This window comes from Notechis scutatus, chromosome 2, assembly GCF_049901735.1.
Source record: "Notechis scutatus isolate UNSWTSFEM ecotype Mainland chromosome 2, rNotScu1.2, whole genome shotgun sequence".
In the NCBI taxonomy this organism is placed as follows: Eukaryota; Metazoa; Chordata; class Lepidosauria; order Squamata; family Elapidae; genus Notechis; species Notechis scutatus.
Genome location: NC_142010.1, coordinates 249633892 through 249754017, shown reverse-complemented (window position 1 = coordinate 249754017; position 120126 = coordinate 249633892). Strand labels below are relative to the sequence as shown.

The 120126-nt window shown below is 39.6% G+C and overlaps 2 protein-coding genes and 1 non-coding gene across 7 annotated transcripts; 1 reads left to right on the top strand and 2 right to left on the bottom strand.

The window, feature by feature from the left end:
- Positions 1 to 2082: 2082 nt before the first annotated feature.
- ZFR (zinc finger RNA binding protein) lies at positions 2083 to 46379 on the bottom strand. 4 transcript variants are annotated; one of them, XM_087958539.1, is made up of 20 exons: positions 46122 to 46379; positions 45907 to 45991; positions 37939 to 38221; positions 36084 to 36222; positions 34101 to 34319; positions 32738 to 32985; positions 30574 to 30765; positions 30139 to 30433; positions 28801 to 28994; positions 26887 to 27006; positions 26057 to 26202; positions 25691 to 25853; positions 22174 to 22379; positions 19962 to 20112; positions 16736 to 16877; positions 12438 to 12535; positions 11507 to 11602; positions 8248 to 8359; positions 7985 to 8082; positions 2083 to 3493 (listed from the first exon to the last, which is right to left on the bottom strand). In XM_087958539.1, exons 1-20 carry the CDS (start codon positions 46156 to 46158, stop codon positions 3314 to 3316), a joined length of 3204 nt encoding a protein of 1067 aa, XP_087814665.1. In that variant the 5' UTR covers positions 46159 to 46379; the 3' UTR covers positions 2083 to 3313. The 4 variants fall into 4 exon arrangements, 2 of the variants coding, with proteins under 2 accessions (XP_087814665.1, XP_026522165.1); XM_026666380.2 differs by having other exon boundaries at positions 30151 to 30433; XR_015748264.1 differs by lacking the exon at positions 12438 to 12535.
- LOC113411435 (small nucleolar RNA SNORA66) lies at positions 39221 to 39361 on the bottom strand. The gene has a single exon (XR_003370785.2). It is a non-coding gene; the product is annotated as a small nucleolar RNA SNORA66 (small nucleolar RNA).
- A 2913-nt stretch (positions 46380 to 49292) lies between the features above and the next one.
- On the top strand, positions 49293 to 61728 carry SUB1 (SUB1 regulator of transcription). 2 transcript variants are annotated; one of them, XM_026666382.2, is made up of 6 exons: positions 49293 to 49668; positions 54717 to 54783; positions 55392 to 55412; positions 56100 to 56219; positions 59445 to 59553; positions 61386 to 61728. In XM_026666382.2, exons 2-6 carry the CDS (start codon positions 54718 to 54720, stop codon positions 61463 to 61465), a joined length of 396 nt encoding a protein of 131 aa, XP_026522167.1. In that variant the 5' UTR covers positions 49293 to 49668; position 54717; the 3' UTR covers positions 61466 to 61728. The 2 variants fall into 2 exon arrangements, with proteins under 2 accessions (XP_026522167.1, XP_087814666.1); XM_087958540.1 differs by having other exon boundaries at positions 49548 to 49668; positions 55392 to 55413; positions 56095 to 56219.
- The last annotated feature ends 58398 nt before the right edge of the window (positions 61729 to 120126 follow it).

Below are 120126 nucleotides of genomic sequence, written 5' to 3'. Positions count from 1 at the left end.
ATATACATCACTAGCCAGAACAATCTACAGATATATGTGTGGGAGGCTTTATTCCACACCTCTTTTCAGCAGATAGCAATCTATTTCATTATAACCCAGCCAAACCATTCTTATACATATTTAAATACTAAACCCATATAAACCCAGATGGTCTGGTTTAATTTTTCTTCGAGGCAGGCTATCTGAATTTTACACAGCAGTCCTTAACTTACTACCACAATTTTAATTGCTAAGCAAGGTGGTTCTTAAGAGTAGTTGTGTCCAATTGTTAAGCAAATCACTCAGGCGGAGGTTAAGTCACCCCATTAGATTTCTCTTGTCAGAAATCAACTGGGAAAGTCACACATGGTGATCACATGATCCCAGGATGCTGCAACTGTTGGGGATACAAGTGGGTTGCTATGCAGCTTTTGATCAGGTGACTGTGGAGATGCTCTCACACCTGTATATGCGAGGACCTGTTGTCATTTTTTTAAAGTGTGGTTGTAACTTTGAATGCCATAATTTGTAACCAAGATGGCTAAATGTGAGAATAAATGAGAATTACAAATGTCCAATACGTCCAATGGCATGAGGCCTTGAGAAGGATTGATAACCATGTGCAGAAGGCAGAGTTAGATATCCACAATTCTGCCAGCTAGAAAGTGTCCTCCCCCCTTCTGTTATCAACAAATACTATGCAACCTATATCAATGAAGATTCTCAGTCATCCTTATAGAGTTGTCTGGAAGTTGAATCAAGACAACTCGACTTCCTTTTCTTGTTGGTTTACAATAAGCAGCAAAATGCTAACCAACAGGAAAAGAAGTCCAGTTACCATGACTCAGTTACCAGAATAAGCATAAATAAAAACCTTTGTTCCTAAAGAGCTTCTCGCTTAAATTGAAGTTGGATTGGAGGGGAAAAAAGAAATGCAAGAGATAAAAGCTAATAAGCTTTACTTGAACTAAATTTATACATAAGCTTTACCAAGATGAAAAAATTAAAAGAGATATGAAAACTCCCCTCTTCTCCATCATCTTTAATTAACAGAAAACAAAATGAAGGTACAAGATGGGCAGGATTCCAAATACCTTTGGAACATTCCCTCCCCTCTCAAGAAAGCTGCTATTCATCCTTAACTCTTTGTGTATACACCAGCAAATTTGGCTTCATTTGTTTTGTTAAAGAGCTGCTGCACTAATGCTTGGTTCAGAAATGTCATTCTCTGAAACTGCCTACCCTAAGGACAGACGTACTGTACAGGCAGCCAGTTCTTCCTTCATAGGAATGAGTTTCATTTATAGAAAGTATTTGCACATGTGTCTTGCTGATAGAAAGATTCCTCATTTTTGGAGTTTTTAATTTTTTTTTTATACTAGGAACAAAGTTACTGTTTTTAAACAGAATTTTCCTTTTAAGAAACAGAAATTGAAGTTCCAGCCCTGAAAAGCCCAGATGCACATCACATATATGCCCATCATTTATTTTGACCTCTTATGTGCAATATATTTTTTTCTACATATTAAGATGCAAAATATAATTATGATCAATATATTTCACCATTCAAGGAAGTATGATTCCCCTTATCCCCAGATGTTTCTGAAGAACCATTTACTGCTTATAGTATTTTAGATATTCTTTCCAGATAGTTTCAGTAAAGTGTCTGGAAATTTAACCCCCCAAGTTTATATAAGTGAGTGAGAAATTCATACCAGTTGATGATTTAATTTATACTCCCTATTAGAAGTGTGTTTTGTCTTTCTTGCAAAAGCTCAAGGCAATGAACACGGCACCTCTTCCTCCAAAGTCCTTTCTCTCAATGCTACACTAGGCATCATCCTTCATAAAAGTAATTTAAAAATAAACACCAACTCAAGGCCTAGCAACATTTAAACATTTTTGAAAGGTTAAGAATTTTACAATATGATTAATTGGAATAGAAAGCTTAATATAGTTTATTGAAAATAGACTGGTTCAAAATGTCATGTTTCTCAGGGCATCTTGAGGAATATTATGAATATTGCTAAATTGTTGTATCTAAATTAGTGAAATTAATAAGGGTATCTATCCTGAGTATACAATCAATAGTACATCACTTAGTACATTTTTACTCTTTATTTGTGTATTCAACTGTAGTGTTGTAACAAATCACATCTGTGAACCAAAGCATACATCAACAGGCAGATGTAGACTGAATTACACTACTATAATATTTAGCTGTTTGAAGGAGAGGTAAGCATACATTATGGCCGCAAATAATTTTCTGCTATTTTTCCTTTATAGCATAGCCTTCAATTTATGTGAGATACTGTTATCTTCAATTTTAGGTTTAAATGAAAATCACTGTATAATTTGGTACAAAAACAGCAAAGGAACCCCTTCACAGGCACGGATATGGCAAACAATTATTTTTAATTCAGAGCTAATGGTATTATTACCATACTTATAAAGCTCTCCAAAAATAGTTAGCCAAACTCTTCCCAAACAGAAAAAAACTGTCCTCTTGTTTACAGTTTCTGCAATATTTCAGAAAATTATTTTTTGGCCTTGCTACGTGAAAGTTAACTGAACAAAGCCCTAGACATGAAGCCATTAAAAAGCCATTCTATTAAAAAACAAAATCATGCCATTTTTAATGAATTGCTAAAGTTGCTGTTCATACTGCATACATTTTGCTTTTATACTGCTAATGTGTAACTAACAACAAACCTGATTAGAATAACATAAATCTGTCTTAATTACACCATTATATCACTAGATAGACAAATGCCATGGAATTGGCAGAAATGTTATATTGAAAGCACTTAAATACCAGGATAAGAGATTGTTAATGCTGCACATTAAGGAGAAACAGTCCTGCAGCCCCACTTTACAAAAAAGTGCTCTGCTATAAAATATTAAGTGACGGAGGAGCTGTATTTACCATTTGTAATACAAAGCAACTTACAAGTGTGAAAGGTAAGTACAAATTCTAAACATATTTGCAAATACACAAAGCAACTGAAACACGTTAATAATGTATTAAATACAGTTACAACTTAAGTACACAGTGACCAGTTAACATAAAGAACATAAATCAAGAGTTATATTTTAAAACCTAAAGAAAGGAGGCAGGCTAAAACAAACCAAAAATTGAAATACAGTTTTCATTAGTAATCATTTTCTATCATAATTAAGTCTGCACATCCTTTAAAATGGTGTGAATGCCACACAAAAGTGTTTGTAACCTTTGGGGGTGGTTGTACTTGAACAGATATTAAGAATTATTTTTACAACAAATGGCTTCAGTTTTCACCTTGTTGTGTTAACAATGCACACAAAAATTTCTTGCTTAAAAGTTATCATAGTCTTTCTTGTCTTTTTTCCCCTCAGCTTCAAATCCATCAACTCCATCACTGTCCCTTCTCCTTTTTCGATTGCTGTGAATATTGAAACGCTGGTTCATCTGGGGCAAAGGATCCATTCCTAGAACTTTGTGGATCTGACGGAATGCAAGGAGTCTCAGGGCAAACTTGTAGCAGAAGGAAGGAAAAAGGAAATCAGATGGATTGAATTTCAACTTCATAAGAACAGAGGCTGGTTAATTTCAATATCATTTCTACAGCAAAATTCTTATTTAACACATTTTTTTCAGTATAGGAATTAGTTACCTGGAACTCCAGTCATCTGTGAATTACATAAGTTATGCATCTCTACACATTTGGAAATTGCTAGTTTACAGAATAATTTGATAGGCAGACTTTAACAGATAATCAGAGTTGGAAGGGACCTTGCAGGTCATCTAGTCCAATCCCCCGCCCAAGTGGGAGACCATACACCATTTCTGATAATGGCAGTCTAATCTCTCCTTGAAAGTCTCAAGTGATGGTGCTCCCACAACTTCCAAGGGAAAGCTGTTCATCTGGTTGATTGTTCTCACTGTCAGAAAGTTTCTCCTTATTTCCAGGTTAAATCTCTTCTTGTTCAGTTTCCATGCATTATTCCTTGTCTGGCCTACAGGCGCTTTAGAAAATAGCTTGACCCCTTCCTCTCTCTGGCAGCCCCTCAGATATTGGAAGACTGCTATTTTGTGTCCCCTGGTCCTTCTCTTCACTAGACTAGCCAAGCCCAGTTCCTGCAACCGTTCTTCATTGTATGTTTTAGCCTCCAGTCCCCTAATCATCCTGGTTGCTCTTCTCTGTACTTTTTCTAGAGTCTCAACATCTTTTTTATAGTGTGGTGACCAAAACTGGATGCAGTACTTTAGGTGTGGTCTTACTAAGGCTTTATAGAGTGGTATTAGTACTTCCCTTGATCTTGATTGTATCCCTCTGTTAATGCAACTTAGGATTGCATTAGCTTTTTTGGCTGCTGCTGCACACTGCTGGCTCATATTTAGCTGGTTGTCCAAGACTCCAAGATCCCTCTCACAGTTACTGCTATTGAGCCTGGTTTCACCCAGTCTATATGTGTACTTTTGTTTTTTCTTGCCTAAGTGTAGGACTTTACTTTTCTCTACATTGAATTTCATTTTGTTAGATACGGCCCAGTGTTCTAGTCTGTCAAGATCCATCTGGATCTTGAGCCAATCTTCTTGGGTGTTAGCTATTCCTGCCAGCTTAGTATCATCTGCAAATTTGGTAAGTTCCCCTTCTATTCCCTCATCTAAGTCGTTATCCGATTACCATAGAATTCCAAACTATGAAAAGCTCAAGTGGCATTCTGTGATGTCTATGTTTATATTCAGAGTCTTCGATTCAGAAGTCTTGGATGTGAACTTTCCATGCTGATATCAATCTATCAGTGGTGAGAGCATTGATATATATAAAAAGTTTCCTCAAAAAATATTTGAGATGGCAATGGTCTCTAACTGGTGACTGTCTAGACTTATTAAAGAACCTATGAAAAGAGCAATAAAGAAAAAATGAGAGGAATCTAGTCCTCAAGAGATTTTTTTTCCAAGAAGGAAGAAATGAGATGCTTGGAAATGATGGTATATGGTAAGAATTTAATCTAGAACATAAAATGATGAATTTTCAAAATGCTCCAGAAAACCTAAATATCATCTATACCAGGGGTCCCCAACCACCGGGCCGCGGACCGGTACCGGTCCGTGGATCACTTTGCACCGGGCCACAAAGAAAATAAAAATAAAATAAAAATGGCAGCTTTCTTCGCCTTCGGTGAATGCTGCTGGGATCAGGTATCAAGGACACAAATGAAAGAAGGGGAGGGAGGAAGCAACCAAAGCCTGTCCTACTCTCTGGCTCAGTGGCTTTGGTTTCCTCCCGCCTCGTTCCTCTCTCTGTCGCTCTCTCGCTCCTCCACCAGCCCAGGAAGAAACTGCTTCAAAGCCGGCAGGGTGGCTTTTCCTGTCGGCGCAGCTCCCCTGAAGGGCCCATTCACCCCCACCCCACCGCCAATCAATCCAGGTTCAATCCAGTGCTCCATTCTGCCTGCCTGCCTGCCTTCGTTTGTTTCGGAGCAGCTTCGGCTGAGAATAATAACTATTCGCCTCTTTTACTCAGCTGAAGCTGCTCCGAAACAAACGAAGGCAGGCAGGCAGGCAGAACGGAGCACTGGATTGAACCGCGGGCGGCGGGGCGGGGGTGAATGGGCGCTTCGGAGGAGCTGCGCTCCGAAACCACCAGAAACGAAGGCAGGCAGGCAGAACGGAGCACTGGATTGAACCGTGGGCGGCGGGGTGGGGGTGAACGGGCGCTTCGGGGGAGCTGCGCCGACAGGAAAAGCCACCCTGCAGGCTTCTTTGAAGCAGTTTCTTCCTGGGCTGGTGGAGGAGCGAGAGAGCGACTGAGAGAGGAACGAGGCAGACACCTGAGGGAGGGAGGGAGACACCTGAGGGATGGGGCTGATGAAGGCAGGGCTGAGAGGCGGGGCTTCTCAGCCGTCCTTCAGGGACTATCTGTCGCTCAGGGTTGCAATGAGGAGGCATTGGCGCTCCCTGAACTTGGTGGTTTGCTGGCAGACGTTTTATTACCTGACTAGGTAACAACATCAGATGTTACCTAGTCAGATAATGAAATGTCTGCAAGCAAACCACCAAACTCGGACTCCCCCCACCCCACCCCGTCCTTGAAAAAGTGTTTCTGCGTGAAACTGGTCCCTGGCACAAAAAAGGTTGGGGACCACTGATCTATACGGAATCACATAGATCTTAAAAGTGAGCCATGTGATCCCATAATGTATGGTGTAGATGAGAATCAGAGTTGAATGGTGGTCATTTGGAGCCTCCAGGCTGATGTCTATAAATTTGCTAAACAATGCCAACATCTGGCTAAAACATCTTGATACGAGATGTCAAAGTTCTTCTAGCTCAAGAGTGTTCAAACTTGACAGCTTTAAGACTTGTGGATTTCAACTCCCAGAATTCCTGAGCTAACATGACTGGAAGAGGAATTTTGGGAGTTGAAGTCCACAAATCTTAAAGCTGTCAAGTTTGAAGACCCCTGTTCTAGCTGAAAGTTTGATACTTTGGTCAAAATATGAGTGGGATGAAAATTTGTTATAGAAAACATCTAAAGCCTGTGAAGGATATTCAGGATAACTGTAGTACAAAATCATTATTGTCAAGTTCAGAGACATTGGCATGAACCCCACGACAGAATGAAATAGCATGCATTACAATTTGAGACTTCACAAGATACATGTCATCTCAGGAAATGCAGGGCTAAGTTACTGAGACAAAGACAGGGATCTTTGTCCAAACGGGACTTATGATGGGAGATAAGAAGGTATTATGGAGGAATAGATCTTAAGGCAAGCCTATTTCAGATTTCTTCTTCTGAGATTGATTTCTGTATATGAGGAGAAGCTGGGGTCAACTGAGCAATACGAGGTAAAAAGGCCATCAATAACAGAATTTGTGATATCAGGGTTGGAGAAGGACATGATGGAGAAGAATTAGAGACCTGGAATCAGGGAAGTAACAGCCCTTTGTCCATCTTTTTCTTTTTGTCTTGCATGGAATTAGGTTGGCTGATCACACAGAAGGCTTTGAACCCTTATTAAGTGATTTTTTTTCCCAATGCCTATAATGGTGATGCAGGGTCCAATGCTCAATGGGCAATGGAGGTGTGAAAGAAGCTGAAAAGACACAAATGCTTTAGAAACTGCTACCTTTAAAAGCTGCTCCCAGGAAGTGGGTGTCTGAATAAGCCAACTATGATCTTCATCTAAGCAGAAAAAGCATTTACTATGCTCCAGTGCCAGCATTTGCAAAATGGGTTCTGAGAGTAATAAGACTGAAAGACCGATCATGATGAATAACTTATCCTGTTATGATGAAGTTTTGAGAAGAGTCGAGAGAAGAAGGGGAAAAAACCCCAGGAAAATCAGCTCAACCAATACTATGGTAGTTCAAAAAAAAAGGGGGGGGGGGAGGGCTCACAATGGAAGTCATACTTAATTGTCTGGCATGGGGAGGTGAGTGGGAGAAACAGGATACCAGCCAGTTAATTCTACAAGTTCTAGAAGATTCTGAATTGAGCTCTAGAGATATTGCCCAATATACATGAATCATAGGTCACCATGGGGGACCTAGTAAGTGTTTTAGTATCTGGTAACTACGTTATATGCATAATGAGGCAGGCAAGCAGGTACCAGCTAAAATTTCCTACATAACATTGCATTTTTGCTCATCTACTGTTGTTTAATTAGTGACTTCAATTTTAAAGTCAAGAGCAGTAATTTATAAATAAAATGATAGCACAACTAGGGAATATTGGGGCTGTAAACTAGGCAAGAAATTAAACAAAAACATAAAGAATTCAGTAGCAAACACTTTGATGCCATTAACAAGAAAACTGTATGGAAGTGTCCATCAAATCAAAACAAATTGAGCCTGACTCAAAGAAAATTTAAATTACTAAGTTACATAAAAAAAATAAATTTACTGGAAAAGAAGTGTTAAATACTACTGGGTAACACAATTGGTTTTCAGCTCAAATTATACTGTTGGCTTGTATATCTTCAAAATGTTCATAATTCACAACATTCAAATTACCTGTGCACTTGAAGTAATGTCTTCTCTTTGTTGATCTGTCATTAAAGCCAGTGTATCAAAAGGATCTTTTTCACAAGGATCGAGAAGACCAGGACCACCTACAAGAAACCAGATATACCAGAACTATAATTTCATCCTTACTAAAATCTAAAGAAAGAATATATCAAAGAGTTGCTTTGGATAGTAAGAAGGGCAGTATAAATTTAATAAATAATCAGCAAAACTATCAAGAAATTACTGATTTTGGGTATCAATCAACTTGCCTTTTAGGATAATTCCTGAAGATATACACTCAAATACTCTTCTCAATGCATCTCCAGGGCTTTGCGGTCCAGTAGCACTGCTAATTGCCTTTTCTACTAATAATTCCATTGCCTAAATAAATAAGCAAAAATAAGCCACTGCCTACATTTTCATTTAAATCACATAGCAAAACTTATTACTGTGGAAGTTCCTTCTGGTCAGTGCACCAGAATTCACTAATAATAGGTTAAAGTCTTACACTCCCTGGGAAAGGCAGTGATCACATTCCATCCATGGCTAAACCTATGGTAACAACTATACCAATAAGCTTGCTTAGGAGAAGGTAAGTAAAAAAAAAAGTCTCTGTGAGAGACCAACAGAGTGAACAGTGGTAATGGTGTGACCTGTTATTAGGTGGAGGAATCTCCAGCTAGACTGGAGGGTGTGTGTGTGTGTGACTACAGAGTCCTTGTGCTGCAGAATGCGGCACGTCAACCAGAATCCCTGAAGCCTCAGCTGACTGTTCACAAGGGAATGCAGTCAGCCTGGTGAAGTTGTTGTAACATAGGTAACTAACAATGTATGTTCTGCCTGAGACTATTCATTGGCGATGCTGGTTGTTTGCACCTGAAAGAAAGACACTGCTATTGCTTGAGAGGGTATCTGGATGATTCTACTTATCATTCTAAACCTTTTAGTAACTAATGTTCCAGTATATGTTATGAATGGAATACAAGCAAAATACTTTGGCTGAATTTTAGGAATCAGGAATTATCTTTCATGCTCCTTCTAACAAATTTATTCAATAAAAATGAATATGTCAACTTTTAGTTCATGTAGGTAAAGTTAAAGTGGCTGGTTTGTGAATAACGCTGGAAATACTGTTGTCTTCCTTGCAGAATGTACTATAAGATGTTTCTTATAAGAAAGCCTTGTACATCATAGTCTTACATCACCACAAAGATAATGCCGAATACAGGAAACAAATCTAGCTTGCAAGGCTTGCTGGGCCCTTTATGAATAAGTCTTATTGCACAAGCAAGATATTCATGTTTTTTCAGAAGGGAGTTAGCTATTGAATGGAGTAGAGCCTGGTTCATAGAATTATAGTTATATAATTCTAGAAAAACCAATTTGTGTTCTCTAACTGAATGGAACTAACAGTTCTAAAATCCTCTTAGATAAGATAAAGCAACTGCTTCCAGAAAAAGGATCTTCTTGGAAAACAACCATGAAGAAGACATTTTGCAAATTGAAATCAGGCAGTCCTTGAGTTATAATCAATTGTTCAAAGTTACAATGATGTTGAATGAAGAAGACTTTCAACTGATCCTTAGAGTTTTAACCAATACAGTGGTTCCTGTGATCATGATCTGGGATATCAGTACCTGGCTCACAATTATGATGTCGCAGTGGACCACTGTCACGTGATTGCAGATTTCCAACATTTCCTGTTGACTCCCCACAAGCAAAATCAATGGGAAAGCTGACAGGAGGTTGGAAGTTGCCCCCTCTGATTTTTCGCCTGCTTGCGCCTGCCCACAGCATCCCTGAACCCCACCTCCCCCACCCAATACCTGCCCATAGCTTTCAGTTTCAGACAGTCTAACATAAAGAAAACTTTCACCTTCCTGTAACCAATTATACTGTCATATTTATGTCAGTATGGAGGAAGATTACATTTTATTTTTGTTTTTGCTAATTCTACCTTTCCCAGCACTACCATCTAAAATATACAGTTTGCAATAAATAGATGTTAAAATATTGAATGGGCTTTTCCTTATTTAGAAACATTTCATTTTGCTATGATATAACAGATCGTTTTTGTATTTATTGTTTTTCTGAACTATAAATAATAAATAGTATCAGATAATAATCCAAGATACACAAGAAAGAAATAATGTAGAAAATATAAAAAAGAACTTACAATGTAAATAGAGAAACCATATATTACAAAATTATTCTATATGTAAAATATACTGTATTATACTGTATTACTATTGAGATAAATTATAAAATCCATCCAAATGTAATAAAATTGTGGTTCCTCCTGTCTTATTATTTTAACTTTTTCTATTTTTTTCTGGGTTTTTTTTCTCTTTAATGTGACAGTTGAAGAGACCTTGTTAATCTACATCTTAAATGTTATGTTATCTAGATTTTTCCAATATTGTACAATTATTATTTTGGCTGCTAAAATTAGACATATTTTTTTTATTTTTAAGCATAAGGTTTGATCCTGTAAATAAATGCACTAAACTAACTCTGGGGAGCATTCAATTCTTTAATGTTAACCATCTCCACAAAATCTTACCTCAAAAGGATATAGCTTTATCACATGATCACCACCACAAATCAGAAATAACCCTTTTTATGATCTCTCCAATATTTGGAAGAATAATTTTAATATGCGTGTGCCAATCTAATGGAAGTCAAACACCAGTGATTTATCTTGTAGTTCTTATACTGAAGCCGATTTCCACAATATCTACCAAATCATCTCTTGCATGAGATTACTAAAATCAGTATTCCAAGGTGGTAGATCTTCAATCTAATTGCAATATACCCTATACATGTTTGAGATTGTTGCTTTTGGTTGTTCTAAATAGTGAAATATTAAATTCTTGATATTGCTATTACTGAAGATCTAATATTTCTATTACTCAAGAGATTTGACTTGATACCAAAAGACCCATGGTAATTTGTCACTCACTTGTTGCTTTATCTTATCTTTATTGAAAAGTTTCCTATTAGTAAAAATCTTTTACTCTAAGATTTTATTCTCTAAAATATATCATTTTAGTCATCCATGACCATCCTGTTCTATGTATGTTATCAAAGTAGTCAACATAATAGATAGATAATGAATCTTCATTTTAATAGCCTTTTGAGGAAAGCAGTGTCTCTGTGTTAAGAGTTGAATGTCTGTTAAAATAGCAATGGAATTTTATATGTGCATAAAGAGTCATGTATACTCTTGTAACGAGCCATGTATGCTCATGTAACGAACATAAAAAGTAAAGACATTGTTCAAATTATCTGCCGTACAATGAACTTCATCTTGCTTTTGGCAAAGTCTGTATTGCTGGAAATTAAGTTTTGTTTGTTTTATCCTAAATCAAGGTCTATAAAATCAAGGATCTATTGTAATGTAGCTTTTGACTGAAATCAACAAGGTCTGAGAAACTGTCTAAACAATGCCTCTGACAGGAAATATACCAATGCAAATATGATACATAACTTGTGATAACATACTCATGGCTTTAAAACACTACTTACCCAGCTTGGAAAGTCAGACCAAGTTGGCACTCGCTGACAGAGATCACGAAGAATACGAATGATAATGACACAGGACTGCAGACCATTAGCTCTAGCCTTGAGAGCAATACAAAATCAAGTTAATCAACCCCAGCACCAATAGAAAAAGAGGCCTCTTAGAAAAGCTAAAATGCCACTGCTCAATGGAAGCTCAAACACAGAAAATAAATAAGTCACTTGGAGACATTTCAGGAGCTGCCATTTACAGAAGCATTTTAGGCCATGGTTAGTAGCTTAACAAGTCAAGGTGCACAGGTTATATTACAAGTCTAATATGCCTTGAATTCCTGCACACTTTGACCTAAGATTTATTTGTAACAGCAAATACAATTACCTTCCTATAATAGAAATACAAAAAGTAAAGAGCTAACAAGTAGAGAGAATGAAAGGCTGTGGGAATCTGTTTGGTTTCTTGCTTGTGCCTTTGCTGAAGCGCAAAGTCACAGAACCAAATAGTTTCTCACCTTTCATTCCCTACACTTAATGAGCTTAAAAAAATAAAAAAGTAAAAGTCTTACACCTAAAACACAAAGCTTTAAACACACATTCTGTTATTTAAAGCAAAGTTACTCTGCAGCCTTATGGAATACATAACAGATACCAAACATACAATTCCCCCAGAGCGAGCCAAATATTCAACCTCGCTATCTGGTCAGAAAAACAAGTTGACATCAAATTGGTAAGAACTGAACAAACAGTTCTTCCGTACAAATCTTCAAAGATGATTCCCCTCCCCCGTCTAGCCATTTAATTTTATATAGGTGTACATATATTCACTATGGGCAACCTGGATTTTTCCTCCCCCTTTTTGGTGTAGTTTAACATCTAACTGAACAACTGAACTACTCTCTCTCATAAGGCTACAAGAAGAAAGTAAAATGATGTTCCGAACCTGGAACCACTTAGCGTGGCGTAGAGCAGCCAGAGCGTCAAGGCATTTTTGCCTGTCCAAGACGTCCGGTGGGTCTTTCACCATACCCGAAGTTACATCTAAAATGGATTGAATTGGCAAAATGCAGTGAGGAATGGGTGTTTGACCAGGTGAGCAAGACAGTTCCTTAAAATAGCTTCCATGTCACACATGCCATTTATTTTGAAATCCCTGTCTCCAATGTATATATCATCAGCAATCTTCCTTAAAACTGTGTATCATTTAGTCCAATATGAAAAATGGTCAAGAGCATAACAAAAAGTTAGCTCTCAATCTTATCTTTTTACACTCATCTACTTGGGAAGAACATCTACTGGGAAAATGATTTCCCCCTAAAATTAACATGTTGAAGGAAGAATGGTTGGACACAGTGCACCAGCACGGGAAACACAAGACAGAAGGAACACAAAAATCCACTTGAATGAAGTAAAAGTTACAACAAACTGTGAGCAAAATCGATCTGGAAATTCTCCTGTGCAGGCTTCATTGAACTGAATGGGCATTTGTACAGATTTCCCATTCATTTTAATGAAACTTGTGCAGGAAACTTTCCCAGTGAATTGTGCCCTGTGTTTGTTGAGACAACTTAAAATGACCACATGTTATCTTGAAACATAGTCCCAGTTAAAATTCTCAAGTACTCTGAAGGTACAACAATATCTCACATGAATGTAAGGACAAAGTGTATTGATAGAACAATCAAGGCTATTTAATTTTATGGAGTTGAAAGAAATGTGAAGTACTGTACAAACATTTAAGCCAGGCATCTGTACATTTTCATATTTCTTACTCTGTTTTGGCCTTATAGTATGAAAGTGTATGCCATATATATCCATCCCAATTTCATCTAGAAAGATACCAAGAGAAAACTAGAAAGATTTAAGAGAAGAAAAAGGTGGGAAAAACCCGAAACCATGAAGACCAAAAGTTCTATAGAAAGAAAAACACTGTACCTATTCAAAACCTTAAAATGATTTTGCCAATTGTGTCTAAACATGTGGCAGGTATAATTTTATATCGATTTTAAGTAACTGTGATTTTGAAACTACAACTTAGCGACAGATTTTGATTTTTGCCAAAGTGAGCTTGCTGTTACAATAAACATTTAATGTGCCACAAGACACAACTGAACATTAAAATGTAACCTAATGTAAGCAAACATACCAGTAACAGCAAATCAAACACTCAAAAAACACACCAAGGAAAGAATGTAAAGCCAAGGAATTAACAGATTGGGCTTGACAATCATCGTCAATGAAGACACGAAGAGAAACAGGTCAGGAGGAAATATCAAGCTTGAAATTATGTCATACTTGATCTAGGTACAGAATATTTCAATTTTATAGAGAATGATATGTCTGTGGAAATCCTCATGAATATTTCCCATGGGATTTACTGGGTTTATATTCTGCCTTTTACTGGCTATCCCTATACAAGTGAAGATTGATATCTACTAATTGAAGATTTGAAAGCAAGTGAAAGAAGGCATTAAGATGATAGATACTGTCAAGTGAAAGGCAAAAGAAATGTAAAGATAAAAGAATCAGCTGAGGCCAAAGTCATCATTATTATTTGGTAAGGTATTTTTAAGGTTTATAGCAATGAATATTGCCAATGTAGGCAGTTTATTCTACTTTATAGAGCTTGTACTTATGACTTCAGTTACTTTATTGCTGAAGTCTTAAATAATTATTCTTAAATATTTAAAAATGAACACTAGCATTTCAAACACTTTATGTAAATAATGTTTATTAATAACCATATATAATTTATGAGTAAGAGAAGATATGTGATTTGGCTCTATTAAAATTAGTTAGCATCTTGCCATTGACCTCAGTGTAAGATAAATAATATCCATCCATAAATCAACTCTGAAACTTGGAGAAGATGCCAAAGCAGCTACAGAAATTGGGAAGACATCTAGGCTGGATATCCATAAAAACAGCTTTCCTATACGTGGATTTTTGCATCTGTTTTAAGATTCCAAATGGATTAACCCCTTAAATTCTAGTCCTTAATCAATGAATTAAACATTAGCCATCATTTTTAAAGTGATTGCTTTTCTGTATTCTGTATATAAGGGGTTAATCTTCAGTAAGACATGCTGTGTCCACACTATTTCGTTATTAAAATGTTAACATGCTCTTTCAATACCAGGTATGTATTAAGTATTACCCAGTCAACTATTTCAACATTAGTGTGAACACTGCGTAATTCCAGAGAGAAAGACAAGGACAAGAAGAAGAAAAAAAACCAACACAAAAGTAACAGTAAATGCTAGGACTATGCAACCAAACACCCTCATTGTTCAAATATGGCAGGTGTGACACTGAGCTTTAAAAACCTTGGTCAAAAATCCTTCCGATGTCTTGGTATCAATCCCTGACAGGATTCAATTGTCTCTGCTAGAAGGCTTTGGATGGGGACTAACAAAGCTAAGGATAAAAAAACAAACATAAAAACAGAAATATTTTGCTGAAGAAACACATTCCACAGCTGTTTCAAGCATTTTTAGTATTATATCCAGAACAAATTCAGTAAAATTTACTGTTGAATGCACAAAACTGCAAAGCAAAACTAACAGTTAACAGTTTTGTGTTACCTTCTCCTTTCATCTCCCTCTTCAGTTTGTAACTGAATAGGACCACACAGGATTAAAGATATCATTTATCAAACAAGAATACATTAAAGTAAATATTGGACTCTTCCAACAAAGCCTTCCTTGTCACCTGAATTCAACTCCCAAAGCCAGCTAAATTCCATCAACCTTTTTAAGACACCGAGCATTAGCTGGAGTAAAAAAAAATATTTTGCAACAAATAAGCAACAATCTTTACAGACTCTTGTTTATTGCAAATCTGCTTTTAAGCATCATCATTTAAACATTTCAAACTTTTTTGCATATTTGTTTAAAGCTGCTCAGTGTCTTGAGGAAATTATTCAAAATAAAAGCTTTTCTTTCTTCAAGGTAATATTTAGCAAGTGAATTAAACTTAGAATAGCAACTGTAATTCAAATCTGGATCAGATAAAAATAGAGCTTTGTTTTCTTTTGAGACAGAGAGCAATGTGTGCAGAATTCAAATGCTCTAGTAAAAAAGAACAAAAATGTGTATTTTCATAAGCAATATTTTGGATGGCAATCTTTATATGCCATGTATGATTACATTTGCATGTAACTTGAAAAATTCAACTCATGGCAATTAGGCAAACTTTTTTTTCTCTTTGCATGTAATGTCTCTACTGGATATAAAGCCTTCAATTTAAATGTACACTAATGTTTTCAAAGAAGCTTTTGGATAAAGTTTTCTTAAATTATACTGCTATGAATTCATTCTATGGCTGCACATATGCAACCTATCTCTCGCCCCTACCAAGAATTTTAACACAGTCAACAATGTAACTTTTTTTTAATGCTTTATACATTCCTAGACAATAATTTAACTCTGTGACAATGCTTATTTTGCAGATGTTAGAAAAAGAAAATAAAGTTCACTTTATCTGACCCAATATAGAGCCAACACATTGCAGACATTAAATTATCATGCTTGCTGGCTTTAAAACATCTGTAGCTTTCAAAGGATAACAGAAGTGACCCTAAAGCAACGCTGCTGGCACAGTAGGACTGCAGAGATTATAAATCCATACTGCTTTTCAAAGCTCCATATCCACTTTATCTGATCTCAGGTACATCTTTATACTATAAACACACTGCATGTGTACTGTTCGGTTAAAACACTCTGATCAACACCAGGAGCTCCATAAATAATGACTCTCTAGAGAAAAAATCAACCTCAAAAAACTGGAAAAAAATACACACCTTGCTCCAAGCAAAGTCACAAGTGTTTTTAAATTAAAATAAACTATGCAATTAGACATTAAATACAGCAATCCATATATTAAATAATAAGACTGATCTAAAGTCAGAGGCACACTTTGATTTCTAATGCAATTTCTTTTTACAGAAGAACATTTCTTCATGTTGGGCTTGTAATGCTTGCAATGAAAATGTTTATTTTCTGAAGATTTTTCCAGTGAAATTAAAAAAATAAAATAAATAAAAATAACCTTTTCCAGAAATCTGAGGTTGTTAATTACAATAAATAAAATAAGAATGAAGGTATTTTAAAAAATACACTCTTGCAAAAGTTGCCCATAACTGAATTGAATGTGTATCACATGCCAGCATGTTGCCTTCCAGGACTTGCAATCTTAGAATAGTATTAATTAAAATTGAAAATCTTTTAACAGATTTCGAACCTCCATCCCTCATGTTCTCTTCCCGAATCACTGGTGATGTCAAAGTTATTGTCACTTGCATTTTTGGTTCCACGCATGAATTCAAAATGATTGCTGCTTCTTGTACAGCACATTTTATTTCATATTTCTCAGGGCTGATTACCTACAGGAAGGAAAAACATTAAAACTTTTTCATAAATTAGAGAAGTACTGTTTCCCCCCTCTTTTTTGATTTATTGCTTGATTTTATGTTGGGTGCCGCTCAGACTCATATCATCTGAATGGAATAGTCTTATAAATAATAATCTAACATAAAATAAAAACACAATGAACAGCTGGAAAATTCAGTGCTTAGGGAAGTTATTTTATATCATATTCTATATATGACATACACAACACACACGAGTGGGAAAGATTTATTGATTTTTGTACTGTTGATACAGTCATTAGCAATTAATTTTGAAGTGACCATGTATGAGTTGGGCAGCCACATAAATGTGTTTAAAAAATAATACCCCTCCCCCCATCAAGACTGTTCCATGGCTTCATGTGCACTAGAATTCACTGACTTGAACCCTAAGTTCTGTATAGGATCCAAGTATCTGTGATGTACAAAACGGTACCCAACCTGGGTTCCTGTTGATATATCTGGGAATTGCAATCAGGAAATACTTGGAGAGCACCCAGCTGGAAGAGGAGTTTGTTGTATTTGATTGCAATGTTCCATCCATCCATCCACCCACCCATTTACTACAGTCAAGCCCATACAACTGAGCAAGATCAAGGAAGCAAGAATTATACAGATTTCAGTAAGCTACTGTATATTTTATGCTAGCCTGGGGAAAATATTAAATTTTGGAAACTCTAATGAGATCTTCTCAGCTTCCTTTCCATTTTGGGCTAAACTGCTATTTACGACAAGCTGTTAAATGTCTTTCCTGTTATTTCATGATTGTTTACATTGATTCTCTTCTCCATTCCTTTTCCAGGCTCCCAACAATCTCTCATATATTTAATTTATATAGCCACCCACCTCACATATGTGACTGGACAAATAACAAAATAGATAAAAACAAACAGAATACATAATATAAAATAAAAACACAGGGCAGCTGAACTTCATAAAATAACCATCAAAAAAGTCAAGAGACGGACTCCATCGTGCTTCTGAGTGAGGTTTCAGACCACAGCACAAAACCAAATTTGGGGGCCTCAAATTTTGGGGGATTTAATCTCAAGCAGAATGACATTTCACAGGGTGGGCAGAAAAAGCCCTCTCCCCAAGTCCCACCAGCCAGCATTCCTTAGCCTTTGGAAATAAACATTACCAGTTTTTTTTCAGAAGTATGTATGTTATGTATGTTATGTGTATGTGTATGTATATGTAGTCTTTGCTTAATGAAAGTAACTGGGACTGCAGTTTTCATTGTTAGGATATGTAGTAGTAAAGCATGACTGCATTGCTTAGTGGCTGCAATCCTGGTGGTTCTTATTACCGTCATTAAGTGACAATGGCTTGTCCTTAAGAAAGTACCTCCTTGCAACTTCTTGCCAGCTTCGAACAACCAAAGGCAGTAGGGAAGTCAGCAGGAAGTTGGAAGTCCCAAGTAGACCAAGAGGCAAGTTAAGTGGTGCATGTGAGAATTTTCAGGATCAGAGGTAGCTGCTGTATATTCATGTGGTCAGCAGTATATGCAAGTGATTTCAGGCCCCAGAGATGGCTGCTGGCAGGTGAGGGAAGGTCTGTGAGTGGCTGCAGTGTGCACATGAGTGTTATTGGCCTCAGGTGGTTGCTGCTGGAAGAGGGAGATTTGCCTGATCAACTTATGATCTTCCCTACCAGCTTCCCTATTGACTTTCTTTGTGGAAAGCTGAAACGAAAATCTGCAAATGGTGATGACAGTGGGATACTGCAATCTTTGTAAATGCGGCTGGTTACCAAGCGCACAAATTGCAATAGCAATAGCACTTACACTTATATACCTCTTCACAGTGCTTTACAGCCCTGTCTAAGCAGAGTCAGCCTATTGCCCCCAACAGCCTCATTTTACTGGCTTTGGAAGGATGGAAGGCTGAGTCAACCTTGAGCCGGTGAGAATTGAACTGCTGGCTGTTGGCAGAATTAGCTTGCAATATTACATTCTAACCATTAGGCCACCATGGCAATTATGTGGTCACAGATGTGGTGTGACAGCCAGAACTCATTCATAAGTACTGCACCATCACACCCACGTTTAATGAAATGTTCAGTTAACAAGGACTACCTCTAGCTTGACTAAAAACCCTGACATTGTAATACATGTGTTCAATTGTTTAAAATTTCTGCTTTCTCTTTACAGCTAATTAGCATACTCTCCCTTTTGGACTGACACAATTTGTTCTAATTTCTATTCAATGTAATAAAGTCAATCCATTGCAAATGTAATAATCCACCAGAATAAAGATGAGCTCCACATGATTCCCTATAGAGAGAAATGTCTTGCTTCCTATCTTCAAAGAAAAAATATTAATTGCACTATAAATAATGCACATTGTTTTTTGTTTTTTAACCTTGGCCTCTCCTCCAATTTTAAAGCAGTAACACAAACTTATATTTTAAACTTATTTAAAGATTTATCATGCATTTGCTTCAAATATATATACTGAAACATATTAAGTAGATATAATTGTTGATCAAATATGGAGTAAATAATTCCCTTTAATACTCAACTTCGGTACTTATAATCTTACAAGTATATAGCATTACTTCAAAGTAAGATACTTATGGATATTAAATTATAAATTACAAAAAAGCACCTCTCTTTTTTTATGACCTATGGAATGTTGAAGGTAGCACTGGAGATGGGAAGATGGAGGAAAAGGGAGAGGAAAAATTAGATATTAGGCAAGAAGTGGCTATTGGTCTTCTTAAGACCCAATATATTTATAGTATAATGGAAAGAAGATGATCACTTCAAGGTTAAAAAACTCTCCTGAAGTATATGTCTTCTCATTCAAAAGCAGAGTGAAAGAAAATTGAAGAACACTTTACAGTTGCCACTTTCTAGAACTTTAGGTTATTCATATCCTCTACTCCAACAAATACTACAGATCTTGCTGGACATAGCCTCTTTTCTGCTATAATAGCTTCTGTTTGAAAATTAGCTCATAATTAATTTACCTGCTTTAAAATAAAAAAAGGGATTCATTTACTGTCAGAACCTTCAATCTTTATAAAAGTGCAAACCAAAGTTAACACCATACATACGGCAAGTTGCTTGGGTAGACTTTCAGCAATGCGACTCAATAAAGTTTTAGTTGGTTTCTCAGCACAGAGCAAGACAAGGTTGACATTTCGGTCCCCCCGAAGAAGCAAACCTTTAGCCAATACTCCTACTCGTAGGACTCCTTTCAAAGCTCTGCAAAAAAAAATTAAGCTTCCATTAGAAGAAAAGTATAACTTATTTTCATTGTCATTCTAGTTTAAGAAAATATTCATATAGCAAGCAATAAAGGTCCAGTAGGTATCATATTTTTGATCAGGGTAGGCAACATTTTTTGCATCATATTTTATGTGATATGTTAAGGTCCACATTCTAAAACTGGACATGACAGAGAATTAGTGAGCTAGATTAAGAGATGTGGAAAGGAAAAAACAGAAAGACATCTATTACTGAATGCATTAAATAATAACTTTAAAATAAATCTTGTCTTCAGGAATAGTCTGCCTGATACTGCCTGAAATCCAAATATAAGGCATTATAGACAAGATAGCACTCATATTTTTGCTCCCATATACATTGTTTCTTAAAATGGAAGATATTATTCAGAACCATACATAACAAATACAACATATTTTACCAAGAAATGGGACATTTGAAAAGGTGAGGAAAATATAATTTAAAACAATATTTCAAAATAATTTAAAATGTAACCTATTGAGTTAATCCATCTTAAATTGTTATCACTCTAAATATTTAATTTGTCAATTATTTCTTGCTTTCAATTCATTATTTCTTTCAATTAATGCTTAAAAATATTATACAATATTTTTGCTTCCAGGTGGCATGCTGATGAAATTTAGCCCCATGTGAGCAACAACTCTCTTTTGAAGTTATTCAAATTGTTGGATTTTATTGCATGGCAGTAAATTCCATAGTTTAATTACAGTATATGATGTATGAAAGAATACCTTTATTTTTCGGATGCAAAAAGCTTGACTTTGAAACTAAGAGGAATCAATCAATAAAGAGGTGAATGACAAGGTAGATATTTTTGGCATTGTTCTTCTACATTAGTCCGGTGACAAAACATCGAACAAGGAAACATATGCCAAACTGTTTTTAGATTGCAAATATCTACTGCACTGCTGGGATCACTTTTTATCTGATCAAGAGAATTGCAGATGAAAGACAAGGAGGTCCTTCCTGGCGGTTTGTCCAAGAAAAAAAATGTTCCACTAGCATTAGCCCTTGTGTTATCACAGCAACTGGAACTGGAATTTCTGTTGCTAAGTGATGAAGTTGTGAAGCATGATGTCACAAGACCATATTGCTTAGCAACAGCACAGTCCTTGCTGTTGTAATCCCCAGGATCAAGTTGTAAGCATTTAGCATGTCAGCCCTCCCAGGTAAACCAGACAGGAAACATGACTAGTTGAGCTAATTTCACCATATTGTAAGGTTACATTAATAGAATGTTGTAAGTCTGAAGGTAACACTTTCCTACCATCATTTTAAACTGCTTGATCAATTAGGACAAATCCTTCCTAAATTTCTTCTCTGACCATTAAGCCACTGTGGCTCAATCCTATCTGATTGTTTCAGAGGCAGCATCTGTTACCCTTGTCACCCAAGGTCATCCACACATTTCATTATACAGGAAGGAGTCCCAGGCAAAAAGGCTGATAGGCAATTGGGTGCATGGTGTGTGGAGTACTGTGGATAGGTGCTCAGAAGATTGGGGTGATGGGGGTACCACAGGGTGATCAGGGATACTACAAATAAGCACTCTGGAAGATGGACAGGTGAAAAAAACAGTAAGATCGAGTGCAATTTTCAACTTCCTTCTAGCTTCCCCATTGACTTTGCTTGAGGGAAGCTGGCAGGGAATACTGCTTGTAATTATAAGCATGTTACTCTCTATCTGGATTGTGCTCATGTGTGTGTAGTTGATGCTGCCGTAGCTGCAACTTCATAGATCAGCCACAATTCCCCTTTGGTCAGTGCTGTCATAATTTTGAATGGTTGCTGAATGAACAGTCCTAACCTACACTCTGACCCCAGAAACCAAGATGTTTAGTCACAGGCCTTGGAATAGTAAACAAGAATCAGGACAGCAGGCTCAGAATAAGATCTGAATGATGTTGTGATCTCACACAAATATGGTTCTGTTTTATATTATCTGGCATGCTCAACATGGCTGATAGTAACTTTCAAAATAAAAGAAATGATTATACTGAATGATTAAGAAAAACAAACCTGTCTTTATTGCCTTCTTTTTTATCATCTCCTTCCTTTGCCTTGTTTTTCTCATTATCAGTCATGTTATCTGATACAAGTTTCAAAGCACGTTCAGTGATAGAAACTATCTTTTGGACTGCCTGGAGTTCCTCCTCAGTTGGATAGATAGCTGCATGTTTGGTCATCACATAACGGTCATCGGAGGAGTCAGGTCGACGTAATGGCTACAAAGACAAATTAATTCTTAAGTTCAGTTAGTTTCCCAAATAGTTGTGCTTTACTACTTTTGAATATCTGCTATTCCCTTCAAATATTGTCTTGCTCTTCAGAAGAACAGATCAAGAAGGCTTGTATAGTCTTAAAAATAGTTGGTGTAAGTCTTCCACATAAACCATAATGTGACTGAATAACTGGAATTAGATTCTAGTTTAAAACAAAAACAAAAAACAAAATTAAAGAGTTAGAGCTTATTTCTTCTTTGGATATATTTTTGGTGTAAATGAAAGAAAAATCAAGCTTAAGTTCTACTTATTTCAAGCCGGTAGCCTACATTTCAAGTGATTGTGGTAACAACTATAACAGGAGAAAATTTAATTATGTCAGTCTAATTTTATTTGTGAAATGCTTGTACTTCTAATTAAGATAGTCTATGAATAGAGCTTTACTTTAGGTGGCAACACCAACCAACCATGGCTCACCCTAGAAAAGCTGAACAGGATTAGCCTTGGCTAACTGCATAGGAGATCAAAAGGAAATCCAAGGTCTGAGAACACAAAGACACTGAAAAACATCTGTAACAAAGGAAAAGCAAGCTACTTTCACATTGTGAAAACGAACTGGACATTTATATGTAATCAATCTTGACTTGACAGAAACCTTTAAAAAAATCTATACAATAGATGAGGTTTTGATAGATGAAAAGTGTCATGCCCGTTAGAATCTGACTCCAAGGGAGAGGAGGAACAGCCAACAGGGAGTGGGAGTGTGGCTCTGGAGGTTGTGGAGGAAACTGGGTAAGGGCACAGGCCGACTGGGCATTCAGAGGAAGACCCAGGCCCATTCCCTCTTTATCTTAGGGCACGCAGGGAGGAACAGATAAGGAAGAAATGTGAATGGCATGGTCTACGGGGGAGGAAAGGGCCTTGATCCCCTTCATGGGCTGCAGAAGTGAGGGCTGTTTAACAGGACAAACTGCGCATGAGCCAGTGCTGGAAGCAAAGCATGAAAATATTTCTAGTCTGTCAGTTCTCATCTAAGTTCTGGCTTTTGATATCTGTGGACATCTTCAAGCCCTTATCCTGCCTTGTCTCATTAATTTTTCAGTTCTTTGTTGTTGTTGTTTTTCTATTTATAATTTATATGTATTTTGAGTTTGAATGGAAGTTCTTCCTTTTCGCAACTGTTTGTGGGGGAGTTTTTTCTCCAGTCAATAATAATTGGACCTTTAAAGCCAAGTTGAAGGAATTAAAGGGACTTCACCTATTTGGTGACTTTGTTGCTTTTGTATCCCACCCTGGATCATCACAAAAAGTCTATTACTAAATGTTCAGTGTGTTTTGTAAGTTGAATCTATACCTGTCAGAGTTTGACAACAATGAGTTCAAAGGAGCTCAGATGTAAACATATGATAGGAATCATTCTACAAAAACATTTTCAAATTGGCAATCTTCATTTTTACAAAACAGTTTCTTACAAATGAATTGTAATCTGTTAATTTACCAGAAGATTACTGTTTAATATTTTTGCCTGTACAAAACTATGTGCCAGTAAACTAGTCATAGGGCAATTAAGATCAATTTAAAGACAATTAAGCGTATTGAAGTTGTGGAATAAATCAGTCACCATGCTATCAAATAATGAAGATTTAGCACAATTTTAATACATTTACAATACATTGGTTTGTGAGGATAAGATTTCAGAGTGGAAGACCTAGTTTGGCATCGGGCTAGAAATTGAGTTCTAGTCCTGCCTCAGGCAAAAAACCAGCTGGATGACCTTGGGCCAGTCACTGACTCTCTGTGCTAGGAAGGAAGTAGTGGGAAACCACTAAAATCTTGGCAAGAAAACTGCAAAGAGTAGTTCATGCAGAAATCAGCACTGATTCAAAGGCACATGTGTGTGTGTGTGTGTGTGCGCACATCTACATACATCACTGACATAAAAGATGAATTCAGAATTAGATAAAAGTTTGATAGCCAAGCTGCAGTGCATTCTGAATCTCCCTCTCTTCAATGTCTGTGATAGAGTGAAGGAAACAGACAAAACTGATAGTTTTCATTAATGAACCATTATAACCAAATTGATTCCTAGCAAATATTATGTCTGTTATGGATACTGTATAAGCAATTACTTGAGGCATAGTATTGATTTTATTTGAAGTATATAGACAGGGGTTATTCTAAAGCAGGGGTTGGCAACCTGCGGCTCTGGAGCCGCATCCCTCTGCTGCAGAGAGAAGCGGGCAATGCTGCTGCTGTTGCCACCTGCATGGCCTGCCTGTTGCTCTTGCAGCGCCTTGCGCAGGACAGTGAAATTTAGCATGCTTCACAATGGGGGAGACGGGGTCCCTTCCTCCTCCTGGAGCTCATTATGACACAGAGCCACAATGTGATCTTGCCCCACTCGCCCGGCAACAGCAGCAGCCGCGACACGGATAGGGCCAGAGTCTCAGGGTCAAGAGCAGGTCATGCGTCTCCCTGAGAGATTGAGGCACAGCCAGCACCAACAAAGGCCAGAAGTAGCCGCCCGCCATGTCCTGCTGCAGTCTGTCGGGCAGAAAGACCCAGCTAGAGATGAGGTGCTGGAGAGACAGAGCAAGAGAAAGACACACACACACACACAGAGAAGAGATAGACCAGGGGGCGAGGAGAGATATGAACAACAGACCCGTCAGGTGTGGCAAGAGGTGGCTGAGAGGGGCAAATAATTTAACAACTGGCTGGGTAGGTGTGGCTGGGGGGGTCATGTGACCGGGTGGGAGGAAGTGATGTCAAGTTGGCCACAGCCATCCAGTCACACTGGTTGTTAAATTATTGGCTCCCCGTGTTTTCTTTTCTGTGGAAAATGGGTTCAAATGGCTCTTTGAGTGTTTAAGGTTGCAGACCCCTGTTCTAACGGATTTACATTCTTTGCGAATTGAACTCCTGGATCTTTGCACTTAAATTACTATTCAATGCATCAACTAAATGAGGTCCTGGAACTCAGCAGTGGCAAAATGCAATATCTGTCTCTCTGTACACTCTGAGGAAAAGTGGATTTTATAATAGCATTCTGATAGTTGTATATACAAGCAATTTAAGTGGTTGCAGCAAGCTACTAAACTACCTTGATCTGTTCTCATGAGCCAGAACAAAATACAGTTGAAGTGTTACAAAAGTTAGGCACTATTACATAGTAATGCTTCTTTGCTAAAGTAAGCATTTATGTAACATTTGTTCAAAGATCCTCCAATAAGAAACAATTTAAAACAAATGCAGAACAGTTATACAAAGAGTTGGTATCAAACATGTTGAGTTTTAAGTAAATAAATACTCACAGTTGGTCCCTGTGGCTGTGGTGGCATTCCTGGTCTAACACCAAGTAATCCAAGAGGGCCTGGAGGACCATGGGGATATCCTCCATCAGGTATTCTACGACGATCGTCCCAGTGATGCTGCTCATCTTCCATCCTCCTCCAGTACATGTCTTCCTCATAGCGTCTGAAGTATACAAACCAAATCTCAATATATCAACTGTATATGACTCTGTGTGTGTGTGTGTACACCTAACTATGAAGGATTCTTTCTTTTTGAAAAGAAGAGATTCTTATCAGTTCAATATGATCCATGAAGGATTCCTTCACACACAAAAATTATACATGTTCAAATGAGTATAAATCTTGAAAATCTAGCTGGGATATTACCTCATTTCCATTCTCCATCGTTCTTCTTCTTCACGCCTTCTCCAATATTCTTCTTTTTGCATTTGTTTTCTCATCTTTTCTTCTTGTATCTTTCTTGCCCGAATGCTAGGTTTCACTTCTACTTGTAAGTCTGGATTTACTTTTTTCTGTTTTAAATGTGAAGATTTTGAATACATTTATCTAAGACTACTTTGTTTTTGTGCATAGAGTGATAGATACGATTCAATATGATGTACCATCCTACCTACTTTTGTGGCTTTAGAGTAAAAAATATAGTTTATTCTAAATCCTAATTCTATATAGTACAATATGCCATATTTTGAATGTATTTCATTAAAATAATCCTAGTCAAAATATTCTAAAGGGGCTATTTTGTTTTAAGCTTATATGAAGTTTTGTTTGTTTTGTTCTGAATATGCCCTAGAAAGCTTCTATATTAGAAATAAAAAACATTTCTAAGAAATTAGCAATAAAAATGCTTAGATTTTTGAATGAATTACATTTCATGATTAAATAATTTCTTCTTAGATGCTGCCCACCCTCCTGTCTTTCAGAACTATTGATATCTCACTGTAATAATCTTGTATTGTTAAAGAGTAAATAAAAACTGAATATGCATCAGTTTGTAATGATAGCAAGTATTTGAAACAAAGGATGCTATTTCAAGTTGCTGGTTCTAAAGTCTACTTGTATGAAGTCTTACAATATACAGCAAAACATATTTTCAATTAATGTGCATGTATTCTGAAAACATAATACAAATCAATCTCTATTATGTAAGGCTTCTACAATTCCTATATTTATTTATAATCTCCATAGTAGACTTTCACCTTATATTGTAACCGATGTCGCCTTCCTTTTAAATGCATCTCCTTAGCATTAGGATCATTAAAGCTACATTCACAAAGTTTGCAATGGAAACGAATCACTTTTCCTTCATCATTCCGAACCTTTGCAAAAAAGAAAATGTAGTTATCAGCTGCAGTTATCAGCTACAGCAACTTCTTATCATGAGATAACAAGCCTGAATCAAACATTTTCAAGGTAACAATAGAGTTCAAGGACCCCCTACTAGCCCAGAAGGGAGAAATCTATCAACACAAAACTGTCTTCCTCTGCAAAATACAAAAAGCATTTCTACTTTTTTAATCAGTCTGTTTAATAATATACATCAATCTTCAGTCTGCTGAATGATATAGGGCCAGTAGCACTTTCCAGGTAAGGTAATTTGATTCCTCTGTTATAGATTTTGTTGCTTTTTAAGGCGGAATTCAATGTAAATTATCCAGAATCATCCTTTCAAGTAATATAGAAATAACACAATTCAGCTGGGGTTTTTTTGTTCCTAACAACAGAGACACTTTAACTTATGCTAACCCATTTCTATCAATACAACTTTGAATGATGGCAGTTATTTAAGAAACCTAAATGGCAAACTAGTTTCTTTTTCCTGTCTTAATGTTAATATTCAATTACACTAAACAGATACAAATGCAGCAGAGTAATATTTCTGACACATTAATGTAAAATGCAACTATTACCACAAATGTGAACGATACGAAAATATTACTGTATCTGTACTGTACAATTTAAGAACAAAAATCTATTACTAGACTGTCTAACATTGCACCATTTTTCAATTTTAAAAGTCAAAAACTCTACCATATTTCAGTATATACCGTGTTTCCCCAAAAAGAAGACCCAATCTTATTTTCTTTTGACTCCTGAAAAAACGGCTAGGGCTTTTTTTGGGGTCTATTACTGACTCACTTCGCAGTGGTGGCACCGACAGCTGCACCCAGCAGGAGCCCACTGCTGGCCCACTTCTTCTGAGGCCACTCTCATGTGTTGCTCCCAGCCTCTGTTTTGCTGTCAAAGCCTTCGGAAAGCCCTCTGCAGCTGAAAAATGGACTCCGGATTGACGCGCGCAGTGCCCCTGGCTTCCATTTCACCTTCAGAGGCTTTTCAGAAGGCATGTGTAGCTGATAAAAGAGCTCCGGATCGATCGGAAGCTCTGGTATCAGCTGCAGAGCACTTTCCGGAAGCCTTTGACAGCAAAACAGAGGCCAGGGGCAACATGTGCGTCAATCCGGACCTTGTTTCTTGTTTGCAGAGGGCTTTCTGGAAGCCTCTCACGGTGAAACAGAGGCCAGGGGCAACACGCACAGGTGGTCACAGAAGTGGGCCTGCAAGGTGAGGCAGGTGTCGGGGTGCGCGAGGCCTGGTAAGTAGGACAATTCAACCCCCCCATCCTACCTTAATTTTTACCTGTGTGCCTCACCCCACCCCCTGCATCCCGGGGTGGGTGAGGTCTTAATTAGGGCTAAATTTTTTTTTTGGGGGGGGGGGGGGTAGGGCTTAATTTTAGTGCATGTGTTTAAAAACATGATAGGGCTTCTTTTCAGGGTGGGTTATGTTTTTGTGGAAACACGGTATACCAATGCATGTTGCCATGCATATGAATTCTGATTATTCAATTTTGAAAAATGCTCTGTATGTTAATCTTAAATTGCTAAGAATTCTTTTCTCAAATGCCAAATGCATTACAACTTATTTTTATGAAACTAGATCCAAATAAATAGGTGAAATTTAAGTAACAGTCAATAATAGCTCAGCTTTAAATATTATGATTCTGTAATTTCAATTCTGCAAATTTTAACACATTTATGCTAGCTAATATACCTTTGCTTAGCTTTGCTATGTGATATATCTGGATTTAATCAATATAGTTTTCACAATATTACCTCTTCTACATAGTCATGACCAACAGGTTGGACCTCGCTTTGCAAAGCAGCAAGAGATGTAGAAGTTACAGGTTCAGCAGAGGAATCTGGTTTAGCTTCCTGCATTTGCACTGTGGCAATAGGGGTAGTCTTGATATTTTCTACAGCTTTCATTTCATCCGCTTTGTTTCCTGTTGTCTGTAATTTATTGCCACCTAATATAAATTAGTATAAAAGGAAAATGACCATCACCTACAATAATCCTTCCTATAGTGCTTGTTTGCTTGGGTTGCCCTACAACATAGAAACTTGCATTCTGATTGTTCATTCTTAACTAGTTTTGTGCTTTTATACATTTATTCCAAATTATTTAAAGACTAAAAATTCATATATTTAAAAAATACAATAAAATAAATAAAAGAGTTGTTCAAACATCATTTATATCTATGTCAAGTGCTGCCCAAATGACACACATGAAGTCCATTACTCTGGAATCTCTTTTCTTGGCTGAGGATTACAACAGTTCTCATCAGTTCTATGGATTGAACAGCCTTCTGGAACTTGGTGCCCTCCAAATGTATAGCTTTATAAAGTTCTCGGCAATAGCCACATTGGCTGTGGAATTTTGGGGAAATTAATAAATAAGGGATGTAGATGAATAATTAAACCTTAAACAGTTCTACTGGGTTCTATCAGGACCTTGGAGAGCTCACTGCAGAGATGTAGAGGCTGGATCAACCCTCAAGGAGAGCAGTTATGAAGAGGACCCCGTGATCTTTAAGATCCATTGCTAATTACACATTCTAAACTTAACAAGACTGTAGAATTTAAAAAGTAAAATTAAAGTTGAGACTCCTACATAACTAAGACATATTAAGAAACTTTAGAAAGGTCAACTTTTAAGGCTATTAAATCTGGCATTTAATTAACATTTCAACACTTAATTAGCAATTTTGAAAATTATCAAGATTTCTGGAAAAGATATGAATGGAAAATATCTGTCCAATTAAAGAACTTCATTCAAAAATTCAACCACTAGCAGTTAAAAACAAAAACGATCTGTCTGCCTATTCAATCATGTCCGATTCTCAGAGACTGCCCGGATAAGTCCCTTCATGATTTTTCAGAAGTGGATTATCATTGCCTCGTTCCTAAGACTGAGAGAAAGTGACAGGCCCAAGGTCACCAAGCTGGTTTATGCCCAAGGCGGCATTAGAACTCATGATCTCCCAGTTTCTAGCCTGCTACCTTAACTCCCCTAAAACCAAAATGGTTCTCATATAAAATGTACTGCAATTTTATAGATACATATAAATGAATGTATAGTGTTAATATTTTTATAAATTTAACAATAAAGACCTCTATACTTGCCAACAAAGTTAATTTTGGGTGTAGATATCTTTTTTACAGCAATGTTAGTTGGAACTATTGTAGTTTTGTTGTTTGATGTTGTACTAAGTAGCACATTGGCAGAAGGAGTAAGGATTTTCACTGCCAAAGATGTAACGGAAGAATTCACAGTGTTGCTGCTAGTTGCGATATTTGAAGATACAGCTGCTGGCTTAGAAGATGATGTTGCTGATGTAGCCTGGGTGACAACATTTGGTTCAGTTGAAGGAATGGGTTTGCCAAGTTTAGTATGCAGCTTAACCACCTAAAACCAGTAATAAATAAAGTTAATAGATTATTTAACAGAAACGATAAACATGCACGGCTTATAGATTTATATTGCTAAATATGTAAAGTTGACTTAAAAAGTCTATCAAAAAAGAATTAAGAAGGGAAAAGGCCTACTTTTTGGTGTTTAGCTCCGCGAATATGAGCAGCATAAGCATCAGCTCCTGTGCAGGACACATCACAGAGCTCACAACGCAACTGGTTCTGAGTCCCACGAGAAGAAGCACTGTTACTAGTGGTGTTCTGAGATACTTTCAATGCTGCTTCTTTTTTTTTATGCTTCTGACCCTCCAAATGTTCTTTATAAGTCTAAAATATAAAACAAAAGAGATTAGTACATTTGTTATATTATCCCAAGTTTTATGTAAACAAGATGAGGCAATTCTTAGGTTTGCTTTTGAAAGGGTACAAAATTAGTATTATTATGTCATGATTTTTAATCTCCAAACTTGCTGAAATGTTCTAAAAAGAATTGCTGTTGTTCATGTAATTTCATTAGACAAGTTTGGATTTACATCTTATAGCAGGTAACCACCCGATCACTTAAGCTGGCAACATTAGCAATTGTTATTGTGAGAATGTGCCTATCCTAACCTTCATCAGAATGATAAAATTTGATTCCTAATAGCCTATATATCTGTAGTAAAACAGATTACTCATAGTTTTGTACAGTTTTATACATAGACACAAAAGCCAGTTTGATGTAGCAAAGGCATTAGGCTAGAAACTGGGGAACTGTGAGTTCTAGTTCCATCTTAAGTACAAAGCCAGCTGGGTGACCTTGGGCCAGTAATTTTCTCCCAGCTCTAGGAAGGAGCAAAGGACAAACCACTGCTGAAAAACCTTGCCCAAAAAACCCTGCAGGAGTTTATCTGAACATCAGACATGACTGAATGGAATTTACATCGAGATGCAACTTAGGAGAAGTTTGAAAGACTCCTGCACCTACTTTGCATGAATACTTGGATGGGCTTGGATACTTCTCTATTATAGAAAAAGCACTGTCATGCAAATTCCAGTCTTTCTGTTTCTTATTGTGGAAGAGGGCGCCTGGCAGTGAGATATACCAGAATAGTGCCACTAGAAAGCACCCATTCAATTAGTATCACTGAATATAGACTGACTTCAGGTTTATGGAAAGAAAATCTCTGTCCAAAATTACACCTTTGCCAAATGATATGAAATTATTTTTCTATCTGTTGATTAGGAACACAAGATATTGTAAAGTCTGAAGGCAGGTTCAGGTGGCTCTCCTTTTCTGGGGAGGGAAAGCTTATCAGTAGAGATAGGTCAACCAAGCATAAATATGCATCCAATGAGATGTGAAATGGGCCAAAAGTTAAGTGCTATCTTTGATGGCATTCTATAATGGAGTATAAGATTTCCATAAAACCCTGGTGTGTATCATAACATTTTTGTTGTTCTGGGCAATTATAAAGACAAGGCAATTATATAAGGCAATTATAAAGACAATTGATAGAAATCTTAATATTTGTTTGAAGGTGGCATGTAGATAATTTGGAGCACATGCTGTATGTGGAAGTTTGTATTCTTGATCTCTAGCAGCAAAAAGAGAAAATGGAAATCTTGATGCAAGATATGTATGACCATTTATGCTCAAGTTTCCTATGCATTACTGATAAGCCCTTTCCTTTAATTTCAGTTTCAATTAAATGTGCTTCAATGCCTCTTTAAGCAGATTCTTCTGTTTAAACAAGCCTGTGATTACAAGCTGAGTGCATGTTTCGGTTTTTTATAAAAGTTAAGTCCTAGTTGCAATATCCAAGGACACTGTTCTAGCAAGAAATTAGATACATCTGACATCTGCTATAAAGAACACAACTTTGGCCAGTTTATTTATCTTCTCTTGCTTCCTTTAGTTCTGAAATATAAACCAGAGAAGCTGCTTTGAACAAGATACAGTGGTTAAAGGAGTCTGGAAACCAATCAAAACTATAAACCTGCAGTACTTTGTCATGCAATGAAATCAGAGCTTAATCTAAGTTTTAATAGCAGATTCTGCTTAAACAAAAGCATTCCAGAATAGTGTGCATTTTGTTCTGCATATCAACAAGTCTCATGGTGTAGATGAAGCAAGCTTGATGAAGTTGTTCAGATTATGTGAGAAACGCCTTGAATACAATTACTATTTGTACTAAAGAGAAAATTTGTAATTTATTGCAACTGAAAGAGCCCTGAAGACTCTAACTTCTTTAACCTCCTTGAATACTTCCAATATATAGTTTCATTTAAAGTTCAGTGAAAAAAAAGTTACTGATACCTGTGGTCCAGCACAGCTGATCTTACAAACATCACAATAGTGGATCTGTGGTGGTTTAGGAGGCTGTTTTGGTTTCAGTTGTTTATTTTGGAATGGTGCCTTTTTAGTAAAGGTGGTCCCTGTCCAGGCAGCTGTTGCAGCGGCAGCCGCTGCCGCCGCCGCTACTTGTTTTTGCTGCTGCTGCTGCTGTTGATAGTAAGATGATGCAGCTGAATACACTGCAGCTTCATAACCCGAGTAAGATGTACCTTTAAACAACAGAAAATTCAGGTCACATTTGTGAGGGATACAACCCACAATTCATCTTTTAAGGAGGGTTTCAGAATTAACATAGCATTTGTTAAGATAGGTTTCATCTTTAAAAGAGTGTTTCAACATGAATATAGTACAAAAAGATCGGTAATTTATTTATCAAATTTGTAAGCCACCTGACTCTCAATGACCTTGGGTCACTCATAACAACTAAGACAAGGGGAATAACTGATACTGCATATAGGCAAGCTACTTTACAACAGGGCAGAGAGGAGTGACTTGCACTATAATACAAAATCAATAACATCTACAACATAATAGCATCCAGAGCATCAGTTGCTGCTCTCAATCTGAACATCTTCCAAATATAGACTTTATTTCTTGGAATTCTGCAGACATTTCTGAGAAAACTGAGTTGAACTCTATACAACTAGACAATTTACTGTTACTCTTGAGATAGGATGGGAAGGGGTAATTCTGAAGGATTAAAGATTACAATTTGTCTGTTCCATCCTTATATATTGACCTCCTATTATCCTGTTTCCAGCACTGTTTCATTCAGGAATTTTCACATCATTATGTGTACCAGTATAACTTTTAACAGATAGACATGCCATATTTGGTAAGGCAATCTGAAATTGGCTTGTTTTTACCAAGTCATATCAGGGCCAAAACTAATCTAAAAGTTGCAATCCCATAATTATCTCAAAAGTAGCCCTGCCACAATCCAACTCACTTTTTAATAACTATGCACAGGATTAAGCTGCTTAATATAAATATTCCAATGTAATTTGAATGTAAAATCTAGGTTTTTTACAAAAGTCAGAAATAGTAGAACCTCTGGTCACAAACACTATGACCATGACCAAATTGGGTTCCAACCAAAAAATTCACATTTTTTTTTTCCACAGGCAATTTCCCCTTCTGCACCATTTTTTTTTTGTAAGTGCCAAATTTCCAAAATTAAGTTCAAGTCACGACCAAAGTTATGAAATGAATTATGGTCGTGACCAGAGGTTCTATTGTATGTCAATGCTATATTTTTATAGCTCTGACGTCTCCATTATATACACCTGACAAATCATTTCTGTCCTGTTTAAGCGTTACTCACCGGAATATGTAACTGCTGTTGTACTATACGTGGCACTTTGGGTATATGAGGGAACCACAGTCGCTGCAGCAGCAACAGGTTGCACAGTGGAAGATACTGGATATATAGAGAACGTAGTAGTAGCTGGACTCGGAGTGGCTGGTTTTATGGCTGTTACCTGTCGAGTTTGCTGGGCTTGAGTGTACTGAGTAGCTCCTTGGCTGTAACCAGCCTTTGGAGCTAGGTAAGAGCAGGAAAAAAATTACACATTAAAATTAAGAATTATCCAAGCTGTAATATTAAAAAGCAATTTCCTTTTTTATCTTATTTTATTAACATAACAATAAGAGTACAAATCCTACCCTATCTTTAAGTTCCAATTAATATATATTTTATAACATTTTAATTTAAGAGCACACCTTTCAGAAAAAGAAATTCCCTGCTACAAAGTAGCACAGGCACAACTGCAGAAAAGGCTGATGTCCTGTGGTTTAAAAGTTTGCATGGCTGAAGATTTTATTGTACTGTACTTGTCAATCAGATCCCAAAATATCCAAGAAACAATATAAAGTTTGTAACTAGTACTTTTTAATATATCTTACTTAATAGTTAACCTATTTGCAGTAACATTTTTTGTTTAGCAAAGCATATAATTTGATTATACTGACTTAAGGTTAGGATGACATATTAGTTTTATTAATAAACTTGAATCCTCTGAAAATTATCAGCACAGCACTACACTAATGAACTGATCTGCTGAAAAAGACTGAATGAACTACTTTGGTCATAATATATCTTAAATTCACTCAAGTGTCAATTAAGAGACTCCTAACTATTCCTCCTGAAAACATGAACATGTGAATGCTTACCACTTTCCGGGATATGCGCTCTGCCTAAGGAAGTTACAAACTTAATTTATGGAAATTTTAAAGTAGTAAAAAGTGGTCTAGGACTGTGCATTCGAACTGCTCTTTCTCTCGAGGAAGGCATAAATTATTACTTTGGTTCTGAGAATCTTTAGATTTTTTAAAATACTAACATAACTCTAATGTGACTGTTGCCATTTCAGCAACAACACACCTTTCAGCACTAGGGAAAGTGAAATGACCAGATACAACAGTGCTGATGTCCTCTTGGTCACTTCTACCAAGCAATGTCATCTGATGGGACCCAGGAAGTGTCCTTACTCCTTCACAGTTCCCACCCAGTGGAAGAGGCTTACCCCTGAGATTTAGATGATGCTGACCCTACTGGCCTTTTGTAAGATTCTTAAAATCTGGCTGCTCACTTGGGCACTAGGAGAAAGTTAAGTAAGCTCATTTCTAAAGGAGGAGGATAGCATACCGATTAGCATCCTGCTAATTTGTATTGCTCCTTTGACATGCACTTTTAATGATTGTTTTTGTTTGTACATGGCTCAGAGTCATCATGAGTTATATGGCTATACAAGGTGATGAAATCAATGAATAACTGAACCACTAAAACTTCTATTATTATAGACATGATGGCGCAGTGGTTAGAATAAAGTATTGCAGGCTAATTCTGTTGACTGCCAGCAGTTTGATTCTCAGCAGTTCAAGATTGACTCGGCCTTCCAAGGTTGGTAAAACAACGACCCAGATTGTTGGGGACAATATGCTGACTCTGTAAACTGCTTAGGGAAGGCTGTAAAGCACTGTGAAGTCTGTGCCATTGCTATTTGTCACATTTGTTAAGGCTACCCAATTCCCAAAAACTCTAAGTGCTTACAAAATATCAAATATATAATTAAAATATAGCTAAAATATAACAAAACCAAGCATAACTATCCAGAAAAGCCAACAATGTAATATTTTTAAAAATGACAAAGGCTTCACAGGTGTCCTAATCCCAGACTTATGCCCAAAGAGGTTAAGAAAGGAATTAGACACAGTCCCAAATCCCTGCAATAAACTATTATTTGGTTTTTAGAATGTTTAGACTTTTTAAAATTATAAGATAAAAACAAAAGGATTTGAAACTCACCTGTTTGATAATATGATTCAGCCACAGAAGGCTGTGGTTGGGCAGCAGCTGCCACTGCAGTCGCAGTTGGCTGCTGATAATATTGCTTGCTGTCATAAGCTACAGCTGGAGCAGTAGATCTAACATAAGAATAGGAGTCCTGAAGAAATATACAGGGGAAAAATGAAGACCCTGTATGTGGATTTCAGTTGTAAAGAAAATTAACTGCCATAATGGAATTTACATGAGGGAATCTTTACAGGCTCATGTGCTTCCTAAAAAAATACTTCTAAGGTTTGTGAAACTCTCCTAAAACTTCCTAAAACAGGAGGTTTTCCCTTTTGGAATGAACTTCGAATCCAAGACTAAATTTGGTTACTTTTCTTCTTTCAACTATTTTCCAACCCAATTTTATGCTTTAAAAACACAAGTAAACCATTGCTTTTTAAATAATTTAAGGATTATCCAGAGAGAAGGATAAGATGTCCTTGTATAAAATTTAAATTACATTAATTATCCTAGGATTTAAGCCATGGATTACTACTGAATCATTTTTATTATTTTAATCAATGTTTACTGCATAATCAATGCTGATTATGCAGTAAAGGTTCAGAACTTTTGAGAAAGCATACATTTCCTGAAAATATTAGACAAGGTAAATATAAGACTGAGTTCAAGATCTGGTAATGATATACTTCACTTCAACATTAATTCCCATTAAGACTGCTTAATACCAATCTTTCAATATTTTAAGCTACAAATTGAAATAATTGGTTAAAGTTTTGAAGGACATAATCAAACTTTTCGAGAATTATGTTTACTCTGTAAAAAGTCATTTCCCCCAAATTATATTTTTTCTTAATACACGAAGTTGCAACAGCTAGAACTTTAATATTGAACAAAAATAAGGGGAATACTAGGACAAATCTATACAAAACGTTTAAAAATCTTAACAATAGTGAGAATAAGCGACATACAAAATTTGTATCGATATATAATACAACTTTTCTCTGCTATAAAGTTTATATGCTCAAAAAAGATATTCTGAGGTTTATGTTTTTTAGTTACTTATTTAGAAATGTACGATATGCAAATTCCCAGGTAAATCTATATTACATATTTAACCATTAAATTAAAAAAGATATGAGGCTGAGAACTGACTCAAATTATATTGGATTCAGCAATGTGTAATTTGTTCCTTGTATTAAATTTTCCATGGTTTAATTTTGAGAAGTTCTTTAACGTTATACATTCAAAGAAAAAAACAGAGCTTTTCATTTTATTCCATACTTATCCAATTGCCCATTTTTAATAAGGAAAAACTGTTTTGATGTATATATTACACTAAGCCATGATATATTTTGTTTGGGCTTTGTACATTTTATGAATTTACCCACTGAAATTATAAAATACAGCACTATAGTTTAATATATAGTACAAATACAATTCTTGGTTAGGCAGTGTTGGACTTCAGAGTTTAGTGACTGTGGACTAGAGAACAGATTTCCTGACATTTCTATAGAAGACACCAGTCCTCATCAGAAATCATCTTGGTTAAAGATCAATCAGAAGTCAGGACACCTGGCTATAAAGATAGGAGTCCAATCAGTTCCTACTTCAGTAGCCTATGGTTCGTATAATAGACCATCTTACTTGTAAAGATTGCAGCCACAGTTGCTGGTAAAACATCAGGAAATCTGTTGTCTAGGCTACTAAATCTGAAGCCTGGTCACTAAATCTGAAGCCAAATACTGCCCCAAACAGGTACCAGCATAAAAGCCAACACAAGTAAATTCTTGGTTATTCAATAAATCATGGTTAAACAAAAAACTGAACTGCATCATTAGTGAATGATACTTTATCCATATATATTTACCTGGTAATTCTGTGTGGTGACTGGTGGAGGTGGTGGAGGAGCTTCCTGCTGTCTCTGTGTGTAACCATAATCAGTTGCTGTATGAGCTGTAGGGTATCCTCCATAGGCTGCAGCTGTTGCAGCAGCTGCAACAGCCACTGGAGCAGGCCTGGCTACTGCAACTGTTGCTGCTGCTGGAGCATAGGCTGCAGTAACTGTGTGGGCAGCTACAGGAGCCTGATGAACAGTGTAGCTTGCAACTGTAGTTGGATGGGAATAAGCTACACCCGAAGCCGGCTGTTGGCTGTAATAGGAAGAGGCCAAGAAATATCATTATGTAGTAATGAAACCTAATACCCAGCAAATATGCTCTTAAATTGTTAAAGTCTAAGTAAATCTGAGAACGGATAAACTAAATTAAAAATTCAGTATTATGGATCTACTGTACCTAACAAAGTACATATTAAGTGATATCACGAGCATCTATTAGTGCAAGTCTATCTACAAAAGGAACTGATTCCTAGTTATCTTTTAAAATTAGCTTCAGAGAATTGAATTTGAGAGGCGGAAATTCTAAAGGTTCAATTTATCAGGTGGAACTCACATAAATTACATTTTATTACAAGTATTTAGCTTCTAAAAAGCAATCACATATAATAAATTCATATTATACACCTGTACATTAACATCAAATTCATACTTTCTTTTTTTAGATTGAAAAATGCAGCTTTCCAAAAGGACTGAATGAGATACAATGGACAAACCTCACAGATTCATTCAGCTGAAATGTTTCAGATAAGCATCAAATTCATACAGTGTTGCAATTAATTCATTTTAACTGTGAACCATCAGGCGATTTGAGAATCATACAGCCTTCTACATTTAATAATTAATGAACAATAAATAATCCTGCACATAGGAATCTGCTCTTAATTTTTGTATAGAACTTGGTGGTTTTGGATTTAATAATACAACTAAGAATTAACTATTCAGTTCCAAGAATAAAATATTTATTTTCCTCAACAAATTTTGCAACTCCGACTAGCAGATTTGCAACTATACAATATAAATTCATTTAACCTTTTAATCTCAATCTACATCACATTATAAAAAAGTAATAAAAATGTGTACAAAGATCCTGACCACGTATCAGAATATAGTAAGTCATTATGCTGAATCTCCTAATACAGATTCACAGAATATCTTTATATTCCTTTTACAGTATTTAAGCATAACATGATGTATAATACCAAAATAAATTCAGTAAGAGAATATTTGCAGTGTTTTATTTAATAAAAATAAGTTTTGTTATAGCACAGAATGAGTAGCCTTAGTAATGTTTTTTTTCTCTAAGGCAGGCATGGTTCTGTTACCATTTTTGTTTTAGCAAATCTGTTCCCCTTGCTTCTGCAACATCATGCAGAGCCAGTGATCGAATTTGCAAGATCTTTCACTTTGAAATCCTTAAAACTCTTAAGTCTTTATTACCACTATGCTACTATTTAGACTTCGCCATTTCACTTACACTTTATCTTCCTGATTTTCTACCAAGGGATATATTGGCCATGGGCTATGTATGTGTAAGTAATGTTTTTATTTAATGATTCATTTTATTAAATTTATTAGACTATCTATTCTAAACAACCCTGCTTCTGTACCCTGGTATTAAAGTATGAGAGCTGTTGGGCAGCCTACAAACTGTATGTATGTATGTATATATATATATACATATATATTCTGTCTTTTAAGTTAAGATATGCAAGGTAACTACAGCATTTGATTAACAGATTCACAAGTGTTCCTGAAAGTTCTGTGTCCTATGGTGGCTACAAATATGTCTCTAGGTTCAATTCTAGTTACTGGTAGTTACTTTAAGGCATAGCATGGGGCCAAATTATTTGTAGACTGCTACACAGAATATGCCTTACATTGCTATTAGCAGTTAGAAATATGTATACCATCTCATGGAATACAATTGTAAGAAATAAAATGTTTATTCCTAAAAAGGCAAACATGTTTATTAATTTATACTTTGTGACCTTCCTTATTGGCTTCCAACAAGCGAAATCAATGGAGAATGGAGAATCCAGCAGGAAGCCGCAGGTTGCGGTCATGCAATGTCCTTGCTTAACAACAGTAAGGAGGAGTGCCAAAACTGCTACTGCTAAGCAGCATTGTCATGTGGTTTTTAAAATTATGATGTGTCACCTAACGATGGAGTTTCTGTCAGTCTCCCAAGTAGACCAGGCGGGAAACATGACAAAATAAGCTAAGTCTACTTTACCATAAGGCAGGGGTGTCAAACTCACATCGTCACAATGGCATCACGTGATATATTGGGACTTTCCCCCTTTGCTAAACCGGACATGGACGTGACCAGCACAAGACGCATCTGGCCTCTGGGCCAAGAGTTTGACAGCCCTGCAAAAAGGCTACATTAACAGAATCTTGTAAGATTTGAAAGTACAAATCTGCTGCCATTTCTTTTTACCTATTTAGTTAAGGTACATCCTAAGTTTCTTTCTCTACCAATTATTCAATTGCAGACTCTTCTCCCTTTTATTTGATCAGTACTCTCCTCAGCATCTATGTCCCCCACCCCTTACATTCTCACAGTTACATCTTCTGGTCCCAATTAGCAAAAACTATCTGTATTTAAACTTAGACTTGTAAACTAATCTATAAAAAAATTACCAAACTACTCTTAAATCACCATAATCCAGGAGAAAACTGATACTGTTTGCAAGAAATTTGATTCTACTCAGAAAAACCACAAATAGTAGAAACAAAGTATGCTTTTTTCATTCTTAGCTACCTGTAGAAATACAATTCGTAACAATGAACCCAGCAAAGCAACAATTTAGTTACTTACACACAATTCAGGAAGAATACAGCAATAATTAAAATAACTTCCTGCATTATTTCAGTCCTAATACATTTTGCATTTTGAGTTCTTGTATGAAAAATAAAGTACTATATATAATGTAGTAACAAGAGCAGTAACAAATTTAAAGCAACAATAAATCTATCTACCAAACAGGCAATTTTTTAAAAACATATTTCTTAGTCTTTGAAAATCTGCTTAATTATCTTTCCCATCCACCTACGGGGAGCAGAGATGGAATGAGAGCTTTTTGTTTCAATGGCTAATGCACTGTATCACCATGCTGCAAGAATGTAAAAGCAAACAAACAAGCCAATTGTGGGATCACCTGACCTTGAACCTTCCCTTTTTCCTTCAGCATAAGACAAAACAAAAGAACGAATTGTTAGATAATGCAAAATGTTCTGTGTGGGAGTAACTAGGCTCTTAAACATTTTTCTTCCCAGAAAGGGTTCTGCCAAACTTTCAAACTCTTTCCCTCCAGCAGCCATTTTATATTACCCTAAGAAGGCTTTACTGTGAGCTACTGAATGAAATTCTTACTCTGGTATAATTGCATGAAGAACTGTGATCTAGGGTTTCTAAGTAATTCTGAGGAATTCAAATTAGAAACTACCTGAGAAACAAAAAACCCTCAATCAAAATCAATAATTGTTTTCTACTGAGTACAAAATTCAGAATATTTACAGGTTGTCCTTGACTTATGACAATTGGAACAGAATCTGTCTTTGACAATGCAGTTGTTAAGCGAGATGCCTGCATAACAGCTTCACTCAAGTGGACACAATTCTAGTTACAGCTGTTAAGCGACGAAACAAGAGCTGCCTGCATTTCTTTCTGCCTCCCCCCCCCCCTAAAGCAGGCTGCAAAAATGAAGCTCAAATCTTCAGGATCTAAGCTTCATTTCTTCAGCCATTTGAAGGAGTTCCACTTGCCTCCTCGTGCAGAGAAGAACTCCTTTGAGGGGATGCAGAGACAGGGCTCTGATCCATGGGGCCTATATCTGTTTCTACAACCTTTTCCGAGGAATTCTCTTCCCTGCTGTATGTGGAAGAGCACTCGCCCACTGGGTAGGACAAATAATGCAGAATTGCAAAGGTGCAAGTTTGGTTTCTCCAGCCCAGCACACAGGTTTCTTTCCATACATGCATGGAGGGGAGGGGAAATTCTTCAGCAGGCAGCAGCCACTTGCAACCTTTTATGCCAGCTTCCCCACTGGCTTTCTGAGGAAGCTAGCAGAGAAGACTGAAATGATGATCACAAGATTGTGGGGTGCTTGGCAACTGGTTGCAAGTGCAAAGAGGTTGCCAAACACCCAGATCATGATCACATGACCACAATGGGGAGAAGGGTCAATGTTTTATGTTACGTGGTTTGATATTACATTATAAATTTGAACGATCATTAAATGACTGGTAAGTAAAGAACTATCTGTAGTGAGTTGATTAAACTGTCAGCATATCATTACATGACAAGGAGAATCTATTAATAGCAATTTTCTAGTAACTATGGAACTGGAAAAAGAATTTTGGGTTTGTACACTAATAAATGACACGTGCATTGGGAAGTTTTGCCAATCTGAAAATTCTGTTTTTAATATGAATGAAAAAAATATCCACTGGATTCTTATACATGGAACAGAATATTCATGTACTCGAAGATGTAAGTCTCTAATTTCTACAGAATTCCAAAGAAATTTCTTCCTTTTCTGTGAGAGAAACCAGATCAAAGGAAGTATACTGAAAGTTTTCCATATTATTTTTCAGAAATACAAAAGCAGCATTCTAATTTTAATGCCGGAATTCAAAGATGTGTGCAGAATGTTCCTTAATGTTCCTCGCTTTTATCCTTACGATCTATATTGACTGTTTCCCAGTATGATTTGATTGCTTATTGTACCCTATGACTATTATTAAGTGTTGTACCTTATGATTCTTGATGAATGTATCTTTTCTTTTATGTATACCGAGAGCATATTTGCACCAAGACAAATTCCTTGTGTGTCCAATCACACTTCTATTCTATTCTATTCTGTTCTGTTCTGTTGTTCTATTCAACACAGAACTTTTTTGTCCTCTCTTCCAAAGCCTTTCAAAAATCTATGAAAAGCAAAATTTCAAAGCAAAGAGGAAAACAAACAAAAATCCAGGATCTAGTTTTGGTCAGTTTGAATTCAATAATATGCCATAATTATGCTCAATAGTTGCAATTTGCTCCTTCTGCCACTAGGAGCAGCTAAGCCAAAGTGGTAATTATCAAGTAGCTTTACCTCCAAAGAGAAATTTCTAATTTGTCACTTCGCAAGCCAAGAATCATAACCCAAGAATAAATCCCAATTTGTTAAGTGAGTAATATACCAAGAAAACAGTTATAAAACTAATAATGTAACATGTTTTGTTTATTTTAACCAAATTATGATTTCCTAGTTATTTTAATTGTTGGTAATTAGAGGAAGCAACCAGAAGAAATTACTAGTGATTCATATTTATTAATTAGTAAAGGATTATCTTATTGCATAATCAACTATCCTCTATGTGAAGAAAAGCTGTTTTCAGACTCTCAGATTATTTTTAGCTAAAACATGCACTTTTAATACAGCCTGGAGTAAAACATGTGGAATAAAAATATAAAAGTAAATTTAAAAAATATGTGTTTACTGTAAATATTCCCAGGGTGAACTATTAAATATTATTTAAAACTTTCACTTCTAATACCTTATATTAGAAGTAAAAGTGTTATACTTCTAAAATCCATAAAACAGAAGTAAATTTGTAAACATTCAGTTAAAAAAAACTTACAAGGCAATTTCCTTTAATTTACCCCAAATTCAAATTTAATTTTTTTTTCAAATGTACATGAAGAAAACGGAATGAACTAAGGTGAAATTACTAATGCTATCATTGTATTTACCAACTACAACTTAAAATCATGATACTTTCATCTGACTAAAACTACATGGTCCAGAATTTTTTTCTAACAAAATGCCCTATTTCTTAAGCACAGGAGAGAGACTGACCACTACTGCATGTTCAAGATTTAGATATTGTAACTTTTCTTTCACTGTGGACATCAGATTTTAAAATATAATTTACTATAAGTAATTTCTTGGGTCTCTAGAAGTCAGTTTCAGACTTCACCTTACAAATTGCCCATAAGAATTCAGATAATCTCAATGAAGAGATTTTTTCTAAAATAACTAATGAAATTATATAATTATGCCAAATGTTTGCTTATGCATATTAATGTGTTATTTTAACACATTTTGGTTAGTTTATTTGCTCTTTAAATGCCACTGAATTAAGTTTTTTTTTCTTATTTTGTATTTTCTGCTTTGCTTCCCTATTTCACCTTTCTCTGTTTAGATGAGATTTAAATCAGAGGTTCAAGGTATGAAATCTTAATCTTTATAAAGATATTCATGTCTTTAGATATGGACATCAAAATATAGCTACAACTTTCAGAAAAAATCATATGAGCCAGTTGATACTTCTTATCCCAATCTACCTTTGAGTTTTTGTGAAATGTATGCAAAATAGTTCAAATTCAAAATGACTGAAGCTTGAAATGGGCTGGTCTGATATTAGCATTAGACCATACCAAATGTTTTGAGCATGAAACACTGTGAATTTGGAAATACCATTTGTATTGTAAAACATTGCCATTATTATAAATATAACAGGAAAATAAATTATCCTGCAATCACCACAGGTTCTAGAGGAAAATAATATAGGTACAATATGATTGTTTTGTCTCACCCAGTCACCTTTAATGAGACAGGCAGCTATATAAATTTGAATAAATGAAATGAAATATTTGTTACCATCATTTTACAATGCCAGTATCAAAAGGAGAAATGAGTAGTAGCAGAAATTGATAAATGCTGCATTCATCAACTTCCCTAGTGTTCATAAAGATGGAACAAGGCCCATTGCTAAAAGTCCCCCTTTTGTGATTTAAGACTTCAAGTATGGAGACATTTACAAATATACAAATAGAACATGTTTTCTTTAACTGAATATTTGCCGAAGTGTACAAATGATGAATGTATTTACATAAACATTTCTATCCTGCATATATATTTCATGTACATGGAAGACAAATTCCATGTGGGATATTCCAGTCCCACTCTACTTCAAATGAAAAACTGCTTTTCCAAAGTGTCTCCAAAAATGTTATAAATTTTAAGACCATTTTTTTTCCATTGGGGGGGCTGAAATCAGTTAACTTGCTGAAAGTTATTTCAGCATAGGCATGGATGGACTATCTTTCAAAAGTACAGAACTTTGGTTTTGTATTGCATTCTTCCTGGAACTGTATGAGAAAGTGATTTTATACAGTAGATGTTCATGTTAAGAGCAAAAAGATACATAGCTCAGGATTGAATTGTGTTTAGTGCTCTCGGAGCTTGGTTGTTTTCATGGAGATGTTTCATTACCCAGCTAAATAACATCTTCAGAACTACAAGTGGGATCTGCTTCCATTTATTTAAAGTAGCTCCCCCCAGTGATGGTTTCTCCTTGGAAAGTCCCTCAACTGTTTTACTGCTTGATGGCCTGAGGGTGGTAGCTCCAAGGACTCTACATTTCAAATTTTGTATTCGTGGTGGGCATTTGTTTTTATTTTTAAGATTGTTTGCCATTCACTTGCTAGAATTAAAGGGTCATACATAAATCGGGAAAGCCATCTAAGGCACAGAAGAAACGCACTTCGGGAGAACTTCGGGTCGGAAACCCGTCGCCATTTAAGCGGCTCAAGGGCTACAGGGACGTGGGTGCGATTGAGCGACGAAGTCTCCCCACAGCATCCCTTGGCTGTCCTGCATTCCCTGCTCGCGGCCCCCGGTGAGGGACGGCTGAATGACAGCGGGGACGGGTAACGGTTCCCAAATCCTGAGTTTTGGGGGGGGGGTCAGGACGGCTCCGAAACATGCCGGCGAGGACGAGCGGCCGCGCGCGATGGAGGCCGCCTGCCCCTCTCGGGCGCCTGCGCCTTCCGCGCGGCCCTCCGCGTGCCCGGCGTCAACAGCCGCCCCACACGAGGCTGGAGCGGGGTCAGCCGCCTTCCCCTCCCAGGCCTCCCGCCACAGACCGAAGCGCCTTTATCACCTATATTGAGCAGCGGCCCCGGTGTGGGTGAATCCGAAGTAGTTGCCGGTGGCCATTTTGGCATCTTCCCCCAGCCGGCTGGGCACTGCAAGCGACGACATGGCGTGCAGGACGGGAGAGAAAAGAGCCTCGGTCAGAAACAATTCCTGAAGAGACGCACCCCCCACCGGCTTTCGCCTCCCCCCCGCGGGGCTTGCCCGAAAGCCATTACTCACCATAGGTAAAAGAGACTACCGGGCATATGGGAATCATGGAGCCGGGCTGACCGAAATGGCGGCGGGGTTGAAAACTGTCTCGGTCTATCGGTCACGGTCTTTGGCCGTCGCGCCCGATCGCTAAGTCGCCTCGCCGGTACCCGTTCGCACCATCCACCGACACGGTTCCAACGGCGTTGTGAAAGAGCCAGGCCTCGTCGCAGCGCATGCGCTGCTTGGGACGGGCGAGAAAAGACCGGCGGGAAATGTAGTTCGTCTGCCGGGTTACTTATGCTAGGTCGTAGCGTTGGATGCGTGAAGCCACTTGGGAAATGTAGTTCTCGCTGTCAGAAAATTTCTCCTTATTTCCAGGTTAAATCTCTGCTAGTTCGGTTTCCATCCATTATTCCTCGTCTGGCCTACAGGCGCTTTAGAAAATGGCTTGACCCCTTCCTCTCTGTAGCAGCCCCTCATATATTGGAGACTGCTATCATGTGTTCTTCTCTTCACTAGACTAGCCATGGCCAGTTCCTGTTCTTCATTAGGTTTGTCTCCAGTCCCCTAATCATCCTGGTTGCTCTTCTCTGTATTTTTTCTAGAGTCTCAACATCTTTTTTTAAAGTGTGGTGACCAAAACTGGATGCAGTATTCGAGGTGTGTGGTCTTACTCAGGCTTTATAGAGTGATATTAGTACCTCACTTCACCCCACTTGTATCTCTCTGTTAATGCAATTTAGGATTGCATTAGCTTTTTTGGCTGCTGCTGCACACTGCTGGCTCATATTTAGTTGGTTGTCCACTAAGACTTGTGGATGTCTTGCGGATGCATGATATATATCAAGCTAACACTGGTTTCACACATTGTATTAAGTCATAGCTTGCTGAAACATGGTTTATTAAAAATGGCTGGGTTAATGTATTAAATGATTGCTTATATAAATGACATTCTTGCAAACCACATTAAATAGGTTGGAGGGGAATAAAGTGCAATAGAAACCTATACAGTATTCCTTGTGCAGATAGTCAGTTTTTGAGGTTGAAGAGCTGTCAGGAAGTTGGGTCTATTAATTTATACTGAATTCTGAAAACAATTGTTCTTAATCTGCAATGAGCATCCTTCCAGCAAGGGGGGGGGGCACAGTTAATATTCAGGGTTGCAAGGGCCTAATTGTTCCATATAGGTAGTCCTCTACTTAAACCACAATTGGGACAGGAGCATCCGATGCTAAAAGAGACTGTTCTTAAGTGATTCATTTTCAATTTTATGAACTTCTTAACCATGATTAAGTGTACCATCCTGGTAGGTAAATGAATCACATGGTCATTAAGCAAATCTAGCTCCCTTCATTTACTTTGTTGGAAGCCAGCTGGAAAAGTTGCAAAGTGAGTTCATATGATTCTGAGATACTCCGTCATAAATACATGCTGGTTGCCAAGTAACCAAATTTGGATCATGTGACCACAGGGATCATGCAATGGATATAAATAGGAAGATCAGTTGTAAGTCCCTTTATTCAGTGTTGTTGTAACTTCAGATGGTCACTAAATAAATGGCTGTAACTATATGTGTGGCTGGATAGGTTTAGGGAGTATTTTAAAAAATACGCAAGTCTTAAAGGCAATGGTCTCTAACTTTTGGCAGCCCAATTGTTTGAGGGGATTTTAATACTGTATTATTTTTCAACATAGTCTGGCAAATAATTCTGAATTCATGGATCTGTAAGAGAGTCCTAGGACCACACTTTTAAGAAACTGTAGTCTAGGGAAATGGTCTAGTTAAAAGCATGTTTCTATGATAAATATGTCAAATGAATAAATATGCTATCAGCAGATCTCACTTTATCATTCTATACGTTATACTATTTCTGCATTCTAACTTTATCATGTGCCAGTAGCATAGCAATAATGCTTCCATGTATTTTTCAGCAATAATTTCTGTGTGGAAACGTAACTTTCAGCATTGAAACATTTACAAAGAGCTAGTGGTTAATGTAAATGGTCTAGCAACCAACAAGGAGCCTGTAAGTTATACTCCCACTTTAGGCACAAAAGCCACCTGGTTCCCTTGCAGGTTCCAATGCCTGACAGGGTTGCTGGCTCTAATTTTAGATGTCCATGGTTACATTTTGGAGCATAGGTAAGTCACAGCAAAGACCCAAATGATTCAGTTTCTCATCCTTGAGAGAAAAAAGCTGGGCCATAGTTTGGATCTACTGTCTGTTAATTCTCCATGAAAAATAGTACAATTTTGATTAGCAATTTGATTAACCCTTTATTTTATTCTGGATTCTGATTTAATTCTGCTCATACAAAGCACTATTCCTTAAAGTGCTTTACAAGCCACAAAATCAGGTAAGCTAATTGGTTTTATATGCCACAGAGATAAGCATGCTTCATTGGTCACCGAACATTTCTCTTCATCACATCTGCAACGATGTAGTCCCACAGCAGATGGATATTGCATCAATAACAAAGAAAATGTGGGAAGAGCATTTACAATGTTGTGGGCTGTATTCTAGGAGCAGCAGCACTTCACTATTGCTTTCACTGCCTACCACTTTAACACTGATGGCAAAATGCCTGTGCAGAAGACCAAAGCAAAGGTGGCAGGAACACAATGCAGAAAGCCATCCAATTGGCTCTGGTTGCATTTGATTGTGTGAAATGGCATTTTTTTGAACTGAAAAGTAGACCATGAACCTGCAGGAAAACTCTAGGGTGAAGATTGTGCTGAACAGCCTTCAGACACTACTAAAGTTTTATAGGCTGAAGGGCTCTGGAATTAATCACAAACAATTGTAATAGTATAATTAGATATTGGCTAGAAAATGCTAGTATGATTTGATTGCTTATTGTACCCTATGACTTAAGTGTTGTACCTGATGATTCTTGACGAATGTATCTTTTATGTACACTGAGAGCATTTGCATCAAGACAAATTCCTTGTGTGTCCTATCACCCTTAGCCAAAAAAGAATTCTATTCTCAATGGCCAGTTGGCATATTGCACTAAGTCTTCGAGTACTCTTTAAGCCCAGTGCCTTATTCAACAAACAACCAACAATGTGGAAACTGCCAGTGTAGGTATTGTAAAATCCCCTCTTTTCCCAAAACGCAGCTACAAAGGGATGGAAATTTGCTGGCTCGTTAACTAAGAGTGTAAAAACTCACGGAGGCGGCTCTGTCTTTACAGTATGCAAAAATCAAACGACTCAGACAGATCTTAGTACGTACAGGTGCATCTTACAGACGGAGTAAACGACCCTAACGAAGATGCCACCACGATACCGGAATGTACGATGACTAATTTCAGAGCCTCACGAGGTTGCCTTATCAGGAAATGCCGTTTCAACGAAGGGGCGAAAGCAAAAAAAAGCGGAGGAAGATAAAAGAAACGCAGCAGCCGAGCAACCCTCCCTCCTGCAGCGCGACTGAGGGGGCGTCCTTCTCGCCACCACGTGGTGGTTAGCAGGAGGGGCTTCTTACAAACGTCACTTCCGTTTTTCCAATAGCGTTGGAAAAGGTCGGGAGCCGTTAGAAAGACCGGAGTGGAAGGATTCGAGTGGAATGTGAGTGCGCGCTTCCCTTTAACTCCCTTCCCCCCCCCGTCGTCTTTCTGTCAGGGAGGCGGGAATGGAGCGCGGGCTGTCCCGCGCAACGGAGCGTTCCGGCCGCCATGTTGCCTTCTAGGAATTCCCCAGAAAAGGCCGGGGGAAAAGAAGGGGGTTGTTCCGTACAGAGAAGGTGTGGTGGGGAACGAGCGGTTCCCCACGAGGCGGGGAAGGGGTCCCGCCGGACCCGCCTTTCCCCATTTCTGGCCCGAAACCTGCCATGTTGGGCAAGGGAGGGGGGCAGCGAAGGCATTCGACGGGAGGGAGAAAATGGCGGCCGGGACCCGCCCCCTCCCGGCCGGTCTGAGGGCGAACCCCCATCGTTCCTTCAGGCGGGATGCTGGCGGGCCTTTTCCGCCCCCGGCTCGGCTCCAGTGGTCCCTCCGCTTTCATTCGCCTGCTCGCTCGTACTTGCATCGCCTTCCTACCTGCGGGCTTCCAGAGGGGTAGAGGCTGGGTCCGGTTGTCATAGAGAAGCCTAGTTGGGGGGGACGGACATGTGCCGCCCGTTGCTTCTGTGCCCTTCCTACAACTTCCAAAGCCGTCTGTGCCTGTTAGAATTATAATTCTTTATTGGCCAAGACACACACGGAATTTGTCTCCGGTGCATAAGCTCTCACTGTACAGACAACAATAGTGATAGATCATTATCCTAGTCATTCTAAAAATACATCCATCATAAAACATTAGATACAACACTTAGTGATGGTCATGGATAATAAATAAGCATTCAACATAAAACATACTAGGATATTAAAGCCATTCTGACGGTTTGTGGGATCTGTTTCCAATTCGAGGCCAGTTCCTCAAAAATGTGGTCGGAGGAGGCTTTTGGACATCCCTCAAGTCCTCTTGGGGAGGGGGCGGGTCTGCGAAATCAAAATGATTTGCCAGCCTACATTGGAATTTTATGCAGTATCCAAAACCCATCAAACAATTGTGAGAAGTGATAGCAAATGCATCTTTTGATATGGTAAATATCAGGTGTACAAACACTGTCCTGGCTCCTCTCTAAATTTTTAAAATGCTGACAGAAAAAAAAAGTGTAAGAAAGAATGAGCTGGAGGAATCCACTGAAAGATTGGGCTTCGTGGTCTCAGTCTTGTCTCCAGTTATGTACTTCTTCATGGGCTGTTCTGCATCTTGTCGCATCTTATTTGGCTCAGGCCTTGTGTGGCAGTTTAAGGATTAGCAGATTAATGTGGCGTACATTTTTCTGAACTTCAGTTGACTTTGTATATTAACGGTACATGTCTGCTAATGTTTGGGGAAAAAGAGGAAGAGTAAAGAATAAAGGAAATGAAATTCATGAAATGAGAATGTTGATGGAGGGGTTTTCAAGAGCTTGTGCCGAGTAATGAATACTCTTGCATTTATGAATTAACATATTTTTATAAGATAACCTTACCTGTGTTTAACACATCATAAAGTACATTAAACCTCTGAATGGGAAGGATATACCTTCATTGTTGTCTGTGTTTTACATTTCATGTTGCAGGCTACTTCCCAATTCAAGCATAATTATAGTTCTATAACTGCTATTTTATGGTTTTGCTATTATGACTCAGAGTACTTGACACCTTGGTTTGCATTTCTGTTTTAATGACAGGTTATATTTTGCAGAGATGTACAGTATGTGAGAAAAGGGCAACTAGGCTTTAACGTTAGTATAGGCCTCTTCTTAATTGAAGGCCTTAAATTTTTATTTATTTATTTATTTGTATGTATGTATGTATGTATGTATGTATGTATGTATGTGATGTATGTGTGTGTGTGTTAAGTTTTCGCGGGTACTTACATGTACGGTATTCAGCTTCTTCAGAAGCCTGATGATGGCAGATGAGATTCTGCCGAAACGTTGCTACAACTTTAAAAGCACAACTATAATGACGTGGGAAAATACCCGAACAAAGCTGAATACCATACATACATACATACATACATACATTATAACACCAGCTGAGCTGATTTTGCAAGCATGGTGAAATATTTGCAATCTGCTGAGCTGATTTTGCAGGCACAGCTATTTCTGCAAAAAGCATATATTTGCTGGACAATCTAAAATAGAGCTATTTGGATCACAAATGTCTGGGACATTGAGAAAAAGGGGAAATAAAAAGTAGCAGATGGCAAGGGAATTGGCATATACCTACAAGTGGCTGTTAATTGACGGTCAGTATGAGGGGACTAGGTGGTACATCCAGTAAGATTACATACTACTGGGTGGGCTTCAGAAAAAGGGTATAAAAGAAGGGGGTAAATCTCATATCAGGGCCACTGATGGTAGCTATTCCTCGCTGGTCTTAGCTACTATCTCTGGACCTCATTGCAATGGGCTGTTAGTAAGTGAGTGAGTGAGTAAGTACTGTCTTACTGAAATGTTATGTTATGATGGCTTTTCATGTTTCAAATTGCTCATGAAATAAATCTCTGATCTTAAAGTAAGATTTATTGATTGTGGTTTGTGTATCTCTTTTACTGAATTATTTTTATAACAAGTAGAATCATTTTCACTTTATTTACAGTTAAAAGAAAACATGAGAACAAGAACTCTTGTGCAATTATTAGATTTTTGTCTATTTGGTATTATTTTTCACTCTGCATTATTACACAATTCTTTAACTTTTTCCATTAATCTGTTCCTGTATTCTAAAGGACACTTTTCTCCTATCATAATATGTCTATAGCTTTGTCATCCTGAAATTTTGATGTCTTAGTCTTTTTCTTCTGTTGCATTTTTCTTTTCTTATAAAAAACAAATGAGACCTAGTGTTAGGATTCCAAATTCACAGTCCATATTAAAATAAAATCTTTATCAGACTACTGAAGTTAAATATTGTACTCTTTAGAATTTCTAAGAATTCTTCAAGCAAGAATACTAAAAAGGAAGGAAGTCAAGAAAGTTGTAATTATTCATCATGATAGGGTGTGATATAAACAATTATATTAAAGTATAATACAATCAGTAATGTATAAAGAATGGACTTTTTAAAAAAAAGCAAGTAGTGTTTTTCCGTAGAGCTCTATTAGTGGAGATTATATCCCAAGCAAAGTGGAAAGCTTCCTAGCACTGTCTTCAGATGTGCTTTTTTATTTTTAGCCTTGCACTTGAAGCCCACCTCCTGTATTCTACCTGTTCTGTCAATCTGGATACCTTGATTATATATGTATGTTCATAAACTTTTGATCTACTCTTTTTCTTTTCTCCACATTTTATCGATCTTTACTATAAAAGTGGGGTATCTGTGTGTCTCCAGATGCTTTGGGATGTCTTTATCCTCTGTGATAATCAGCCATGTAATGATGCAGTGATGCAGAAAGTTTTGGAGACATACAGATACACTGTTTTTATAATACAGAATGAAAAATATGGGGGAAAGAAGGAATTGTAGGTATTACTTAAGAAATAGAAAACCTGTGCTAGCTAAATCCTTTTTTTTTAAAAAAAACTGCACCCTTGTTCATACAACCTCAATGCTAAAATAAGCTGGTTATTCTAATCCTTAAATATTATTTTGGTATTAACTAGAAATTACAGGTACTCCTTGACTTAGAAGTATAATGAAGCCTTCTCATTACTTTCATAATTGTTAATGCTTGTAAAGTGAGTCATGATGTGACCCGACATGTTTTTATGACTTTTTTTGCGATGGTTGTTAAGTGAATGCCATAGTTCAGGGGTGGGCAAACTACGGCCCATGGGCCACATCCGGCCCGTTGGTCTGTCCAATCCGGCCCGCCCCTTTGCAAAGGCAAAGTTTGCAGGCGGGAGCGTCTTCCCGCCGAGGAGTGGGAAGGGTTCCGCCCGGCGGGTGGGCGGGCTGCTTGAAGCCACCTAAAGCTAGGCCGCTGCTGATGGAGCCTTGCCCTGCCTTGGTGCCCCGTTTCCCGGCTCGGCGGTCCTGCTCGGGCGGCACTTTAAAAGCCTGCTCCCAGCACCCGAGCAACTTCCCAGCAACTTCCGGCTTCCTTTTAACTCGCGGTCGCCTCCTCCAAGCAGCCCACCTGCCCGCCGGGCGGAACCCTTCCCGCTCCTCGGCGGGAAGACGCTCCCGCCTGCAAACTTTGCCTGTGCAAAGTTTAAGCCTGGAAGCCCCGGAAACCCGAGCAACTTCCCAGCAACTTGCGGCTTCCTTTTTCCTCGTGGGTGCTCGCGCCTGGCCCCGAGCCGCGCGGCGGAGGGGAAGCCCGGCGGGCGGGCAGGCTGCTTGGAGGAGGCTCGGGGCCAGGCGCAGCGCCATGCGAGTTAAAGGAAGCCGAAAGTTGCTGGGAAGTTGCCCATTATAAAATGCAGCAAATTATATATAAGAATATATATATATATCGAACGCAGATCTGATTTTCCATGTGGCCCCTGACAAAAATTAATTGCCCACCCCTGCCATAGTTGTTAAGCGAACTCATTGTTTGCTATGGGCTTTTTTTGCCGAAAGCCCAGAATAAATGCCATTTTTCAGCAAAAGCAATATTAATTGTGGTTACATGACCACAGTATGTTGCAAATGGCTGTAAATGCAGGCTGGTTGTCAAGTTCCAGAAATATGATAATGTAACTGCAACACGCACGCGCACACACACACACACACACACTTGAAACTTCGAAACTGGGTTGTAAGTACATCTTGGGTGGTCTGTCATAATTTTGCTTAGCAACCAGTTTTAAGTTGAGGACTACCTATATAACCCACCTTTCATTTTAGCGCTTAAGGTAACAAATCACTAAATCATAAATTTTCTCTAGAAAAACAGCCCTATGAGGCAGGTAAGATAAAGAGAGTTAGCCAATGAGCTTCTGTGGATGGACTGGTGTGTGGGGACCCCAGCTCCTAGTTTAATAAGTTAACCACAACATCATACCTGTGTTGATTTAATGGAACTTCAAAGTATGAATGCTTGATTATTGCAGCGATGGAAGGAATGACTTGATAATGCTTGCTTGCATATTTGTTAGAGTCCCATTTTGTTGGAAACATGCAATTTTTTTCACTGCATCTTTTCCTTCCTAGAATGCCTAAATCAAAGGAACTTGTGTCTTCAAGCTCATCTGGCAGTGATTCAGATGCTGATACAGCGGTGATTATTTGATATTATATTATGCTATATATTATATTTTATATTATATTATGCTATATTTATATTATGTTTTTGAATTATCTTGCTAATGATAAACGTAACCCAAAGAACCAAGGCTTTGGATTGATGTTTAAAAGTTACAAATGAAGTGAACCATATAAATATTCTTTTGGCAGAAAAATACTTCAATTAAACTATTCTTTTTATTAAAGTAGAAATTAAAATGATTTGCTGTTATGTAATAAATACTGATACACATGTGCTATTTTTTATGATTTAAGTTGAAAGTGTCATTCTTGGAATCACATTTCTAATCTTGATTAGAAATGCTTTGTTTTTGTCTTTACCTTTTCAAAATTCTTGAGTCTATTGATCCAGTTTAAAATAAAATTTTAAAATACTCTTGCTGAATGGATATGAAGACCTGTAGCCTAATTCAAAGAGCTATTGCTGTTCAAAGGGTTTTTTAAAGCAAGCTTGGAACAAGAGAGGGATGGATTTCTGCCTTTCTAAGTATTTGGCCATTTTATGACAAATATTATTTTGATTGCTAATCTAAATAGACTGTATAATGGGGTACTAACATTCTGCGTTCTTTTAAATTTCAGCATGCAAATCATCTGCTGTCAGTAAGTAATTAGATTTACATTCTGTTTCATAGTCTACTGTAGAAAGAAGTTAATTGACCTCCTTCCCATTCATAACTGTTCTGCAGATAAAAACCTTCCAGTTCCAGATTTATGCTCAGGCCTATCTTCTCTAGATATAATAAATATGATTATAATTGGAACATAGTGCCTTTTGCTTTTCAAATTCTTACTTAAATATTTTCCCATAGATAAACTGTAGCCTTTATTTTGTAAGATCACTTCTGAGAAATAGTAGCCTTATACTTGCAATTCAGGATCATAAGTTGGGACTCCTTTTGTGAAAAGAAATGAGACCAACTGAAGGATTTGGCCCACGTTTCTTCTCTTGTAACTGAAGAGCAATAAACCAAAATTCAGTTCAATTGTAACATATCTGTAGCTTAACTACACATTGTGAATTATGATTTAAAATTAATTCCAACCAGTTTTATTTTGCTGTCCTATTTAATAGATTATATTTATTTTAAGCCTCAATTCTAGGTCATGCTGTAGAAATGGAAATAATGTGTAACCTTGCTTTAACATTGAATGGAAGCAGAGAAGCTTAATATTCGGGTTTGGAATCCTCTCTCCATTCTTATATAATTGTGGAGAAAAGAGCTAGTTGTGCAAACTGAAACTAATACTTTTCCAGTAAGTCCTTCTTTTTTATTATTAAATGCCAAGGAAAAAAGGAAAAAACAGACAGCCCCAGAAAAACCTGTAAAGAAACAGAAGACTGGTGAAAGTTCCAGAGGTGCAGCCTCCTCTGTGCAAAGTAGCAACAGAGATGAGAATATGTTTCAGGTAATTGCTGACACGATGATTGAAATCTGGGTTAGCCACATTCTCATGATGTATACTTTGTAATTCCCCTCTTTGGAGGAACACATCTATTCCTTGCTTTCTGGACTTGGTAATATGGGACTGCTAAGGTCCCCATAAGCTCAATTAATGTTCCACTTACATATATACCCAGTAAATATCTTTTTACAAAGTGCAGAAAATGGCTAGAAATGGTATGCCAAAAGAAATAAGCGTGAGATAAGAAAATACAGTTAAATTTAGTTTATAGCAACATGGGTCTTTATGTTTTGTTATCCTTGGTTCTGCTACATCTTTATATCCTGCTTGTTGGTCCAATTTAGCATATTTTAGACAGTGTGCCACAAGTACAACTAAAACCCAGTTTCATCTCCAGGATGCTCAGTGCAAAAGATTTCTATCCAGAAATTACTTTGCAAGCTAACATTTTCCCAATATTCTACCAACTAGGTATATGGAATGTATGTACTCAAGATAATAGGATAATTTCCTCACATCTGGAATACTGTACTGTCCTCATTCCCTAGCATTACTGTGACTGTTGAAAGGGGTTAAAAGCTGTATATGCCCCAGAGCTTTAGGTTCTAGCAAAATTTGTTTCTCAACTAATTTTGTAAAGTGCACCACCTTTTGGCAGAGCTTAGGGATGATCAAAAGTTGTGTTGGCCAAGTTGTAGGAAGGAGTGGAGCTTTCTGTAAGAACAAGTGCTTTTTTACAGCATTGCATGTTAACAATTACAAGTAGAAAATGGGAGAGATTTCTCTGGTGTAAAAACGTTTATTTCTGAAAGAAGCTGGTTAAATAATCCTCTCCAGTTAAAAATTAGGCCCTATTATGTGATTACTCAAAGGGAAAACATACTCAACGATGATCTAGAATATAAGATTCTGAAATACTATTTCACTTGGTAATAACACAAACATTTAAATGGGTTATGCTAAACTTTGTATTTTTAGTTTTGGCATAAGTTGTTTATAAAACAAGAATTAAAGCTTGGGTAATCAAATAGGTATTTGAGATCAAATTTAGAAAATAAGTTTTTATTATGTGTATGTTACCTGTCCTTTGATTATTCTTGATTCAGTTGCAGCTTTTAACTCATGGGGAGAGTTATGCCCACATTAATGCTCATGTTTTATGATACACTGCTCTTATTGATTATTGTAAAAAAAATGGATATATAATTCACCTTTTGTAATTTTCACTAATGTTATAGAAACCAGAAGTATTAGAATATTTATATAAAAGAGGTCTTAATTTTTCAGCATAGTTATCGTGTATTGTTATAGATTATTTTTGAATGAAATGAATATTCATTTTTGGAGTTGTCATTTTAAATGCAAGGTAGACTCAGGTTTATAGGTCCTTTTTATTTTTAAATGCCATGGAAAAAAGGAAAAAATCAGACGGTTCCAGAAAAACCTGTAAAAAAAAACCAGAAGACTGAAAGTTCCAGAGGTTCAGCCTCTTCCATGCAAAATACAGTAGTTGAACATAGGAAAGTGCCTTATGCTGACTGGTGTGAGTTTATATCCATTTCCGTTTCCATTTGAGAGTATTTTGATTTCCCTGACAACATCAGTATTTTATTTGCTCTTAATTACAGGTAGATCTCAACTTACAACCACAATTGAACTCAAAATTTCTGTTGCTAAGCAAGGTGGTGGTTAAGTGAATTTGACTCCATTTTATGACCTTTTTGTCACAGTTAATATGCAAATCACTGCAGTTGCTAAGTGAATCATGCGGTTGTTAAGTGAATCTGGCTTCGCCCATTGATTTTGCTAGCTGAGAATGTTACAAATGGTGGTCACGTGATCCCAGGACAGTGCAACTGTCATAAACACAGGCCAGTTACCAAGTGCCCCAAAATTGATCATGTGACTATGGGGTAAGTGTGAAAACCAGTCAAGTCATTTTTTTCATTGCCATTGTAACTCTGAATGGTCATTAAACGGAATGGTTGTAAGTCAGTGTCTCTACCTGTATAATGTCTTCAGTTAAGGTTAAGTTCAGTTTAGATTATAGTTGTAAAAAGAGAAAAGGGCTGAAACACCAATGTAAAACTTGGTCAGGTTAGTAAGGGTTTTCCTCACCCCCTTTTTAAATAGTAGCTATAGCTAATAAAGGCAACTAACTTTTGTAGTAGTATGTTAATATTACAGTTTCCTCCAAGAATGGTTTCAGGAGATTTGTTCTGCAGCTGTTACTTTCTGATTATTCATTTCTAAATTTTCATGTCATGGTGGTGCCCTAAAATAAGTAAGCTAGTACTTAGTGGTTAAAAGGTGTGAAATTGAATGCCAATAGTTGTGTATCTTATGGACGGTAATGTGTCTAGAAATTATTTACATGCCCTCTTATTTTTACTTTTCTCTCTGTTCAAAATGGCTGTCTTTTTTATTCTTGCTGACATTGTGATAGATTGACCAATTAATTTTACTCTTTTAAATTGTCTCTGCTCTAGTTCTAAATCCCCCTGTATTAGTTTTGGAACACTAGCATTTGCTAAATATTTAATTTTAAAAAAGCATTCATATTTCTGAAAGGACTCGTTGGTGTGATACATTCTCTCTTGAGCAATTAAGGCAGCCTTTGCCAATCTCAGTAAAACACAAACCTTTTTTAATACATAATGCCTATGCTCTGCTACTCTTCTTAATAATAAGCCACCCCCCCCCCCCCAAAAAAAATCTACTCAACGATGATGCAACAATGAAATTTAATTTAATTTTGAAACACTATTTTCTTAAATTTTTTGTCTAAAATGCTAATTCTGTCTTTCTGCAGTGCCAGTATACACTCCTCTGATACGTTTTATTGAGAAGAAATACTTCTTCCAACCTCCAGAATGGGCTAGGCGTTATTTTTGAAGCCAGATCCACATTGGACATGATCATTTCCTCTTTCAAAAGTCAGGGAGATGTGACTGTTAATCCAGTAACATCTCGGAAGTGGGTGGGGTTGAAGTTTTTAGCCACTTTGGAGGATATAACAGTTTACAGGATGAATTTTTGTTCTTAGGTAAAAAATGAGAATTACACAGCCAAAAATATAGGAGCTACAGAGATACTATTGTCTGGTCACATTGCCTTTAGAATATAAACTACAATTCTTGCTGAATATTCAAAATATTAACAGTGATTAAAGAAAGTACTTCCGGGTGCTTATTGAAGTAATGATTGAACTTTTTAATTCCCTGACAGATTGGTAAAATGAGATATGTCAATGTTCGGGACTTTAAAGGTAAAGTCCTAATTGATATTAGAGAATATTGGATGGATCAAGAAGGTGAAATGAAACCTGGCAGAAAAGGTAATTATATACTTGCATATGCTGTTTCAACATTTAGATGTTAATTTATTTATTTGCAATATTAAGCCCATGTGCCCCAGACCTAAATACAAGGCATTCTAGTTAACTTACAAGAGAAATTGTGGAAAAATCTTGTACAGAGTTCCAACAGGTATATCTTTTGACAGTGCAATACTGAGTGCAGTGCCGGACAGTTGTATAATAGGAAGGAGTTTGGTTGAGATAGAAACTTTTTCTTAAATGCTGTTGTTTTTTTTAAAAAAAAAACAAACTTAAAAACAAGTGAGTATTTACACATAGAGTAGCTTTCAGGTGTGTGTTTTGTCTGTTGACTGAAGTAATGCTGCTGATTTTTCTATCTCATTCTGTTTTTATCTGGCTAGCCATTATGAAAGGCGTCTAATAAAAAGCCGAATTTGGGCACATGAATTAGTGCCTTGTGTGAAGGATTCATATCAGTCATTTATATGAAGTAGCCAAATGAATACATGTAGGTGCTTCTGTTGCTTCCTTGAATGGTGTGTCTACCCTGAAGATTGTTCAGAAACGTTGGACATAGATTTATTGGAAGGTTGTCATTTCTCTGATATTGGCAATTTTAGGGCCTTTTTCTGGCTTATTACACTTGTTCAGAAATCAGAAGATGAATATATTCTCCAACTCTGTCCATCTGTCTTTAGCAGTACACAGGACTTGAGTTGTCAGTGTGTGTTGAATTTCATTTTAACTCATTTGGCAAGGCAATTCTAAAATTTAGCTCCATGTTTGGAAAAAAAGCCTATAATCTCGCATCACAATTCTCAAGCTGTAGGCCTGAACAAAGCACTTTATGCTTCTAGGTTTGCTATCCAAATGCAAAATGTATGAAATCGGATGCCAATTATTATAAAGTGCTATTAATAGATTTAATTGTTGACTGTCTTTCCATAATTCCCATTTATGTTCTGTACTCTGTGTGCAACTTTAATTGGAAGCATCAGAAGTTTTGTTTCAAAAAATATCAGAGTTTTGTGGGTAGTTACAACAGTCTGAATTGATGCTTTCCTGATTTGACAGGAGGTATAAGTTGCTTTATTAACCTAGCTTTGGATGAAAACTGGCATAATTTCTGCATGAAGTAAGACTTCAGGGCTCCTTCCATTGTTAAATCTATTACAATTTAATTATATAATTGCTCTTACTTTCTGTGAAAGGCATGTCCAAATATTTTAAACAGGGCTGGAAAATAATGTGAGTGATTTCTCAAAACCCTGAAACAATGTGTTCTGCAAAGTGTAATGTTGCAAAATCTGCCCGTTTTTATAAATTGACTATTTTCCAAACAACTTGTTTTTGAAATCTTGTTTTTGACAACTCATGTGAATGCTTGGTTTGATGAAAATCAGATATGAATTAACACTTTTGTGTATATTCATTGTTTAAAGAAAGCTGTGGCATAGTGTCATGACTTTTGCTTTTAGAAAAGTCAGTGTTAAGGATGAAGGAGTATTCCTCAAGTTGTTCGTTACTGTTTCAACACCCTCTGTCCAGTTACACAATAGATTAATGCAAACATTACCCATTTTCTTCTCCTGGTAATTAATTCATTATCTTCTATTGCCAGGTACTGAGGGGTTCAGTTATGCAAGGCACCTAAATATCTGATTCAGCTAACCCCAACTTGCCTTTCATATTATGTATGTTTAAATTTGAATGTTCTTAACGTAGAGCTATGGGTTGTCAGGAACTGATCCTTAGAACCAGTGTAAATTCTGCAGTTGCAGAGTTAACGAAGGTTATAGTATGACTGTGAAACTATACTATTTTCCAAGGATGTATTTGGTTTATTTCAGGCATCTCTCTAAATCCAGAACAGTGGAGCCAGCTGAAGGAACAGATTTCTGATATTGATGATGCAGTAAGAAAACTGTAAAGAAGAGCCATACAGAAACTCTACTGTTATAGGTCTAAGTAGTCTTTTTACATTAGCATTCGTTTTTTCTAAACCTATTTGTTTTCCAAGCTATTGTATATTTGGATTGCAAACAATTTGTAAGATGGAATGCTTTTTTTATTGTGCATTAAAAAGTGTATTCTGAGTGAAGTTACAAATGTGTATACTTTTATTAAATAGGTGTTATGTTTTCACATCATGATGTAAAATAAAACACATTTAATTAATACACTTGAGTAAGAGTATAGTTGTCGGCGCCCTTCTTAACTAAAAAAAAATGACTTGAGAGAAGATCATACTTGCTTTTGTGACCATCTTTTGCAACTGTCTGACAAAGTCAATGGGGAATCCAGATTCACTTAACTGTTAACTAATTTAACAACTGCAGTGATTCACTTAACAAATGTGGCAAGAAAAGTAAAATGGGACAAAATTCCACTTAACTAATTTCTAACTTAACAAAATTGTGGGCTCAATTGTGGTGGTAAGTCAAGGACTACCTGTATACATTTTGTGATACTTTGCACATAGGCTATGATGTTTACTTACCAGTGGAATTCCAAGTGTAGAGATAGTCCTTGACTTACATTTAGTGACCCTTCAAAGTTACAATGGCACTGAAAAAAGTGACCTATGGCTGTTTTTAACAGTTACAACCTTTGCAGTATTCCCATAGTCGTGTTAACAAAATTCAGATGCTTGGCAATTGACTCATATTTATGACCGTTGCCATATGATAACCTTTTGTGACCTTCTGATAACAAAGTCAATCAGGAAGCCAGATTCACTTAACAACCAGGTTACTAACTTGTCAACTGCAATGATTCACTTAACAACTTTGTCCAGAAATGTCATAAAATGGGATAAAACTCAATAAATGTCTCACTTAACAACAGAAATTTTGGACTCAATTGTGGATGTAAGTCGAGGACTACCTGGATTCTAATGGGCACTAGGAATGAACTTGAGAAACAGGAGGAAGAGCCATAATTAAGACATATTAAAAAAATGAGTTGGGGCAGAAATGTAATTTGATAAAGAGGGTCAGACATAACCCTAGTCATGAAGGTAAAGGGGGAACATTCAGGTTTGCAAAATTCTGTTACTGTAACTTTGTAAGAAAGTAGTATTGTATTAGCATTCATAACTCTGGTGTCCTAGTTTGGAAGATTGACAACATCTATTGCATTTTGTAAACTTAGGTAGATCCTAATTCTAGACATGCTGAAGACTATAAGAAAAACTGCTGTTCCATCATATTCCATGGGTTCAAGAAACAGCAATATATAGAACTGTAAATGCTACAATAATCTTGAATTTTAATAGCAGAGATTAATAAATGTAGATTGAGCACCTGCACTTTTATCTGAGCATGTTCTGACCAAGGCTTCCTGAGACACCAACAAACACGTTAAATCCAAAACCCTTTTATTTTAGTTCAACGGCTGTGAATTATCGTCATTCACAGCCCGTAATGAGTCTCAACCAATTATAAATAGTCCCATGGAAGTCTGCCAAAGTTCTTTGGGAGAAGTCTGATAAGAACGCACCTTTATCTTATTTGAAGTGCTGCCAACGACTAAAGTGCTAATTAGTCTTTCAAAACCAAACAGAGCACAAATTCACCACGGAGCTTTCAGGTTCCAAACTGACCAGAGCGAACAACGTTGCTTCCTGCAAAGGTTCCTGTCCCTTTGCACTTCCTTTATACCTTATGGGAGGGGCAATCACCTCCAAGCCTACTCCTGAGTCGCCCCTTTTGTCTTAACTGCTCTTGCCTTCTGGCAGCTCTGCACACATGAACACTGGGAACAGGCTCCCCTTGTTCCTCTACCTCACTGCTGTCAGATTCTGGAGGCTCTGGAGTCGGCACATAACTCCCAGATGGCCCTGACCCCAACTCTGTATCGGATGCAGGACTCCCCGGACTCCCGGACTTGCCCCTGTTCTTCCCCACTGTCTGATTCTGCTGCTATCTCCGCAGGCTGACAGCAGACCACAAGAAGGCCTACAAACGGTGATCACATGACTCCCAAGACAATGTAACTCTCATAAATACATGCCAGTTGCCAATTGCCTGAATTTTCATAATGTGACTATGGGGCAGCTACAGTGGGTCATAGGTGTGAAAAGCAGTCATAAGTCACTTTTTTTAGTGCCGATCTAACTTTGAGTGGTCACAAGAGACAAATGGTTATAAGTCAAGGATTATCCGTATTTCTTTCTTCCAAAAATATGTCTTTGGAGATTCTCAATCATCCACGTCATGGTTGTCCCAAAGGTTCCTTTTCAAGAGGCAACTGGATTTCCTGGTTTTTCTTTGATGTCATTTGGCTTCTCACCCAAGCAGATCATTTAAAAAATAAAGCAACAGATGGTCTCACCCATCATCTGTTACCACACACAAACACTGCCACCTTTAAACGTAATGCAACAGCTTCTTAATTATTCTCCACAACTTTGTCTAATGCACAACTACGATAACGGTAGCTGTGAAAAACTCTCCAGGTATTGCTACGGCCACAGAGTGCTTTATTTCAAAACTAAAGCTAATGTCCCTACCCGAGACTGGCACTTCTGACAGGGACTGTCCTCTGGCTTAGTTTTATGACGATTGCAAGGTCATGTGATAAGACAGCAAAGCAAACAATTGTTTTCCAAGCTTGTTCAGTCAGAGCTAATACTCTGCAATTTTGCCACACCGTGCAAACACATTGCAGGGATGAGTGCACAAAGACAAAGACAAGATTAAGGACAGATTGTCGTGGAGAGAGAATCTATATGGTTGGTAAGAATTGACAAGAAGTTGATGGCCCTCATAGGTTAGAATGGCCCCAAGCCGGTTGGCTTTTCCTACAGCTTTAAAAACCTGACTGGATACATGGACCTGGGACTCGTAATGTGTTAAAGTCCCTGTTACCTTGGCTTTTGTATTAGCTGGTTTAACAATCTTGGCTGCTATATGTTTTTAATTTTTGGATGTTTTATTTTTTTTAAATTATTTTATAGCAGGTCCCCAACCCCTGGGCCAAGGTCCATTTGGAACCAGGTCGCCAAAGCGGTGGGTGAGCATGGTCACGCAGGAAGCTCCATTTGTGTGAGTGGTGGGCACGTATATGTATATGGAACTGTGCAAGCGCACACACCCGCTGCTTGCACAGAACCATCTCCTATCCTTCAGCCACCCCGTGGTCCACAAAACCAGAAAGGTTGGAGACCCCTGTTTGATAGTGTTAGAATTATAAGCCCAGAATCACTTGGCTGAGATTGGCGGCTATAGGACTTGAATAAATAAAAAATAATAACCAATGCAAGAAGAGAAGTCGTAGGGACAATAGCATTTCCAGGTAATGTTCCAATGAATTCCATTAGACCAGGGGTCCCCAACACCCCCGGGCTGCGGCCAGGGGTGGAATTCTACTGGTTCAGCCCAGTTTGGCCAAACCGGTAGCTCCCAAGATCATCTGGGAGTGAACTGGTTTGCTCCAAAGATCAGCTGCTGGGCCCACTCGGCCGCCCCGGCTCCATACTGACCTTTATTTCCGGATTTTGACGCTCAGCTGCATCGCACGGCACAGCGGATTGCCACGCGTCAGCTGTTGAAGAGACAGGGAGAGTGCAGGAGTCGGTCAGTAGGAAAGCCTCTGCATGCACGCAAAGCATGCCCACCAAGGCACGCCCCCCCCCCCTGAACCGGTGATAAACAAATTTGAATCCCAGCACTGGCTGTGGCCCACTACCGGGCTAAGGCCTATTTGGAACTGGGCCGCGTGAAAGGCAGGGCCGATGTGCATGCACACAGCTCAACTCACGTGAGCAGTGGGCCAGCATGCACATGCAAGTTGAGCTGCGCATACACATCGGCCTTCCGCTTGCACGGCCCAGTTTACCTCAAACCACCCCCGGCCAAGCCACAAAGATTGGGGATCGCTGCGTTAGACACAGCACATTTCCTAGCAGACGGACTGTAAGAGGACCTTGGAAATTTGAATTGCAGCTGCCTCTGTCTTGCCCTGATATTTCTGCTCCAGGAGGTTTTACATAGAGGTGCTTTGGTGCACTGCTGCTCAAGGACTGCTTTTGGCTCTTTTTTTAAAAAAAATGTTGTTTTTTTTTTGCAGCCAAACTCCCAACTTAGTTGGGCCAAGGTTGCAACGCAAAGGGACTTTCTAGCACACTGCAGCCCTGGCTTTTTATTATTTTAGCAACTGCTGCCTGGCCCGGCAGCAGACCAGGCACTCATTAGCAGTGGGAGCAAGGAGAAGGCAAGATCAGATGGGTTGACAGAACACAAGGTGGCAGGGTACCAAAAAGACATAGATCGAGGGGAGATAGATGGGTGAGGGGAGTTGCAGCATCTCTGGGGGTTTTAGTGCTGGCAGGCATCCAAGCACCCACATTTTGATCATGTGACTAGGGGAGTTGCTGCAATGGTTGTAACTTTGGGCACAGTCGTAAATCCATCTTTTTTTTTTTTTAGCACATTGGATAAGCTTGAAAGGTTGCTGAACGAATGGTCAGATGTTGAGGACTTGTATTTGAGCTGAATCAACATTACGTTGTGAGTCCTCAGAGCTGTCGCCTCATCACTTTGAGAAAAGCTTGGGAATCCAGCTGTGTATTCTTGTACCCTTTTTTTGTAAGTTGCTTTGTTCTGTCAGCACGCAAACCATTTCCTTCATTGCAAGGGAATGTTTAGAGCAGGGGTCTTCAAAGTTGGCAAGTTTAAGACTTGTGGACTTCAACTCCCAGAATTCCTCCTCCAGTCATGTTAGCTCAGGAATTGTGGGAGTTGAAGTCCACAAGTCTTAAACTTGCCAAGTTTGGGGACCCTTGGTTTGCAATCTTATTTGGAGTCTTGTAAATAACAACAACAAAAAATAGCCACTAGATGGCAGCACAGCTCTTTACCTTGCTTTTATAGTATGTATATAGTTTTTATTTAATGATCTGTAAGGGCTATAGAAGACTAAGATTTTATTGGTTATTCGGTCTCTGTGCCTTCAGCGTAGCCATGAAACACCTTCATTTTATGAGTCTAAAGCTTTTCTCTCTTCCATAGAAAATTCATGTACAATAGGATAAGAGTGGAATCTGGATACTCTGTTAGAAATTTTAGCTTTAAATGTAGGCATGAAGTTTCGATAGGAGAATGGAGGGGGAAGAGAAGTAAGAAAATATCTCAGGGCTAATTTTGTTCTTTTACATGAGCAGTGCTGGGCCCGGGATTGGAAGACAAGGCCCTTTCAATTTGCTTACTGATTCTGCAGGAGATAGGACATTGAAGTGGAGAATTCTTTCTATCTGACCCTTGCCCCTTTGAGGCCCTGATGCCATGAGAATAGGGGCATTGTTCACCCCATTTGCTGGCATGGGGCTGTCTGGCCTCTGGAAACTGCCCTAAGTAATAGGTCAACTCAGCCTGAAGCTTTGGTGTTTCTGACACTCAAAATACAGTATGGTCCACTATGTAGAGCTATTTTAATCTAGGGTGCTTGGACCATCTTGATAAGAGATGCATGAGGTTGAGGAGGCTTCCGAAGTTCACAGGGCGACCTAGAAAAACAAAGTGTTCATATACCTGTCCTGAAAGTGCTTTTTCAAGAGGCAACTGGACTTCCTTGTTTTTTCTTGGAAGACGTTTCGCTTCTCCAGCTCTGATTGGATGGTGGGGAATGGAAATGTTTATATCTGAGGACACAGATAAACCCCCAGGACAAGTGCCCCCCTAAAAAAATACAAGTGACCAGGTGTCTGCAAGGAATATAAATCCCTCCATTCCCCACCATCCAGTCAGAGCTGAAGAAGCTTCTGGGATGAGAAGCAAAACATCTTCAAAGAAAAACCAAAAAGTCCAGTTGCCTCTTGAAAAAGCACCTTTGGGACAACCATGACCTGGATGACTGAGAATCTCTATAGACATTTAATCCATATACCTATAGAAAGCAAACTATAGAAGTTATGTCTCGGCTTTGAAAGGAACAGTCCTACCCCAAATTTTGAGGGTTTACTTTTCTAGTGCCCTGCACTTTTTCCCTCACTAATTATTTTATGGCAATAGTTTCAGAGTAATCTGGAATGTTTAAAAACCCTTTATAACTGGGAAGTGTTCTTGCAACCTTGATGAAATTAAAATGAGCCTTAAATTTCAGTGGGATGATGCATTTAGTTAAAATTAACAGTCTGCTAAAAATAATAGAGAAAATTGTATAGATGGGAAACTGAATTAATTGCACTTCTGATTTAGGATGGTCCAATTTTCCAATTAATTGTATGAATTAAATTGTTTTTGCCATAATTCTTCCATAGCAACCTGGTCTCATATAATGACTCAATATAGGTACCTAGCTAACTCTTTTTCTTATCATGGCTGATCTGTTCAGATGCTTCTATTCTATAATGTATTAATTTTAAGTAGTTAGGATGGATTTATGCTAGCCCCAAGATCATAGTATCATCATTATTAGTTACCATCAACAACGTTTGTACCACTTTCAGTGCTTCATGATCAAGAAAGGTGAGGACAGACTGCAAGCATTAAGATACTAAGATATTAATGGATGAAACTTGCAATTTGTTTGGGAGTTTCAAGGTGCAACTCTCTAACTTTAACGATAAAAATAATTCCAGCTGCAAACTCAACCTAACTGCAAATAATAAGCTATTGTGACCAACAGTATTTGTCAACACTGGCAACTTTAAGATGTGTGAACTTCAGCTCCCAGAATTCCCCAGCCAGCATGGTTTGCTGGGAAATTCTGGGAACTGAAGTCCACACATATTAACAGGTGTTAACATTGAGAAATATCGGTGAATAGTATAGTGAATTACTTTCACAGCTTCACTTGCTATTGTTGGCTGCTGGTGCTAAGTCTCACCCTCCTTGACTGTAGCCTGCTTTTTTTCATCCGTCCTCAATTCTCAATTTTTTTCTCATTTGGGTCAGCAGCTACATTTCTCTTTTAACTTCTCTTTCTTGACTCTGCCGCTTTCCCAATGCTATTTTTTGTAACCAATGTTCCCCTAACCCTTTTCATTTAGCATCGTGTTACCCGCCCCCTCTATGAACGTTATTTTGCAACTCTTCAGTTTCATAGCACATACATCAGGGGCTCCTTGACTGATAAGTTACTGTAGAAAGTTGCTCTCCCAGACTAGAATGATTGTATTGGACTGGAGGTTTTCTAGGATCTTGGAAAAAAGGAAGGGTTTTTTCCCCCCCAATCACCTGTCATTGGATGCTTTTCAGCTAGAGTTTCCATGGAATTACCCTCATAGTCTTTGCTGTCATCTGTACTGGCATAACTTGGAATGGCTGTGATGGATCCATGCACATCCTACTATGCCTAAGTGTGATGACCCAGAGTGTAATACAAATGTAACAAAAACCAAAATGTAAATAAACTTCCTTTAATGCCTTCAACTTGGCTTCACTGTTCAATTGTTCACAGTTGGAGATTAAACTCTTTCCAAAATAACATTCCAAAAGAAAGAAATACAGTCCAAACTCAGAGAGCAGATTATGAAGCAACAAAAAAACCAAAAACAAACCGTACTGGAGAAAGTTCCATGACAGACCAGGATAATTAATTACAAACTTCAAGAAGATATCCAGGTACAGTCAGTTGGAAGAATGCCAACCAAGATAAACCTCATCCAGGAATAAAACACTCTTTGTTTCCAGCGTTTGCTAGCATGCAGGTCTGAACTCTTATGCAGTTCTCACCCCTGCATCCCATGAAGAGGATCAAGGCCCTCTCCTCCTGAGTAGACCACATCTTTCCCTTATCCTCTCCTCCCTGCGTGCCCTAGGATGGATAGGGGATGGGCCTGGGTCCTCCTCTGCCTGCTCAGCCGGCCTCTGCCCTTCCCCAGCCTCTTCCACAACCTCTGGAGCCACACTTCCACTCTCTGTTGGCTGTTCCTCCTCTACCTCAGAGTCAGTCTCCACCTAACCATGACACCTAAGTTTATTATACACTCTTGGTTTCTAGAATTAATCAAAATTGGGTTCACAGAGCACATCAAGTCAAAAACCATGGTGTATAACCCACAGTAGACTTACACAATACGCCGAGCCAAGCCAAACCACTTAATGGTTCAGTGCAATGCATGAACCAGGCTTAGGAGTACGGTATTTGGAAATGTAACCAAATAGATTCCAAGGAGAGCTAGAGACATCCTAGACACTGAAACCTATTTTCTTTGCAAATGGAGGAGGTTAATCCCAAGCAGCTGTTAAAGTAGGAACACCACAGAGGTCCCACTGGAAGAGCTCACCCCAACTATGTTCACTTGGTTGGGAAATACATTTTGTTCGTTAACAACTTCCAGGCTGTGAAAACCCAATGGCATCAGGACTGGTTTTGCTATCACAGGAGGAGAGAGTTTTCCAGACCTTGACCTCTAGTTGTTGCTTACACTATGTGCTCCATTTAAAAACAAAACCCCACAAACTCGTAAACACTTGGGACAGTTTTGATATTTTGAAAACATCCCGCTGTTTGGCCACTAGATTCGCTTCCAAAGGGAGGGGTTTTTTGAGATAATCATCGTGGAGCCAAAATATTTGTTTGTTCATCTTTTGGCAGCAGCAGGTGCTGTGCAGAACGCTTTAGAAACTACTGCAATTATGGACCACGGCTTATATAATATCAGATAAAACCCATATTGGTTCCAAAAAAGCAGGAATATTTGCCAGATGCTTTTTTTTTTAAAAAAGGAAGTTTAAACTGAAGGACATGAATCATGGCAGTGTGCTTTCTCAGTTGCATCACCATTTAATTATACATAATTTCCGTGAAATTGTTTTGGGAGGGCTTTCCGAAAGCCAAGAAAACTTTGAAGACTATTCAGTCATGGGTTCCGACTAAGATGGCTCTGCTGTGGATCCTCAATAAGTTACAGTATGGTTGGGAGCCCTTCAACCCTACACTTTTTTTTAAGGGACTCAGCAAGCTCTCCACCTGGTTGTGCTGTCTGTGGATCAAGTCCTATTTTTACTAATGTCAAAGAGAATTTCAGCTATGCCAAGAGCGGTGTTGACTTTGCTTTTCTCAGTGAGAAGGCAAGATTCTCACATCAGAAATCTCCCACCCAAAATTAATCTATCCAAACAAATCTTCAAAGACAGCAGAGACTCCTCGGGCCTGTAATTTCACCAAAGAAATATCTGTTTGTACTTTTCATTTACACTTTGTGTTTGCCTTGCCTGCCATCTCAGCTTGGAACATATGAGTGTCAATGATATGATATTGCTAGATCCTGGACTTAAAATCATATCTAGTAATGGTCTTATAACCTATCCTATTTTCTTCTCCTTCCTCCTTCTCCTTCTCCTTCTCCTCCTTCTCCTTCTCCTTCTCCTTCTCCTTCCCTCTCCTCCTTCTCCTTCCCTTCCCTCCTCCTCCTCCCTCCTCTCCTCCTCCTCCTCCTCCTCCTCCCCCCCTCCTCCCCCTTCCCCTCCTCCTCCTTCTCTTCTTCCTCCTCCTCCTCCTCCTCTGCAGCATGTTTCCAACTAATTGGGCTCACAATACTTGCTGATCTCGTCGATCCATCTTGTTTTAGGTCTCTTTCGTGGATGCTTTTTATCCAGTGGAATCCATTCTATGACTGCCTTGGTCCATTTGCCATCTGTTCTTCTTGCCGTGACAGCCTATATCCATTTCAATTCTTTTACTCTCTTGATGACATCATATACTTTTCGTTTGTTCTCTTAACCCATGTGCAGATCTTTCTGTCTTGTCTTGTACCCTACTTTAGAAGGCCGTATCTGTGACTTCAGTGATAAGGAAGGTAAGCCTCCCTTTTTCCTTAGGAAAACATAGGATGCCTTCCCTCAAAACTAATACAATGAGCCATCTGTAACCGTGTTCACATCCTTTTCCTGAGGACAAAGTGCTTTTAAAACTAAAGTGGAAGAATGCTATGTATTGTCTTTTCTGAAAGGATAACAAGGCTACGTGGCATAGTGCTACGGACAGTGCCTTCACCCTCTTCCACTTTCTGGAGGTCTGTTGGGATGGGGGAACAGGGCCATTGGGCCTGAAATTCAACCTTGAAATCCAACCTGCACTGCTGTACTGCCTCAAGTATTATGGTGCCTCTTTCATGGAAACCCAGATGCCTGTGCCAAAGCTTGGCTGATGGGGGATCAGGAATAAACTGATGGATTGCATCCTGGTGGTGAGAATGGAAACGTAGAGTGTGAAGGAAAGAGGAAAATCATCTGCTTTTCCAGTGATGTTTTGTATGAGTTACAATTCCAAGCAGACAAGCTCGTCATTTCTCACTCTGCATCTGTATCTTTAATCTTACCTTTGTTGTGGTTGTTTCTAATGGAGAGTGATTCCCCAGGTCCCTTAAGAGGGTTGTCTATCTTGGAGAATTCTCCAGGTGCATCTAGGCTTAGTGGAATAGGGCTTGGCTGTCTGAAGCTTTTTTTTTTTTTTCTCATGAAAGAGAGAAGACTCTGCCAAAAATACCATTATTACAATTTCAGAACATCTCATTTTTCCCCTTGTCCTTTTAAAATCTTTTTTTTTTATTTAAAAAAGAAAACACAGCAAAATTGCCAGTGAATGAAGAACATGTAATGTGTTTATGACTAGAGTGCAGAAGAGTCCAAACAGATGGAAAACTGATTCCTGGCTGTCGCAGGTGATGTGGCCTAGAAGAAACTTGTTGAAATATAGTTAGAGACAAAATTGCTGTGAATTGTTCCAATTTCACTTGTTCTGGCTCCTGAGCCCGTCTGTCTCTGCCTATGGAATCTTCTGCTCTGACTTTGTAGATGTTGGCTTAATTGTGTCTTATTTAATTTCTCAACAGCAGCACTTCATGGCAAAAGGTCCTTTCGTAGCAAACTGTGGCTCCTATTTTTATATTGTATATCTGGACAGCCATTTTCGGAACCCCAAAATATTGTAGGGTAGAGTATTATTCTACAGGATTTGGGTGAGGAAAAAAAAGTGGCAACAGCTGTCATAAAAACATGATTCTCACAACTCTTATCTAGGTCATTTGAAATGTGAAAAGAATTGGGGTCCAAATTGCCAAAAATGCTGTTCTGTTGCCCACAACAGTGGTGGTATACTACTGGTTTGGACCGGTTTGGCCGAACCGGTAGTAAAAAAAAAAAGGCTATCAGCTGAGAGGATAAAAGAAGAGAAAAGTGCATGGGTGGGTGGGAGGTTGCTCCTAGCTTTTCGTTCCTTCATCCTCTCAGCTGATTGGTGTGTTAGGGGCGCATGTGTGTGCATGTGTTAGGGGTGCACGTGCGCACGATCAATCAACCACCACACCGGTAGTGGCACAGGTAGGATCCCACTACTGTGCCACAAGGCTATAGAATTAAAGTTTAGTTTTGTCAGACTGTGCTCCATTCGAAATCCAAGAAAGAAATACTCAGACTCCAGTGGTTAGAGCAAAGTTTTTTCTTTTACTAAATTTCAAAGTGGAAGCTACAGAGAAGATTCTGAATCTAAAGGATTTGGCGCGCAGATCACATATACAAAGGGATGGAGTTGTTCCCACCCCCCAAAGTCCAGAAGACTCTTCCAATTAAAAGTTCTGAATATGATCATGTGGGCATCTTCAGGTGGTGATGAGGCCTCTGTCCGTTGACCTTGACATATTTTGATAAAACTTCGCAGCTGCGCAAAAGGGAAAGAAAGCTAGCAAGGAAATAGAAAGTTAAAGACAAGAATTTATATACCCCCTCCCCTTGCTTACCCACAGCAAAGGAATGTAGCACCTCTAGCTCTCTTCCCCTCCAAGTCTCCCCTCCCCCCCCTTGCTAATGACAGCCGAAAGAAAGAAAGCAGTGAACATATTAGCAGAGAAGATGCAGAAAAGATGCAGAAGATATCTTGAGGCTGACAAGTTTAGTTTAGTTTACTTTATTGTCATTGCACCTCATATAACGAAATCAAACACCATCTTCAGTGAACATCATGACCATGACCATGAAAATAAACACAAACACACATCCTTCACCCTTCATACATTGAACCGGAAACCCTCGACACCGCAACAACATTGCACTATACAGCAGAATTCAAAAAAGCTACTGCCCTGGGATAGAAGCTGTTTTTCAGCCTATTTGTCCTTTTTAAAAAAATTATTCTGTACCATCTGCCAGATGGTAATAGTTCAAAATAAGGGTGCCCAGGATGAGATGGATCCTTGAGAATTTTTTGAACTTTCTTAAGGCAGCAGGAGCTATAAAGCTCTGAGGGGAGAGGACAAACAATTATCTTCTGGGCAATGACATTAACCCTCTGGAGTGCTGTCCTATCTGCCACTGTGCAATTGGCAAACCATACAGAGGTGCAGTATGTTAAAATGCTCTCTATGGTGCAGCGGTAGAAGGTCACCAGCAGTTTCTCATTCAGTTGTTGTTTTCTGAGAAGCCTCAGGTAGTATAATCTCTGTTGGGCCCTTTTGACCAGGACTGCAAAGTGCCAGCAAAATGAAATCAAAGATAAAATGGAAAGAAGCTGCCTCTTTTGTAAAGCTAAGGGATGAGTTTGTGTGGTGCTATTGTCCCCCAGGTGTCATCTAAACTAGGAATGTCTGAATGGGACCATAAGATTCAGAGTGGCATTTAGATTAATCAGAAATAGGATTCTACTTTCAAGGACAAGTTAATGGTGGCTTGTATCCTGTAGGGGAGGACAATAAACAGCATCCTTGAGTTGGGACGGAGCATTAGAAGAAATTTCACTAGCTTATTTGGCTTAGATTTTTCCCCTAGGAGCTCAAGACCATACAGAATGCTCTGTATTCTCTTTTTCCCAACAATGATTTTGTAGTTTGGTTGGATTGAGAGCATGTGGCTGGGCCAAAAATCACCCAATGGCCAAGGACAGTCTTAAACCTGAGTCTCGCTCATCCTAATCTAATGTCTTAAGTTTTGGTTCAGAATCCTTGTTTTCTGGTAAAGAGTAGTGTAGCGTAGAGTAGAATAGGTAGGGTAGGATAGAGTGGGGTGGGGTAGAGATAATAACAGATAGGACAGGACAGAGTAGAATAGAAAACTGTATTGGTCTAGTGTGATTGAACACACCAGGAATTTGTCTCTGGTACATAAGCTCTCAGTGTACATACAAACAACAAAGTAACAGAATCATAATTATACAATACCGATAGGAGAAGGTCAGAAGTGGTATTCAGCAGGTTCTGACCAGTTCTGGAGAACTGGTAGCGGAAATGTTGAGAGGTTTGGAGAATCGGCAAATACCACCTCTGACTGGCCCCGCTCCCATCTATTCTCTGCCTCCCATGTCCCAGCTGATCGGCTGGGTCTTCTTTGGTTGCCCTGTACAGGAGAACGGAGCTGGAAAGCAGGTTAGTGGGGTGGGGAGGGAATGGAGATTTTGCAGTAACTTTCCCCCAGGAGTGGGGAGGGAATGGGGATTTTACAGTATCCTTCCCCTGCCATGCCCATCAAGCCACGCCCACCAAGCCACACCATACCCCCCCAAGCCACACCTTGGTAGTAAAATTTTTTGAATCCCACCACGGGAGAAGGTAGTAGAAAAGATGAGAAGGACAATAGCAATACTTCACCGGTAAATGTCTTTAGACATAAGACAGTACTGTGGTAATTAGGAATTCAGCGGAGTGATGGCACAAGAGAAAATACTGTCTTTCTGTCTACAATACTCTTCATAACAGCTATTTTCAGTCATTTTGAAGATTGACAACATGCTCTCAGCATTTCAAAGAGCTGCTCCAAAATTTTTCTCTACCGGCAGTCTTGGAGATTCAGAAATGAAGAAAGCCCAAGAGATACGCTAAGTGTGTGTGTGTGTGTGTGTGTGTGTGTGTTGATTAATATCACCTTGAGCTAAACATTTATATTGGATTTTCTGGACAAACCATACAATTGCATATCTCTAAGTTAGTAAGGCTCTGATGAAGAAGGAATGCAGAGCTAGGTATAATGATGCATCCTCTGCTTTCTGAGATGTACCATACCACTATAGGTAGAGTTGTGGGATTCCACAACTGAACACTTTTCCATCAGCAATGCCTCCGTAAGGAAAGGTTTCCTATCTTGAAGGATTCTTTCAGGCAAACCGAGTGCAATTTAACATATTGTTGAGCACTCTTAAGCTCTTGGACAACACATTCCATTGTGTTCAGTATTATTTACTGGCAGGTAAACCTAGACATTAGTCTTCCCCAGCCTGGTGCTTTCCAGAAAATAGGCTCCGCAGTTTCCAGAATTCTCAGCCAGGTTTGTAAAAACTAATACATAACTCTGGAGCCCCGCTGAATGCAAGATCCTCCTGCCAAGACATTCCAGGTGGCAGGAAAGCTGATGAAATCCTTGATCCGGCAGGACTGATGAAAATAATCTATTCTGGGGCATGGTTTCCTTTTTTTGATTTAGGATGCTGAGTTATAATGCTTTTTTATAATGCCACTCAAACCATGATTGACAATTCTACATACTGCCAACAAAGGAGAATTTTTCTAGCTCAAGGTTAAAATGAGGAGACTTCTCAACTGAATTGGACAACTTGCTATAGCCAATTCGCCACAGCCAACTCACCACAGGACAATTCACCGTGGGACAATTTAACAATTCTATTTAATTATTTCAAACATTTTAATTCATATTTCATTCTGCCTCTTATCTTTTCTTTAATGATTCTATTCCACCATTTCTTTGATATTACTGTAACTCTTGTCCCACAGTGAGTTGGCCATGGCAAATTGGCCATGGCAAATTGTCATAGACCCATCCTCAAGAACTCCTCAATTCTACATACTGTGTTTCCTCTGAAAGAGTATAACTCTGAATTTAAGACAATTTTCCAAAAAGATAGGGGGGAAAAAAGGCCCAGGATTATTTGCTTAGTTAACTAGGAGTTTCCAGATCCAACTGATTCCTTTCTGTAATAAATGTGTGCCATGTAATAAAATTGCAAACATGTATACAGCATTATCTATCTATCTATCTATCTATCTATCTATCTATCTATCTATCTATCTATCTATCTATCTATCTATCTATCTATCCAATATATCTATCTACAGTATCTCTCTCTCTCTATCTATCTATCCATCCATCCATCCATCCATCCATCCATCCATCCATCCATCCATCTATCTATCTAACCATCCATCCATTGTCTGTCTGTATGTCTGTCCATCCATCCGTCCATCCATCCATCCATGGAATTCTGGGAGCTGAAGTGCACATAGCTTAAAGTTGCCAAGGTTAAAAAACACTGCTGTAACCAAATCCACAGCTATCTGTCTCTTTCACTCATTGACCTGGTTTCAAAGCTACTTTTATTCTTTGCAGTGAAAGTCATATAACCCCCATTTGCAAATAATTATTTGAGGGAAAAAGTTGTGTCTATACTGAATTATGCAGGACATTCTTGATGGTTCATATTACGGATAGCTGTAAACTTACAACTAGTCGCTTAGCAACCATTTGAAGTTACAATGGGCTCCCCCACCCCCAAGCAACTTATGACCTGGTTCTGGAGTTCTAATGTGTCCCCCAGGGTCACATGACTACATTTTGGGGCTTGGCAACTGGCTCACCCTTATGGCTGAATTTAGCATTCCACAGACAGGTGACTGTGATTTATCATGGTTTTTTTGCTGGTTTCCAGTCCTTTTGGCTGGTTTCTGGCACACTTATAGGAATGCATTGATTTACTTAGCCAGAGCATTTGCTTAATGACCAATGAAAAATGTTCCAAATGCCATGAGAAGGACCATCATTAAAAAATAATAGAATTGGATTTGATCATTTAGGTATTTCAATTTATGACCATCATGACTTATGGTGGAAATTCATGAATCCGTTATGGTTGTAAGTTGAGGACTACCTGTGATGAAGAGGGATCCACTTGTTTCAAAATACAAAGTGCAGGTTAGATTCTCCCAGATTAGAATACATTTTATTTTAAATTTAGAAACAGCGTATGTCTTTCTCTTTGAGCCCTCTGTGTATCGGGACGGCGATCCTTGAGGAATATGGCTACCACAATCTCTTTTTTTTAAATTGGATTTAATCCTTCATTTTTTTCATTTAAAACAACACACAGTTTTGTGAGGCACAATTTTGTTTTATATATTTCTGTGCTCCCCATTCCAGATATGCTGTCCCCAGAATTCTGGAAGTTGAAATCAATGGTGGGATTCAGCCAGTTCGCACCAGTTCGGGAGAACCGGTTGTTAACTTTCTGAGCAGTTTGGTGAACTGGTTTTTGGAAGAAATCATTAGGGCAGAGAACCGGTTGTTAAATTATTTGAATGCCACCATTGGTTGAAATCCGCAACTCTTAAAAGTTGCCAACTTCAGAGACTGCCTTACAGGGGTGTGAAATTACTCTGACATTGCTAGCCAGTATTATAAATTTCATGCACGGTTGTCATGTGCTCTGTATCTAAGGCCATTACCTGAATTCCTTCCCTTTACCTAAGACCAACTGTTGTGCCTGTCGGAATCTGATTCAGAGGAGGAGCCTGAACAGCTGACAGGGAGTGGGAGTGTGGCTTGGTTGGCTGTGGAAGAAACTGGGGAAGGGTACAGTCCGGCTGGGCAGAGCAGGGGAGAGATAGAGCAAGGCAGAGGGAATTCAGAGGAAGACCCAGGCCCACCGCCTTTTCATCCTAGGGCATGAAGAGAGGAACGGAGAAGGGAGCAACGTGAGTTCTGTGGCTTATGGAGGAGGAAAGGGCCCTGATTTCCTTCATTAGCTGCAGCTGGGAACACAGTGTTTAAAAAGGGAAGTAAGTTGTTGGGAGCAAATCGTGAATTTATCTGGTATCGTCGTGGCTTATCTGTGTTCCTGGCGCCTTCCCAATTGTGTGAGTGTTGCCGTGCTTTCAAGTCTGAAAATCTTTCTCCTGCCCTGTCAAATTAATTACTGCAGCTTTGTTTGTTTGGATTTTTAGTTACAGTCTGTATGTACCTTGTTTTCAGACTGAATTTCCTCCACTTAAAGACTGTTCCTGGGAGAGTTTTTCTCCAGCTGAAGGTAACCTGGACATTGGGGGCAAAGTTGGAGATAATAAAGGGACTTTTCTTGCTTATTTGATTGTGTTGCCTTTGTGCTATGCCCCGGGTCATCACACCAACCTGCTTATACACAGATAAATGTCTTGGAAGTTTGTTGGACATCTCCTGCCATAATGGCTGGATGGAAGAAAAGGAAAGGGAACAAACATGAAGCTCTGATGACTCCAGAAAGCCATTTTTTACTTGTCATTTTTATTCCTAACTAATCCTTGCACATATTGAATTCAGCCTTGTCAACTTTGTCTAAAGGCACATAATATGAATACTTTTCTCTTGCACACTAACCTCTGGGAAAACATTTGGATGAACTTATTAATCCCTCTGGTGCCCAAAATGTCAAGGAGATGTCTTCAAAACAGCATGCAAATAGCCCTTGGAATGGAGAGAAGGAGATGATTTTGGTCCAAATAACAACGGAAACCGGACATGCACCTAAGTAAACAGGCAACCATGCCAATGAATATACTTATTTTATGGGGCAGGGAGGGGGGAGTTGAGGAAGAGGGGAGGTTAGCTCTATCAAGGCTTGGAGGATGCATTCTTTTTTGGGGCTCATGAACCAAAGGCTTAACTTTGCTGGATTCAGACATCAAACTTGGCCCCTTCTCTGTGTACCCATAAAAACAACTGCAACGGAATGGCTGCGATGACACAGATCAAATTGTTTCAGCCCATAGGGAGGACAAGGGAAACAGCGGAGGGAAAAAGAACTGTCAGCCTCTACTGATAATTTTCAGTTCGTCCAGAAGGCATTATGCTTTTCCATCACTCCAAAAATCAGCAGACACAGCTGCAACTACAAGCATGAACAAGGTTTTCGGGGAATTTACCTTGGAAAAAAAGTTTTCTCCTCAGAGATTCAGGCTGAAATGTGGGTCAGATTGGTGCCAGTTGACCAGAGCTACTTTCCTTACCTTTATTGAATAAGCTACAGCTGGCTGTATTCACTGAAGATACTATGTCTTAAATCAGGGGTGGGTTTCTACCGGTTCTGTCCACCTCTGTAGAACCGGTTGCTCCGAAGAGCAGCAAATATAGAACCGGTTCTATGTCTGCAGATGTTTTGACCCATCCGCCCTCCCGGGCTCTTACCTGACCTTTATTTCCTGCATTTTCAACTGCAGCTGCTTTGTGCGACACAGCTGCAGTTGAAAAAGCAGGAAACAAGGGCTTTTCCAACCGCTGCGCACTTGCACGCAGCACTGCTCAGCTGTCTGGACAGTTCAGCAGGTTGTAAATTGCACTTGCACGACGGCATGCGCGTGCAATGCAAAGCGACAGAACCGGTAGTTATACCAGTCGGATCCCATCCGTGCCTTAAATCATGGTTTACAGGTCACAATGCCTGATTCCCTGCAATGCATTCAGCTGAAATCAAATCAGTGTACCTCATGGCTTAGCCTAATACTTGGATCAGTCTTGTACCCAGGGATGGGATCCGACTGGTATAACTACCAGTTCTGTTGCTCTGCGTCGCGCGCGCATGCTCAAGTTGCGCAAGTCACGCGAGTGCAATTTACAGCCTGCTGAGCTGCCCGGACAGCTGAGCAGCGCTGCATGCAAGCGCGCAGTGGTTGGAAAAGCCCTTTTTTCCTGCTTTTTCAGGAAAAGCAGCTGCGGCTGAAAAAGCGGGAAATAAAGGACAGGTAAGAGCCCGGGAGGGTGGGTGGGCCAAAACAGTAGCAGACACGAACCGGTTCTGTGTCTGCTGCTCTTCAGAGCTACCGGTTCTGTAGAGCCGGACAGAACCGGTAGAATCCCACCCCTGCTTGTACCTGACTGCAATAAAGTATAAGAGATGGGATGCATCAGAGGTGGTATTCAGCAGGTTCTGACCAGTTCTGGAGAACTGGTAATGGAAATTTTGAGTAGTTTGGAGAACTGGCAAATACTACCTCTGACTGGCCCTACCCCCATCTATTCTCTGCCTCCCGAGTCCCGGGTGATTGGCTGGGTCTTCTTTTGTTGCCCTGCACAAGAGAATGGAGCTGGAAAGCAGGTTCATGTAGGTTACAGTGTAGTGTAGTGTAATGTAGTGTAGGTTACAGTATCCTTCCCCTGCAGTGGGATGGGAATGGAGATTTTACAGTATCCTTCCCCTGCCACGCCCACCAAGCCACACCTACAGAACCAGTAGTAAAAACATTTAAATCCCACCATTGGAATGCATCCTAAATAGCGTGACATTTTTTTTTTGAATTTAATTCATCAGACATGATATTTTTTCCGATTAAAATCGAATTCGATTTGGGAATCGTGCTGGGCAAGAGCGGAGCCCCGGGCGAGCGGGCGGGCAGGGCGAGCGGCGGGCGGGCGGCGGGTGATTTCTTGGCGAGTGGCGGGTGGGGTGGGCGGGAAGGCGAGTGGGCGGGCGGGCGATTTTTGGCGAACTGCGGGCGGTGCGAGCGGTCGGGCGGTGCGAGCGGTCGGCGGCGGGCGATTTCACGAGTGGCGGGCGGGCAGGTGGGCGATTTCTTGGCGAGCGGCGGGCGTGGCGGGCGGTGCGAGCGGCGGGCGGGTGGTGCGAGCGCGGGCGGGTGGGGTGAGCGGCGGGCGGGCGGGGCGGCGGCGGATCGGGCGAGCGGCGGGTGGGCGGGCGGGCGATTTTCTGGCGCGGGGGGTCTCTTTTGGCCGGCCCCCCGATTTTTTTTTCAGAGGGGAATATCATGCCTGTTCATAAACAGTCTAAGCCATGGATGTCAAATTCAATTTCATAGAGAGCTGCATCAGAACTGTGGTCGACCTTGGGGATCTGGGTGACCATGGCCGACTGGATGGGCACGTCCAGCTTGACGCCACTTCCCAAACTGCTGGCATGTTTCCTCTTCGTATTGGGTAGACTGGGCTAAAGCCAGTGGTGGGATTCAAAAAAAATTACTACTGGTTCTGTGGGCATGGCTTGGTGGGCATGGCGTGGCTTGGTGGGCATGGCTCAGTGGGCGTGGCAGGGGAAGGATACTGTAAAATCCCCATTCCCTCCCCACTCCTGGGGGAAGGTTACTGCAAAATCTCTATTCCCTCCCCACCCCACTAACCTGCTTTCCAGCTCTGCTCTCCTGTGCAGGGCAACAAAAGGAGAAACAGCCGATCAGCTGGGACTCAGGAGGCAGAGGATAGATGGAGGTGGGGCCAGTCAGAATTAGTATTTTCCGGTTCTATGAACTACTCGATATTTCCACTACTGGTTCTCCAGAACTGGTCAGAACCTGCTGAATACCACCTCTGAAAGGTACTCTTTTCCTCGTTAGTAGAAAATGTCATTTCTCTGATAAGGTTGGTCATGAAGCTCTTCTTAACTCAAGAGCTTTTAATCTAGCTGACCATTGAGCTCAAAAAGCTAAGCAAGGCCAGAACCAGTTAGGACAGGGGTCCCATAACCCCTGGTCCATGGATCAGTACCAGGCCGCGGTATGCCAGAAACTGGGCTGCACAAACAAGCAAAGCCCCATCTGCAGGATGCAAGCAGCATGAGAAACCCTGCCCCCTCTGGTCCGTGGAAAAACTTCTCTTCCTGGAACCCATCCCTGGTGCTCAAAAGGTTGGGGGGGTTGCTGGGTTAGGACTTGAATGGGAGTAAGTTACTCTTGGAGTCAGGAGTGTCAAACTCACGTCATCACGGCAGCATCATGTGACGTATCGGGACTTTCCCCCTTCTTTATTAAGCTGCACGTGGGTGTGGCCAGCACATGACGTATCCAGCCTGCAGGCCGGGAGTTTGACACCCCTGCCTTGAGTGCTAGGCTCAACTATTTAAGGCAATTGCAATAGCAATAGCACTTAGTCTTATACATTGGTTGAAAGCAACTTGGGAGGACGTTAAAAAAAGGGTTAGCTAAAGTGGCACAAACCCAGGGGTGGGATTCTACCAGTTCGCACCTATTCGCTAGAACCGGTTGTTAACATTCTAAGCAGTTCGGAGAACCGGTTGTTAGAAGAAATGACTGGCCTAATCCTGTAAGGAAGGCAGGAAGGAAACATTCTGGTGTTGCTTACAGAAACTGCCTCTCCGTTAACCCTTATTACATTCTTGGCAGGACTAGACTTCCTGTCTCAGGAACTTCTCTGGAGTTATTTTCCGCCTCCTTTGCTGGTACTTTGCTTTTGTGGAGTGACCATTCAAAGTTACAATGGCACTGAAAGAAGTGACTTATGACCATTTTTCACACTTAAGACTGTTGCAGCATCCCCACAATCATGAGAGGCCAAGCGAGGCGATGCATGCCTCGATGTGAGTGATATTGAGTTGGCCACACCCAGCCAATAACATGACCACCAAGCCATGCCCACCCAGTCACATGACCACCAAGCCACGCCCACCACCTAAGCCACACCCACAGAACCAGTTATTAAAAATTTGAATCCCAGCCCTGCACAAACCTATAAGAAACAGACAAACACTGAGCTCCACAACAGCTATTCTAGTTGGGGGAGAAGGTTTACCTCTCCAACAAAATATCTGAGATTAAAACTCCCTAGCAAGAAACTGAGGCCAAAGTTTATGAACCTTGACATCTCTTCACAGTACTTTACAGCCTTCTCTAAGCGGTTTACAGAGGCAGCCTATTGCCCCCCCCCAGGTCCTCATTTTACCATCCTCAGAAGGATGGAAGGGTGGGTCAACCTTGAGCCTGGTAGGAACTGAACTGCTGAGTTTCAGGCAGCCGGCAGGCAGCCGAAGTAGCTTGCAGTACTTCACTCTAACCACTGCGCCACCATGGCTCATTGCAGAAGAAGACAACAAATCGGTTCTAGATTGTTGCCAAGAAACAATACCGTATGGATATGTCCATCTAGTCGCCGATAGTCAAGCTCAACTGCACCCAGCAGTGTTGATTAGGGAGCTACAATATCTGAATCCAGCAAAGAGACAGACCTCTGGCAGAGCAGGTTGAGGGAGTTCACATCCCTTGGAGGCCATTTTTAAAATACTCCATTATGCTAAGAGGCTCTCCCTTTCCGGAATACGTGCAAGGAAGCACGATCTAGGTCTGCAGCTGTAATCTGCCTCAGAGTCTCTCCCACTCAGCCATTATCACTCCCTGAATGTCATTATGAAACACCTGCGTATTAAACCCTTCCTGGTGAACCTATTTTGCAGATCTTTATTTCCAGAATTATACTCCCCCGTTGGCTGTTCTGGACTCAGCTGCTACCGAGTCTAAATTCTGATATCCTCACAAGCCTTTTAAGTCCGAGTGCAGCTTTGCTGAGCATACATGAAAAATGTGGACGCTTCCTTTGTAAGCTGATCGTTTCACTGCAGAAGTCCAATATTGGTGTGTTTGCCACGATTCACATGCCCCTCATTTTAGGGACAATCTTTCCACACAAATTCAGTGGCCTGTAAAACTGCCTTTTCTCCATTGGGGAGGCATCTAATTTGACTTCAAGTTGGCCCTACTAGCTGGCCTTGAAGGGACCTGGTCTACCCAATTACTGGATGGAGCATACTGCTTTGCCTTTCAGCCCCAATCCAGTTTCACGACAAACTATTTTTGTGTTGAATTTATATTTACCGACAAAAAATAAAATAAAGGGAGACTAGTACAGATCTATTTCAAGCTATTTAGCTCTTGTCAGCCAGCCATACCCTTCTGGGATTTGAACCCTTACATATTAGGCAGAGGTGGAATTCAGCTGGAGAACCGGTAGCGGAAATTTTGAGTAGTTCGGAGAACTGGCCAATCCCACCTCTGACTGGCCCCACCCCCATCTATTCTCTGCTTCCCAAGTCCCAGCTGATTGGCTGGGTCTTCTTTGGTTGCCCTGCACAGGAGAACGGAGCTGGAAAGCAGGTTAGTGGGGTGGGGAGGGAATGGGGATTTTGCAGTATCCTTCCCCTGCCACGCCCATCAAGCCACGCCCACCAAGCCACGCCCACCAAGCCATGCCCATACAACCAGTAGTACTTTTTTTTTTTAATCTATTAGGTAGATGCATTAACCTCTAACCAGGGGTGTCCAACCTTGGCAACTTTAAGACTTGTGGACTTCAACTCCCAGAATTCCTCAGCCAGCAAAGCTGGCTGAGGAATTCTGGGAGTTGAAGTCCACAAGTCTTAAAGTTGCCAAGGTTGGACACCCCTGGCTCTAAGCCATGGTCTCTCCTTGCTTTGTCAGCTATACCAAGGGAGAGATTCCCTTGAAGGGAATGTTCTAACAAACTTCAGCTGTCTATTTTCTGCCTAACCAACTTCCCGTCATAGCAGAGGATAGGAGGGAGTCAATTCCCCTGGCTTTTCAAGCTGCTTTCAACTTGGGTATCATTGATGGGGCACTGCTAATAGCTTCCATATATGAATTCCTTTATGAACAGTGTGGCATCTTCTGACTGAATTATATTAATGGACAGGAGAACATGGCTTTGGCTTTTGAGAAATTTCTGCTGCCAGACGTCAGAGATCAGCATTTTATTAACCAGCTTATGTTTCAAACAGCCAGCACTTCTTTCCAAATCCTTAACTAGGTTATTAATGAAGTGCTTGAGAAATTCCCAGGACAAGCAGCAGTAATAGTTCTTTTTTCTTTTCTCTTGTTTTAATTGAGAAATCAAAATGAGACTGCAAAATGCTCTCTTTGGTGCTATTTATTGTTAGATTTTCTAGCAGGGGATCATCTTCACACCTATTAGGGTATGGCGGTTCTCCCAAAATGCCCCTTCCTGCTTCTAGGATTAAAACTTGGTTCTCAACAGCAATAAGACCAAGGAGCTTATAGTGGACTATAGAAGGAACAGATCAGACATCCAGCCCTTGCTTATCAATGGAGACCGAGTGGAGCAAGTGGCCAGTTTTAAGTTTCTGGGTGTTACCATAAAAGAGGACCTGACCTGGGGTGCCCACATTGCAGACCTGGTCAAAAGGGCCCAGCAGAGATTATACTACCTGAGGCTTCTCAGAAAACAACAATTGAATGAAAAACTGCTGGTGACCTTTTACCGCTGCACCATAGAGAGTATCTTAACTTACTGCACCTCTGTATGGTTTGCCAATTGCACAGTGGCAGATAGGACAGCACTCCAGAGGGTTAATAACATCATTGCCCAGAAGATCATTGGTTGCCCTCTCCCCTCTTTGGAACAGCTTTTTAAGACAGTTCAAAACATTCTCAAAGATCCATCTCATCCTGGGCACCCTTTTTTTTTTAACTATTACCATCTGGCAGACGATACAGAATAATAAAAACAAGGACAAATCGGCTGAAAAACAGCTTCTATCCCAGGACAGTAGCTCTGTTGAATTCTACTGTACAGTGCGGTGTTGGTGCGGTGTCGGGGGTTTTCAATTCAATGTGTGGAATGTGAAGCATGTGGGTTTGTGTTTATTTTCATGGTCATGATGTGCACTGAAGATGGTGTTTGATTTCGTTGTACGAGGTGCAATGACAATAAAGTAAACTAAACTAAACAAGAGGGCATGCAAGTGGTGAAAGATGTTAACTTTTATCTCCCCAAAACAGGAAGAGACACTGCCTGCTTCAGGGGTGGGATTCAAATTTTTAAACAAACGGTTCTGTGGGCGTGCCTAGGTAGGCGTGGCTGGGTGGGCATGGCCAGGTGACTGGGTGGGCGTGGCTTTTTTGCAGCAAAAATGCCCCTCCCCATTTTTTTTGCCTCCTGGGCCTCAGGGAAGCCTTGGGGTGGTGGTGTTTTTTGTTCCCAGAGGACTTCCCTGGGGCCCAGGAAGGCAAAAAAATGGAGCGCGGTGGGGACACACTCTTACATTGGTGACAGGAAGGGCATCCGGCAGTAAACATTCAGCTCCATTCATTTGCCCCCAACTCCACCCCTCAAGGGATTATGGGATCATTAAAAGATTTTTAAAAAATTGTAACCTTGAAGAGTCACTAAACAAACTGTGTCAGTTGAGGACTATCTGTATTCTCCTTGTATGGAATTATCTGCTGTCACACATCTTAAAATAGCTATTTAATGATGTGATAACCCGGGGCGTGGCACAAAAGCAACAAAATCACAAAAGCAGGTAAAGTCCCTTTAATACCTCCAACTTGGCCCCCAATGTCTAGTTATCATCAGCTGGAGAAAAAAGTTTTCCCAAGAACAGTTTTTAAAGGGAAGAAATTCCGTCCGAACCCAAAGTACATATAGATTATAAATAAAAACCAACACAAACCACTGCTGCAGCAATTAACAAGACAGGGCAGGATAAGGAATTGCAGACTTCAAAAGATAATGAAACACACACAGTTGGGAGGATGCTGGAACCCAGATAAGACTTGACAAACCAAGATAATTCACGCTTTGCTTCCAGCAAGGTGCTGTGTGCAAATGCCCTTTTTAAATCCTATTTTCCCAGCTGCAGCTAATGAAGGGAATCAGGGCCCTTTTCTCCCCCGTAATCCATGTAACTCATGTTCTCCATTCCTCCCTGCATGTCCTAGGATGAAGAGTGGGTGGCCCTGGTTCTTCCTCTGAATGCCCAGCTGGACTGTGCCCTTCCCCAGTTTCTTCCACAGCCACTGGAGCCACACTCCCACTCTCTGTCAGCTGCTCGTCCTCCTCCTAGGAATCAGATTCCAACAGGGGCATGACAAATGCACTGATGATGTTCAAATGCAAAAGGCATCCTCTGGCCATTCTGGAAGTTGTTGTACCATGGTACCTGGAGGGCACTATGACCGAGAAGATTGACAACAATTATCAGTCTATATGTGCAACTACAAATTGGGTCAGGTCATGTCCTAGGGGCAATCTTGCAACAGCCCAAACTGATAGAAAGGCCTGCTGTTAAAAGAAGTCATGCTATCAATTCTGATTAAGAACATACACAAAACCTTGCTATGGGCAGTAAGTCAAAATATGAGATCTGGCAATAATGAACGGCATTCTCTGTTCTTTTGATGGTACGCTTGTTATCCAATTTGCTATAGTAGAGATTAAAATCCCACATGAATCATATCTTCCTTCTTGCACAATCTCTTATCTGGATACACATTTCCTGCTCTGCTTGAGTTCTCAGGAGGTCTCTAACAATTCAGTCTGGAGAGGATATGCTGCAGCAGTAATTCATAGCAATTGTGGATGCCAAGTTGAAGAATCGTTTTATTCTTGGTTAGGCAGTAAGTGCAGTGAGGAGTCCTTGGTGCTCTCTGAGCTTGCTTGTTTTCTTGCAGATGTTTCATTATCCAACCTGGGTAACATGATGCTAGTAAGTGCTAGTAAGTGCAATAAAACACATAACAAATGGGGGGAGGCCTCCAAATAATTCTGGAAGAATTAATGACAGTTCTTCACATATACATAAAAACTGCACAGAGAAAGGTTGGTTTGAAGACCACGTGATGACCCGGGGCATGGCACAAAGGCAACACAGTCAAATAAGCAAGAAGAGTCCCTTTATTATCTCCAACTTTGCCCCCAATATCCAGGTTACCTTCGGCTGGAGAAAAACTCTCCCTTTAACTGGAGAAAATTCAGTCCAAAACAAGGTACACACAGACTGTAACTAAAAATCCAAACAAACAAAGCTGCAGTAATTAACTTGACAGGGTAGAAGAAAGACTTTCAGACTTGAAAGCATGGCAACACTCACACAGTTGGGAAGGTGCCAGGAACACAGATAAGCCACGAAAATACCAGATAAATTCACGATTTGCTCCCAACAACTTACTGTGCACAACTTCCTTTTTTAAACCCTGTGTTCACAGCTGCAGCTAATGAAGGGGATCGGGGCCCTTTCTTCCCCCATAAGCCACACAACCCACGTTGCTCCCTTCTCTGTTCCTCCCTGTGTGCCCTAGGATGAAGAGGGGGTGGGCCTGGGTCTTCCTCTGAATTCCCTCTGCCTTGCTCTACCTCTCCCCTGCTCTGCCCAGCCAGACTTTGCCCTTCCACAGTTTCTTCCACAACCAATGGAGCTACACCCCTACTCCCTGTCAGCTGTTCGGCCTCTCCCTCTGAATCAGATTCCAACAGGAGCATGACAGACCATGTGTAAAACTCTAAAGTCAGTGGTATAAATTAAAAAAAGACAATGGCAGTGAATAAAATTCTTTGGGGACACAATCATAATCAAAGCATCCCATTATTAATTCCTACTTCCATCTTCTGGAGGACTCTTAATGCAAAATATGCCATGTTTTCTCAAAAAATAAGACCGGATTTCATATTAATTTTTGCTCCAAGAGATGTATTAGGGCTTATTTTCCAGTTAGGCCTTATTTTGGGGGAAATATGGTAATAAATGTGCCCATCTGGCTGACAATCTTAATTGGGACTTATTTTGGGTGGTAGGGCTTATATTACGAGCATCCTGAAAAAAAATCGTGTTAGGGCTTACTTTCTGGTTGGGTCTTATTTTCAGGGAAATCGGGGTTGTTGATATAGAATATGGTGGTTCTCTTTCATATTCTAGGTTAGCTCATGAGGAATACATGTATGTGTTGGGGAAATTATGATTTGGTATACAGGTCATATCACACCATTGTTGTTTAGGTCTAATTTATTAAACAGTTCACAACTGATGGAGTTCATATAACATGCTAAGCCATCATGGATGATTTATAAGCCGCAGGGGCTAGGTTTCCATTACAGTGAAAGCTAGTTTTAATGGACTAATTGAAGGGAGGGGGCTATATTATTTCGAGAAATCTTAAATTGGAGAGCAGGGTTTTTGAGGATTTACATATTACACTGAAGACAGGAATTGATGTAAATGACAATAGTTGCATTGTTTGCATAATGATATTGTTATGTAATGAAGTAAATTGCTGGAGAAAAACCTGGCTGTTGCATATGAAGCCTGTTGTAACTGAGATGGGAAAAATAAGGTTTCCTCATATTAATAATCAAAACAAATAAATTTGTATGATATGAAAGCTCCATCATTCTCTTTCTGAGAGAAACCACCAAGCTTTACTGAAAAGTGTCAGGCACGAAAAATCAGGATCAATTGGAGTTTAGTTCCAGTTAAACTGATTTATTATTCATATCTATACACTCATATCTAGCACTAAATTGGCGCTAGATGAGAGTTAACAGAATTCAGGAGGGGGTTGGACTTGAATTGCTTGTGGAAATGCAATGACTCCAGGTGGATTCCTTTCTTGATACCTCTGTCCAGAAAAACAATCCATTTTTTTTCCTGATTAACTTTGCCTGATTAAACATTCTGCTTTCATTGTTCAATCCTGTGACTATATTCCTGGGGTGATATTTTTGTACTCCTGTTGAATTTTCTATAGTAGCAATTTATGATATTAGGGATATATCACTTTAGAAATGACTGAACTATGCTGGTATGGACAGCTTCCCATTGAAGCATATCGAATTCATATTATCAATTCATAATCCAACAGCAGACTGTATTTTTAGAAAAAAATATCCAAAAAGTTTTATTCATTAAATGTATATGCTGCCCATCTCACTGTCAAGCAACTCCATAAACTAAACTAAAATTAAAAATATTGGGGGGAGCGAAGAATTAAAAAGCTGTCTAAAAGATGGCCACATGTACAGTCGTTTTGGTACCACTGTGTTTTTCAGCAGGCTCCACTAGTCTTATAAAGGTCTGGTGTGAAATATCTCAGTTCTCTTGGTGGACTTAACAATATTTATTTAGCAACGTTCATATTCTTATTTTTTCCATCATGTATGTGGTACTCTTTATGCAGCTTAATCACTTGAGGCTTATGTGGCAGAGGGTTAAGAATATCTTTGGCTGGTTTTACAATAATGACTCCTTTGAGATAGTGACACTTCCATATAATATTTAAGAACCTGCTGATAATGTTGCCTATTGACTGGGTGATTGTAAGGGGCTTTATTTGGGGTTTCCCTTTGAAATTTTAGCCAGGGAAGAATGGGTTACCACCAAGAGTACATCAGCTCTTGAAGTACTGCATTTGTTGTTTATTTCCTCCATCCTCACTTTTGGTTTTTAGTCTTAAATCTTAATAATATAGAACAAGGGAGTATCCAACCTTGGCAATTTTAAGACTTGTGGATTTCAACTTTCAGAATTCCCCAGCTGGTCATGCCAATCGGGGAATTTGGGGAGTTGGATTTCACAAGTCTTCAAGTTACCAAGGTTGGACACTCCTGATGTGGAATCAAACATCTGTAGAGTTGTTTTTCTAATTTATTAAAAGAAAACTCTTGTCATAAAAATGTGGCTGGTACCGTTTGCAGCATTTTTTGTTGCTTGTCCTCATATTTTACATTGTTGCATTTTTAACTTGTATTTCTACCTTCCCTATTTTAACCCACACGAGGGGGTCTCAGTTTTTCTTATTTATTCATCCAATTTATATCTAATACCAATGAAGAGTTGCTGTAACAGTCACCTCACTGTTATAGCAACTTTTCATTGGCATTTTCATCATGTTTGTATTTTACTAAGTTATCCACAAGATGAAAGTGATACACAAGATGTATTTTACGAACTTATCCACAAGATATTTTTTACAGAGTTTTTAATGAGTAAATGTTTAATAATACCTGGAATGAAGTGGTTCCTTGAAAAGGATTCCCAGGTATTCACTCATAAATCTATTCATTCATATTTCTGCATTTAGTTGAAGTTATTTTAACATGTGAATATATATAATCTCACCCCTTCTGGTCTCATGCAACTCCTGCCCATTGAAACAGCATCCCCAAGAGCTCTACTATATATGGTTTCCACCTGAGAAAGTGCTGTGGAAAATAACTTGACCCCCTTCCTCTCTGTGGCAGCCCCTCAAATATTGGAAGACTGCTATCCTGTCTCCTCTGCTCCTTCTCTTCACTAGACTAGCCATGCCCACTTCCTGTAACCATTCTTCACATGTTTTAGTCTCCAGTCCCCTCATCATTCTGGTTGCTCTTGTCTGTACTTTTTCTAGTCTTAACATCTTTTTATAGTGTGATGACCAAAACTGGATGCAGTACTCTAGGTCTGGTCTTACTAAGGCTTTATAGGTCATATTAGTACCTCACTTGATTTGAAATCGTACTTCAGGTTTCATCAGAGGAAAATCGGAATCATTTCATTATGAGTCTGTCTGATTTGTCCACTTAACATAATATGTAAAATGTTGCAATCATTGAACAGGGTAAAACCTAGAAGCCAGATGTTGCAAGCATTTGGCTTCCCACTGGCATCTGGCCTTTACTGCTGCCCCATCGCATCATGCATAAATTTAACATATCCTTTTGAGGTTGATATGCTTTGAGCAAGTGTCTCTGCAGATGCTAGTATAATATTTGAGGTGCGGCAAACCTCTGGTTCCTGCTGGTCTGGTGTCACTCCTGAGGTTTGGCTTGACTTGCTTCCTCTTGCAAGATGATACCCAAAAATGTTGAGGCTCCAAGGGCCATTAGTTCCCTTCTTGCCTTTGTGGGACTTGCAACATTTATACCAATTCATAAATGACTCAGTGTCTTTCAAATTATCAGTCATTTTTTTTCTTCATGAATGGAGGAAGGAGAAGAGCGAAGAAATATTGCAGTTATGGAAGGAGGTTCTGCTGCTTCAGGACTAGCACACCTGAGAAATTATGGAGAACAGGTGCTTCAGAAGGAACAGGAATGTAAGTTCAATAGCCGCCAGGCTCGAGGAACCAGAACAACTCCATGAATAGACCAAAGCAATTTGTTTATTGTTGATCACCACTGACTGCATACTCTTAGGAACTCTTAGTAGATAAAGGCTGCACTAGTCTGGCTTGTGTTGTTCCTTCTACTGAGCAACTTCATGTTGGAATGCTTCCTTATTCCCCCCTCTTTTTTAGTCGGTGGTTCCACTACACCGACTAAAGCATGTGTAAAAAAAATGACACAGCTACTTTCAAGAGGTGCTATGCAAACACATCTATCAAATCATTTTCAAAGCACATAGAGTCCCATTACCTTTAACACTGTCCTTACCACTTTCTATAGAGGGGTGATTGAGAGCATCCTGTCATATTGCATTACTGTCTGGTTTGAAAGCATTACTGCTTTGGACAGGAAGTTGGTCAGAGAACGATTAGATTAGAAGAACTTTCTTGTCATTGTACAAGTACAACGAATCTGTGGATGCACCCCAGCAACTGTTTGCAATACAATAAAACCAAACCACTTAAAAATGAAGATAAGAGAGATAGAGTACCCACGTCTCCATTTGCAATTTGAGAGTACAATATCTACGAATATACACACACAAAAATGATGAAGATTGCAGAAAATATTATTGGTAGTTCACTTCCTTTTATCCAGGGCATAGCATATAAGTGATGCTTGAGTAGGATCTGCAGTATTGTCAGGGAAATTACATGTCTTCTCCATGACCTTTGTTACCTTCCGGGAGGAGGCTTTGTGGTATCTGAAGAAGAACATCTAGGTTCACTACTGATTTGTTCCCTATAGCATCAACATGATAGCATCAACATACAGCATCAACCATGTAGCACATACATAGAGCATCAGCATGAATATGTACGGCTGTAGATATGTATGTACGTAGCATGTGTATATGTGTGTTATGTATGTGCATGGGTGGATATGCACTTTCTTTTGAGAGTAAGCAACATAATTTTGTTTTTAATGTATGCCAGTGTACTTATAGTAAAAAAAAAATGACAATAAAGGTTATCTTATCATCTTATCTTTATCTAATATCAGGATGTTCTTGTAGATATAACAAAGTATGACATGATTTTTGGTGGCCAAGGGTCATAGGCTGAAAATAAGGTAGGTGGTGACATGAGTAAGACTATATGATGCATAAGAATGGGACAGGAGTTTTCCACTTCGAGAGAGATTCTCTGGTGTGTTTTTTAAACCACATTAAGCCAATATAGAGGGTTGTGGGTTTTTTTTTAATCAATATAAGCATGCTCTTCAGTGAAGCTGATCTCCTGGTAACTCCATGGACACTAAATATACTGTAGCTTCTTGGCACAAATACAAATGCAGCTTATTATTTTTATTTAAACATTTATTTGCAACCACAGGCTTTAGCAAAATACATGTAAACTTAGAGTTAGTTTACCTTTAGTTTTGCTGGCAGCACCTTGAAGATGGGGCACACAATGAAAAATCCAGAGCCATTTTCAAAAACTGTGATGTGAAATATGTTTTTTGGGAACACACGTCAATGAAAATTACCTGAGGCTGATGGGCCAGTTTCCAAAGGGTAATCAACGCATTGTGACAAAGTAGCCTGGGACATATCCACCACTTCAAAACCTTAGAGATACAAGGACTGAAGAGAAGGCTGCTTCTGCCTCACCTCACCTCACCTCATCTTCTTAATTAATCTCTAAAGAGCTCTGAACCTGTACTAAGGCCTCCTGATGAGACCAACCTTTCAAAGAATAATTGCTGGTTTAGGTTTTATGAATATTTTACAGTGGGACATTTATTAAGACAGCAGCGGCAAAAGCAGAAACATCCTTTGCTGTGTTGGAAGAAATATCCATCTGGATTCAGTTCCAAGTAGGGAGAAAGACAGTGGAAACATGGAGGCTGATTGGAAAGACGGTTTAATGGTGAAGCAGAACCACCAAGCATATGTGATTCTGGATAGCTGAACACATGGAGTGGAGAGTGAGTGTTATTTATGCCCTCTCTTGGGCTTTGAACGTGAGCTTCCTGTTCCTGTGGCAAGGGCATGTATTCTATTGGTTGTAGTCAGATTCCCATGTGGATTCATGTTTGTCTGAATCAAATTTGGTTGAACCTTGGGCTGATGTAGTGAAGGGGCTTTGTTGTGCAGTTTCTACTGTGACTGAATGGCTTTGCCCTGAAGAATAATCCCATCATCCTGGAGCTGAAGGTCTTTTGTTTTGTAGATATAGGCTGACACCAAAATGTCTGCTGGCGGCAGGGGTTTGAGGCTGAGTTTCTATGTCCCTTAGGATTTCTATTTCTCTTTTAGGGGAAATATTCTGCCTTTTTAATATTTCCTAAAATATTTAATTCTTCTAGGAGAGGGGTGAGTGCTAACTTTCTACAACTGCTATGTCATTTGTCAATGTCATTAAAAAAAAGATAATGTTTAATTCAATGTTCAGAGCAGATCTTAATTTAACATCCACAGTGCAATTCTAGATAAGATCTAGATCAGGGGTCTTCAAACTTGACAGCTTTAAGACTTGTGGACTTCAATTCCTAGAATTCCTCCTCCAGTCATGTTAGCTCAGGAATTCTGGGAGTTGAAGTCCACAAGTCTTAAACTTGCCAAGTTTGAAGATCCTTGATCTAGATAATTATTCTGGCTTACTCATTATTACCACCAGGAATCTCTAATTAAGAAGAGATTCAGATCAATGTTCCCAGTATTATATGGGAACTTTTTGTATTTAATATTTGTTTTATGTTATCAAGTTGATAATTAGAGGCACCTTGCACTCTGTTGCAATTAGCTTAATTATCCCTTATACAATAAATCCCAATTGATTAGCTTCAAAAGACAGTCTGGAAGCTAAAATCAAGTTTAAAATCAGTGAGTGAACAAATCCAGAAAGTAGCCAATTTCCTATGAAAGATTGGAAGTAGTTTTTTAGTTCATTTCTAATCAATCAATCTATTCAGGCTCTTTCAAACCAAAGCCTCTCTCATAACTGCTGCCTATTACAGTATTAAGCTATGGTCTGTTGTATTTTCAGCTGCACAACATTTCCATACAAACCTCTTGTGAGATTCACACAATTTGCCTTAAGTGGAGAAAGAGGATTCACTAACAATTGACTCAGAACTTTTTGGAGCTAGCCTGTCCTCTTTCTGACCTTAAATTTACCAGGTTCACACAATGTCTTGGATTTAGCAATGGCCCTGTTAAACACGTTGAGTAAATGCCTTCCCTTACCAAAGAGTAACATGAACTTAGGAGCTCAGTGTTCAAAACCCACTTTTTGTGTTTTAAAATAACGATTCTGCAAGTCAAGCTTGACCCCTAGGGTTTTCACAAACACACGCAAGTAGTTTCCTTGGCAATAGTATGGAATCAGTTTGCTCTTGCCTCCTATTATGGGGTCGTTTTACTCCATCAAAAATACTTTACACACCAGGCAATAACAAACAAAGAGGGTTTTCTTTTGGATAATTATTACTTTATGTGTCATTGGGGCATTATTTGGCAATACAAGCTATTCACAAATATACAAGACAAGCAGGCAAGGAAAAAGCTGATAAATAGCTCCAAAGTATAACTATTTCCTGTCTAGGTATCAAGCCAACCAGGCACAGAGGTTGCCAGCAGGATCAGATTCCAACGAGAGGTGGAGGATCACCCAGAGGTCCAGTTCACCCACTGTGCTAGCCTTCCATTATTTTAATTATGATTTGTTCAACAAATGGCCTATTTATAAACTGTAGGATAAACTGCATATCAACTCATAAAATATTTCTATGGTCTTTTAGAGTTGCCAACAGAAAGGGAGGGGGGAGCAGTGCGGAAGCTTGCATTCCATAAATGTTTTCAAAGATAGTAACAAGTGTGGCTTGGTGGGTGTGGCTTGGTGGGCGTGGCCTTGTGCCGGGGAAGAATATTGCAAAATCTCCCCACTCCACTAATCTGCTTTCCAGCTCCGTTCTCCTGGGCAGGGCAACAAAAGAAGACCCAGCCGATCAGCTGGGTCTTGGGAGTTAGAACAGTGATCCCCAACCTTTTTGACACCGTGGCCCGGTACCAGCATCAGCTGGGCGCCGCCATCTTTTGCGAAAAGTGCCCGGTGACTCACGGAGCACTTTTGTCAAAAGATGGCGGCATCAGCTTTCGGTAGAATGGCTTTACCCGGAAAGTCGCCCGCCATCTTTTTGATGAAAAGTGCTTCCGGTGAGCTTTCACCCGGAAAAGCTCACCGGAAGCACTTTTTTACCAAAAAAAGATGGCGGCGCCCAGCAACCAGCGGCCCGGTAAGACTTGTTCCGCGGACCGGTACCGGTCCGCGGACCGGCGGTTGGGGACCCCTGAGTTAGAGAATAGATGGGGGCAGGGCCAGTCAGAGGGTGGTATTTTCTGGTTCTCCGAATTACTCAAAATTTCCACTACCGGTTCTCCAGAACTGGTCAGAACCTACTGAATACCACCTCAGATTTTGAGGGATATTAAAAGAGGCAGAATATTATATTTCCCCCAAAGGAGAAATGGAGAAAAATCTTAATAAAGGCAGAAAGAGGCCCCCAACAGACTCCAGCAGATGCCTGAAGTCTTTAGAGATAGATATTTTGTGCCTATTAAGAAATTTGGGCCAATAAATAATAGAAGCAGAGATTAGTGTTAAATAAGGAAAGAAGATTAACAAAATTACATTTATACAGGGATAAAGGAAGGTTTAAGAATAAAGAATGAATAATGTAAAAAAGTATATCTTTGAATTGTACATGGATACAACATGAAATGCATAAAGTGAGGATTGGAACAGTATAGTATAGTGGAAGCAAACAAATAATAGATATAATGTGGATGTATAATATATGATGGAGAGAGTATACGATATGATAGTTCTAGCTAGGATGTATAACATGATGGAAAGGGAAAAAAGGGATTTGATGTATCCAGCACACAATGATGCTGTATAATTATGAATAGTTATGTATATTAAAGAATATGTATAATAAAAATATATTAAAAAGAAAAAGAAATCTGGGCCAATCTATTCATAAACAAAACATCTTCAGCTCCAGGTGATGGGATTAAGTAGGACAGGATAGAAACAGTCCATTAGGAAAGGCAGGATAGAGGCAGTAGATAACAGGATAAAATCAATTACACATGCCTGACAGGATTAGGGCCAAGTAAGCTGATAATTAAGACCCATCACGAGCCTTTGCGAAACAAGTAAAACCAATCAAATAGTAAAAGCACACAAAGCAAACCACAAAATTACAAAATACTATAAACTGTATAAAAATCCCTGCACTCAACAAGCTAATCTGTCAGCTGTTCCAGAACCACATGCTGCTGATGGTTCTGCTCACCAATAAACAGAACCTTCCTTTCCAATCAGCCTCCATGTTATTTCTAGTGCTTTTCTCCCGACTTGGAGCCAGACTGGTTTTTTTCTTCCAACAAATATGAATCGGTTGCTACATGTCTGAATTTTGATCACGTGACTGTGGGGATGCTGCAACAGTCATAAGTGTGGAAACCAGTCTCTTAATTCACTTTTTTCAGGGCTGTTGTAACTTTGAATGGTCGCTAAAGGAACTGGTGCAAGTCGACAACTACCTGTACTTCTAAACTGCTTATGTTGTGGCCCGCCAGCGGCCAGTGGAGCTGGTGGCAGAGTCGGACAGTAAGGAGGTTGGGGAGGAACAAGGGCTAGTCCTCGAGTCTGGGGAATGCTCTGATGAGTACTCTGCGTCGGAGGCAGAGATGGGCCAGAGCCATCTGGCAGTTATCAGCTGCCTTCAGAGTTGGAGATCAGTGGGGCAGAAGAACAGCTGGAGCCTGTTCCCAGTGTGCACATGCGCAGAGCTGCCAAGAGAAGGGAACAGTTAAGGAACAAGGATGAACTTGGGAGTAAGAGCACAGGTGGATGGTGAATGACCCCATAGGGAATAAAGAGGAGCCAAAAGGGAGTGGTGTTTGCAGGAGACAATTAGTTCAATTCATTAGGGTGAAGATCTGTTCCTGATTTCATGCCAAGCAATTTCTGTAGTTTTGAAATCTCATGAAAGACTCCTTTGCCAGGACTTTGCTGGAGAGGAATTCACTTTAACCTAAATAAAAGGGGTTTTACTAGGATGAGGAATCTGCTTCATGATCTTGGGAAGCCTAGGTCAGAACAGTTTATTCTTTAAGTTCTGAAACAAAGAATGCTGTAGCTCCGGAGAGATTAGCCTAGATATTTACATTTATCATATTTAGTTCCTATCTTCCTGCTGGAACGGCAGGATGCATTTCCATAATAAAATTCTGTATCCAGTCCTGGAAGAATCTCCTATTGGCCAAATAGCATGCAAAAGGCTGCCAGTGCAAATGTACCTTGGAGCCAAGCCCTAATGATTTAAAAACTACCTGTGTCTGCAGTAATGATACCTTTACGCTCTCTGGGTTTTAGATGCGGGTGGCACCAAGACAGATGGCCCTGCGGTTGTCTCCTAATGAGCAGAGGAAATGCTAGAAATGTGGAATCTTGCTCCCATAAAACATTCTGCCCAGTTTTATAAATCCAGGAAATTTGTCTACTTCAAGTAGGTTTTGGAAGAGCCCCAGGGCTTTGAATGCCAAAAGCAAACCCAGAGTTCAGCCTGATTAGAGATTGTTTTCTGTCACTTCCTCTGCTTTGAGTTTTTTTTTTTTTTTTAATGTAGCTTTGAAATCCATTTCTGACTTTGCCGCAAGGAAGGAAGTAAAGCCATTTATTTACTCTGCAGTAGCTACTTCTACTGAACCAAAAAAAAAGCTGCCTGCTTTCTTTTTTCTTTTTCTCTTTCAATTAAAGTCTGTCTTTCTGAGTTAGGACCTATTCTATTTTGAAGGAGAATTATCTGCAGCTCAGGGTTGAAATCAGAGCTGACCAGTTCTGGAGAACCGGTAGCAGAAATTTTGAGTAGTTTGGAGAACCGGCAAATCCCACCTCTGACTGGAGATTTTACAGTGTCCTTCTCCTGCCACCAAGCCACGCTCACAGAACCAGTAGTAAAAAAGTTTGAATCCCACCACTGGTTGAAATGAGAGATCTTTGGTGCTCTCTGAGTACCAAACATCGTCAGCAGGGGAAAAAAACCAGTAACTAAGAAACTTGAATACTGTATTGCTTTAAAAATTAAGGAAAATACCATACTTTTGTCTTTGCTAGCGTACTTTTTATAAGGAGGGGTGTGTGATCTCTCCTTAGCTGTTCATCCTAGAATTGTCATTCTTGTGAAGCCAAAATTCTTTCTCCAACATTACCATCACCCTAATCGGAGACTGGACTTTCTTTCCTTTGCCTGTTGTTGATATTTTGACCAATCCTAACCTCTGTCTGTCTGGTAGCGAATTTAGGAACTGAAGTGCAACATAGCTGGAGAGCCACAGGTTGGGGAAGGCACAGGGGGTGGGCTGCTGGAAGTTTGCAGGAGTTCGGGAGAGCCCCTAGCTAAGATTCTTTGCAGAACCCCCAAATCCCACTCCTGGCTGGCCCTGCCCACCGCATCCCTCCCTCCCAGGAGTCCCCACGTGGCCCGTTTTGGATGTAGGTAATTGAAGGGCGTGCACGGAGGCTTGGGGAGGGTGAAAAACGGGCCTCCCGGAAGTTCGAGAAGGCCGGAAATGGGCCTGTTTCTGGCTTCCAGAGAGCCTCCAGAGCCCGGGGTGGCTCTTTTTGCCCTCCCGGAGGCTTGAGGAAAGCCTCCGGAGCCTGGGGAGGGAAAAAACGCCCCCCCTGCCATGGTGCAGGAGGCCGACTAAGCCACGTCCACCATGGCCACACCCACCCAGCAACCAGGCAGAGTACCCTTTGCTAAATTTTTTGAAGCCCACCCCTGGGAAGGCAACTGGAACAGAGGTGGTATTCAGCAGGTTCTGACCAGTTCTGGAGAACCGGTAGCGGAAATTTTGAATAATTCGGAGGACCGGCAAATCCCACCTCTGACTGGAGATTTTACAGTCTCCTTCCCCTGCCACGCCCACCAAGCCATGCCCACAGAACTGGTAGTAAAAAAAAAAATGAATCCCACCACTGAACTGGAAGCTCTATTTCTGTGTGTCATCATAACAAAAATGGTCATGTCCTGTATATAAACTAGGTTCTAAGCATTTAAATTTCCAGAGCTGGTATGAGAGACATAGAAATAGATTTCAGATAGTCCTCAAGTTACAACCATTTGTTCAGTGAAAGTCCAAAGTTACAACAGCACTGAATAAAGTTACAGCTGGTTCTCTCACAACTACTGCAGCATCCCCATGGATATATGATCAAAATTCAGGTGCTTGGGAATTGACATGTATTTATTATTATTATTATTTTTGAAAACAATTTTATTGGTTTTTAAAGACAAACAGAACAAACAAAACATAAAAACATCCAGCTTTCTTTCATAAATATACAAGCAGTGTGTTGGTTGGTTTACCATTTTTTTGTGCATCCATTTTGTAGTCTCAATTACAGTTACATTACATAATAACTCATATTATCAATCAAAGATTAAATACCCTAGTATCACTGTTAAACAATCATTTGACTATAATTTTATTCATTCATACTTTTGCGAGATAACTATAATTTACTTAGTTTATTTTATAACAATTCATATAATCCTACCAAATCTATCCTAAAAACATTTTATAGATATGATATCAAAAAAAGAAATATATCTTTATATATTCATCATTTTCTGGAATTCTAGATATTCTATTATTGTGTTTTATTATCTAACCATTGATAGAAAAGGTCCCAAATTTTATAAAATTGTTTATCCTCTTGTTCTCTAATTTCAAATGTCAATCTACTCATTTCAGCACATTCCAATATTTTCTTAATGATTTCTTCCTGCGATGAAAGAAACTATGATTGCTTGGGGGAAGAATTTTGGATATGGGATTGATTTAGAGAAATGGCAAAAATTGTGGTCTCAGAATTATAAAATGACAATGTCAACAGCTTATAAAGAAAATTTGTATAAGATGTTTTACAGGTGGCACTTTCCCCCGACAAGAATAGCAAGAATGTTCAAGAATAAATCTGAAAAATGCTGGAAATGTCATCAGATACCTGGCTCATATTACCATATGTGGTGGACTTGTGAGGACGCTAGAAAATATTGGACTAAAATTCGCATGTGGTTGGAAAAAATGACAAAGAAACACGTAGACTTGAAACCAGAGATTTTTTTATTGGGAATCTTACCTGATACATACAGTAAAGATTTGAAATACCTGATTGTAAATGTATTAACAGCGGCTAGGATTGTATTTGCTAAAAATTGGAAAAATGAGAAAATACCATCGACATGTATTTATTATTGTTGCAGCATCTCACGGTCATGTAATTATCATTCATGACTTTCCCAGCCAGTTTCTGATAAGCAAAGTCAACAGGGGTAGAATAGTTTTTCTTAATGACCATGTGATTCATTTAAGGGAGTGATTTGCTTAACAGTCACAGCGATAAAGGTTGTAAAATCAGGCATGACTCACTTAGCAACCACTTTGATTAACAACAGAAATTCTGGTCCAAATTGTGGTTTTAAATCAACTTGTGATATCATTTCTCCATCTATCTTAATTTTTGAATAAATAATATACCAATGTGAATATGCATTGAGTTACCTGGAAGTCGTTTTACCAGAAACAGCAACCCTCCTCCTCCTCCTTCATCATCATCATCATCATCACCAGCACCAGCACCACCACCTTCATTTAATGACTCCATAATCCCTTGCAGAGTGGGTCTAGGTAACTGAAAGGAGCAAGCAGAGTGTTTTAATGGCTGGATGCCCTTCCTGTCACCAATGCGGAGTTTTGTTCAGCAGGAATATTCTCAGTGTGCCCAGAGAGAGAAATATCTGCCTCTACCTAGAATCGAACTCACAGCCTCCTGATTGTGAGACGAGAGCTCCACCTCTAGACCACTGCACCACTCCTAACAACTATGATACACATGCTCTATGTATATATTGATTTATATCAGCTTTGGATACAAGAATTAACCAAATATATTAAAATAGTTTTTTAAAAAAGATAGTTCTTTGAATCAGCTGACAAATTATTGCTGTGGTTGTTTGGGGTTAAAATTATTTGTCAGTGTGTCTGCCTACTCTTAATTGTATATTTATACAGAAACAGACATTGCAAACACCATGGATGCTATCTACCACATAATGAAGTGAGCCCTGAAGTTATGTGAACTTAACCACAGCTATTGTGGTTATTTTTTAACAAGACGCCTTATTTATTAGCAGTTGCATTATTTTGCTTCTCACTTTTCAATACTTAATGTAATTAATCACAAATTCATCTTTTTTTTCGTAGCATGTTTCCAAATTATCTTGAAAGGCAGCCCTCGTATTCTTTATCACCACTTCAGGTAAAGGAAAAAAAATATTTATAGATATACAAAATAGTATGTGCACCAGTTGAGTTCTTTTACTTAAAAGATAATACCAAACTATTGATTCTGGGGCTTCCCTGCTGAGGTCCTCACATAAATTCTAAGTAAAATGCTGATCACAAGTCTCCTCACGTTTCTTTGTTTTTGGACACATTTGCTAAACAGTCCTTGGGCATCCCACTGCTAAAGAGAGAAGGACGTGAATGTCAGGAATGTGTGGAATTTTTCAGACATTCTGTTGTGGTTCGCTGGCAGCAGGTGTGGATGGCTGAGGTCTCCTCAGAGAAGGAGGACTCAGATGAGGAGCCTGCGTGTGATGCAGAGATGGGGCCAGGACCATCAGGGAGTGGAATGCTGCCTTTGGAGATTGTGGAGGCTGGCAGCCGTGATGAAGAGGCCCCCAAGGAACCTGTGCCCAGTGTGCGTACGCACACGGCTGCTCAAAGGAAAGAGCAGCTGCAGCAGCATGGGCGACTCAGGAGTAAGGCTGCAAGGTAATGGCCCCTCCCTTAAGAGATAAAAGCCAGCCGAGAAACCGGAGTTCTTTGCAGGAAGCAAAGAAGTTTTTGCACTCAAGCCTTGTGGATGTTCGGACTCTCTTAGTTTGCGTTTGGAGACTCTTTGTGTTTGAACTATTTATTGGCAACTTTATCTCGTGCTCTTGGTAACCTTGCACAACCTCGGAAAGCTTGTTCTTATCAGAGACAATTAGTTTGAAACAGCCTTTTAACTGGGAAGGAACGGAATTCGTAAAGAATCATTAAAAGGTTTTGCTGTTACCTCTGTTTTGTGTTTGTTTCCTTGGAACAAGGTTTGGGTCAGAACACATTCATATGCTCGTGTTCTACCTACTCAGTCCAGCAGCATAGTCTGACAGAATAACAGAGTTGAAAGGAGGTCTTGGAGGTCTTCTAATCCAAGCCCCTACTCAAACCATTTGTTACCCAATTCCTTCTTTAAAACTTCCAGTGTTGGAGTATTTACAACTTCTGCAGGCAAGTCATTCCACTGATTAATTATTCTGTCAGGAAATTTCTCCTTAGTTCTAAGTTGCTTCTCTCCTTGATTAGTTTTTATCCACTGCTTCTTGTCCTGCCTTCAGGTACTTTGGAGAATAACTTGACTCCCTCTTCTTTGTGGCAGCTCCTGAGATATTAGAAGACTGCTATCATCTCTCTCCTGGTCTTTCTCTTCACTAGACTAGCCATGCCCAGTTCCTACCTCTAACCTTAAACCAGTTATTTGGTAGTATGTGCAAAAGCAGCACCCATACTGGGCTTATGATATTCAGCAGTGGAAGTGAAAGTCAAAAAACAGTTTCCATCCATTGCTTCTTGTCCTGCCTTCAGGTGCTTTGGAGAATATTTATTTTTTATTTTATTTATTTGGTTTGTCAATTGCTTACAAGATAATAGGTATAAGTAAAAACATAGTTATGGATACATGGATACATATAAGAAAAAATAAAAGAAACAATAGGACAGGGACGATAGGCACGTGGGTGCGCTTATGCACACCCCCTACAGACCTCTTAGGAAAGGGGTGAGGTCAATAGTAGACAGTCTAAGGTTAAGGTTTTTGGGGTTTGGGGAAGAAACCACAGAGTCAGGTAGAGTATTCCAGACATTGACCACTCTGTTGCTGAAGTCGTATTTCCTGCAATCAAGTTTGGTGCAGTTAACCTTGAGTTTGTATCTATTGTGTGCTCTTGTGTTGTTATGGTTGAAGCTGAAGTATCCATTGACAGGTAGGACACTGCAATGTATGATTTTATATACTATACTTAGATTGGACCGAAGGCGGCGTAATTCTAGGTTTTCTAGGTCTCGAATTTCTTGAGTCCCTCTTCTTTGTGGCAGCCCTTCAAATACTGAACACTGTTATCATGTCTCCCCCGGTCCTTCTCTTCACTAGACTAGATCTACCCAATTCCTGCAACCATTCTTCATTTGTTTTAGTCTCCAGGCCTTTAATCATCCTTGTGGCTCTTTTCTGCACTTCCTTTTCCTTTTTTATTTATCTGCCTGGGTATATAGGCTGTGCTATAATAAATATTTGTCATGTTTCTACTGTATCTACTACATGGGATGATGGTTTCCCAAAATATTTATTTTTGTTATGTTGGCTAAAGGACAGATGATGATGGCCCTCCTCAAATTACATAATTTTAAAGGGGATTGGACCAATTCTTGGAGGGTTGTTGGGCTTATGATTTTCCTGAAAGTATTTGCTTCCCCATTATGAGACCAAGTATGTGTAAATTATTCTTTCCTACAATTTGGCCAAGCTGATTGGGAATTCTTGGGACTATTTTGTGGGGCTGGGGGTGATATTGTTTTTTTTTTATTGACCACTGAACAACTTCAGTGATTCACATAACTACTGACAAAAAGATTGTAAAATTGGGCATGAACTCAACAACCGCCTTGCTTGACGGTGGAAATTTTGGTCCCAGTTGTGGTTCTAAATTGAGGAACATCACTCCAGAGTTCGAAACCCAATGATTAGAATATTACAATTGCTTGTGAAGCAGCTAGATGGCTCCACTAGCTATAATACTTTCATGCTAAAGTTTATTTTAAAACAGCATCACTTGGAAAGTTTGACTGTTTTTGTGAGCTATCCTTTTTGCTCAAGGCTTTACTTTTAATTGAAAATGTAACCCATAAATCTGAGTTATTATATTAAATACCAAAGAAATTTATTTTTTTCTGGCTCACCCCTGATGTAAGATGAATACCAACCAAAAAAGGAAAAATGAAAAGTGGATTTTTAAAAAATCAAGAATATTTAGTGATGTTTTCTATTTGATGCTGCTTTATTAGACTATGAAAAAAATGTGAAAAGGATGAGCTTTGGCATGTAATTTAGAATATTTTAGTGATTCTCTTTAGGAAATGTTTTGTCCAATGATATTTCAAACATGAACACAAAAGCTCTGGGCCTGGCTGTCATTTTTAAGACAATATATGAAGGTGCAGTGGTGAGAATACAGTATTGCAGGCTAATTCTACTGACTGCTAGCAGTTTGATCCTGACCGGCTCAAGGTTGACTCAGCCTTCCATTCTTCAGTAAAAAGAGGACCCAGATTGTTGGGAGCAATATGTTGACTCTGTAAACCACTTAGAGAGGGCTGGAAAGCACTGTGGAGCCATATAGAAGTCTAAGTGCTATTGCTGTATGATTATGCAATAAAGTTTGAGTGATAGATGTTTGCTTTGATAGATTCACAATAAATAAAAGTTGATTCTGAGGTAGGGCCACTAAAGATTCAACTAAAGGATATGTCCTTCTTTTCACCCTGATGTTCTCTGTTTGGCAGGCATAGTCTTAAAATTAAATATTTGCTAGCTATTTTTTTTTAAATGGACTGTTTTGATGACAGTAGTCATTGAAACTTTTGTGTACTGTGAACTTGTAAATTGTCTACTTCTTTCTTCTCCACATCCATCCCTAACAGCCTAGATTTACATTATTTCATTTACTTCCCAATTCCAGCAATTGGTTTCAATCCAGCCCCTTCAAATCTATAATCACTATAGACCATAGATTACATGATTCCTTAAATGTTTCTGCACTATGTAAGGAAATGTAACATTTGACTAAACAAAATTGCCCATCCTTTCGTTTAGTTCTCTTTATAATCAGTGTGCTACCTAGCAGTGCTTAAAACCCATCGGATGATGACTTGTGTGTTGAGCTAGCCTTAATGTGTATTTAATATGTATTCAAATTGTTAGTTAAGATTACATTGTAATCCATTTAGCTAGCCATATACTGAGGATTACTGTTTCTATCTCACCTTCAGTATGCTGTAATAAAGATTTGGTTTGATATAATTAGATGGAGAAATTATGCAAAATAAACACAGTCTTGCAGTCTAGGGAATTTTGGCAGGGAACAACCAGCAGTTTTTCTTGAGATGTAATTTGTTAGGGTTCCCCCCCCCCCGCATACATATAATCCTCCAAACATAAAGCTCAAACTACCCATTAAGCTTCCTAGCCAGGTTTCCCAGCATTAAACTCACCCCTTTTAAAACCTGCAGTTAATAAAAAAGGCATCTCCCTTTTGCTTTCAAAGGGACATCTGAACAGGAAATGTTCAAAAGTTCAGTAAGAAGAACCCACATGTCAGGTGTGCAAGAGGCATGTGAGGGGATATTTTCCATTTTTAAAATTCCCTTCATTTTCCTTTTGTCTGAGTTTATAACCAATGGACCAGAACATTCCTTCTGGAACATCTCAGCAGCCAAAAAACAATGGACAAAACTGGAAAGTTAGAAAGTGGGATGGTTGTTCAGCTCTGCCTATCTCTCAAGAGAATTCAAAAGAAAACTTTTCAATAGCTTGCATATAGCAGAGTGCTGGAGTTCATACAAGAAACCGGACTTTCCAGGGGTCAAGCTTCATTTGCTTTCTTCTTATGTTTCCAGTAAGGGGTTCTTGTTATTTTCCAGTGTAACTATACAGCTTCAGAGAGAGACAGGGAGGGGGAGGGAGGAGGGAGAAAGAAAGTGAGAGAGAACAGCGACAGAGATAGAGAGAGAGAGAGGAAAGAGAGAGGGGGAAAGAGAGAGGAAAAGAGATAGAGAGAGAAAGAGGGGAGAGAGGGAAAGACAAAAGAGAGAGAGGGGGGGAGAAAAAGAGAGGGGGGAGAGGAAGAGACGAGAAAGACAGAGAGAGAAAGAGAGAGAGAGAGGGAAAAGAGGAGAGACAGAGAAAGACAGAGACAGAGAGAGGGGAGAGAGAGAGAAAGAGAGGGGGGAGAAAGAGGGAGAGACAGAGAAAGACAGAGAGAGAGACAGAAAGAGAGAGAGGGGGAAAAGAGGGAGAGACAGAGAAAGACAGAAAGACAGAGAGAGGGTGAGAGGGGGAGAGAGAAAGAGAGAGGGAGGGAGAAAGAGGGAGAGACAGAGAGAAAGACAGAGACAGAAAGAGAGAGACAGAGTGAGAGAGACAGAAAGAGAGACAAAAAGAAAGAGACAGAGAAACAGAGACAGAAACAGAGCTAGTGAGTGAGCAAGAGAAAGACACAGAGAGGGGGGGAGGGAGGGGAGGGAGGGAGAGGGAGGGAGAGTAAAAAACTCAACATACACAGTCCCCGACTTACTACTACAGTTGGGATCAAGGTAGTTGTTAAATGCCTGATTTTATAACCTTTTTTTTTAAACCACAGTTGTTAAGCCAATTATTGCAGTTGTAATGCAATTTTTCCTCCATTGCTTCTCTGAAGCCAGCTGGCAATATCACAAAGGGAGATCACCCAACTGCTGGGAGGCTGCAACGGTCATAGATAAATGCCTGTTACCAAGCACCAAAGTTTGATCACCTTACCATGGGGTTGCTACAATAGTTGTAAATGTGAGCAATGGCTGTAAGTCTCTTTTTTCAGTGCCATTGTAAACATTTGAACAAAAGTTTGTAAGACGAGGAATACCTGTATTTGCTCACCTGGAGATTGATGTACAACTCTTTCCACCATAAGGCGCTTCTTTAGTGCTTAGGTCTGTTCAGTGTTCACTGACCGGTTCAGTGACTATTGAAATTAATGTGTTTTAGTTTTCACTTCCGCAACTGAACATCATGAGCCCAGAATGAATGCCCTTTTTTCACATACTACCAAATAACTGGGTTAGGGTTAGGTTAGGAACTGGCCATGGCTAGTCTAATGAAGAGAAGGACCAGGGAAGACATGATAGCTGTCTTCCAATATTTGAGGGGCTGCCACAGAGAGGAGGAAGGGGTCAAGCTATTTTCTAAAGCACCTGAAGGCCAGACAAGGAATAATGGATGGAAACTGAACAAGGAGAGATTCAACCTGGAAATATGGAGAAACTTTCTGACAGTGGGAACAATCAACCAATGGAACAGCTTGTCCTCGGAAGTTGTGGGAGCGTCATCACTTGAGACTTTCAAGAAGAGATTGGACTCCCATCTGTCAGAAATGGTGTAGGGCAGGTATGTCCAAAGTCTCACCAATTGCGGCCCGTTTTCAAATTTCGAGCGGCCCACAGCCTCTTCTTCCCGCCAGCTCAGCCGGTCACTCATCCCCACCGGCCAGCGTTTTTCCCTTCACTGCACAGCAGTTCGGCCCCACACATTTTTACCTCACCAAATCTGGCCCTCTTTGCAAAAAGTTTGGACACCCCTGGTGTGGGATCTTCTGCTTGGGCAGGGGGTTGGACTAGATGACCTACAAGGTCCCTTCCAACTCTGTTATTCTGTTACAAAAAACTCTGTGTCCTTAGTATACTATCCAGCAGCTCCATTTCCTTCTTTTGAGATTATTGACTTAATTTGGCATTGGACCACTCCTTCTTTTTTAAGGACGGAACCTCAAAAATATGACTCACCTGATGAATGACCTGGCATTACATCCTATACTACAGAATTGTGTTTAGGTTTGCTAACTTTTTAAAACCACATCTGTGTCTTAACAGTATCTAGACCTACAAAATTAATAGATACTATTATTACCTTAGTGCTTGGCTTCAGGGTACATTCCAAAGAACATGAAAACCTAAGGGTACATGCCTGGAAACATCACTGAGAGGGACTTTCAATATAGGTAATCCTTAACTTAAAACCATTCATTTATCACTGTTCGAAGTTACAATGGCGCTGAAAAAAGTGACTTATGACTTTTTTCACATTTATAACTGTTGCAGCATCCCCATAGTCAACCTGGCCAAAATTCAGATGCTTGGCAACTGAATGCTTGGTACTTATGACTGTTTCAGTGTCCCAGGGTTACGTGATCACCTTTTGTGACCTTCTGACAAGCAAGGTCAATGGAGAAACCAGATTCACTTAACAACTGTGTTAGCAACTTAAAAACTGCAGTGATTCAGTTCACAACTATGTTGTGAGATGGGAGAAAACTCACTTAACAACTGTCTTGCTTAGCAACAGAAATTTTGGGCTCAGCTGTGAACTTAAGTCAAGGACGACCCGTACATCTTTCACAAATGGTCTGTGATCCTCAAAACTGGAATGCCAATGGGCTTTTTTTTTTTAAAGTTATATTGGGGACGTAATTACGTAGCCTATGTTCTATTTTCCTCTCCTCTTATCCTACAAAACATTTTATTTTGCAAATGCATGACACTCTGATGTCACACTGTTCATGCATTGATATGTTTGTAAAAATAAAAAAAATAAAAAACTTAAAAAAACATTTTATTTTGCAAATGCATGACACTCTGATGTCACACTGTTCATGCATTGATATGTTTGTAAAAATAAAAAATAAAAACGTAAAAAACATTTTATTTTGCAAAAAGTGCTTTTTGTGGGACTTCTAGATCACATAAAGACTGGTGTAGATGTACAACACAACAACCTGAAATTTTAATTTAAAAAGGTGTTTTTTGGACAAAAACAAGGAGCATGTGCTTTTGCACACCACCTTTGTGTGCAAAATAATTAAACATTAGAATGTTAGCTTGTCTTCTGTGAAGAACAAAGACTAATGGACATGGCTGCATAAATCTTGGCTACGTTCATTAATAATTGCGTTTGTTTCATAACCAACGGGAACCCTGTTCATTATAACCTTGTCATGATGTCTTCTAAAGTGAGGTCTACTTAAACGTACACATTGCTAATAATTCCTCTTTCTCTTTTATTGGCAAATGCAGTTAGAACTGCAGAACAAAAGTAAATACTGTCTTTGTGTTTTCAACACAAAAGACAGATTTTTCCATTTTTAAAAACACGGTTACAAATCCTGCACTGTTTTTGAGCTTTCCTCCAAGTTGTTGATTCTTTCTTTTGTAATAGGGATTAATGAGACTGTTTTATTTCCCTACTGCTGACCACCAAGTCAGTTTGACATCAGATGCAAAAGATTTTTACAAACACTTCTCCTAACACCTGACAGTAAAATCAAAATACTAAATTAAATAAATAATATTGTAGTTTTTTTCTTTTATTACACTCCTAATTAGTTATCTGATGTGGTCATTTCAGTCTTCCTAATGATAAAGATGATCTTGCCTACTTGTCTAGAATGTTTATATTCTAAAGCCCTGGCTGGGTTTACACACATAAATCCTAAACCTGGATTAACACTTATTATTTTTAAAAAGTAAACATCGCATAATATATTAAGCGTGGGTTCCTACAGCATGCTGAATTACAAAGAACTGAATCATATTTTAATGTACATAGAACAGAAAGTTAGGAGAACATAGCTACTGGATTTCCAAGTCAGAGTTAATGACTCTGGATCTCTGTCGAGGATTTGAATCATTGCTGAGAACCTAACAGGAACAGCCATGCAATACATGTAACCCTCAACTTGGAACCATTCATTTAGGGGCTGTTTGGAATTACAATGTCACTGAAAAAAGTGACTTACAACCATTCCTTACACTTACAACCATTAAAGCATCCCCATAGTCACAAGGTCAAAATGTGGGCATTTGCATGTATCTTACAGCAGTATATCATGTACTGTATTTGATCTTCATTATTCAATATTTATTAACTTATCATCCTTATTTAATGACCCCATAATCCCTTGCAGGATGAAGTCTGGGCAACAAAATGGAGCTAAGTGTTTACTGGCTGGATGCCCTTCCTGTTGCCAGTGCAGAGTTTTTTCCCCAGCAGATATATTCTCAGTGTGCCCAGAGAGAGAAATATCTGCCCTACCTAAGATTGAACTCACAGCCTCCTGATTGTGAGGTGAGAGCTGCACCTCTAGGCCATTGCACCACTCTCAATATTTATTAACTTATGTTATCTCTAAAACTCAAAAATATCTTGATGGCGCATAATCTTCTCTCTCTCTCTCTCTCTCTCTCTCTCTCTCTCTCTCCCTCCCTCCCTCCCTCCCTCCCTCTTGCACTGTCTCTCCTTTTCTGTCATACATAACTCATACTACTGAAGTATTTCTATGGCTGAGTGGCCCTAACTGGTACCATATCTTAGTGGCTGCGCTAGAGATACAGGATTTGTGTTGCTATTCATGCTATGTAGAACCAGTGATTCAAGTTCACACTGTACTCACAAATTTAGAAGTTTACTTTGAGTGTGACACATTCCCTACCTTTCTGTTTGGCTGGGAGTTATAAACTCAAGATATACTTTCTTGGAAAGGAACGCTTCGGAATTTAAGAACGATATGCTCTGGATTTTCAGACCTTAAGAGCAAATATAGCGAGCAAATATAGTATCAGAAGACCGCTGCATAAAATTATTAGCCTGGTAATGCCATCTTTCGATCTGACTTTGGAAATTAGGCTCATTTCGTACTATGTGTTGTGATTATGTGAAAGTTGATACATAACAAGAAGCCTGAAAACGACCCTTATATAAATTAGATCTGCTGATCATGAATCGCACAAAAATCAACTCAGGTTTGTTACTTCTTTCAAAGAAGTAATGGGCCCAGTCCAGGGTTTACAGGGGTTCAAGAGAGCCCCTAGCAGTTCGGAGAACCCCCATACTCCGCTCCTGGATGGCCCCACCCACCCCACCCCAGGAGTCCCCACGTGGCCTGTTTTAGATGCAGGTAAGTGCAGGGCGCGCGTGGAGGCTCAGGGAGGATTGAAAAACGGGCCTCCCAGAAGTTCAGGAAGGCCGGAAATGGGCCCATTTCTGGCTTCCAGAGAGCCTCCAGAGCGCAGGGAGGCCATTTTCACCCTCCTGGAGGCTCAAGGAAAGCCTCCGGAGCCTGGGGAGGGCAAAAACGTCCCCCCTCCTGCCGTGGTGCAGAAGGCCAACTAGGCCACGCCCACCATGGCCACGCCCGTCCAGTAACTGGGCAGAGAATCCATTGCTAAATTTTTTGAGGCCCACCCCTGGCCCAGACTGACAACTCAGCTATATTTCAGGCAGGCCTGGTTTAATGATGGCAACTGGAACTTACCTATCGCTAAGCGTGATCACATCACTTAGCGGCGGCAATCCTGGCACTCTTTGTTGTTGTTGTTGTTAAGTGAGGATCACAGATTGTTAAGCAAGTTGCAGGCAAGTAAGTGGCTGCTTTGGGTGGGGTGGGAGTTTGCAGGCGGCTGGTGTGTATCAGTGTGGCAGTGTGTCTAGTGCCAGGCTGGAGAGGATGTGCTGCACTAAAAGCCTCCAATACAGGAAACACAATGTTGCCAGCCAATCAAGACAAAAAAAAGCTACAAAACAGACAGAAGATATTAGAAACACCAATCAAGCAGAACACAGCAAACTCCAAGACCAATAAACACAGACCAAGACTCCCAACCAATCAGAATGAAGAAAAAACCATTCTGGCACAGCAGTATGCTAGCCCCAAATTTAAAACAGAAACGGCTGTGAAAGTCTGACTCACAGACGAACACAATACAGAAGCCTGATGATGGCAGATGAGATTCTGCCGAAACGTTGCTACAACTTTAAAAGCACAACTATAATGATGTGGGAAAATACCCGAACAAAGCTGAATACCATATATATATACATCCTATCCAATCTTTCAATACACACTACTTCCATACCCTCATAACTATTATATACATTATTTACATTTTCTATTCTTATGTCTGTTGTCAATCCAGATATACCATGTTTCCCATATTGCATTGTATTCCATGTCAGTTTTCCCTTTTGATTCTATAGTTAATTTGTCCATTTCCAAGCACTCAAAGTTTTTTTAAATTATCAAACCTTCGGGAGGTATGGCACTTTTTTTCTAGTACTGTGCGTAGGAAATTCTAGCTGCTGTTATTACATGTAATATAAGATAGTTTATCTTCCTGTTATAGTTTCTTTTAATTATTCCTAAGACGAATAGTTCCAGGACGAAATCAATTTTATTTAGGAACATTGCAGTTTTATCTAAACCTTGGGATAAACTCAAAGAGATTGTTTTAGTTCTTAAATGAAACAAATAGAATTGAGTCCATGCCTTCTTTCTGAAAAGGCACATCTGTTGCAGACTTTGCAGGGTTCTCTGAGAAAGGTTTTGGAAATCAAAGAAAGCCTCCTGTAACTTACCGGCCTCCAGTTGTGCTGGACCACACAAGCCCCAGAATTCTCAGCTAGCAGAGTTCAGATAGGGAATTGTGGGTGTCCAATGTTTCTAAAAGATCTCCTACTAGGGAAAACAAAAAAGAACATCAGGCTGAACAAGTGCGCCGAAAGAAAATTGAACTTCCTTGCTGTGATTTTCAGTACTTTTCTAAATTGTTTACTTCTTATTTTGTACCTACAGCAACAAGGGAGGGGGGGGAGCTTTCCAGCTTTTTTCTTTTAAAATTGGCTTTGGAATCTGTTTGTTTATTCCAGCTTCCCACCAGGAAGCAATCGCGATAAACTCTGTGACTCTGTTCTGGACAGATTCTTTCCATATTGTGTTTATTGCTTTGAACTGATAATGTTGGGAACATGGGGATCTATTCTTGTTTTGGCCTATTAGGCAAGTAGAGCCATATAATACCTTTTCTTGTAATGTGAGTGCTTTTTCCCCTTAGAAGAACAGCTTCCTGTTCTTTGGTCCCTTTCCTGGACCCTAATCACCTCCCGTCTTGACTATTGCAATGCGCTCTGCGTGGGGCTGCCGCCTTTGAAAAGCAGCCTGAATGGTTCTATGCAGTCCTGCGTAGCAGTGGTGGGATTCAAAAATGCTTACTACCGGTTCTGTGGGCATGGCTTGGTGAGTGTGGCTTGGTGGGAGTGGCTATGTGATCATGTGACAGGGAAAAAAGACAGAAACTCACTTTCTGGAGCAGGGGGTTGGACTAGATGACCTCCAGGTATCTTCCAGTCCTGGATTGCTGTGATGTTTCAAAGCATCCTGTGAAGCTGTGTCTAGTCTAGTGGCAAGGTTTGTGGTCCTTCCTTCCTCTCCTTTTCCCCTCCCTCTCTCCCTCTCCCTCCTCTCTCTTTCTTTTCCCTTTTTCCTTTCTCTTTCTTTCTCCCCTCCCTCCCTCTTTCTTTCTCTTTCTTTTTTTCTTTTGCAGCACTCCTTTGCGCCCTGTTTTTGGCCTCGTGGGCCTCAGAGAAGCGCTGAAAAAAAGATACATTTTGAAGCTGGGGGGGGAATCAGCTGTGCCGCATGATTTAGATTAGCTAGAAATCAAGAAATCCGACTATTTATACCAGCTGAACTGGGCTGAACTGGTAGAACACCACCACTACTGTGTAGACCGCAGCGTGCACAAGTGTTACCTCTCCTGGAGGATTTGCATTAGTTGCTGATTTGCTTTTGGGTGCAATTCAAGAAGCTGGGTATCATGTTTAAAGCCCTATATGGCTTGGGACCAAGAAGGACTATCTCTTGCTGGTCTCATCCACCTGACCCACTACAGCAGGGAGGCAAGGAATGTGGCAGGTCTCGTCCCCTAAGAAGGTCCATCTGGCAGGACCCAGAAGAAGGGCCTTTTCCTGGTGGTTCCCTCCATTTGGAACATCATCCCTGCAGAAATTAGACTGGCCGCTGCTTTGACAGTCTTTCATAAGGCCCGGAAGACTTAATTTTGTCAGCTCTCCTGGGGAACCCAGAGTGTGATGGAGCCCATCTAATGACTTGTTTAACTTAACCATGTATTGGTGCCGGTGGGGGGTATTGTTTTTTTCTTCTTCTCTATTTATTCTTTTTTCCATACTGTGTTTTTTATTGTTTGTAAGCTGCCTAGAGTCACTGTGATTAAATAAATAAATAAAAATACAAAGAACAAGATGCCTCTCAGTGTAAACCATTTCATCACTGGGAAGCAGAGGTGGTATTCAGTCAGTTCTGACAGGTTCTGGAGAACCAGCAGTGGAAATTTTGAGTAGTTCGGAGAACCGGCAAATGCCACCTCTGACTGGCCCCGCCCCCATCTATTCGCTGCCTCCTGAGTCCCAGCTGATTGGCTGGGTCTTCTTTTGCTGCTGTGCACAGGAGAACGGAGCTGGAAAGCAGGTTAGTGGGCTGAGGAGGGAATGGGATTTTGCAGTAACTTTCCTCTGGAGTGGGGAGGGAATGGAGATTTTACAGTATCCTTCTCTTGCCATGCCCCCAAGCCACACACCCCCAAGCTGTGCCACACCTATCAAGCCACACCATGCCCACCAAGCCATGCCCCCAGAACCAGTGGAAAAAAATTTTTTTAATACCACCACTGCTGGGAACTGCTCCATGATGCTGATGTTAGAGGATGGGGTGTTTGGGTGAGAAACTGAAATGGCATTATGGATTGTTCAGGTTCAAGTGAAGGGGCCTCTTTGGGAGCCTAGTTCAACATTTGCAGATTTCAGGCAACTCCACTTAGAATTTTTGGCTGTCAAAAAAAAAAAAGTAAAGACAGGACCAGTGATACTGTGCAGAGTTCATGCAAACTATCAAACACTCTTGAATTCCTGTGCCTGCATGAAGGATTTTGAAGCCAACTCCTACTTGGTACAAGGAATAGCAGTCCAAGAAAGAGGCAACACAAACTTAGAAAATAGAAGGAATGAGAAATGAAAGCAAAAGCGGTAATATTTGCTTTGATTGATGATCTTTTTACAGGATTATTTCAGTAAATACTAACTTTTGTGGCAGGATAGGACGTTCACACTCTCAACATCCTCGACTCTTAAATTTCTGATCATTTCTCTGATTATTGCAATGTGCTCTACAATGTGCTCCTTGAAGAGCATCTGGAAGTTTCAGCTGGTGCAAAATAAAGCGGCCCGCATAGTTTTGTGCAGACCTTGCTGTGCACATGTATCACCTCTCCTGCGGGAGCTGCATTGGTTGCTGATTTGCTTCTGGGTGCAATTCAAAGTGCTGGTTGTCACCTTTAAAGCCCTTCATGGCTTGGGACCAGGTTATTTGAAGGACCGTCTCTTGCTGGTCACATCTACCCAACCCACTAGAGCGGGGAGGCAAGGGATGTTGTGGGTCCCATCCCCTAGGGAAATACACCTGGTGGGACCCAGAAGAAGGGCCTTATCTGTGGTGGCTCCCTCTCTCTGGAACATCATTCCCCCAGAAATTAGAATGGCCCCCACAATAATACTCTTCTGGAAGGCACTGAAGAACTGGTTGGTGTTATATATTTGCATACTTGAAATACTGCCTTGTCATTGGTCCGTCAATACTGCCTTTTGATTGGCCCGTCAATACAACCTCTGATTGGTCCTTTGAATACTTGTAATACTATCCTTTGATTGGTCCATCTGACGGCGGGAAAATTCAAGGAGCCGTCATTGTCCGCGAGCCGCGAGCAGCTGCTATAAAAGAGGCTGCCGCGGCTCCGGTTTGTTGAGTTTTGCAAGAGACTAATAAAAGAGCTGAAAGTCACACTGGTCTCGAGTCGATCTTTCCCGCGACATAACAGTTCTGCCATTGCACCTGGGGAACGTAGAGTGGGATGGAACCCGTTAAATAGCTCGTGTGATGTGTTGTCGCTGGGGCGGGTGGTGGTGGTTATTTTATTATATTATTTTATTAATTTATTATATGATTCTCTCTTTCATTAGTTTTATTGTTTTATATATGGGGTTTTTATATTCTTGTAAGCTGCCTTGAGTTGCCATGTGCAAATAGGCGGCATTATAAATTTCCCTAAATAAATAAATAAATAAATAAATACCTATCTATGATATTTTCAGGAGTCATCTCCAACACCAAAGTTCAAAAGCTTCAGTATTCTTTCTCTGCTGCTCCAAAGTTCAGCTGCTGTTTCCACAGAGTATACTTGAAATACAGAGTGTCAGTTGATAGCTGATAAAATATAGGGATTGTATTTTTCTCTTCCTCTTTGCACTGCTGTTTATCATCAAGGATTGACAGATGTTATTTGTTAGGGGATTTCAGCAAAGTTGTTTTCTACACTTGTGATTATCAGCCCTGGATGCATATGGGAATCTACCAGGTACCGAACCAATTAACTATTTTATAATGTATAACTATTCCTTAAATCTATTGGTGTTAATCTTCAACTGGCTCTTCCAAAGTTAACACAATAAATTATTCTGAATTCTGTTGGCCACAAAAATAGTTTTTAAAAAATATTTGTGTGTGTGTAAGTTTTGGTGTCATTTTTGTATGAATTGGCACTTTTGGATGGTGCTGCTGCTATTATTATTGTTATCCTTGGGACGGTGACATTATTTAGTGGGGGTGCGGTTTTTTCTTTCGCGAGTGGGCATCGTCTGTTCATTTTAATACGTGCCATTGTGTATACAGGAAAATGACAATAAAGGTTATCTTATCTTATAAAGCTTATCTTACCTTATCTTAGTTTAACAATACTGCAGACGAGTCTCCTTCTATGGGCTTAGGAAAAAGAAATCCCTGTGGCATTATTTTTCATTTTCGGTTGCGAATGTCAATTCACTCTTTTAAAAGCATTCCTTCTGAATCAGTCCAACTTGTCGCCTACATTTTAATTGGCCGGCATCGCAATATGTAGTTTAAATGAATTGAAAAACCACAACTGCTAATCGTTTAAATTAAATTTACTAACTTTTCTCATGAATGACGGTAAAATATCCCCACAAGCTGGGTGGGAAATAGTTTAATGGCAATTCTGGAACAACCTCAGGAAGATTGGCTCATTTTTCAGTGTTCATTAGTGGCTGCTGGTAAAGGCCCAAGGTTTTTTGTTTTTTTCCCTTTTAAAACCCTCTGTCAAGACCCACCCAGAAGGAACAGGGTAGCTGTTGCCACTGTGGTACATTTTAGGAAGGGATCTCTCGCGCAGATGTAACTCTCTGTGGCTTTAGATGTGTTCCTTGTGGAGAAGAGATTTTTTAACGGCTGCCGTGAATCACTGTGAGGAAACAGCTGCAAAACACCTGATCTAACAGGCGGCCTTTCAAAGAAAGCATATTGCACCGCCTGGCTGCATGGCATAAGGGATGATTGTGCAAAGCTGCTAGCCAGGCCTTCCGTTTCTCAAGCTGGTGATTTCGCTACACAACATGTTTTTACTACTCTACCTCTAGCCAGGGGTAGGCTTCAAAAATTTCAGCAACTGGTTCTCTGCCTGGTTGCTGGGTGGGCATGGCCTAGTGGGCGTGGCCTAGTCGGCCTTTTGCATCATGGCGGGGGTGGGGGGTTTCGCCTTCCCCAGGCTCCAGAGGTTTTCCTCGAGCCTCTGGGAGGGCGTGGCAGGGGAAGGATACTGTAAAGTCTCCAGTCAGAGGTGGGATTTATTGGTTTTCTGAACCGGTAGCGGAAATTTTGAGTAGTTCAGAAAACCAATAAATCCCACCTCTGACTGGAGACTTTACAGTATCCTTCCCCTGCTACGCCCACCAAGGCACGCCCACAGAACCGGTAGTAAAAAAAAATTGAATCCCACCAATGACACTGACCTTCAAGGATGATTCGGAACTGATCAAGCTACTTTGCTTCCTGCAAAGGTTTCGTCATTTAGGCCTGACTTTTATCCCTTACGGGAGGGGCAATCACCTCCCAGCCTTACTCCCGAGTCGCCCCTTTTGTTTCAGCTGCTCTTGCCTTCTAGCAACTTTGCGCACATGCACACTGGGTCCTCTGCTTCGCTGCTGCCAGACTCCAAAGGCTCCAAAGGCAGCACCCCACTCCCACATGGTCCTGGCCCCATCCCTGCATCGGAAGCAGGACCCTTGTCCGAGTCCTCTCCAGACTCTTGACTGGTTCCCTTTCTTCCCCACTGTCCAATTCAGCTGTGTCGCCAAGCATCCAAAGTTCAGTCATATGACTTCAGAGGGAGTCTGACTACCAGATCTATAGAGCCAAGTCATAAGTTTCTTCTTTGAACAGTTGTAAGTCGAAGACTATTTGTGTACCAACTAACATCAGGATCGGGCCAAACCATGGTATTCCTTGTGATACTGTATGGAAGTGAAAGCTGGATTTTGAAGAAGTAGGATAAGAAAAGTAATGACACTTGTCATTTGGTGTTGTAGAAGACTCCCATGGACAGACAAGAAAACAAACAAATAAGTCATCAAATAAATCAACTGAGCATTTTCATTTGATCCTACTTTGGACATATTCTAAGAAAATCCAGCTCTCTGGAGAAAGCTCCAATGGTGACGAAGGTGGAAGGAAAGAGAAGAAGATGACTAGCAACAAGGTGGAAGGACAATGTTCCAGTTACATTGGCAATGGATGCACCATTGAAAGAATCAGGTTAGGAACAAAACATCATGGAGAACATCTATGTTAGGACTCAACAGTGAATTGATAGCCCACAATCAATCAGTCAACCAATCCAATGTGTGAAGCTATGGTAGGTAATTCAGCGAAATTAGGAGAGTTATAGGACAGGGAACAACAACTTCTATCACTGAAAGAGTCTGGCAATTGTAAAATGATTAGGATGGGATTCAAAGGCTCTGTTTTACAAGTAGAAGGCAGATAAAGAGAAGAATCAAGAGTAGTTTTCCTGATTATCTTTTCTTTTCAACTATTAACAGTGAAGTTGTCCTGATTTGTTGTATGGGAGGATGAAAAAACAGGTTTTTGTGGAATTGAGAAAGCTGTATATGAGAACTTCATCACTTAACCCAGAGCCCCAAAATCAAAATCATTATCACAGATAGTGGCTTTTGACTCATCACCCTACTGGAAGAATTACATTGATAAAAAAGAGCAAGAATTTGCTTAATCCTTGCCTAAACAGTTGGATATAAAAATACAGAAGGCTTCACTGGAGATCAAAAGTCTATGGCAG

Excerpts from the sequence above, each read along its gene's own strand:
- ZFR (XM_087958539.1), bottom strand. The coding sequence starts at position 46,158 with ATGATTCCCATATGCCCGGTAGTCTCTTTTACCTATG. Across the intron at positions 20,113-22,173 it reads AAAGAAGGCAATAAAGACAG|AGCTTTGAAAGGAGTCCTAC; the intron begins GTTTGTTTTTCT and ends TTTTTTTTGCAG. Across the intron at positions 8,360-11,506 it reads GGTCTGACTTTCCAAGCTGG|GCAATGGAATTATTAGTAGA; the intron begins GTAAGTAGTGTT and ends TTATTTATTTAG.
- SUB1 (XM_087958540.1), top strand. The coding sequence starts at position 54,718 with ATGCCTAAATCAAAGGAACTTGTGTCTTCAAGCTCATCTGGCAGTGAT. Across the intron at positions 55,414-56,094 it reads TGCAAATCATCTGCTGTCAG|CCAAGGAAAAAAGGAAAAAA; the intron begins TAAGTAATTAGA and ends TATTATTAAATG. Across the intron at positions 56,220-59,444 it reads GAGATGAGAATATGTTTCAG|ATTGGTAAAATGAGATATGT; the intron begins GTAATTGCTGAC and ends ATTCCCTGACAG.